Source organism: Syzygium oleosum, unplaced genomic scaffold, assembly GCF_021117445.2.
Source record: "Syzygium oleosum isolate NSW1041296 unplaced genomic scaffold, Sole_v2.1 Sole_v2.20, whole genome shotgun sequence".
Taxonomy (NCBI): domain Eukaryota; kingdom Viridiplantae; phylum Streptophyta; class Magnoliopsida; order Myrtales; family Myrtaceae; genus Syzygium; species Syzygium oleosum.
This window is the reverse complement of record NW_026607504.1, coordinates 3772523-3902700: the sequence shown is the minus strand read 5'-3', so window position 1 is coordinate 3902700 and position 130178 is coordinate 3772523. Positions and strand designations below refer to the sequence as shown.

At 41.8% G+C, this 130178-nt stretch overlaps 14 protein-coding genes and 1 long non-coding RNA gene across 21 annotated transcripts; 5 read left to right on the top strand and 10 right to left on the bottom strand.

Moving 5' to 3' along the window:
- The first annotated feature begins 18760 nt into the window (after window positions 1-18760).
- LOC130140682 (uncharacterized) lies at window positions 18761-21533 on the top strand. The gene is made up of 2 exons (XR_008818660.1): window positions 18761-19579; window positions 20495-21533. It is a non-coding gene; the product is annotated as an uncharacterized LOC130140682 (long non-coding RNA).
- Window positions 21534-27603: 6070 nt separating this feature from the next.
- Window positions 27604-32094, bottom strand: LOC115683604 (26S proteasome regulatory subunit 7). The gene is made up of 10 exons (XM_030608150.2): window positions 31922-32094; window positions 31483-31564; window positions 30033-30124; window positions 29873-29950; window positions 29617-29678; window positions 29167-29311; window positions 28823-29041; window positions 28538-28719; window positions 28187-28362; window positions 27604-27969 (listed from the first exon to the last, which is right to left on the bottom strand). Exons 1-10 carry the CDS (start codon window positions 32006-32008, stop codon window positions 27812-27814), a joined length of 1281 nt encoding a protein of 426 aa, XP_030464010.1. The 5' UTR covers window positions 32009-32094; the 3' UTR covers window positions 27604-27811.
- Window positions 32095-49448: 17354 nt separating this feature from the next.
- On the bottom strand, window positions 49449-53232 carry LOC115683746 (uncharacterized). The gene is made up of 8 exons (XM_030608350.2): window positions 52600-53232; window positions 52398-52462; window positions 52191-52289; window positions 51926-51973; window positions 50878-50947; window positions 50658-50729; window positions 49986-50120; window positions 49449-49708 (listed from the first exon to the last, which is right to left on the bottom strand). The coding sequence occupies exons 1-8, from the start codon at window positions 52786-52788 to the stop codon at window positions 49565-49567; spliced, it is 822 nt and encodes a 273-aa protein (XP_030464210.1). The 5' UTR covers window positions 52789-53232; the 3' UTR covers window positions 49449-49564.
- A 644-nt stretch (window positions 53233-53876) lies between these two features.
- LOC115683683 (O-fucosyltransferase 36-like) lies at window positions 53877-58172 on the bottom strand. Its single transcript, XM_030608253.2, has 3 exons — window positions 56569-58172; window positions 55312-55561; window positions 53877-54217 (listed from the first exon to the last, which is right to left on the bottom strand). Exons 1-3 carry the CDS (start codon window positions 57885-57887, stop codon window positions 54041-54043), a joined length of 1746 nt encoding a protein of 581 aa, XP_030464113.1. The 5' UTR covers window positions 57888-58172; the 3' UTR covers window positions 53877-54040.
- Window positions 58173-60988: 2816 nt separating this feature from the next.
- Window positions 60989-65280, bottom strand: LOC115683707 (uncharacterized). Of its 4 annotated transcripts, none has more exons than XM_056320487.1 (8): window positions 65139-65280; window positions 64647-64715; window positions 64302-64445; window positions 64163-64215; window positions 63884-63921; window positions 63424-63742; window positions 62098-62420; window positions 60989-61752 (listed from the first exon to the last, which is right to left on the bottom strand). In XM_056320487.1, exons 1-8 carry the CDS (start codon window positions 65149-65151, stop codon window positions 61170-61172), a joined length of 1542 nt encoding a protein of 513 aa, XP_056176462.1. In that variant the 5' UTR covers window positions 65152-65280; the 3' UTR covers window positions 60989-61169. The 4 variants fall into 4 exon arrangements, with proteins under 4 accessions (XP_056176462.1, XP_030464157.2, XP_030464156.2 ...); XM_030608297.2 differs by having other exon boundaries at window positions 64302-64455; window positions 65139-65209; XM_030608296.2 differs by having other exon boundaries at window positions 64302-64715.
- Window positions 65281-69344: 4064 nt separating this feature from the next.
- LOC115683641 (uncharacterized) lies at window positions 69345-70245 on the top strand. Its single transcript, XM_030608198.2, has one exon. The coding sequence runs from the start codon at window positions 69584-69586 to the stop codon at window positions 70049-70051; it is 468 nt and encodes a 155-aa protein (XP_030464058.2). The 5' UTR covers window positions 69345-69583; the 3' UTR covers window positions 70052-70245.
- Window positions 70246-74229: 3984 nt separating this feature from the next.
- Window positions 74230-76147, top strand: LOC115683736 (RING-H2 finger protein ATL3-like). Its single transcript, XM_030608337.2, has one exon. The coding sequence runs from the start codon at window positions 74746-74748 to the stop codon at window positions 75661-75663; it is 918 nt and encodes a 305-aa protein (XP_030464197.1). The 5' UTR covers window positions 74230-74745; the 3' UTR covers window positions 75664-76147.
- Window positions 76148-76518: 371 nt separating this feature from the next.
- LOC115683724 (uncharacterized) lies at window positions 76519-78849 on the bottom strand. Of its 3 annotated transcripts, XM_056320507.1 has the most exons (4): window positions 78325-78849; window positions 78174-78240; window positions 77808-77918; window positions 76519-77359 (listed from the first exon to the last, which is right to left on the bottom strand). In XM_056320507.1, the coding sequence occupies exons 3-4, from the start codon at window positions 77889-77891 to the stop codon at window positions 76955-76957; spliced, it is 489 nt and encodes a 162-aa protein (XP_056176482.1). In that variant the 5' UTR covers window positions 77892-77918; window positions 78174-78240; window positions 78325-78849; the 3' UTR covers window positions 76519-76954. The 3 variants fall into 3 exon arrangements, with proteins under 3 accessions (XP_056176482.1, XP_056176480.1, XP_056176481.1); XM_056320505.1 differs by lacking the exon at window positions 78174-78240 and having other exon boundaries at window positions 78325-78848; XM_056320506.1 differs by lacking the exon at window positions 78325-78849 and having other exon boundaries at window positions 78174-78291.
- A 1748-nt stretch (window positions 78850-80597) lies between these two features.
- LOC115683711 (ubiquitin-conjugating enzyme E2 34-like) lies at window positions 80598-84934 on the bottom strand. Its single transcript, XM_030608300.2, has 10 exons — window positions 84778-84934; window positions 83366-83495; window positions 82885-82939; window positions 82472-82510; window positions 82312-82375; window positions 82143-82204; window positions 82014-82053; window positions 81836-81863; window positions 81545-81636; window positions 80598-81108 (listed from the first exon to the last, which is right to left on the bottom strand). Exons 2-10 carry the CDS (start codon window positions 83420-83422, stop codon window positions 80829-80831), a joined length of 717 nt encoding a protein of 238 aa, XP_030464160.1. The 5' UTR covers window positions 83423-83495; window positions 84778-84934; the 3' UTR covers window positions 80598-80828.
- Window positions 84935-88811: 3877 nt separating this feature from the next.
- Window positions 88812-89856, bottom strand: LOC115669303 (uncharacterized). The gene is made up of 2 exons (XM_056320504.1): window positions 89828-89856; window positions 88812-89579 (listed from the first exon to the last, which is right to left on the bottom strand). Exons 1-2 carry the CDS (start codon window positions 89829-89831, stop codon window positions 89122-89124), a joined length of 462 nt encoding a protein of 153 aa, XP_056176479.1. The 5' UTR covers window positions 89832-89856; the 3' UTR covers window positions 88812-89121.
- A 4951-nt stretch (window positions 89857-94807) lies between these two features.
- On the bottom strand, window positions 94808-100675 carry LOC115683622 (pumilio homolog 23). The gene is made up of 11 exons (XM_056320467.1): window positions 100573-100675; window positions 99589-99865; window positions 99063-99426; window positions 98544-98847; window positions 98109-98272; window positions 97550-97693; window positions 96993-97112; window positions 96580-96765; window positions 96160-96308; window positions 95816-95998; window positions 94808-95566 (listed from the first exon to the last, which is right to left on the bottom strand). The coding sequence occupies exons 2-11, from the start codon at window positions 99840-99842 to the stop codon at window positions 95113-95115; spliced, it is 2322 nt and encodes a 773-aa protein (XP_056176442.1). The 5' UTR covers window positions 99843-99865; window positions 100573-100675; the 3' UTR covers window positions 94808-95112.
- A 3563-nt stretch (window positions 100676-104238) lies between these two features.
- On the top strand, window positions 104239-107655 carry LOC115683623 (pectinesterase 3-like). The gene is made up of 2 exons (XM_030608178.2): window positions 104239-105424; window positions 106826-107655. Exons 1-2 carry the CDS (start codon window positions 104338-104340, stop codon window positions 107503-107505), a joined length of 1767 nt encoding a protein of 588 aa, XP_030464038.2. The 5' UTR covers window positions 104239-104337; the 3' UTR covers window positions 107506-107655.
- Window positions 107656-108449: 794 nt separating this feature from the next.
- On the bottom strand, window positions 108450-112636 carry LOC115683624 (proteasome subunit alpha type-5). Its single transcript, XM_030608180.2, has 10 exons — window positions 112527-112636; window positions 112290-112329; window positions 112110-112191; window positions 111874-111954; window positions 111242-111355; window positions 111053-111154; window positions 110335-110393; window positions 109073-109175; window positions 108864-108929; window positions 108450-108763 (listed from the first exon to the last, which is right to left on the bottom strand). The coding sequence occupies exons 2-10, from the start codon at window positions 112301-112303 to the stop codon at window positions 108671-108673; spliced, it is 714 nt and encodes a 237-aa protein (XP_030464040.1). The 5' UTR covers window positions 112304-112329; window positions 112527-112636; the 3' UTR covers window positions 108450-108670.
- A 931-nt stretch (window positions 112637-113567) lies between these two features.
- Window positions 113568-114482, top strand: LOC115683631 (uncharacterized). The gene is made up of 3 exons (XM_030608188.2): window positions 113568-113846; window positions 114024-114154; window positions 114245-114482. Exons 1-3 carry the CDS (start codon window positions 113685-113687, stop codon window positions 114357-114359), a joined length of 408 nt encoding a protein of 135 aa, XP_030464048.2. The 5' UTR covers window positions 113568-113684; the 3' UTR covers window positions 114360-114482.
- Window positions 114483-114836: 354 nt separating this feature from the next.
- Window positions 114837-124454, bottom strand: LOC115683630 (1-phosphatidylinositol-3-phosphate 5-kinase FAB1B). 2 transcript variants are annotated; one of them, XM_030608187.2, is made up of 11 exons: window positions 123744-124454; window positions 122707-123453; window positions 121534-121687; window positions 120917-121261; window positions 119678-120565; window positions 119268-119599; window positions 118804-118927; window positions 118564-118725; window positions 116704-118230; window positions 115600-115866; window positions 114837-115498 (listed from the first exon to the last, which is right to left on the bottom strand). In XM_030608187.2, the coding sequence occupies exons 1-11, from the start codon at window positions 124376-124378 to the stop codon at window positions 115178-115180; spliced, it is 5502 nt and encodes a 1833-aa protein (XP_030464047.2). In that variant the 5' UTR covers window positions 124379-124454; the 3' UTR covers window positions 114837-115177. The 2 variants fall into 2 exon arrangements, with proteins under 2 accessions (XP_030464047.2, XP_056176635.1); XM_056320660.1 differs by lacking the exon at window positions 120917-121261.
- Between the last annotated feature and the right edge of the window lie 5724 nt (window positions 124455-130178).

Here is a 130178-nt window from a genome sequence, read left to right as displayed (position 1 = left end):
ACTTATTTATTTATTGGTCTGAAAGTAGACCTCATGTTAAAAGTACGTCGCGACCGAACTCCGAGCCCTTTTTAAACAACATGCAAAAAGGGGGCTCGCTGTACGTGCTAAGTCTAGGTTCGGGACTTAACTCGGGCTCTCCCAAGCCCATACCATATCGCGACTTAGGGTTTAAGTGTTTAACGTGCAAGTGGTTTATATCAAGGAGTCGCCACTAATCGATTTGGGGTGGGCCGATTAGAAACCCAAATAGGGTGATGGGAGAATCACCCTATTCCTACGAACCAGTGATTAACTAAATTCGGGGACTTGGTTACACTAGTTGGATAACTAATGCCCTTTCTACCATTTTACCCTATTCATTTCGAAAACATTTGTCGGCAATTTGGATTGATTTTAGGACCTTTCTCCTAATATGTGAGGTGATCAAGCGAGTGCATAATCGTGAACGATCGCGATGGGAACACAAAGAATTCATGCACTCTAAGGTTCTAACCCTAACTAAGTCGGATGACATTCAAAAACACAACATTCATGCAATTGTATTAAAAACATGCATAACAATACAACGGTAATAAAAACTAACATGCAAATACTACCGCGCAACCTCAGGCTTGTCTAATTTAAATAAGACAAAAACTTACAAAATAATATCACATTAGATTAAAACAACAACAATATATCACATAAAAAAAAAAATTTTTTTTTTTTAAAAAAAATAAAAATAAAAATAAAAATAAAAAATAAAAAAGAAATAAAAAAAGAAATAAAATACGAAATATTTTTTAAATAAAAAAAAACAAATAAAAAAGAAGAAAGAAAAAGAAAGAAAAGAAAAAAAAAAGAAAAAAAAAATTTTTTTGAAATTTTTTTTAAAATTTTTTTTAAAAAAAAAGCAGTAAAATAAAATAAAATAAAAATAAAAATAAAAAAAAAGGGATCCGGACCGGGTCGGAACCGACCCGGTCAACGGATCCGACCTCCCGTTGACCGGTCGGATCGGGCTGACCGGGTCATGACCGACCCGGTCAACTGATCCGACCGGTCGTTGACCGGCCGGATCGAGCGAATCAATGTTTGGACCGACCAGGTCCAACGGATCCGACCGATGTTGACCGGGTCGGATCGTGAACCAGGGTCGGGCGACCGACCAGAGTCAACAGATCAGGCGGGCGTTGACCGGTCGAATCAATCAACCGGTCGGGCGAACCGGTGGGAGCCGCCCCGTCGAAGCCAAAACGGCCTCTCACCGGCCGACCTGAGGCGGCGCCGCCCCAAATCGGCCTCCGGGAGTAAAACCAAGCCTCTCCACCCACCGGAGTCACCAGTCCGACACGCTAGTTACGCCGTGGCGTCCAAAACAAAACCGGTTTCATTGAGGACTTTTGTCGAACGGATGGTGTGCGCTTCCAAAAACAACAAATCCGACTGTTCCGTGAACCGGAGGATTCAGGCGAATCAACCTACCTTCGGTGAGGACACACGGACGGCGGGGGATGACGGTATGGGCCGGGATTCGCGCGAAACGGCCGCGCGAGTCCCGGCCATACCGAGCGAAAAACGAGCAAAACGGGCGGTTCGGGCGGATCGAGAGCTCACCGTCGAAGGCGCGTCGGGGCTTCCGGTTGATCGGGGCGACGGCGACGCGGCCGGGAACTCCGCAAAACCGACTTTCCCTTCTTTCTCTCTCAATTTTCTCTCTTTCTCTCTCAATTTTTCTCTCTCTGTTTCTCTCTCAATTTTGCCGACCGGGCTCTCTCTCTCCTTTGGCTATTTATAGCCGGACGACGGTGCCCTCTCGCTCCCGTTACGTCGTAATGACGACTGCCGCACCGCCTACTCGGCACGCGACTTTGCGGCCATTTAGGCCGGTGCGGGTGAGATCGATTCGGTGAGGCGCAGAGCGGACGAACGAGGAGGCGAGAGGGAGGAGGAGATAAGGGAAGCCGGGACAACGGGGAGGACGGGGCGCAATTAATGCCGGTCCGTCGGCGTGCTCTCTCGGCCTTCCTCGCCGGATAGCGACGGCGAGGAGCGGCGCCGCCGTGCGTCGGCGTGACGTCGCGAACGAGGGGAGAACAGGGCGAGAGAGCGACCGCGAGGGAAGAAGAAGAAAGGGTGGCCGGGCCAGCCCAACCGTGCGGGGAAGAAAAAGAAGAAAAAAAAGAATGGGCCGGGGGCCGGGAGGGGGAAGAAAAGGAAAAAGAAAGGGTCGGTCGGCCCATTTCCGACCGCCCGAAATTTTTTTTTTTTTTTTTTTTAAATTTTTGTTTAAAATTTAAGAAAATATGCTCTAATAGGCCCTATTAATGCACATATGCCTAATGTCTATATGCAATGCATTTAAATAGAAATATTTTTTGTTTTAGGAATTAAAGAAAATTAATTCCTAAATTTTGTGTAATTAATTTTGGGCAAATTAAAAATAGGTGTCAACAATGCCCTCTTTGAAGGTGAGCTCGCGAGAGATTGAGCTCGCAGAGGTTACGTTCAAAGATAAAATGACACCTAAATTTGGCCCATGTATGTTCAATGAATGTTATTTTTGGCGAGACCGGAGTCCCATTTTTATGATGCGATATAAGATGATGCATGCTAAAGCAAGTAAAAACATACCTGGGGCTACTTACCTTGCCGAAGGGTAGAGTAATTCCGGATAGTTGATATTGTGTGTCGAGGACCCGAACCCGTCTTCGGTCGCCTTGACGGAAAAAATGGTTTGTCTAGGACCCGAACCTTCTTCGGTCGCCTTGACGAGAATTGCTTTTGTCTAGGACCCGAACCTTTCTTCGGTCGCCTTGAGGGGAAATCGCTTGCCTAGGACCCGAACCTATCTTCGGTCGCCTTGATGGATTTCATTTGTCTCGGACCGAACCATTCTTCGGTCGCCTTGAGGGAAATCGCTTGCCTAGGACCCGAACCTATCTTCGGTCGCCTTGATGGATTTCATTTGTCTCGGACCCGAATCTACCTTCGGTTGCCTCGATCGGGGAAATCGCTTACCTAGGACCCGAACCTTTCTTCGGTCGCCTTGATCGGATTTCATTTTGTCCGTCCGGGACCCGAACCTTTCTTCTGTCGCCTTGATCGATGGATTTTGCTGTCTAGGACCGAACCTTTCTTGGTCGCCTTGAGTGACGATTTTGCTGTCTAGGACCCGAACCTTTCTTGGTCGCCTTGACTGACGGTTTTGCTTTACCAAAGTACTCGCATCATAAGGGGTACCGAAAAGACTTGATGTGAACAGAGGAGTTATTCCCTGTGCTCGGGAGGGTGAACAAAGGGGTCAATCCAATGTTCAGTTGGTGAACAACGGGTCACTCCGATGTTCAAAGGGTACCATAACAATCGTAGGTACATGGATTTTTGGAATCGAGCATGGGTAAAATGTACTTACCAGGCACGTTCACGCTCTTAAGGGCGTGTCTCTGTCGAGACAAATTTTTTTGCAAACACATACGTATTCATCGGAGAAATAGACGACGAGGCTATTCTTGAATATCGTATGAAATATCTTGACCAGTGGTCAAGATGCTTTTCTTTTTCAAAGAAACACCTGTTTACCTTCCTGGGTAGTTTGAAAAGAAATCGATGAAATACCTGGATTTCTTACCCGAGGTTTGATGTATCATCTCGCTGAATACCCGACCTTTTCGGGGCATCTCTTTTGTGGTGATAATCAGGGCTTCTCCAGTGCCCGAATTTGCGTGTTCTATCACTGAGGATTAGAACTTTGAGCTGTCAAAGAGGGTTAGCACAAACATGCATGCATTCATCAAGGATAGACAAGCTAGGCTATCCCAGAATGTGTATTTGAAAGTTCATACATGATGATTTCGCCATGTTTGCATCACCAAACATCCACTGAGGGTCAATCAAGACAATATTCACTCGGGAGGTGGACTTCTCAAGATCTTGAACGAGGGATTCTCGACGAAGGGACTTTCCACTCGCTCTCGTTGAAAAGGGTTATTTGTCCCGTCCATTAATGCGGGAACATCGAAAATACTCAATCGACCATTATCGATCCGCAAGGGTCTCGAGTTTTCTCGCAAGCTGCACGACGCTAATCCGAAGGTCTTCTTCGGGTCGTAATGCGAGGCTTGGTCAATGGCTTAATGAAGGTGACTGCTCAAGTCAATGCCATGAAAGAAAATATTCGCAATCATCTCCGGGTTTACAAGTCAAGAACCCCGCAAAACGAGATAGAAATAATCTTGCTCGCACTTCCTCGAGCGTTGTTTATAAACATTTGAAATTCCACGTTAATTCAAGCGTCCTAGTCAGAAGAGACTTCCTGAGGGACGTAACGTGGGCTCGGTTCACAGGTTGAGAAACGAAAGGATCGTTAGGCTCAAAGATGTGTGTAAGGGTGAGAGTTGGTGATCATCTTGGCATTGTCACCAGCCTTTTTCTCCACCGTCGGGACTCTTTTGGAAAACTCCCAGGTAATCCCTTGTTTTAGCTTCTTTGACAACTTTTTCTTGAGAAGCTTCGCGTCCAAGATTTTCCCGGATACCATTCTATCTCCGGGACGGATCTTTGTCAAGACAGAGTTCCTAAAGTAGGAATTTGTATCGAAGAAGAACTCAAGTTTAACCCTTTGGGGTCGTCTTTTCATCGTTTTTCTTCTTCTCCTTTTTCTTTTTCTTTGTTTTTTATTCATGGGCATTGGCCTTGCTTTTACCAGGCACACTGCTTTTTCATGCCCCTAGTTTTCAGCATTTTTTTGCTGCTCTTTTGGTATTGTCAGGACTAGCCTAAACAAGTTTGAGCGAACAATGTTATTAGGCTCTTGGAGTCTTCATCTTGATTCGGTACTTTAGACCACGATGCTCAAGCCGTGGTGACTTTTGCCTTGCCCGTGTAGGGGATGATCACCAACTCGGTTGGTACGAAATGAAATCGCCGGCTCAATTGGGCTAGCAAGGGATATAAGTGTATGGGATAGAAGAAGAAGCTGCTCTTCGTCATCCTAGGGCACTCAAATTATCGTGAGAGTTCACCTGTAATAATAACACTCAAAGATTAATGCAAATGAGAGCAAGAAAATTTCTATTCATCTTTTCACCTTGTGTGAGCTGATGCATGATGATCATAGAAAATTTTAGATATTACAAACTCCTCATCCTTCTTGTCTTGCTCATCACCATTATCAATAAGATGTTGGCATTTTGGACAAGCTTTAGTTTGTCGCTTCTCTCTTGACAAAGCCCTCTTAGCCTCGATTGGCACGTCGATGGTGTGCTTGTCTTGGAGGACTACGTTGAGGACCGCCGGATCCGTAGGACGACAAGGCGAAACCACGGGAGTAGTGATCGAAAGGGAGGGGCGCTCGTCTTGCTCCCTCCGAATTTGAATTCTCCCTGTGATCTTGATTTACCTCAGCGCCCCAATGTGGGGTGGTTCTTGACAGGGGTAATTTGAAAGGAACCTCCAAGTGTATGGGCTCAAATGGTCAAGCAAAGGATTAATGGTAGTGTATGGGGCGGAGAAATGAACGCCTCTCGTCATTTGGCTACCGTACCTTATGCGAAAACCCTTTACCTTGTAGAAGTGAAACATTTTCGCTCATCTTGCATGGGTTTGGTACTTGAGAATGTGTTTAGGCTAAGGATTGCCTCTCATCATCCTGAGACACCTCATTCAATACATCGGAGCAGTTCGACACCATTCGTCGAATTGTCCAGTTTTCACAGGGAATTGGTGAATTAAACAGTAAAATTACCATCGAAATTCTTTCCAAAAGACATGCAATGCACTTGGGGAAGGTTAAGCATTTATTTGCTTTAACATGTTTCCTCCTTCTTTTGATTCTTTCAACTCTTAAAGTTTTAAGGGAAAGAAATACTTACCTACGCTAGCGTGACGAGGTAAACCCGTAAAGCAATAAGAAAGACCGTGTCAATGAACGGCTCTTTGAGGGAATAGGAATTGGGAACGATACAACATTACCCTTCGTGATTCCCCTCATTTAAGATTAAATTGACAACTCCTTGAGTTTTCTCGGATGCGATAATTCCCTTCCGACAAAAACAGGAGTTTATGTTAGAAATGAGATGATTGAGGGTAAATTGAGAACGATACAAATTACCCTTCTTCCATTTTGCCTTCAAAGCTAGCGAGTCTTTTCTCCTCTTTACTTTGTTCATTCTCTGTTTACCGCTCCTCCATACTCTTGGTCACGAAGCTCGAATGAGATCCTCTATAATTAGAGTACTCCCGAATAGAGGTTCTATTGTCGCCATGCTTTGTGTCAATGCGGTTCCGACATGTTGAGGAGTTTCTTGTGGATGCTCGATTCTGGCGCAAGGCATGTGCAATTGCTTGCATGGAGAACTGCGGCAAAGCTAATCTCGCTTTAAAGGTCTTTGACGAACATGGGCATGACTACCATCGATACTTGTGGTTGTCGGGATCCGCCTTGACGCCACTTTGTCATGTGCGAAATCCTTTCCTGTTAGATTTGCCACCAAGACTGCCTTGTTAATAACTTTCGCCAATTCCCTTGTTATAAGTTGGGACACGAAGTTATTTCAAGGATAGTACTTCTTCACAAGCATCCGAGTTGACCGGGTTGGAGAATTGGCGTCCATCCATTTCGGTCGAATCAAAGCTCCTCCCGGGAGTGTCTTTTTCACGACATAGGGACCCTTATAGTTAGGAGCGAACTTACCTCCAAGCTCGGGGGTAGTGGTAGCACCTTTCTTAGGACAAGATCGCTCGCTTCAAAGTGTCGGAGCGTACCTTCCGGTTGAACGATCCGCTACCCTCTCGTTGTGATAGCATTGTCCATGACAAAGAGCCTTCAATCGCTTTTCATCAATCATATTCAGCGCTCCAATCTTTCTTTGCTTCCATTACGCATCGACAGGTTTCATTTGGGACAATACCCGCAGTGAGGGATTTCTACCTCAACGAGGCGGGTAGCTTCCATGCCATATACCAAGGAAAAAGGGGTTGCCCGGTGGAAGTCGAATTGATGTTCGGTAAGCCATTAATGCGAAAGGCAATCTTTCATGCCAATTTCGGTAGTTCTCGTGATTTTGGCTAAGATCTTTTTTATGTTTTTGTTGGCGGCCTCAACGGCTCCGTTCATTTGGGGACGATAAGGAGACGAATTCGGATGGCGGATTTTGAATTCACTCGAGTAAATCATCAACAATCTTGTTGTTCGATTTGTCCCATTATACGTAACTATGGCTCCAGGGGCGCCATAGCGGGCGATTATATCCCGCTTGATGAATTTCATCACATTAGAAGTGACATTGGCATATGACATAGCCTCGATCCACTTAGAAAATAATCAATTGCGACCAAGATAAAGCGATGTCCATTTGATGCTTTCGGATTAATTGGGCCGATCACATCGATGCCCCACATTGAAAATGGCCATGGCTCGAGATAACGATGTAATTCGGTTGGTGGGCATTTATCTTGTTTCCATGGATCGACAACGGTAACAATTTCGAACGTGTCGGATGCAATCGCTTTCTAAGGAAAGCCAGTAATAACCTAGTCTTGTTATTTTCCTAGCCAACATGTGTCCATTCATGTGTGGACCGCATACTCCTTCATGCAATTCTGCATAATTCGTGTTGCTTCGAGTTGTATCGACGCACCTTAGCAAAATAGAATCATAGGACCTCTTGTACAAGCTTTCACCACGACGAAGAACTTCGTCGCCATCTTCATTATGTACCTTCGTACGTCAGAGCTAATCCCTTCGTGAACTGCTGCTCCTTGATGTAATTCATGATATCGGAGTACCATGGTTTACCATCGGGTTCTTGACCAAGGTCATGCAATGGGCCGGTTTGGTTAGAACTTCAATTTTCGAGGTTCTATTTCCAAACCATTGGTAACTGCAACATGGATGATAGTGTAGCCGGTGCATCGGCGAATTGGTTATGGGATCTAGATAGGTAGTCAAACGAGATCTCGTTGAATTAAAACCAATTCCTCCAGATAGTCACGATAGGGTACTAGCTTAGTATCCCCGGTCTTCCATTCACCACGATGCGGAGTATAATTAAGGCGAGAATCGCCGAACACTTTTAGCTTGGATATTTTCATATCAATTGCTTGCTTGTAAACCGAGAATACATGCTTCATACTCGGCTATATTGTTGGTGCAAGGAAACACCAATTTCGCGGCCACGGGATAATGCGCCCATATGGGGATATCAAGACCGCCCGGTGCGAGCCGGACGGGTTTATCTTGCTCCATCGAAAAACATGGTCCATGTGTGTTCCTCCGTTGATAAAATGCGATCATCGGAAGACCATCCTCATGCGTTTCCCAGGGCATTCACCAAGCATATCAGCCGATCACCGGCCTTTCACCGACCTCTGCGATGACGTTTGGATGTCAAATTACGAAATTAGAATCGCCATTTAGCTAATTTTCCCACTAATGTCTGGTCGGTTGAGCAAATACGGATAGGGTCGTTTTCGATTACGAACGTACGGTGGTGCAAAGTATATTGTCGAGTCTATGCAACACCCACACCAATGCGACGCATGTTTTTTCCGATTCGGAATAATTACTTCGAAACGGTGAACTTCTTACTCGAGATAATATATTGCTCGTTCTTTTCCATCATCGGGATGGCTCACGGGCCAATAGGGCTCCTAATGATTCAACGTGAATCGTTAAATAGAGAGTTAGAGGATGCCACAGGCTGGTGGGATTAGTACGGGGACTTATCAAATCTTGCTTGACTTTTCAAATGCTTCCGACAATCTTCATCCCAGTTGATTTGAGCGCCTTTCTGAGGAGTTTGAAGAAAGGCCGCGCGTCTCGAATAGTTGGGAGATGAACCGAGCAATATAGTTCAACCTTCCCAAAGGCTTCGACTTCCTTAACTCGCGTGACGGGGTTGCAACTCACATATTGCTTTAACTTTCGAGGGGTCGACCTCAATCCCACTTGCTACTCACGATGAATCAGAGTAACTTACCGCAGGTCGCCCGAATATGCATTTTGCGGGGTTCGGGCGTAATTTGAATTCACGCAACCGGTGAATAGCTTCTTCAAAGCTTCAATGTGGTCCTCTCCGCACTTTGGTTTTGGCGATCATGTCGTCGACATAGACTTCAATTTCTTTGTGCATCGAGTCATGAAAGAGAGTGACCATAGCACGTTGGTATGTTGCCCCAAGCATTTTCAAACCAAAAGGCATAACCACGTAGTGAAAAGTCCCCCATGGAGTGATAAACGCCGTCTTCTCCTTGTCTTCATCGTTCATCCTTATCCGGTTGTATCCGGAGAATCCATCCATGAAAGAAAATAATTCGAACCCAGCAGTGCTATCTACAAGGACGTCTATGTGGGGGAGCGGAAAGTCGTCTTTTGGACTGGCCTTGTTCAAGTCACGGTAATCCATACAAACTCGAATTCGACCGTCTTTCTTCTTCACTGGTACGATGTTCGCTACCCAATCGAGGTATTGCGAAACTTCGATGAACCCTACTTTCAACGGCTTCATCACTTCTTCTTCGATCTTTTTCGACGGTTCGGGTTTGGTCCTTCGTAACCTTTGCTTTTGGGAGGCATGTCGGGATTAGTAGGCAAACCGTGCTCCACAATCCGAGGGTCCCTGGCATATCGAATAAGACCATGCGAAGACGTCTTGATACTCTTTGAGGAGAGCGGTTAAACGTGTGGCTTTCTCTTCGGGAAGGTTGGCCCCAATCTTCACTTCTTTTGGCTTCGAGTACCACCCAAATTGATGGTAACGGTATCTTCGATTGTAAGGGGTTTAATTTGTTCATATTGCTCCCAATTTCTTTGGATTTCAGCGGGATCATCGCTTGAATCGTCGAGAATCGCTAGTCAATATCTACATCATCGAAATTTGGACCGTACTAACTCCTCCAAGTCGCAAGATTATACACGAAACACGGGGTAACTTGATTAGAAAAACAAATGGAGATATGGATTTTTTCATTGTCCTCTTTCACTTAGGATATTTTTTTGAGGAAATTGTGAAACGTCTTTGATTTTCAAAGAGGCTCTTTTTTTTTTTTTTTTTTTTCTAAACGAGGAAGCATGAGATAGCCGGCCTCGAGAATACTTTCCTTTTCGTGGTGGATATCATCAACGGCCGGTTTGGTATACTACCTCATGCCCTCAAAACATTATTTATTTACAATACACGGATTTACAACCTCAAAAGAGGGTGAGTTCAAAAGACATTCCTTCCAAAGCAGAAATGACTACGAAAAACAAAACACAAGGATAGCCCATTTTCCGAGGATTCATGCGAGAAAGGAGAAGAGGAATTCTACTCAAGCGGGCTTGCGCCCATTCCCTCCACCGGTCCTTCGTCTATTGCGCCGACGAAGAAATCTTCGAAATCATCGTTCCAGGAGTCTAGCTCATCGGCTCTTCTCTTCACCGGTGTCGGCTTTTCCATGTCGCCCCATCCGATAGGGAATCTTTGTTACGTTGGTCTTCATAAAAACTTGATGGCATCCGGTAGTCAACGTAATAATCGAACTTACCACTGGGCTGGCCCAGGGTATCCATAATTTTCTTTCCCTTGCGTGCCTTATCAGAAAGCTCAGGGGCAGCGTCACGAAGGCTAGGTACCACCAAGAGGTCATCTTCACCATGACACAACCATGGGGCACGAAAAGTGAATGCCCTAGCATCCAAGTAGATCTTGAATTCTATTCTTCGGAGCGTCACAATCATCCAATGAGTGCCCGACCTCTCCTGAGTGAAAGTCACAAGATCTGGAGGGATCATAATTAATGAAGTATTCAGGAGTAGGGTGTTTTGGCTTCCTTGTGATCAGCCCCTTTCGCAAAAGGATAGAAAATATCACATCCATGGATTTGGGAACCGGCGAGTATCGTCGTACATTGCCCTGCCACTGTAGGAGTTGGACATCTCGCCAAGTCGTGTCGGGAAGGGCTCCCGATGGCGGGTTTTCTTCGGGACGATTTACTTGGGTCACCTCGCTCCCGATCGGAAACAGCGAGTAACACATCCGAGATTTGGCCGATAGTATCCATTAACGACGCAAGCAAATCTCGTAGCTCCCTAACCGACACTAAACGTGCAAACAAATCAAGCGGGTTTGTACTTGTGCGAGAGGCCGAGTCTTCTTGTATGGCTCCTATAAAGATGTCGTCAAATAGGGTGACCACATTATTCGGCGCTTCTTCTCGTCCACAATCTTCCTCAATCGGTAGCTCGTGGGTTAGATGTCGGTCAATAGCAATATTTAGGGAAGCATCGAGGAGTTCGGTTGACTTGAAGATTCGGCAGGATGCTTGAACCCCTCTCCTGATTGTCTTGAGAGGTTAAGATAAATTTTTTCATCCCGCGGTAATTTAGCGGTGACGGGAAAGTTTCCGGATATGGGGAAGTGGCAAACCGACTTGACCCGTATATGCCCCTTGTTGGCCGATGGGTTTCCTCCGCGATACCTGACCCAAATGCGGTGATTCTTGGCACTGAATAGGCTCTCGAATGCCCGGCCTCCTCTGCTAGGAGTCCTTGACACTGGGGTGAAGCCATTCCCAACCATAACTTTCCCTACCATGACCGAGGCTTTTGACATATCGGGGACAAGAGGAGCTAGGTTCCTCGATATCCATGTACATCGAAACAAGCTCGATGGACTGATAGCTAGATTCGACTTTACCGCTTGGTTCGACATACGGGATGGCGGTTTCTTGGTAGATTCGATGGTCTTCCTCTCCAAGGACCGTGATCGGCTTCCCTGGGCCACAAACTTTACGCTTTGGTGAAGGCTTGAAGGTATAGCTCCGGCAGAGTGAATCCGGGGACGCCCCGAGAAAGCTAAAGGCGGTGGGGATGTCCATTACTTGAAACAGGATGCTTGAATCTTGTTGGGCCAATCTGGACATCGAGATCGATCTCACCCACAGTGTCTTTCTTCATTCCGTCAAAGCTCGGACGGATGTTTTGGAGAGCACGGAGCTTAGATGTGTCCACATTAAGACGGCGCAAGGTTGCCAGCGGGCAAATATTCAGTGCGGACCCATTGTCTATCGAGAACTCGAGCTACGTGGGAGTTTCTACATTTGACGAAATGTAGAGACCTTTAGTATGTCCCCTTCCTTCGCCGGGAAATTCATCCTCCGAGAATGTTATCGATCCTTCAAAGGATAGACCCCACAAATGCTTCTAGCTTGGTGTGCTCGATTGTCTCGGTACGTTTACTTCGTGAGTACCTTCATCGAGCTTTACGATGCTTTACGGACGTTTGGAGGAGCTCTAATAAGGAAATCGAGCGGGCAACTTACGTAGGCGATCCACCACATTATATTCATCGGCTTTAACGATGGCCGGGGAATTCTTTGGCTTCTTCGTCGGTAACGAGGCTTCGGAGGCGAGCGTCGGCTTGGGCATACGTTCGTCCGACTGGTGATTAGGTCCACATCAATTCGTAGGACCATGGAACCGCTTTGTCATTCTCGTAACGGTAGGGCCGAGGTATTTCGATCACTATATGCTCAGGATAAGGGTACCTCAATCGTCGCTCCTCCTCCTCGTGCGGGCAGCGAGGACAAGGTTCGTTCACAAGCGTGGGGATGGTTTCACTTGTTTCGGCATTCGGTGCTGAAAATTCTTTGTCGATCGATGATAACCTCGGAGATGGTGGCTACTATATCGATATAGTCGGCGTACACAATCAAACCTGCTTTCGCCTTGCAGCAACCCTTTCTTTCATTAGGGACGAGCGATTTTTCACCAGTAGGATAATACCCCGCTTTCACTAGAGCATTATAAACATCAACAGTGCGTACTCTCTCACTCTTGAATCGACAGACGTTGAAAGTAGATATGGCATTGATTCTGTTTTCATGTTCGGGTAGCGGGTTGTTCAGTATGTTTGGCTTGGATGTCCGGAATGAAAAGGCTTTGGTGTCGAGCAAGTTTTGGATTCGGTGTTTGAGGGTATAGCGGTCATCGTCGAATGCCCTACCTCGCCCATGTGATAGTCACATTTTTTTGACGGATCATAATTCGAAAAGCTTTACGAGTTGGGTCGTTTTGGTTCGGTAGAAACGGGTTTTCTTCGGAGTATGGCCGGGACTTGAGAAGGGGATCCAGGCGGTGGAGTGAATTGTCTTTTCTTATATCGCCTACGAGGCGGCGACTTGAGGTAATTGCTTCATTTTTCACACAATTTGTCAGGAGGATGAACAGGTGCAGGTATACGCAATGTTTCCATCCGTCGGGGCTCCTTCTCTTTTCGTGTGTGGAGTCTCTTACTTGTGGAAGTGGGATCTGTGAACCATCGTCACGCGAGTCCCATTTCAATTCGTTCACCCCGGGGACGAGACGATTAAGGGATTCGGCGGTGGCGCCAACCGGGCGGTGTCGTATTCGTATGGAAGCGATTTTATGAACAATTTTACTTGTTCATGATCAATGGTAATGGGGTAACTGGGCGCCAAGTTCCTCCATCGGTGGCATACTCCTTGAATGACTCGCTTTTCTTCTTTTCCGTGCGTTCCAGATCGTCACGAGTAAAGGTGACGTCAAGGTTGAACTGATATTGCTTGAGGAATGCATCAGCGGCATCATCCCAAGACTTAAAAGCATCCACATCTTTCGACATATACCACGTCAAGTGGCCCGTCAAACTCGCTTGAAAGGTCCGAATCATGAGGGTTCATTGTCAACGTCTTGGGTCATCCGCACATGATACATGTGCAAATGATGTCACAGGGCATGAAGTGCCATCATACTTCTCGAATTCGGCATCTTGAATTTTTAGTACTTTGACCCGTTTGTATATGGACAGTCAAGTGGAACGGCATGTTGCGGGCCTTGTAGAGCATTTCATTTCTTCGACCTTTGCAAGGCGTTTGTCTGTTCAAGTCACCGTACCTGAGTTCGGGCTTCAAAGCAAGGGAAGCGGATCGTCCTCTAGCGGGGCATTTTATTGTCATGGCGTGAAGCTTTGTCTTTTTCCAGGAGACGGTGGTGATAACACCACCTCAACGCTAGCGCGGGCGTAGGTGTAAGCTTGCCATGAATGGATTCCACCTGCTTTGTGAGATTTTGGATCGCATTGATGACCATTTTCATCTCATCTTCCATATTATTGAGGCGGACATTTTCTTCGGCCATTTTTGTAACTACCAAAACGCGTATATGAATGAGTATAATGCCCAATAAAGAATCATTCTATGACTTAGTCATATTATTATTGCATAATGTACTTATTTGCAAAGAAAAAGAGAGAAAAAAAAAGGTTTTATTTATATATCATTACGGTGGCGTCCCGGGTTCGAACCCGTCGCCTGGACCCGAGGCTACATCCCGGATACCACTTGGGCCGAAGGCCGCGGTGGTGTCAGTACGGGGCAAAAAAAATTATTTAAAGTATAAAAAGCGGCCCGAGCTATATTAACATTTGTACAAACCATAAACATTTTTACAGGAGATATTCAAAACCCCTAAACATAAATACAGGGACATATAAAAGACAGGGCTTTTAACAAGAAGATGCCCTTTCCTAGATGCTCATTCTATAGACGATGGGGAAGCTACAGTCTCTCGGAGCCGTTTATTTTCACGGACAAGCTCCGCAATAAGCGTATCCTTCGTCCCCACGGTCTCGAGTGGTCGATTGTGTTTGGCGGCCGGCTTGTTAGGTACATCCGGGACTTTTAGGCCGTAGCTCTGCAGGGATTTTGTGATGTATGATGTAGAATAAAGAGGCATGGTGGACTTTTTCTTGCCCTTTCAACGGTTTAGGCACAAGAATGATCTCGGAGTTGACATTCAATCCATTTTCTCTGGATGACACCAATTTCGTCAGCGTAATTATAATTTGAGCGAGTGAATCGGGTTCGAAGCAAATGCGCCGTAAGAGGTGGCGGGATCTCACGGAGGGCCTCATGGCGAGCTACCGGTAGGGGTAGTATGAAGTGATGCCGGATAACCCGAGCAAAGGGACGGGGTTGTGAAACTGGTGAGCATACCGAACGACCCTCATGGAACCATTTAGCATGCCACAAGAAAGCCTCGGGATCGGGGTTTTTCAAAAAATCTATCCGGAGTAGAATAATCCTTATGAGGGGAATTATTTTCTAAAACCTCGAACCTTTGAATCGGGTGCATGAAGTCATCGACTTCAAAAAGCTGCATGAGATGCCCAAAACCTCTCAAATGAGATAAAACCAGATTTGTAAAATCTGCGGGCGCCCGCATAATTTTATCATCATTTTGTTTAAAACGGTTCAAAGACAAAAATGTTTCGCTAGAACCGAGTTAACATAACCAAGCCGTGCAAATTTGTTTGGCCACATACGCAATTGAAGGGTTTATTGAATTTCTACGATGGGGAAAATGACACACCCAACAAAAGCAAGGATAAAAATTTTAGCTTTTTGGCTCATGGGTTGACTTTCAAAACGTTCATTTAGGAAAAACCGAGGGCGAGGCATTGCAATAGGCTTTAACGACTCTTTTCACGGTATTGCTATCGGTTCGCAAAACCGGATAATTCGGATAGAGGGACACACCCAAAAGTGGTTTGATGAGTTCGAGATCCCAAAGGCTTTCCAATGACAACGCCGTTCTCCTCCGGGGTGGGTCATCTCAAACTTACCGAATATGAAAGTGGATGTTTGTGGACACGAGAAATGTGCTAATGCTTGCATCATGCCGAATGGATGTTGATTTTGAGCAAGGGAGTAGGCGACCAATTCTTGCTTTAACATACTGTTGGCCATTTTGATCGAGTCGGTCCCACCATGCCGAAGCTCTTTTTTAGGAGTGGGGACAAATTGGACATCGACTCTTCCCATCGTGTATAAAATGCAATCAACGGGTGGCCTAAAAAAACGAATCAAATGAATAAGTACGTTTGGATAATAAAATGAAAAGGGACGGAATATATACCTTTCCTTGAACCATGGCAATCACAATGACATACACATGAGGAGTGAGGTTCGATTTCTATCTAGGCGCTGAAAATGAAGTTAAAAGGGTGCACGACCGTCGCGATCTCGCGTTGGTGTCAAGTCCTTTTAACCTCGGCCGAATCGAAAGGAATATCTTATAGTCACGCGAATAGCGGCTAAAGATACTTCTTTACGATTTTTAGAAATAAATTCCGGGGAAAAGAAAGGCAACCTCTACATCGCGGACTCGCGTTCGAGGTCGTATCTTTCTTAACACCATCCTAGGATGCCCTATCGCGGCCCAGGTCCGGCAGCGTGGTTGTGTGTGCAACGGTGTAGTGCTAAATCATTAAAGCATGCACAACAAATTATAAACAATCAATTCGAACCTACAAGAACAAACAACACCTTAATGTCGGGTTCATACTGAGTCCTTCTTTGCCAAACAAAAATCATTTTGAACAGGATAAAATTTTTGGCCTAAGTCCACTTTTAAAAAAAACAAATCCCCTGGAGTCGCCAGTACTCGCGACCGAACTCCCGAGCCCTTTTTAAACAACATGCAAAAAGGGGGCTCGCTTTGTACGTGCTAAGTCTAGGTTCGGGACTTAACTCGGGCTTCTCCCAAGCCCATACCATATCGCGACTTAGGGTTTAAGTGTTTAACATGCAAGTGGTTTATATCGAGGAGTCGCCACTAATCGATTTGGGGTGGGCCGATTAGAAACCCAAATAGGGTGATGGGAGAATCACCCTATTCCTACGAACAGTGATTAACTAAATTCGGGGACTTGGTTACACTAGTTGGATAACTAATGCCCTTTCGGTACCATTTTACCCTATTCATTTACGAAAACATTTGTCGAGCAATTTGGATTGATTTTAGGACCTTTCTCCTAATATGTGAGGTGATCAAGCGAGTGCATAATCGGGAACGATCGGCGATCGGGAACACAGAATTCATGCGGCCTAAGGTTCTAACCCTAACTAAGTCGGATGACATTCAAAAACACAACATTCATGCAATTGTATTAAAAACATGAATAACAATACAACGGTAATAAAAACTAACATGCAAATACTACAGCGCAACCTCAGGCTTGTCTAATTTAAATAAGACAAAAACTTACAAAATAATATCACATTAGATTAAAACAACAACAATATATCACATAAAAAAAAAAAAATTTTTTTAAAAAAATAAAAATAAAAATAAAAATAAAAAATAAAAAAGAAATAAAAAAAAATAAAATACGAAATATTTTTTAAATAAAAAAAAACAAATAAAAAAGAAGAAAGAAAAAGAAAGAAAAGAAAAAAAAAAGAAAAAAAAAATTTTTTTGAAATTTTTTTAAAATTTTTAAAAAAAAAACGATAAAATAAAATAAAATAAAAATAAAAATAAAAAAAGGGATCCGGACCGGTCAGTGGACCGGACCGGTTCATTGATCCGACCCGTCGTTGACCGGTCGGATCCATTGAACCGGGTCATTTGACCGACCGTCAACTGAATCCGACGATCGTTGACACGGTCGGATCAGTGAACAGGTCATTGGACCGACCGAGTCAACGAATCAGGCCGGGGCGTTGGCTGGTCGTCAAGCTGAGCCGGGTCGGCCGAACCGGTGGGAGCCGCCCGTCGAAGCCAAAACGGCCTCTCACCGGCCAGACCCGGGCGCCGCCCCAATCGGCCTCTGGGAGTAAAACCAAGCCTCTCCACCCACCGGGTCACTGTCGGCTAGTTCGCCGCACGGCCGGCGGCCAAAACAAAAACCGGTTTCATTGAGGACTTTTGTCGAACAGATGGTGTGCGCTTCCAAAAACAACAAATCGACGTTCCGTGACCGGAGGATTCAGCGAATCAACCTACCTTCGGTGAGGACACACGGACGGCGGGGATGACGGTATGGGCGGATTCGCGCAAACGGCCGGCGCGAGTCCCGGCCATACCGAGCGAAAAACAGCAAAACGGGGCGGTTCGGGCGGATGAGAGCTCACCATCGAAGCGCGTCAGGGGCTTCCCGGTTGATCGGGCGACGGCGACGCGGCTGGGAACCTGCAAAACCGACTTTCCCTTCTTTCTCTCTCAATTTTCTCTCTTTCTCTCTCAATTTTTCTCTCTCTGTTTCTCTCTCAATTTTGCCGACCAGGGCTCTCTCTCTCCCTTTGGCTATTTATAGCCGGACGGCCAGTGCCCTGCCTCAGTTACGCCGTAATGACGACAGTGCACGCACCGCCTACTCGGCACGCGACTTTCGCGGCCATTTAGGCAGTGCGAGCTGAGATCGGATTGATGAGGCGCGGGCGAGAGACGAGGGAGGCGAGAGGAGGAGGAGAGATAAGGAAGCCGGGACAGGGGAGGACGGGACGGCAATTAATGCCGGTCCGTCAGGCGTGCTCTCTCGGCCTTCCTACGGCCGAGATAGCGACGGCGAGGAGCGCGCCGCCGTGCGTCGTGCTGGCGTGACGTCGCGAACGAGGGGAGAACAGGGCGAGAGAGCGACCGCGAGGAAGAAGAAGAAAGGGGTGGCGGGCCGGCCCAAAAGTGCGGGGGAAGAAAAGAAAGAAAAAAAGAATGGGCCGGGGGCCGGGAGGGGAAGAAAAGGAAAAAGAAAGGGCCGGGTCGGCCCACCCTACCCGAAATTTTTTTTTTTTTTTTTTTTAAATTTTGTTTAAAATTTAAGAAAATATGCTCTAATAGGCCCTATTAATGCACATATGCCTAATGTCTATATGCAATGCATTTAAATAGAAATATTTTTTTGTTTTAGGAATTAAAGAAAATTAATTCCTAAATTTTGTGTAATTAATTTTGGGCAAATTAAAAATAGGTGTCAACAGTACCTAAGGTGATCAACTTTAGTGTCGGTTAGCATGTGCTCTCATGTGTGTTACTTTCAACGGCATTTCTGTTCTCTTTCATATTCCCTTCTTTCTTCTTCCATCCGCAAATGCCGCTTGTCCGAGCGAGCTCCAAAAAGGCTCAAACTTTAGACGCGATTCGAACCGAACGGCAGCGGCGGCGAGAGCTCCGGCGGCGGCGGCGGCGGCAGCGCATGGCGGCGAGGTTTGGGCAACTTCGGCGATGGTTGGCAATGATTCGCGATCGCGATCAGTTCTGCCCATCGAGTACAAGAGTCCTCCTTCGACCGCTAGAGCTCCGGTCTGGCTCGCAGAAGACGCGCTGCACTGTTTTCGCAAAACCAGCAATCAACAACCCGTTCCGGTCTCTACAAATTCCAGCTACCGATCCTTCGGCACTTCCTTCTACCCAAGAGCCATCGACATTGAGCTTGATGGATTATTTACTCGCCGGCGGCACCCATCGAACTGGCCGAGAAGGTAAGTTTTCTTTTCCCTGTTTTTTTTTTCCCCCTTCGATTCGGGGTTCCTATTCTTGATAATAATTCGTGTTGATTGCGAGTGCAGTATCAACAATGCTGGGATCCGGCTTGCGAGCATGGAAAACAAAAGAATTCCGAGATTTCCGGATCTGCCACAGGGCACCGGCGACTAGCTCCCAAAAATATCCGACACCCATTTGTCCATTCGAGTAATGCTTCGCGAGCATATACTGATTTTCAGTCTCTGATCAGCCCAGATTTCGCTCGTCCATTTACACAGTAAAAACATATGTTCAATCGGGCTTGAGAGCAGAACGGGCACAAGGGAGCAGGTAGCATCTTTCTTTTATAGAAATTTTCACAAGTAGGGAGGGCGTTTTGGCATACGCTCCACAGAAAATTTCGTATCTCGGTAGGAGAGTGTAGCAGCCAGATTCGTGTCCTCAGTGATTTTGGTGGCTGAAATGATGATGAGGCTTGGTTTGTGGGAGTCTGTTGTGCTGTGATATATATGCCGTGGTAGCCATTTTTCACATTATAAACTCCTGATTTAGCACCCTTCCAAATGAGCTTGTCATCCCCCGGGGTTGTATTGAGTGAGATAGTGAGGATTTCCTTCACTATATCCTCATCAATTAGTTCATTCGGTTTCTGTTCATTCCATCGGTTTGACTCCGGTTCAATAAGCTCAGCCACAGTTTGGGGGTCTTCTCGGTTGGCAGGTCCTTTAATCAGCCCAGCTGAAACCCACTTTTCTTCGTGGACTTTCATCGAGTTTCCATCTCCCACTGACCACAACACTTCTGCGTATCTCGCTTCTCTTCCAATAATACACCTTGCCAGCCTCACGAAGGCCGGGAACCTTTCCCAGCATTCCAAAAATCCCCCCTGCGGAAATAGATGCCTTGCATAACTCGACTCTAAAGGGATATTGGGGATTGCAGTAGCACTAGTCTCCAAGCTTGTTTGTCTAACATGGCTTTGTTAAAGGAGATAAGGTCTCTAAAGCCAAGTCCGCACTCTTTTCGTAGTGCTCAAGAAGGCCTGAAAGTTGACATTAGGTGTTGAATAAAGCTTTCCATAGAGGGTGAGGTGGCACTCGCCCTGTTTCTCCAAGGGAGCATCTCCCTTCATCACGACCTCATCTTCTTCTGACCACTTCCGACCACAAATTACCTAGTCTTCTACATAGAGCAGCTAGATGCCTCTCCTCTTCGTACTGACCAGCCAAGTATATGATTTCACAGGTCAGGGAATCAAAGTACAAATGTAGGAAAATCAGTAATGCAGCAGCCACTCCCGAGAGGATGCAAAAAACAGGACACAAAGGCCAGGCAGGACCAACAACAAACGAGGAATACTACCCACCTTGATTGGACCAGAAAAACCAGAAGCAGCAACGGAATGCCCAACAAAACCAGAAAGCAGCCAGCTATCACCCGTCACAAGAGTAACACGATTTGCCCAAAGAAGCCAAGAGCGATGAATGGAAGAGCCCAAGAAAGAAGATAATCGCTAGTCTCAGTATGACCATTACAAGTCAAATGTCATTAAGAATGACAAGTGAAAGGGGTAAGATTGAAGGATGAAGGAGGCTCCAAGAACAGGAAATAGATGGAACAGTAGACGGACAATGATGCTATTTGGATGAATGTAATGATGAAATAGGTTGTGTATATGTGGGATGAGGAAATGTTCATGGGTTCACGGGCTGAGAAAAGGGGATTTAGGGTTTAAGGGCAATGATTGGAGGGGAAATCATGAGGGAATGAGGGGGAGAAGCGTAGGGATAGGGTTTGAATGGGGATGAAGGGTAATGGTTGGGGAAATCATGAGGGATCTAGGGTTTTAGTGGAACTATCACCAAGAGGGATAGAGAGAAGCTCTTCCATGAGCGGTTGGGTTCGAACAGTTTTTTTGCTTGCTAAAGGAAGTTGAAGTCAGATTGGGTCGTGTCTGGACACGGACAGAGTTTAAGGATCTGATGTATCTCTCTTCTATGATGCAGCATCCATTCTAAGAATTTACCTATCTTCTGAAACCGGAAATATATGGAGAGAGTATTTAGTTATCTCCAGAAAATATGCTGCGTCTAACTGCCCTGGGATCTATTGGTCAGGCTTAGAACTTGGAAATATGTGCTTAGAAGATGGTAGTACCACTCTACAGTATAATGAAGTTTGGTAAGGATCACATACCCTGTAGAAAATAAAAAAATAATCTCACTGTTCCTTTAATATCGAGAATATTTGTGTGCTGAGGATGTCTCTTTTATGTGGTTGATGTTTTCTGGTTCAACTTGCATGATCTTAGTTTCGCTTGTCTGGTTAGTGTTAGCACATAGATGTATGATTTCAATTTTCCTTGTTAAAAAAAAAAAAAGTACTTTTGCAAGCGCATCCTTTCTTTGTGTGCCAACTGTATGAGCATGTTGGTCCGAGTATGATCAAAACTCCTTTTTTTAACATGGTCATAATTAGTGAACTGTCACTTTGGATGTTCAATCTCTCTTTTCCTGCCCTTATAACTCTATAAACATGAATGTTCATGCAATGAAGTGAAAGCAACAACCTAACGCATAGCTTACGCCATTCTTGATAATCATGCTAAAGTCGTTCACCTTCCTTCATCTGTTGATCTTCATTCACATTTACCATGTAAAGATTGCCCCACTTGTGATAGAACTGTGGGTGTCATTTACCTACTATTTATGGTTAATCACGAATAGTCATTTTTATATAGAGATGAGGTTAACTGTCTCCTATATCTAGATGGACTTACCTCTGGTATAATACTCAACGATCATAAGTTTCTCTATGAGAGAACCAAGTTTTATGAGCTATAGGTCTTAAATTTGAAGGAATCTATACCCATGCCTCAAATTTTCCAGTCAACTAGAGTGCTAGAAAGGAAATGGTGGGGTATGCAAGATATGTCTACTTACATATTAACTGAAACCAGAGCATCATTTCTTTGTTTCCACGTGTTGCAAGGAGTCATGGACTGTCTAGAATGCAAATCCAAATTATAAGTTAGAATTTGTGCAAAACATATGAGTTGCGTTTCAAATCTGTTACACTTGAGCGAATCTTCAAAGGTAGTTATATGTAGTGCTTATATTCACAATCTTTTTTGTTTTTGTAAATTATGGAGCCTCCATGGAAAGCTTATAATGTCATGAGAAAAATGGACTATCTTTATGAGGCTAGTATATACTTATTGTCTTCTTTTCCTTTCGGATTCTTCACTCTCATTTAGTGATATCCGTTCTCATTACACAAGACTTTCAATGCAAACTTTTATAAATTTATGCACCCGCATTGTTTTTAAAAAAACGCATCTTTCTTGTGATAAGTAATGCTAAGCTTATTTAGTTGCTTCAAGTTGCAGTTGTTAGTCATATCTCGCTTGCTTTTAGTATAATTTGGTGAACAACGTGCATATTAGGATCAAATGTTTGGTATAGACCCTATCTCTTTAGTTTGACAAATTTTAGTTGCAATTCCTTTGTGAGGTGATCGTGTAGCGATCCGTGAATCGTGAGTTGAACTGCTAGATGTTTGCTAGTTTAGGTTGTAGAATCCCTTTGATGGATATACCTCTACACTTAGCCTGAAGGTTATAATTTCCAATAGACGAAAGATTAAGGAAAATCTAGCGGGACTTTGATTTTTGAAACTTGTTTGTCCTGGTCTTTTACATGGGTATGAAAAATTGCAATTCTTGAATGATATGTTCTGTTTTGAGTTCCCTTTTACAATCTCATCTCCTTCTCTGCTGCACATTGTCCACAACATGAAATACTCGAGCATCGCCACATTCTGGTTTATTACCTTCCCTCAAATTGTTGGCGGATTTGAATATGATGATGTAGTCAAACAGAATATATGGTGGCAATACAATTCTTATTCTGATTGATTTGCTTAAGTTATTCCTAGTTCTGAAATCTAATTACTTATTACCGTCTAATGATATCTAAAGACTGAATTAACACAGCCGTTAATGAACTGCTTGTTCTTTTGGTTTAAGAATCTATGAGATATGATCAGATTTAAGATGCGGTAGCTAATCGTTAATCTGGATGGAAGCATTTGCATAAGGCAAGATGAAATGATGACCACATTAAATATAACAAACTTTTCATCAGCTCGAAACTTAAGCAAATCTTAACTTCTGCACATGCTCTGCGCTAGGTTTATGATTAGCCACCATACCTTGAATCCAATCATATCTTATGGATTTTATACCAAAAAAACAAACAATTCGTCAACGGTTGTGCTAATTCATAGTCCTTAGATACCCTCGGATGGTAATAGGTAATTGGATTTCAGAACAGGAATAACTTAAGCAAATCAATCAAAATAAGAACCTTGTATTGCCACCACATTTTCTGTTTGACTTCATCATCATTTTCAAATCCACCAACGTAATAAACCAGAATGCAGCAATGCTCGGGTATTTCATGCTGTTGACTATGTATTGCAGAGAAGGAGGTGGAATTGTAAAAAGGAACTCACAACAGAACATGCCATTCTAGAATTACATTTTTTCATACTATGTAAAAGACCATGACAGACAAGTTTCAAGAATCAAAGTGCCGGCTAGTTCTTCTATAATCTTTTCTCTCTTGGAAAAAATGACCTTCAGGCTAAGTGTAGATGTGCATCCATGAAAGGGATTATATAACCTAAAGCAGCAAGCCCATTGCAGTTCAACTCACATTTACACAAAATAATCAACATTAATCCCGAGAGGTATAGTCAAGCTACAATTATAGAGGACTACCCAAAACTAGTCATTTGAGAGAAAGTTGAAAGGTGTTCCTACGTTAGTTTAGCACATTCATCCTGCATAAATCTATACTTCCCGTTATCATGAGAGGACAGGTGTTGTCTGTTAGCAAAGATAAATTTATCCACGTATGACCTTTTATCTTTGTTAGACGAAAGACAGCGCATCAAAACCGGTTGAATATCACTCCAAATAGTACCGTGACACAAATGCTAGAGAATCACTAAAATAGCACTTTGCAAAGGAACTATAACTAAAATTTGTCAAACTAAAGAGATACGATCTCTACCAAATATTTGATCCTCATATGCATGTATTTTTCCAAATTATACTAAAAACAAGCGAGATGTGAGTAACAACTGCAGCTTGAAGCAAATAAATAAGCTCAGCATTTTTCTATTTAAACCCAAGTCTTGCCACAAGAATGATGCATCTTCTTAGAAACAATGCGGGTGCATAAATTCATAACATTGTGCATAAAAGATCTTGTGTAATGAGAATAAATATCACTAAGTGAGAGTGAAGAATCTGAAAAGGAAAGAAGACAATACGTGTATACTAGCCTTAGAGGTAGTCCATTTTTCTCATGGTATTATAGGCTTTCCATGAAGGCTGCTAAATCTACAAAGAAAGATTGTGAATGTAAGCATTACAGAACAACTTCCTCTGAAGATTTGTGCGAGAGTAACAAATTTGAAACAAAACTCCCATCATCAGCAGAAATTTTGACTTGTAATTTGTGTTTGCATTCTGAACAGCCACAACTCCCCACAACATGTGAAAATAAAAAATATGATCGCCTTGAGTGGTTTTGGTTAATATGTTGGCAAGGTTGACATATCTTGCATGCTCCATTTCCTTGCTAGCACCCTATCTAAAGGGAAAATTTGAGGCATTGGTGCAGATTCAAGCCCTAGAGCTCACGCAACTTGGTTCTTTTATTAGGAATGATGTATTGCGGATCATAGAATATTATGACCAGAGGTAAGTCGATCTATATGTAAGAGACAATTAACATCATCTCTATATAAAAATAACTACTCGTGAAAAATTAAGAATTCTTTTAACCATAAGTAGTAGGTAAATGGCACCCACCATTCCATCACAAGTTGGGCAATCTTTAGATGCAAAAGGAGAATGAAGATCAGCCGATGAAGGGACGTGAACAAATTCGGCACGATAATCAACAATGGCATCAGCTATGCATTCAGCTGTCGTTTTCTCTCCACTTCATGATAGTTCATGTTTATAGTTATAAGGGGAAGGAAAAGAGAGATTGAACATCCGAAGTGCTAGATCAATAATTATGACCACCGGATGTTATGTTCAAAAAATGAGTTTTGACTATACTAGAACCAACATGCTCATGCAGTTGGTACACAGAGAAACGAAAAAGGATGCGCTTGCAATAGTACCCTTTCTGAGAAGGAAAATTGAAATCATGCAGACATGCACCTCTATGCTAGCGCTAACCAGACTTGAAGAGCTGGCCAAAAAGATGCCTGGATGCAGTGCCAGCAACCTTGGACGATTGCAAGCGTCCGTCGTCCTTCTTCGTGGTGCATCCAGATTTGGCCCGAGCAAACTTTCAGAGCAGGAATCATGGCTGCGAGTGACGATGACTTGTTTTTTGCGCTGGCGGCCATGAATAGCATGGATGAATGTACAGACTGAGGGTTACTCTGTTGCTTCTTCGGCTAATGTTAAACGTCGACTATATAGAGACAGATTTATTTATTTTTTTGTGGTAGGGAGACAGATTACTGGGGATGTTTTTGTGTGTGGTCCGTTTGATGATATCTTTGGCTTATGAATTGCACTTCTTGTAGAAACCTCAATCGGGGTCGGGTCTTAAAGCATTATTATATCGCTTCTTAACATTTTTAGTTGTAAAAGAAAGATGACTAGAGCCCTCAATTTTTTAATGCCAACTTTTAGGTGGATTAATTAATTGTTTCTTGAATCCTGATACTTCAACATCAGCTAGTCAGAGAGTTTTTCTAGGCTAAAAAAAGAAAAATTGAACAAAATAGTCGTCTGGCATTTCTGCTAGCTTGAACATCTATCAGCTTTGGACATCTGTTGACAGATGACATATTTTCTAATTAACGTGAAGATATATTTTACATATTTTACTATTGAAAAAATTGTCCCTCCTTAACTCAAAGAAAGGAAAAAAACAATAACAAAAAACACATCAACTTCATATCTCCTTGCCGACAGGTAGCATTGAATTTGGCAGCCCATCCGCCCCCGACCACGGATGTTACATGAAAGCAAAGGAGGATAAGGAAATTCAGCAGACTGTACAGTCATAATCGAGAGAGCCAACAAGATCTACAGGCATAGTAAGCGAAAACTACCTAGACAAAAACAAAAATAATGAAATCAAGCGGAACCCACAAAAAATTTCTCTACAATAAATTGGAATTCAAAAATTACTCGGCCATTAGAAATGACGTGAATATCAAGGCAAAAAAACACCCATTACAGATTCCCAAAAATCTTTATTTACTTATCGTTGTCGAAGTGACTCTTTTTTCTCCTACATGAGGAGTTGAGAGGTGCAACTGGCAAGTCGTAGTGAAGCATTCATGTGGATGTCTTATCTGATCTGATGTGTGAATATGTCCACATGCATGGCTTCTCATATGAATCGAAACCTTAGAGTGATCTCTATGGTTTTGGAGTAGTCATGTGGGAACTGCTCACTGGACGACAACCATTTGATAGGTGAGATTCACTTTAGAGACTTGAAAAGCTCTCTTATATGCACCCGAAGTTACACCCTTAATGTTTTGTCGTCAGCTCAAAGAATGCTTGGAGGAGAAAAAGGGTCTCTTGTCTCACAGTTAGAATGTTGAAATTTCTGTTGACAGCTCGAGGGGAAGATCTGAACAATCCTTAGTTCGATGGGCTACGCCCAAGCTCCACGACATCGATGCTTTGGATTAACTGGTTGATCCAGCCCTCAAGGGGCTTTACCCAGTGAAATCCCTCTCCAGAGTTGCAGATGTCATTGCTCTTTGCGTGCAGGTAATTTGTCTCTACTCGTGAAAGGAATCTGAAATTTCCTCTTAAAGGTTTAGGAGTCCTGTTTTTGTGCACTATCATGTTGATCATTGTGTGAATAAGTTGGTGCAGGCAGAGCCAGAGTTCCGACCACCGATGTCCGAGGTGGTGTGATTAGTTCGACGGGTGAACTTGAGCAAGAGAACCTTCGGGAATGAGCAGAGGGCATCCCAAAGTCCCGATGCTGCGGATGCCTACGATAACACATCCTAGAAAGGCAAGTTGGATCCATTCGACGCTGATTATGACTGTTTATGCTCCGAGTGTTCATGTTCAAACCCTTCTCGTCCAGAGGGATCTCTTTCACCTTGTTCATTTTTTTTCCGCGTTAATTACTACTAAGGACATATTATCCAAGCAGCCCAAGTAATGAATGGTAACTTTCAACTTCACAAGAAACCTGCAGGTTCAGAAATTACTCTAACAATAGGAAATGATTTACATGAAGTAACGAAAAAGGAAAATGAGTCTATCGCAATGACAGTCATAGATGTGAATATGAAAAGGTGGAAGTGCATTCAACCCGGATTTGGCCAACAGAAAATGTATATAGCCCGGTAGGGCATCCCTTAACATCCACTAATAGTCCCAGAAGTACCAAAAGGCCTGTTCATCCACCCAGCAACAACGCAACTTTTGGTTGCAGCACCACGGTCCTTCTCCATTTGACCTCATCTCTTCAGACAAGACTGAAGGAGCAATCAGTTATAAACCATATATTTGGGTGTCGCACTGAACTTCTGGTACCCTTTAATGACTTTATTCACTGCATCTAGGAAATCTTTCTCTGTCACAGTCTTCCTCCGAGCTCGAATAGCATACATTCCTGCTTCGGTGCAGACACTCCTTATGTCAGCTCCTGCAATTAGATAACTGTCTCAGAGAACCAAACACGGCAAATATCGAACAAGTTGACATTCGCTCTTACTGTCAACAAATTGCAGGCAAACAGTAGCAATGACCTATTTGGCTATAACCATTAGAGAAGCACAGGAAAAACCTCAACAAAATAGTTTTTGCATAGTGAAGACAAAAGACAGCAGCGTATCTACAAATCATTAAGGAAAGAATTTTACCAGTGGAATTTGGACAGAGCCTCGCTAAAAGTTCAAAGCGGATATCCCTCTCGCAGTTCATTGTTCTTGTATGAATCTTGAATATCTGTGTCCTGCTCTCCAAGTCAGGAAGACCAAATTCAACCTTGCGATCCAGTCGTCCTGGACGTAAAAGTGCTGGATCCAAAGTATCGGGCCTGAATGACAAGAAGACAAAAACATTAGCAGAATATCCCTCTTAGAAAGACAGTCAGTGTCTAAAAGCCACTAGCAATTTTTGAAAACCCAGCCGCAGACATTCATTGCTTACTCCTCCATAGGGCAAGAAGTAGGACAATCACACATTTCAATCACCAAGAGCCAAGACCATACCGGTTAGTAGCCATAAGGACTTTGATATTTCCACGAGCATCAAAACCATCAAGCTGGTTCACAATCTCAAGCATTGTACGCTGAACTTCATTGTCTCCACCCACTCCATCATCAAAACGAGCACCCCCAATTGCATCAACTTCGTCAAAGAACACAATACAGGCCTTTTTGGACCTAGCCATCTGAAACATGTATTTTATAGTTAGTTACAAATAAAGTACAAAGCACAGACAATAGTCACTAGTGCAAGACAAACTTTGAAGGAAACATAGTGTGTTGATCAACCTGAAACAATTCCCGAACCATCCGAGCTCCTTCACCGACATATTTTTGAACAAGTTCACTCCCAATTACTCGAATGAAACAGGCATCGGTTCTGTTAGCTACAGCTCTAGCCAAAAGCGTTTTACCAGTTCCAGGAGGACCATAGCAGAGAACACCCTTTGGAGGATCAATTCCAAGCTTGACAAATTTTTCAGGGTGAAGCATAGGCAACTCAACAACCTAAAGAATGAAAAAATTCAATCAGAGTAAGCATTGTGGTTAGTACTCATGCACCTTTAGGCTCCCTCCCTCCCTCTCTCTCACATGGGCGTGCGCCACTGAAAAGGAATAGATGAATAACTCACCTCGCGCATCTTCTCAATCTGCTCTTTACATCCACCAACATCATTGTATGTGACATCAGGCTTTTCTTCCACTGTCATCATTGTCACACTTGGATCGATCTTGGGAGGCAAGGGGATCTGAATTTGATATTTGTTCCGATCTACCCTGCAATACATAATTAAGAATGAAATTATAATAAAGGGAAAATATACAGCAAAGCCAAAAAATATGACAACTCAATCACAAAACAGGTTAGTGCACACAGTTTCACCATGTTGTGATGGATCAAGTAACCGCGCCACCGAATGTGACCAGACTAACATACAAACTCCTGACAGTTCTAATTCTCAAATAAATTAACCCTAACTAAATGACTGGCGAGCCAAGAAATGTGATATCAAAGAATCGTTGAAATAAAGATCACAAGAAGCTCAGGACCATGTTCTGGTTGAGAAGAAGACTTAACATACCCGACGCGCATGCCTTCTTCGATATCAGTTGGGGAAACTTTGTCACCAAGTCCAACAACGAACTGCAGCGCAGAAAGAGATCCCATTACCACCCAAAACTTGATGATGCACAACTACTTTTAGGTATAAGAAAGCTATTCTAACGCTTTTAAAATGATAAATTGAGGGAAGTTGAGAACCCTGCTCATCACTACGCCTGGAAGACAAAAATTCCCGACAGCGTACAAAAAACAGAGGTAATTAAAACAAAAATTACCTTCGCAATTTGTTTCACATTTATGACATACTTGGCATCTTCTGTGTTTGGGCTTATTATCTTTGTGCATCTTGCAACCTAATTGACATAGCTGGTCATCAGTTCGGGTAGAGGACATTATAGGAAAGCCCAAAAAATTTGGCAATTGTACAAATAATACCTGAAGTGGCTGCTCCTCCTGCATCATTTGTTTATCAGAAACCAGATCCCACTGACTAGGAGCAGCCAAGCCTGTGTCAGACTCTTTGATACCTACAATATAAGAAACCAAGGAACTGCCAATTAAAGGAACCTATAGTAACACAGTGACAGGAAGATATGCCAACAAGATCATAAGTTATCACTGAAATTGAAAAGGAGACTCTAAATCACTGCCAATACAATGATCTAACTCGAATAACCAACTTATACAAAAATAAGCAATTTGACAATCAAAGATCTCACTGAAAAGATGACTATTACCATCTGTAGACCATCTAAAAAATTCAAAAGGAAAATCCATCAGAACAGCTCAAGCATAAGACTTCTTTAGATAGCTATTTCACATGCACAAGCATCCCTAACATTCCATTTCCAATTAAACGGGTCCCTATGTTGCACCGATGAGACAATATGCTAGACCATCAACTCACAAAGCCTCAGCATGCTTTTGGAGAATTGACATGATAATCAGTCGACACCACCTATAGGAAATTAATGGGACCACCCTTGACATTTCTTTTCTTCTTTGGAGCGGGTGATATGAAATTTCAAGAAGTGCAGAAACATTAGATTTCATCATCACAGAAGGCAATCAATACAATAACAAAGCAAAATTAAGTTATCTTTATTGGCTTTCTTATTGTCTGCTACTCTCTCAACATGAGAAATACAGATTGAAGCAAACAAAGCTAATGCACCTGGTGAACGAAATTGTCTCGATATACCACACAACCTATCCAAATGTCCCCACTTAATTTGCTTTTGAACCTCAGAAACTCGACAAAACTGATTAAGACAATTATCTCAGGACATATAGACAGAGTTGGCAGAGTGACTGGTCAGACATGATTACAATTGCCACATTCAACGAGAGGAAGCCCGAAGGGCATGGCAATTAGAAGAAGTTTTCTGGTCTTGCCAAAGGATCACGTCATCGCATCTATCCACCCAACCAGTCCCATACGGCAAATTATTGTCTCAGTATAGGAGTTAGTGACCTATGTAAATCTATCACACTGGGACAGTAGTGTGCTTGGCTTTATAGGCTCTCTACCTAAGCCTCCCTGTTATCAATTCTTAGCAAAAAAGATGATAGAGCAGCTACTAATGTCTGGTTTCAACTTCTAAACAGCCAAACCATTGTTTCCAACCCATCACAAAGTTAGATCCACATTACCAAAAGAAACCTCAGCTTCTCGATTAAATTCTAGGAAGCATAAGTCCACTGGCGAGATTGATTCACTCCAATTTCATTCAGTCTTTAGCAGTTGGATAGGACTTGTATGCAAGGGGATCAAGCCACCGAACAATTAGATCGAAAAATTGCAAAATCTCGCATCCCTCCGAGCTCTCCTCAAATCACACAAATTAAAAAAAGAAAAAAAAACCCTCTTTTCAGAAGAACGTACCGCAGAGATCGTTAATCTTCTTGGCCATGTCCTTAATTTCCTTTTCCGCCTTCTTGATGCTCGTGGAATAAGGCCCCAAACCCTGTCGAAATCAATCACGACGCAATTACAGAGATGGCATAGCGATATAACTCGCACAACAAAAAACAAAACGCAGAAACCGAAACCGATAAACCATACGATAGCATTCTGCAGCAACTAAAAGACACTAATCGAGAGTCCAATTTTCAGCCAATTCGAGCCAAACCAGGGTTCAAAGCCGAAGGAATTGAACAAGTTAAATCTAACGGATCGGCCGGGAGCATCAAATTTCTACTTCACGAGCGCTATTTCAAGCGAAGCACAACCGGAAAACAGCTCGAGGCGGCGATGCAGAAGCAAAAAGAAGCTGGATCGGCAGTTTGCAGAGAGACAGAGAGAGAGAGAGAGGGAGTAGTACGTAGGTCTTGAGGAGAGCAATGTCGTCCTCGTCGAGAGGGCGAGGGTTCTTCTCGTCCTTGATGTCGTCTTCGTGCTCGATCGCCATTTTCTCCACCAACCTTCTCCTCCTTCTTCCTCCTCCTTCCTCCTGACGACTGGTGCGATTCTCGCTGCGAGCTGGGGAAGCTGCCTGTGTATATCGTCTTCCTCCTCGGGACTCTTACGATTTCTTGAGCAAGAAGACGGAGGAGTGTCTATCACGTGACGAGCGCGTGCAAGACGACGACCGTACCTGATCACGGCCGGTAGGCGGGCTCGGCCCGGCCCAAAAGTTTATGTAATAATCGGGCAGGCCTCTACCCCGTCCACAAAATTTAATCACAAATGTATCAATTTGAAGTTTTTTTTTTATAATAACCCTATTTTAATATGAAGAAGTTCTACGAGTAAACGACACACTGTCATTATTTATATAATTAAAGACAAGACCAAAAAGAAAAAGTTCAATAAAGCAGTACATTCAAGTGAAGTTTATCAAATCCCATATTAAACATATGCTTTGATAATTATTCGCATCTATCATCTACAAGATGAGCTCTGAATTAAAAAAAAAAAGAAAAACAAGGCACATCTCAAATATCTTTTTCTTAGTGGCACCACTTTTTAGACAAAAAAAAAATTTCCAAAGTAATATTGACGATAGGTTTAAGGAATCATGATCTCTACATGTTATTCTTAAGTAGAAGTGATTTACAGCATTATGGCGATGAAATTTCCTTCGATTAATCTTAAATTATGTTAAACAAAGTTACTTTTTAATTATAAGAATCAACCAGACTTTATAAAAAAAGGAACTACACAATCACTCTTTTTTTTTCTCAATTTTTTGAGCCCTACACTTTTTTTCTCAATTTTTTTCTTGACTACACTCTTTCCCGCCCAACCCCAGACATCAACTATGGATTCAATCTCCAAACTATTGATCAGCAAAATCTCGAAATTGCCCATGGCTCCCTACACAAACATCACACCGTGTTCTTTCTCCCCTTCCAAAACCACTCCAAGCTCTCTTATAGCTCTCGTCGACCACTTCAAAAATTGTGGTAAGAATCTTCCCCTTTTATTTGAGTTAATAACACGAATAAGGGTGAGCATGGTTCTAGGGTAGAACCGGAAACCTGAAAACCTAATCGGTGGGAACCTGTATGTTCCATGTTCCAAGATATGCATGATAGGTTCCAAGTTTCAAAAATTAAAAAACCTGTTTTGACAGATAGGTTCCAGTTCAAGGTGGAATCAGGAACCTAGAACTTGGAACCTAGAATCTAGAAAAGTTTTTTATGTTTTTTCTTGGTCTATGTTTTCGCGTGATCCTGCGGTGTTCTATGGCGTTAGATGATGAGTGTATAATCTAAAACCAATAGTATGAGCTTTATTCTTATGACTAGTTAATGGTTTATATTCTTCGTGTCTCTAAATATAAGTTGTAGTTAGTGGATCGTAACAATAAGTGGTGATCATTAAAGATGATGATTCACTGCAATTGTTCAATTAATAAAACAGGTGGAACTTAGGTAGACCCCGGAACCTGTGACAGGTAGGTTCCAGGTTTCAAGATATGAAAGGTGGGTTCTAGGTTCCAAAAAATGAGGAACCTATTCCTATGGGTAGGTTCCGGGTGAAATCTGTACGGAACCTGAAACCGCTCACCCCTAACCACGAAAGACCTCAAACTAGTACATCCGTAACAAATTTACCAAAAAATAATTTTTTGACCACCAAAAACTCTAAACCAGTACACCTGTGACAATTTTACCCTCCGCTAGTTTCCGTTAAATTTTATTGTTAAATTGCTGAGATTGATAACACGCGGCAGTTTATAGGTGTACCAGTTTGGGATTTTACCCTCCATTTATCATAGGTATACTAGTTTGTGGCTTTTTGTGGTATTAATCAAATTAAACTAAGATTAAATTTGTCACAAATGTACCAGTTTGGGATTTTTTTAGGTCAAAAAATTAGTTTTGGGTAAATTTATCACCGTTGTTTAGCTTGGAGTAAATTTATCATAGGCGTACCAGTTTGGAGTTTTTCGTGATATTAACCTTTTTTATTTCATGTTGTTTTGAGGATAACAGTGAAAATGAATTCTCGTGCAGAGATGGGAAATATGCTCAATATCATTTGATTGAACAATTGACCTAGCTCCTTGTTGTTTGAAGAAACCGCCACGGCCCCATTTGATTCAGCTTTCCCAATGGGCTTTCGGTCTCTAAAGTCTCTTGGGAAAATGCTGAGGCGTTTGGCAAGACTTCCCAATGGGAAAGCTAGTATTAGGAACGCTAAAACTAATTTTTTTCTTCCCAAACTACCATCACTAATTCTTTAATATTCTGATTTTACCCATTGTTGTTACTGTTCATCTTCTTTATGTGAAGGCGACCGACTAGAGCCAACAAGGCCAGATCATAACGACGAAGGGCTGGTAGTAAGCCGACGAGGGGCTGATGAGGACCCAAGCAGCAAAAAACCCTATTTTTTTTTCCTGTGGCACCGAAGTAGACAAGTAACTAAATACAAGTTACCTCTCCGCCCCCTCTCTCCCTATTGGGCGATTTAAAACCGTGTTTGAAGATTTCAACCAAGGGAGGCGTCCAAAAAGAAGACGAACTAACGACTAAGGGATGTTTTTTTTGAAGTGTGGGAAACATATTTCAGTATCCTGCGAATACTAAGACTGCATTTCTAGATATGGGGAATGCGCCTCATCATATTGGGAAGGCAATTACTTCTATGGGTGTGGTCCTCGGGGTGGCATTGGAGGGTCTAGTGGTGGCATTGCAAGGTCTGGTGGTGGCATTAAAGGGTCTATCCTGATCGAATTCCAAGTATTAGATAGCATCATAATCGCTGAAGGAAGTAATAGGAACTTGTTCTTCAGTGGCATCTATGATGGTTATTAAATGGTACCGTTTCACCTATGATGGGATATGTGTTCGAGAGACACCTTTTGAAGATGTATCATTGGTTGTCCGTTGAGGGAAGTTAATATACCTTCCTTATGAGAGAGAAAATAGACAAAAAAGACAATGTACAGAAAAGAACGTATGTTTCTTCTCAATTAGAAAACACACAAAAGGGTTCCATTGTTACTTTGAGAAGACGGTCGGCATTAACGTTGTGGAACAATAATATTTTTCTCGTGATCATATTCGGACTGGTGCGAAGTTGTAAATTCGTCCAACATTCGCTGGTGATTCAATTCACACGCTTGGGTAATTCTTTTGTCGTGCATTGAAAATGTTAGTCGGTTTATTCCACGATCCTTTTCATCTAGACAGTGGTACTTTCGTTTTCATCGAACCATAACTTCTTATGAGTTTGTGATGATCAAAGAAGATCACTGTGTATATATCAAATGGTCCGAGGATAAATTTGTGATTTTATCACTCTATGTGGATGATATTCTATTAGCTGGGAATGATAAGGATTTGGTTATCACCATAAAAGAATGGTTGTCCTCTAATTTTGAAATGAAGGACATGAGAGAAGCTGCTTATATATTGGGAGTTAAAATTGAAAGAGATCGAACAAGGAACTCCTTGCTCTGTCACAATAATCTTATATAATGAAGATTCTTGTATGTTTCAATATGCAGCATTGTAATCTCATTGATACCATTATCATGCAAGGCGAAGGCCTAAGCTTTAAGATGTGTCCTAAGACTCCAGAAGAAAAGAAAGAAATGGAAATTGTTCCCTACTCTAGTGCGATCGGACGTTTGATATATACTATGATGTGTACTCGACCCGACATATACTATGACATGGGGTTAGTGAGTCGATATCAATCAAATCCTGGTCAAGCACACTGAAAAGTAGTTAAGAGGATCTAGAGATACTTGAGAGGCATAATGGACTATCGACTTTGTTTTCAAGGGAAAGATTAACGCTTATAGGCTTACTGAAATGCTGACTAGGGAGAAGACTTAGATGAGCGTAAATCAACATCTGGATATGCGTTCTTGCTTAATGAATGTGCAATTTCTTGGAGTAGCAAGAAACATACATAAACAACTCTATCTACAATGGAGGCAGAATTCATTGTAAGCTCTGCTGCAGTGCAAGAAGCAATATAATGTCTCTTGGAAAATTTAGTCATTGTCACTAACATTCCAAGACAAGTGACAGTTTATTGTGATAGTCAAACAGCCATTACCTATGTGAAAGACCCTAAGTATCATGGTAGGACGAAGCACATTGACATAAAGAATAATTTTACAGAGATATAATAACGCAAATGGAAGTGGTCCTACAATATATTTCTACCAACATGATGGTTGCTGATCCATTCACGAAGGCTGTTTCTAGAGACGTGTTCTTGACCCACAGAATATCTCAAGGGTTACGTAGAATGTGATATGTAATATTGATGATGATCATTGGATTATGTGTGTGTATGTATTGTACTTATTTTTCTTTTAATGAATTGATATTTTATCAATTAGTACAATATGTTATTAGACTAGCACAAATACACATATATTGTTGAAAGGTATGTCACCAAGCAATGATTGGCTTATTCACACGAGCAATCACCTTAAACGCCATAATAAGCGGGTTGAGATGAGACGATATGTACTATAAATGCTGGAAGAGCAAATTTAGTGCATAATACAATTTTATGTCGCCTTGATTATGATCAAGATGACGCCTCTAATTATATGTGATAAGACCGAACATGATAGTCCCACAATCATGTGTACCTGATGGAAGCCGGATGCGAGTGTAGAAAGTGAGCTGATATAGTACTCAAGCTAAACATATATACGTGAGAAGCATGTGACTATGTTTAGGCTAAGATCCATATAGTGGATATATATATGACATACACTCTTATAGAAAGAGAAATCCACTATAACATGTAATTCATACTACATGTGTTTATATTCAACCAATAAGGGAGATGAGTGAAGTTATCCTTATTTACTCATCATGTGAGTTCTTAAGGTAATTTTTGAATTGATTACCTCGTTTTGTGTCCGGTGTTACTTCTAATTATGTTCTCAAAGTAACAAAGTAATGTTGCTATTTTAGTATGTTACCGGCAGTCATGAATAAATATGGCTTTATGGAACGTGTCTAAGAAAGCAGTTATTCTGAAATGGAGAGAGACATGAGTGCGAAGGAAGACTATTGTTGTTTTATATCTATCACATGTATTTACTGTTCGACCAATTATTTCGCCTTATGTGGCTTCAGAAATAATTGTAAATACATGGTATTATGACAATAGTCAAGTATAGCCTTTAAAGGATAGGTATACTTAGACTAATGTAACAAAATATGTTTGGGGCACCGTGAGACATCGGTTACTTATATTTACTTTTTAGGTTGTAGCCATTATGTTATCCTTAACAGGCGCACAATTTGAACTCCCAAATGCATGTGCACTCACTGGTCGCGCGGCTTTTTTGCTAATGAATCGTTTCTCAAGTGGATGAATGTTGAACACCTTATATTCTTGATAAAGTATTATTAAGCCTATCATGTTCGAGTGGGAGATGTTAAATGGCACCGTTTCGCCCATAATGAAATGTGTGTTTGAGAGACACCATTTGAGGAGGTGTCATGGGTTGTCTGTTGAGGGAAGTTAATATAACTTCCTTATGAGGGAGAAAATAGATAAAAAAAGATAATGTACAGAAAAGAACGTATGTTTCCTCTCAATTAGAAAACACACAAAAGGGTTTCATTGTTACTTTGAGAAAACGATCGGTATTAACGTGGAACAAAAATATTTTCCTCATGATTTGATTTGGACCGGTGTGAAGTTGTAGATTCGTCCAATATTCGCTGGTAATTCAATTGACATTCCTAGGTAATTCTTTTGTCATGCAATGAAAAGGTTAGTTGGTTTCTTCCGCAATTTTTTTCCCAACAATGGTCAAGATGTGGTGGTGAAAAGATTGGCGAGAAGTCATGCTAATATTGACCAAAATATTCCGAGTTCGATAAAAGTTCAGGGAGACCAAAATATAGTTAAATTTCATGGAGCGATGCTCAAGCACAACTACATATATCTTGCTGTAGAACGTTGCCATTACAACCTCTATGCTTCCCTCATGATCCAACATTAAGTGATGAATGTAAAGAAAAGTTTTAAAGTCTCGGGAAGGATTTCCTGTCCTTGTCCAATTTGTGGACTAATTTTTATGTTTTGTTAAAATAGTTTGAATAGAGAGACAACTACAGTATCTTGCTTATTGTGATACTCCAACAGTCAACTATCATAGATTTGTATTTGTAGTGAGCTTGCTTATACCATCATGCACTCTTTTTTGCTAGCTCATGTATAGTAGTAGTTCTCCTGTAAAAAATTCCACGGGATGCACGATACTGCAAATTAATAGGCCACTATCTTTATGCTGATTATAACCTAATGCAATCAACATGTGAGCAAGAATTTTGAACCTTCTAGCTTCTTTTCTAGAGTCATAGGTTAAGTTCAATGTCACCATCAAAGCCAAACTCGTAGTTGTCTTCCCATGGAAATCATTTAGATAATGACAAAAACATTGGTTTTCCCATTTTGGTAAAATCAGTATACCTTCTCTATTTTTTTAGTGTCTACTATGTGCAAAGATGTGCTGCCATGACTCAAGCAATTGCATATGAAGGATTTTACAAACGCAAACTTGAAATCACAAAATGTGATGATTAATCGTAAAGAGTTACAAGCTAAGCTATCGGACGTGAACATTAAGAAACACTTTCGTGGTGATAAATCTTCAAATCCTAGCACCGGTAAGTGCTCATGAAAACTTTATTTGCACCTTTGATCTTCTTTTCCTCAAAGTGCATATAAATATCTTTAGATTTCTGGCTAAAAACTTTTAATTGATATTTTTACTTGTTAGACCAATCACTTTCTTTAAAGAGTACGTTAAGTTGCAAATCAGGTTACTTTGTATTGCTTTTCATGTTATGGTAAAGTTCGTGAAAATTAACAATTTTTGCTACTCTCTCTCCATTGGCTGGTGAATCTATCATATCCATTTGTATATCGTCCCACTTTTTTGTTGATATCTACTGTTTGTCTCGTTGGTTGTGGAACCTCAGGATGGTAACCGTATGAATAGATTGGTCGTGTTCGGCCTCACGCAAAGAAGGTGGACTTATTCAGCTTAGGCTATTTATTATTTTATTACATCATCTGAGGGCATCATCCATTTGGTGGACTTCTAGAAAGAAATGTCAACATAAAAAAAGATAAAGTGTTGAATGCCTTATATTCTTGGTAAAGTATTGTCAAGCTCATCATGTTCGAGTGAGAGATATTAAATGGCACGGTTTCGCCCATGATGAAATGTGTGTTTGAGAGACACCTTTTGAAGAGGTGTCATTGATTGTTTGTTGAAATATTAACATCCTTATGAGGAAGAAAATAAATAAAAAAGACAACGTACAGAAAAGAACGCATGTTTGCTCTCAATTAGAAAACACACAAAAGGATTTCATTGTTATTTTGAGAAGACAATATGTATTAACTCTGCAGAACAAGAATATTTTCCTCGTGATTGTATTCGGACTGGTGTGAAGTTGTAGATTCACTCAACATTCGCTGGTGATTTAATTCAAATTCTCGGGTAATTCTTTTGTTGTGCATCGAAAAGGTTAGTCGGTTTCTTCTGCGATCTTTTTCCCAACAATGGTCAAGATGTGGTGGTGAAAAGATTGGCGAGAAGTTATGCTGATGTTGACCAAAATATTCCAAGTTCGATAAAAGCTCTCGGAGAATAAAATATAGTTAAATTTCATGGAGCGATTCTCAGGCACGACTACATATATCTTGCTGTAGAGCGTTGCCATTACAACCTCCATATTTTAATTCAAGCTTATTCGGATTCAAGTACATTCCCTCGTGATCCACTATTAAGTGATGAATACAAAGAAAAGTTAAAAAGTCTCGGGAAGGATTTCCTGTTCTTGTCCAATTTGTGGATTAATGATGGTTATCTCACGAGTCATTTGAAGAATTTGATGAGGTAATTTTTATGTTTTGTCAAAATAGTTTAAATAGAGACAACTACAGTATCTTACTTATTGCGATACTCCAATAGTCAACTATCATAGATTTGTATTTGTAGTGACTTGTACCTTCATGAACTCTTTTTTGTTGGCTCATGTTTAATAGTTCTCCTGTAAAAAATTTCAAGGGATGCACGATTCTGTAAATTAATAGGCCAATACTTTGATGCCGGTTATAGCCTATTGCAATCAACATGTGGACAAGAGTTTTGAACCTTCTAGCTTCTTTTCTAGAGTCATAGGCTAAGTTCAATGTCACTCAAACTCTTAGTTGTCTTCCCATGGAAATCATTTGGGTAGTGACAAAAACATTGGTTTTCCTATTTTGGTAAAATCAGTATACCTTCTCTCTTTTTTTAATGTCTACTATGTGCAGGGATGCGATGTCAGGACTCAATCAATTGAATATGAGGGGTTTTACACACGCAGACTTGAAATCATAAAATGTGATGATTAATCGTAAAAAGTTACAAGCTAAGCTGTCGGAAGTGGGCATTAAAAAATACTTTCGTGGTGATAGATCTTCAAATGCTGGCACCAGTAAGTGCTCATGAAAGGTTTATCTACGCCTTTGATCTTTCTTTTTACTTGCTAGACTAATCACTTTTTTTAAAGAGTACGTTAAGTTCTTTGTATTGTTTTTCATGTTGTGGTAAAGTTCATGGAAATTAACAATTTTTGCTACTCTCCCTCCATTGGCGGGTGAATCTATCATATCCATTTGTATATCGTCCTACTTTTTGGTTGATCTCTGATGTCTATCTCGTTGGTTGTGGAACCTTAGGATGGCAATCGTATGAACCAATTGGTTGTGTTGGGCCCAACGCAAAGAAGGTGGACTTATTCAGGTTAGGCTATTTATTATTTTATTACATCATCTGAGGGCATCATCCATTTGGTGGACTTCTAGAAAGAGATGTCAACATAAGAAAGGATAGAGTGTTGAATGCCTTATATTCTTGATAAAGTATTGTTAAGCTCATCATGTTCTTGTGGGAGATATTAAATGGCACCGTTTCGCCCATGATGGAATGTGTGTTTGAGTGACACCTTTTGAAGAGGTGTCATTGGTTGTTTGTTGAAATATTAACATCCTTATGAGGGAGAAAATAGATAAAAAAGACAATGTACAGAAAAGAACGCATGTTTCCTCTCAATTAGAAAACACACAAAAGGATTCTATTGTTATTTTGAGAAGACAATCAGCATTAATGCTGTAGAATAAAAATATTTTGCTGGTGATTCAATTCACATTCTTGGGTAATTCTTTTGTCGTGCATCGAAAAGGTTAGTCGGTTTCTTCTGCGATCTTTTTTCCAACAATGGTCAAGATGTGGTGGTGAAAAAATTGGCGAGAAGTCATGCTGATATTGACCAAAATATTCCGAGTTCGATAAAAGCTCTCAGAGATCAAAATATAGTTAAATTTCATGGAGCGATGCTCAAGCACGATAACATATATCTTGCGATAGAGCATTGTCATTACAACCTCTATGATTTAATTCAAGCTTATTCAGATTCAAGTGCTTTCCCTCATGATCTACCATTAAGCGGTGAATACAAAGAAAAGTTGAAAAGTCTCAAGAAGGATTTCATGTCCTTGCCCAATTTATGGATTGATGATGATTATCCCGCGAGTCATTTGAAGAATTTGATGACGTAATTTTTATGTTTTGTCAAAATGGTTTGAATAGAGAGACAACTGCAGTATCTTGCTTATTGTGGCACTCCAATAGTCAACTATCATAGATCTGTATTTGTAGTGAGCTTGCTTGTACATTCATGAACTCTTTTTTGCTGGCTCATGTTTAATAGTTCTCCTCTAAAAAATTCCAAGGGATGCAATCAACAAACAACTTCCTTGAAAGTGAGCAAGAATGATCTAAGATGGGTGATCACACTATCTGTCTTGCTCTTTCTACAATCAAGAATGAAGATACAATTTGTATCTTTTATCTTGCAAGATTTCCATTGTGGGGAAAAGAGGAAGAACATATATTATATGCATCATAGGAACCAAAACGAAGTGAGCAATTTCTCATAGCAAAAGATGTTCGGATAGCTATGGAAGCCTCATAATTGTCTAGCGTGAAAGAGGAAAACATAGATTATATCTATCAATTGAATTTTCCTTAGTGGTCATATCTTTATCCTGAAAGTATTCCATTGCAAGAAAAGGAGTAAAATGTTGAAACAGAAATTACTTTAATCGATTTAAAGATGTTTGAATCGACGCACTACTTACTTTTCAAAAGTTTGAGACATGAGCTTTCCATTGATAGTAAAATCGAGCCAATTGGACATCGGATGAAAAAGTTATATCCAATCAAAGTTTGATCAAATTTAGAAAAAGTTAACATGCTCATAAAAGCTATGTTGTGGTAAAGTTCGTGAAAGTTAACAATTTTTGCTACTCTCTCCATTGGATGGTGAATCTATCATATCCATTTGTACATTGTCCCACTTTTTTGTTGATATCTGATGTTTGTCTCGTTGGTTGTGGAACCTTAGGATGGCAACTGTATAAACAGATTGGTAATGTTGGGCCCCATGCAAAGAAGGTGGACTTTTTCACTTAGACTATTTATTATTTTATTGCATCATCCGAGGACATCATCCATTTGGTGAACTTCTAGAAAGAGATGTCAACATAAGAAAGGATAGAGTATTGAACACCTTATATTCTTGATAAAGTATTGTCAAGCCCATCATGTTCGAGTGGAAGATGTTAAATGGCACAGTTTCGCCAATGATGGAATGTGTGTTTGAGAGACACACCTTGAAATATTAACTTCCTTATGAGGGAGAAAATAGACAAAAAAAAATAATGTACAGAAAAGAATGCATGTTTCATCTCAATTAGAAAACACACAAAAGGGTTCCATTATTACTTTGAGAAGACGATAGACATTAACGTTGTGAAACAAGAATATTTTCCTTATGATTATATTCGAACTGGTGTGAAGTTATAGATTCGTCCAACATTCGCTGGTGATTCAATTTGCATTCTTGGGTAATTCTTTTGTCGTGCATCGAAAATGTTAGTTGGTTTCTTCCGCGATCTATTTCCCAACAATGGTCAAGATGTGGTGGTGAAAAGATTGGCGAGAAGTCATGTTAATATTGACCAAAATATTCCGAGTTCGATAAAAGCTCTCGGAGATCAAAATATAGTTAAATTTCATGGAGCGATGCTCAAGCACGATAACATATATCTTGCCATAGAGCATTGTCATTACAACCTCCATGATTTAATTCAAGCTTATTCAGATTCAAGTGCTTTCCCTCATGATTTACCATTAAGGGGTGAATACAAAGAAAAGTTGAAAAATCTCAGGAAGGATTTCATGTCCTTGCCCAATTTATGGATTGATGATTATCCCACGAGTCATTTGAAGAATTTGATGACGTAATTTTTATGTTTTGTCAAAATGGTTTGAATAGAGAGACAACTGCAATATCTTGCTTATTGCGGCACTCCAATAGTCAACTATCATAGATTTGTATTTGTAGTAAGCTTGCTTGTACATTCATGAACTCTTTTTTGCTGGCTCATGTTTAATAGTTCTCCTCTAAAAAATTTCAAGCGATGCAATCAACAAACAACTTCCTCGAAAGTGAGCAAGAATGATCTAAGATGGGTGACCACACTATCTGTCTCGCTCTTTCTACAATCAAGAATGAAGATACAATTTGTATCTTTTATCTTGCAAGATTTCCATTGTGGGGAAAAGAGGAAGAACATAGATTTTATGCATCATAGGAACCAAAACGAAGTGAGCAATTTCCCGTAGCAAAAAATGTTCGGATAGCTATGGAAGCCTCATAATTGTCTAGCGTGAAAAGAGGAAAACATAGATTATATCCATTAACCGAATTTTCCTTAGTGGTCATATCTTTATCCTGAAAGTATTCCATTGCAAGGAAATGAGTAAAATGTTGAAACAGAAATTACTTTAATCGATTTAAAGATGTTTGAATCGACGCACTACTTACTTTTCAAAAGTTTGGGACATGAGCTTTCCGTTGGTAGTAAAATCGAGCCAATTGGACATCGGATGAAAAAGTTATACCCAATCAAAGTTCGGTCAAATTTAGAAAAAGTTAACATGCTCATAAAAGCTTTATCTACACCTTTGATCTTCTTTTTTTACTTGCTAGACCAATCGCTTTTTTTAAAGAGTACATTAAGTTGCAAATCAGGTTGCTTTGTATTGCTTTTTCATGTTGTGGTAAAGTTTGTGAAAATTAACAATTTTTGCTACTCTCTCTCCATTGGATGGTGAATCTATCATATCCATTTGTTCATCGTCCCACTTTTTTGTTGATATATGATGTTTGTCTCGTTGGTTGTGGAACCTTAGGATGGCAACCGTATGAACAGATTGGTAATCTTGGGCCCATGCAAAGAAGGTGGACTTATTCACTTAGACTATTTATTATTTTATTGCATCATCCGAGAACATCATCCATTTGGTGGACTTCTAGAAAGAGATGTCAACATAAGAAAGGAAAGGATAGAGTGTTGAACGGCTTATATCCTTGATAAAGTATTATCAAGCCCATGATGTTCGAGTGGGAGATCTAGAAAGAGATGTCAACATAAGAAAGGATAGAGTGTTGAATGCCTTATATTATTGACAAAGTATTGTCAAGCCCATCATGTTCGAGTGGAAGATGTTAAATGGCACCATTTCGCCAATGATGGAATCCGTGTTTGAGAGACATACCTTGAAATATTAACTTCCTTATGAGGGAGAAAATAGACTAAAAAAAATAATGTACAGAAAAGAATGCATGTTTCATCTCAATTAAAAAACACACAAAAGGGTTCCATTATTGCTTCGAGAAAACGATAGGCATTAACGCTGTGGAACAAGAATATTTTCCTCGTGATTATATTCGGACCGGTGTGAAATTATAGATTCCTCCAACATTCGCTAGTGATTCAATTCACATTCTTGGATAATTCTTTTGTCGTGCATCGAAAAGGTTAGTCGGTTTCTTCCGCGATCTTTTTCCCAACAATGGTCAAGATGTGGTAGTGAAAAAATTGGCGAGAAATCATGTTGATATTGACCAAAATATTTCGAGTTCGATAAAAGCTCTCAGAGATCAAAATATAGTTAAATTTCATGGAGCGATGCTCAAGCACGACTAGCTATAGAGCATTGCCATTACAACCTATATGATTTAATTCAAGCTTATTCATATTCAAGTGTCTTCCCTCATGATCCATCATTAAGTGATGAATACAAAGAAAAGTTGAAAAGTCTCAAGAAGGATTTCCTGTCCTTGCCCAATTTGTAGACTAATGATGATTATCCCATGAGTCATTTAAAGACTTTGATAAAGTAATTTTTATGTTTTGTCAAAATGGTTTGAATGGAGAGACAATTGCAGTATCTTGCTTATTGCAACACTCCAATAGTCAACTATCATAGATTTGTATTTGAAGTGAACTTGCTTGTACCTTCATGAACTCTTTTTTGCTGGCTCATATTTAATAGTTCTCCTGTAAAAAATTCTAAGGTATGCACGATACTGCAAATTAATAGGCCACTACCTTGACGCTGGTTATAGCTTAATGCAATCAACATGTGGGCAAGAGTTTTGAACCTTGCAGCTTCTTTTCTAGAGTCATAGGTTAAGTTCAATGTCACCATCAAAGCCAAACTCTTAGTTGTATTCCCATGAAAATCATTTAGGTAGTGACAAAAACATTGATTTTCCCATTTTGGTAGAATCAGTATACCTTCTCTATTTTTTTAATGTCTACTATGTGCAAGGATGTGGTGTAAGGACTCAATCAATTGCATATGAGGGGTTTTACACACGCAGACTTGAAACCACAAAATATAATGATTAATCGTAAAGAGTTACAAGCTAAGTTGTTAGACGTTGGCATTAAAAAACACCTTCATGTGATAGATCTTCAAATCCTAACACCGGTAAGTGCTCATGACAGCTTTATCTACACCTTTGAACTTCTTTTCCTCAAAGTGCATATAAATATCTTCAGATTTCTAGCTAAAAACTTCCGACTGATATTTTTACTTTCTAAACCAATCACTTTCTTTAAAGAGTACGTTAAGTTGCAAATCAAGTTGTTTTGTATTGCTTTTCATGTTGTGGTAAGGTTCGTGGAAATTAACAATTTTTGCTACTCTCCTTCCATTGGCCGGTGAATCTATCATATCCATTTGTATTTAGTTCCACTTTTTTGTTGATCTCTGATTTGTCTCGTTGGTTGTGGAATCTTAGGATGGCAACCGTATGAATAGATTGGTCGTGTTGGGCCTCACACAAAGCAGGTGGACTTATTCAGATTAGGCTATTTATTATTTTATTGCATCACCCGAGAACATCATCCATTTGGTGGACTTTTAGAAAAAAGATGTCAACATAAGAAATGATAGAGTGTTAAACGCCTTATATTCTTGATAAAGTATTGTCAAACCCATCATGTTCGAGTGGGAGATGTTAAATGGCACCGTTTCGACGATGAAATGTGTGTTTGAGAGACACCCTTTGAAGAGGTGTCATTGGAGAAAATAGACAAACAAGACAATGTATAAAAAAGAACGCATGTTTTCTCTCAATTAGAAAACACGCAAAAGGGCTCCATTAATACTCATCTCTTCTTTAAAATTGTAAACTTATGTCTTGAAAGTGATAGAGATTAGATTTATTATAAGTTATGAAAGGCATGGCATGGAATGATATTATAAAAAGGGAAAAGAGAAGTTTGAGCATATTTGTTGTATAAAATTCAGATCGGCCATTTACTACCCTTTTGATTATTTGAAAAGGTTAATACCACGAAAAACCCTAAACTGGTACACTTGTGACACATTTACCCCAAACTATTTTTTGACCATAAAAATCCCAAGCACAGTACAATTGACAATTTTACCCGAACATATCACAAAAACCTCAAGCGGTACACATGTGACAATTTTACCCCAACTAATTTTTAATATTAAATTTTTTTATTTTTTTGAATTTTTTTCTTTTTCTTTTTTTTTTCTTCACTTCAACCTCGGCCGGTCGCCGGTCCGGACCGGCCAGGCGTGCCGGCGAGGGCGCCCCAGCTGGCCGCGAGGCCGCCGCCTTGCTCGACTCGCACGGGCGACCTCGCCGGATCTAGCGAGCGGCCTCTCCGGCGTTGGGCGGGCGCGTCCTCGCCGGCGCCAATGAGGGCCGCCCTCGCCGAGGCTCGAGCGAGGCCGTCCTCGCCAGCCTAGGCCGAGGTGCCGCTCGCCGGCCGGCGAGGCGGCCTGCCGACGCAGGGCGGGTCGCCGCTCGTGAGTCGGCGAGGGTCGCCCTCAGGCGGGCGAGGCGGCCTCGCGCCGGCGCGAGCGAGCGGCCCTGCGCCCGATACCAGCGAGGGTCGCCCTCGCCGGATCTAGCGAGGACGGCCCTCGCCGACCGGCCAGCAGCGGCCTCGCCGGATCTGCAAGGATGCCTCGCCCGACGCCGCCGAGGGCGGCCTCGCCGGCCGCCTCGGCCGATCGCGGGACCGGCGGCCGACGAGAGGTTGAAGATAAAGAAAAAAAGGAAAAAATAAATAAATAAATAAAAATTCGAAAAATAAAAAATAATATTAAAATTTTAATTCGGGTAAAATTGTCACATATGTACCAGTTTGAGGTTTTGTGATCAGTTCAGTGTAAAATTGTCACGGATGTACCGGTTTGGGGTTTTTATGGTCAAAAATAGTTCGAGGTAAAATTATCACGGTGTACCGGTTTGGGGTTTTTTATGATCAAAAAAAATAGTTTGGGGTAAATGTGTCACAAGTGTACCAGTTTAGGATTTTTCGTGGTATTAACCCTATTTGAAATGATATAGCAGAATATTTCTTAGAAATAGTTGGGAATTGATTATTTGTGAAATGCTTTGAAAAATGTTTTATGGAAGGAATTGCAAAAGGTTATATATTCTGATTGTGAACCCGGTTATACAATGTATTTTGTTGTGAAAGGTTTTATGTTTTGATTTATAAAATCAATTTACGATATGGATTTTGAATTTGTTTTGTGGATTTCGGGATAATGTTAATGCATTGATCCAAATGAAGTAGCTTTAAGCGGTGTGGCTAAGAAATGTAAACAACTTCATCAGTTTGAAAATGAGTAGGCAGGGATTAAACACCTCCAATTCCCTTCTTCATTAATAAATATAGACGTGCAGATCAAAGGGCTTCTCGCTTCAATAGTATGATGGAGAAAATAAGAATCCGAATAATCTGCAACTCATTGAGCATTCATTCAGGAGTTCGAAATCGCCGATAGGTTTTTTCATGGTTGCAAGTTTATCATCAAGACCTTCCAAAAAAATGTAAGATAAGATTGTCTTTTTATCTTTTCTTAGAGAACGGCTTCCCCCAACCCGGCTCATTATTAATGTGAACGAATTGAGGGGGTTGTAGGTGTGCATACTATTTTGGGATATTTTTCTAGTCTAAGTCACCAGCTGATATAAGTAGAGACATAGTTATGGGAGAACTTGGTTGCCTTTGCCAAGAGACGTTAAGCGTGACCACGATTGGATATTAAGCACTAAATTGATCAATGAAATGGACCATTGATGTTTGATTTGATATTGTTAATGAAATGTGTATTTCTGACACGTATAAAGCTCTATTGAAATGAAATAACTCATATTTAATTTGGTACGTATATTATATTCTAGTTTAAATTATTGAGTTTCTGATATTTTCTATAAATTTGCACAATCGATGCTCGATCTGTTTAAAAAAGAAATGGACTATTCACTACTCACTAGGCTGTAGTTGTTTATACCATTGATGGTAAACATTTGTCAAGTTCTTCAGCTATCGACAAAAAGAACGAGAACGATATCGACGAGGATTTTTAATAGTCGAATTTTGGGCATGAGTTTAGATAGTTGAGTATACATCTGATATGATATTTTGTTAATATTTAGTTTTTAGTTCGGAAAGTAAATATTCATATTACTTTTTCTTCATACATATAGAAGGATATACAGTTATCTTAATAATATGATAATGATGGTTATATAATCTGAATAGGAGGATGGCCATGTTATTTCCGCTATTACAGTCTGTGACAATTCTAATTCAAAAAAAAAAAACCTTCCAAGAACAAGAGTGAAGGCATAAATCTAGAAAGAGCAACGCAAAACCATGAAAGTGAGGACAACGAAGGCAAACCCAGTAATATTAGGAGCGACAATGAGGGGATCGTAATTTGGCACAGTCAATAAACAGTGGTGGATAGTGAGGTTTAAAGAAAGGGTTAACTGGAAACCGGACCGAAACACAAGATGCTAGCACTTGCTTGAACCTTGCAACTTTGAAATCTCGGCTACTGAGCCCCAATCATAACACGGAAAAGCTGTGCAAAAGGTAACACAAAGAAGCAGCCCCCGAGACGCGAACTTTAGCAATGAGCTACATGGGGAGAGGGATACAGTGCTAATCTAGCAGCCTAGCAGAACAACATTTGAACACTGAGAATGCTTTTTCTTTTTCCCCTTTTTCTCCATTCAGGGAGACCAGGTTCAAAAGTGAAAAAGGAATGGGTTTACATTGAGTCTCTGTACTTCAAAACATCGTTCGTGTTCAACTTATAAGTTTCGCAGATGCTTGTAATCACGGATTTGGTCAGGGCATCCTGCTCTTTGCCACAGCTCGTTAATTCTTCCAGTTGCTCCGATGGCAGCAACACCTATGACAACATGGAAAGAAACAAACGGCTTGTGATGATTCTGCATGTGTTATTGCTGTAACAAGTCTTCCACACGCTGCAAGTGACACCATCTTGAAGGAAAGAAAAAAAGCATCTTTTACATCGAGCTAAAACTTGTTCAGAGTGAAAATGATGGAAAAAGAAAAGGCACTCCCTTAGATAGGAAGAAGACACGAGTACCAACAATCAAACATAATGCCACCCATCAGGTGCTTATCTGAGGAATCATGTACGGTCAACGAGTATTTGAACTTACCCATAGAGATCCTACTGGATTGGGGGCTCCATCCTTGGACTCACAGCCCTCCTGGTCTTTACCACTGGCACTTGTGGAAGGCGAAGTCCAAGCAACCGAGGAATTTGACACTAGCTCTAGGAGTTTCTCACTGCCCTGTTGTTAATCAACAGATGAAGTGGAAGAATACATCAGTATAACAAGGAAACGGATGGATATTGACATCTACATACTATGACTAATAATTTACCATGGCTATATCGATCCCAAGAATGAAAGCGTGGTTGTCTAACAACCGCTAAGCAAATCATAAGCAAGATATGAGAGCGATCGACTTATTCCACCACAGAAAAATTACAACCATGCTTTATAAACAAAAATTAGTTGCATTGGCGACAATTAAATTCCAAAGGTAGCTTGATCCAGGATAGCATAAGGCAAGTGACAACCGATTGGGCAATTACTGCATAAGAAGCTGAAGAAGATTAAAGAATGGAAGAACAAAGGAATCATGACAGAATGTGATATACATTGTGAAAAACAAGGACTATCAATCCTGTAATGCTTCTAGATAAGATCTAAAAACCGTCAAATCCCAAAAGGAGAAAATCACATACTTATTGTTTAATTAATCCTACAGAAGTACACACTTCAGTGAACTAAATATGTAAAAGAATTGCAATAAGTCAATACCTGGAGAGCTCGCCAATGAGAGTAAGTGCGAAACAGAACCCAAAAGAAAGGGATGTTAGGTAGAGGTAAGACCTAAAAGTAGGAAGAAATGTAAGAATTCAGAAAAAATTGCCTTCTTAAGATTAAAGAAATAACAGAGTGAATATACTTGGTCAACACCACAATTTGTTGAGCCCGAATAAATGCCAAAGAAGATGATATGCCACAACTTAATACTTACAGAAAAAGCAGTTGTTATAGGCAACAAAGAAGCAGAGCCATAGAAGTACTTTCTGTGGATAATGGATCCCCTGTTCATGGAAAAGAAGAACTCAGATGATTTTCCCCAAACATGAGCAAGTAGAATATATGCAATATAATATATTGATGCATTCAGGTTCCTGAGAAAGAAAAGGATAAATTCCAGTAATGAAAGTTCTTGCCATCTTATCTCGGCAAGAGAGGACAAGTAGAGTGAACCATGTCCATTGTACACATGCAAGTTTAGAAGTAGACACAAACTGCAAGGAATCTTAGGACAAAGTAATGCAAATGATGTATCCTGTTGGATGCAACAAACTGATAACACATCCATTGTGATGCAAATATATCACATTCCACAAATGACGTTCTCACACCAAGATAACTTTTTCCTACATCTAATCTACACTAGAAGGTACACCAGTATGCTTTCAGGTGATTACCTTCTTACACCCATCTCTACAAAAGGATCTCTACGGGAAGGTATAACAATATGCCTTCAGATTTTAACAACATCAACATACCAACAAACACTGCTCCAACTAAATGCACACATCATGAGCTAATTGGAACATGAAATGCCTTCAAGAAAAACAGAAAAGTGTATTGATGACAACATGGGCTATCAAGTTTCACCAATCCTTCTGTCTGAAACATTGATTGACCTTGTTTTAAAATGAATGACAAACATCGCCATTGGCGAATGATACAGTCCATCAAGCTTAAAAGCCTCCAAGTAAAACTTAACATATATCTGGTGCTACTAACCAGAAGAAATGAATGGTGACTCAAATCTAGACTTTTGAGGGCAATTATAAAAGGAGCTTTTCATAGAAAATAAACATCCAAGCACACAAGAATGTATGAGCTTTAGCTAGAAACAGATATAAAATGTGCACAAATATGGTACCGTCAACCCAGGCCAAAAATCTGAAGTTATCAGCAAATAATTGATCAAATAGGCTTATAATGAAAATATTCCAATATCATAGTGCAAATGGGAAAAGTAGGAAGGATGAAACTATTACCGCTTGGCGATATGTCGCAACCTTCTGCGCACAAGACGCGTGTTTAAGCTGCAGCAAGACAAGGGCTATAAGTATTAAGTCCACTGATACAACACCTTTTCAATTGTTTCTTTCCAAAACTTATAAACAGCATCAGATGGAATTATTCAGTTACACGCCACAAACACATCGATCGACATTCCTCACTTAGATCACCATTTCCAACATGAAAATGAATGGTAAGGGATGTTGACCGATTTCAAGGGGAAGAGAAAGAAACGCCAACCTTGAAGGGTAGATCACCTCGACAGAAGAAACCTCCTTCGAAATGGATTTGAGGAACATTTCCGAGGGCTTTACCCGGGCCAACAGCTTCAATCCTAACCTACATTAGCATCCAGACGAATTCACCCAACAAAGTAGCGACTTCCAAAAATTTCACAATCTCGGAGTGACAAAAGAATGATAAACTCCGCTTCCATGGACTACTTACCCGTGCATTTTACTCTTGAAAGACCCCTCGGGCGCGTTCTCCAAACCCATCCAAGCTCTATTCATCTGCACAAACCAAGGGAAAAAAGCCAAGAGTGAATCGCAAAACGCGCCCCCTCACAATCAATCACCACCCCAGAAACTGCAACCGCACCCAAACGAGCAAAACGGGATTCAAATGTCAACGGCGACAGGACAACCACCTTGTCGGAGACGAAATCGACGCACAGCTCGAGCTTGGAGGCGTTCCCGCCGGCGGACATCTTGCCGTAGAGCTCCCTGAGGGTGGACGGCGTCGGCGAGGAGGCGGAGTCGAGACAAGAGCGATCGAGCGACCGGCCGAAGCACCAGCTCCTGCCTCTGACCGGGAACACGACCAACCTCGCCCTCATGGTTCGGGATTCCTCCAATCTCCCGCGACACCCAGTAGCACGACGAATGCGAGGACCCGAAGAGGATCTGTATGGTCAAACCGAAGCGGAACCCATTGGAGACTGGATGAAGGTGGGGGCGAGGGAGGATCAAAATGGGTGTTCTTGTTCGAGGAGCTGGGTCGTAGGTAGCGAGCGAGCGAGTGCGGCGCGAGATTTGAAGCTGCGCTTGCTTACGCTTTATATGCCCCGAAAAGGTGAAGGCTGCGCACGTCTCGTCTTATGTATAATGAGAGAGAGAGAGATTTTAAGGTAATGCAAGGTAACTTCGTGGTCGCTCCGTACAAAGGTTGTCTCCTTAAAAAAATATGAAGGCTGCTCTTGTCTCGTCTTATGTATGTATGTATGGCTAGAGATATACTTTTTTTGGGTAATGCATAGGGTAACTTCCAGGTGCCTACCTAAAAAGTTCGTGAAAGCCTTTTTCATTAAGTTCGAAATATTATTATTCCAATTCCAAACATTATTAAAGAAAAATTAATGTAAGCATGCGTATCAAAATTCATATGTGACGAAAGTTTCGAAAACTTAATACCAAAGAAAAGTCAAATGCTGCCCGTTCTAAAACTTAAATTAAAAAAAAAAGAGAAAAAGATAAAACAAAAAGATTTATCTAGCATGCTTTGCGAGTTTTAAGACTCCGTTTATTTCACGCAAAATTGAATGGTTTGAAAATTATTTTTCGAAAAACGATCGCTTGAAATAATTAGTTAATAAAAAACATTTTCATTATCAATAATAATTTATATCAAAATATTTTCATTTTTTTTTCTTTCCTGAATTAGCGGATGGGTCCAGCTCAGGGGGAACCTTGGGGATTCAAGAGAAAGTCAAATGGAGACGGACCAAAGACAAATGAGTGACAAGTGAAAATGCACTCTAATCCTCAACTCGAGCGAAGAACTATAGCAAAGTTCCATGCTGACAAAAATTATTGTGACCAGCTACTGAGAACTCAATCCGAAACACTACGAGCTACATGCGTTTTTGTTCTTAAGAACAGGTGGGAGGAACGACTACAGAGGAGGATCACTTTCGGCAAAAAAGAATGATCAGAGACGGCCAAGCGAGAAGAGAATTGTATAAATTGAAAACTATGCACATATACAAAGATGCTATAGTACATTAAGGTATCGACACGCGATGTATTCCGAGGGACAGCGACGAGAGCAGAAACCTCATCTCAATAACCAACTGGCACATGGTGTCCATTTCATTTTTTGCCCGCTATAAAGTTCGGCTCTTCACCTTGGCACAAGTACTCATCGCAAACAGAGGCTGATCCCCAGTCCTTCCGGAGCCGCAATATGTCCTCTGTAAATGTTGATCCGGACGCTCCAATGAACACGCTCGACATTGCACAAATCGTCTTGTCTAGCATAGCTTCCACCTTCAGTTAAAGACGTGATGTGTAAGTTTTTACCAAGAGCTGATACGGTTCAAACAAGCAAACGATGACAAATATCAGATGCTCTCATGTATTAACTGCTTGAACAACTCGACCTTGCCGGTTTCTTCTCATATTATAACCAACCGGGTAAATAGGCGAGGCGCTCATTCTATTAAGGCACAAAAAGCATCATCACAACATCTAGGCTTTAGAGGAAGTAATGGCTGCTTATGAACCAACAGGAACTACAAGACATCCACATAAATGGACAGCATAGGAAAGCCTTTGAGCTCCCAATAGAGATCTACTCCTGTCTTAAAATCTAACAGATGAAAAACATGAAAATACCAGTGTAAACTTCATCAGTTGAAAATCACGACGCTCTTTAGAGACCATCATGCAGTAAAACATAAAAGGCCATAAGGGTTCTTCTTCACCAAATGACTTACCATCATTCTTTAAAACTGTTAGCGAAAATAAAAAAGAATAAGATCGATAAATTAGAGACGTCCAGATTCCATCAAGGCTCAAACCATTAAATATGTTGCGCATTTATTGAACCAGAGAAAGCAAATGATTAGCTTTTTTCTAGATGCTAATAACTGCATCTCAGCACCGATATGAAGAGCATTTACACTCATTGTTACTCACATCATGCTCCAACTCATCAATCCAAGCGATCTTACGGGCCAGGAGACTGCAGGACCTCATACTATCCGATACCTCTCTCCAGAGAAATCAGCACATATTACAAGACATGCATTTACCTCAAGGCATGGAACCATTAAACTTGCAATTTGTGATGGAGAAATTCCGACAGTAGCTAATTGCTTACGTGATTGTTATGGCATGGGAAGCCCAAAATACAACTTGTATGGCGTAAAACACGCAACACCAAGATCATTCAAGATGAGAAATCACGCAACGCTGAGAGGTTGATAGCAAATTCCTCACTTTTTATGCAAATTCTAAAGGTCAATAATTGACAGGTTTCACGATTTACCAGCTCAGTTCCACAAATGCTTGATGTGGTAATCTCCTATGCAAGGGGGTATCAAAAAACAAGTGAAAAAGAGAAGGAACCACGAGCTAACCTGCACATCATCCTGGAGGCCATGCCTATAAAGCAGAGCATCCCATTTCTCCGCCGAATTACTAGCAGGGCGTTTAACAAGGGGAACAACTTTCCCATTCACCACAATTAGTGATTGCAGCAGGCCAGTTTCACTCTCTGCTGCATCCGTGGAAAGATAAATTGCAGGTGTATTGGCTCTTTCAACCACCCGACTGATGCAATCAGCAGCTTGAGGAATAGGGTAAAAGCAACTGGGCTTCTTCGCATTGCTACCAGAATAAGCAGATCAATTAGAGCTTCAGTGACAAGAATTAGTTAACTAATGGACTAGTAGAAACTTTTTGCCAGAAAAACAACTGGCAGTGGCACCAATGAAAGCCAGAACTAAAGTTGAGACACAATCATCCAGAACAACAATCTACAATCCAAAATGAACAATAAAGCTGAAAATTTGTCTGAAGTTCAACAAAATTAACGTCACATCATTCAAGCTAGAACTTACTCCATCAGGCTTCACATATTTATCTACAGTTTCCAATGGAAAAAGCTAAAGAAAAGGCCTCCTCCAGCAGCTAGAGCATACAGTTTAGATAAGAAGAAACACTTATCAAAACATCTTCTCAGATATTTTTATCTACAATTTGCTTTCTGAAGGTAACATTACCATTATTTCTTTAACAGAAGCTTCTTGTATGCAGAATTTATGAGTGACCATATCCACGTTTACTATTAGATTAACCTACTCAATGGAACTGAAAGGTGCACTTTAATACTTGAATCAGTTCAATATTCTCCCTCAAGAATTTGCTGGGATGGCACAAGTCCCAATAGTGAAAATATATTTCAGACGAAGAGGCCAATAATGAACTGGACATTTGGTCATCCTACTTGAAGGCCGTGTAGAACTTAGATAAAAAAAAAAAGCCATCGAAAAAGATAAAGATAGCAGATGAAGAAGTTTAACATTCGAATTGCTTCAATGTTACTGAATTTGAGAGAGATTTAAAGAACTCCTAATTAATCCAAGATCTACATGTTGCTAGCATTCTTAACGTAACAGTACATGCAAGTGACCAAAAGCCGTTGCACCTGGATTAAGACCATGCTTAACGTACACTAAAGAGAGTTGCAAGTAAACCAACAGCAAGCCTAGTTCTACGACTAACTCATTCGTGTTATAAAAATGATCGCAACTTCTTCCTGACCAAATCTATAACCGCATTCTATCTGCATCTAACAGCTAGGCAGGATATACTAGATGGAATAAGTAACTCACCAAAACTTCAAAAAACCATGTCGCCGAAAATGAAGAGCAATATAGTCCTTTCCCAAGAATGTCTGGATAAAACGTTCCGCTGTAAGCATAATCAGACGACTTGGTTCAATCAAAGTCTTGCATTTATGAGCAAGCGGACCACCAGGTTGCATCACCCATTCCTGCTCTACATCCGCAAAAAAAACATCTCCAATTGCAATAACGTCGTCATTAGATGCAAACTTTGCCTGGATGTCTTGGACTGTCCTCTTACTTGGCCTCTTCACATCTTCCACCCAGGGGGACTCAAGCTTGCCCATTGATAGCCCCAGATTCTTCAACTTCTTGACATGTTCATCATCAACAAAACAATGTTGCGGCAAAGAGAAATAACAAATGAACCTATCGATATGCAAGTGGTTCTTTCTAATCTCTGAGAACTCCTCAAATGAAATGACAACCTTCCGACCCAAGCATTGATTTATATGATCGATATCCAGCACCCTATGGTATGAATAATCGACTCTAGAGCTTGGAATAACCAAAACCCGGTTAAGTACAGCAGCGAAGAACATGTGCTTCTCTAAGCAAATCAAATGGTTCGACATTTGGCCCGATAAACAAATTGCAAGCAGAAATTTATTAGATTTCGGATTCCACTCAATAGTTCTCCTCTCCGAAAACCTCTGGTCCACTTTTTTACACCGGTCGAAACCATATCCACCAAAATTTGCAAACCCTACATCACCAGCACCTTCCGCGGACAAGTTACCAGACTGATGAGGCAATAACAATACATCCTGAATCTCTTTATTCAACGAAATTTGCTTTAGCACGGCGGACTTAAATTCAGCAAATGACGCAGATGACGACACCAAGGACTGATGCCCCTTATTAATCTCACTCGAATTCGAGCCACTCAGACTACTATTCTGGTCAGCTCCTAAATCCCGAAAAGTCTGATTCCACAAAGTCAGAAGCCCTAGCTGTTGCTGCCTTAGCAAATACAGAGCTTGCAGCTCGGACTCCCTCATGCGATCGCCGAACGAACCGGCCTTAATCGACGAAACATTGTACGAGAACAAGCCGCGGAGGTCCGCGGTGAAGTACAGGACGACGATGAAGATGGGGAGGAAGACGGCGAACAGGTACCTCTTGTTGAACGCGAGCTTCGCCAGCTTCGGCCGGCGGTCGCCGCCGATGCGAGACTCGAAGTCCTCGACGTCGAAAGCGGCCGCTCGATGCTCCCCGGGCGACACCGGCTTGGTGTCGTTCTGGTGGATAAGGTTCCGATGGTCGTCCTCCTCGTCGGAGGAGAAGGAGGCGGCGTCTCGCGCCATCCCGGCGCAAACCTCGCTGGCCTCCAAAAGGGTCGGCGATGGCGGGATTGCGGAGCGATGTTCCCGCCGCCGATTCCGATGAGCGGCCGAAAGCGGAGGTCGGTAGCGCGATGCAGGTGGCGCCGATTGATGCAATGCTGCGTCGAGCTTTGATATCAGATCTGACGAAGAGGACGAAGAAGAAGAAGAAGAAGATCTTCGGAGAGAGAGTGATGATCTTTGGTGAGGAAGAAGAAGGAGGTGTCGGTGGTTGAAAGGGACAAGGAAACGGCCCGTAACAATGAAGGAAGGAAGGGACCAAATCGAGAATGCGACTTATTATAGGGGCCTTAACTCCAAAATTCGAGAAAATTATACAAACGGTTACACTTTTAATTTATTCAATATTATTTATGAATTATTAATAAATATTCAATCTAGTCCATAAAGTATATAAAAAATATTCAATGTCGTCATTCTCTTAATTCATAGCAATGGGATCTGCCGATCGCGGCTTCCAATCCGTTAAGTTTGATCAGTAGACCAAATAAAAAGTTAAGCGCGATTATCTATGTAAGACATTCTTTTCAAATCTAAATATAACAAGTTAACGCTCATATTTTTTCCCTTTTTTAAATTAGATGGATAAAGGGATGGATATATTGATTTATTATTTTTAAATCTCCAACTTAAAATATAATAATTCACGTCATTAGATAATGTCTTATATGTCGTTTCAACAAATGGAAGGACTACATTGAATATTTATTAATAATTCGGGGATCACATTGAACAAATTAAAAGTTCAGGGACGACATTTCATATTAGATTAAAATTGAAAGACCATTTATATCATTTTCTCTCAAGAAAAACAAGAAAAAGAAACAAATGAAAAAATAGTTATTTCTTAAAAGTACAATTCAAAGGAGTACTTGGAAAGTCGTTATGTCCATTTGAGCAGTTGTGGATGAGGGATTGTCTTCTGTCTGAACTTCATCGTTTGAATAATCAAAGACATATCCATTTCTACAAGAAAGTGATAGCCAATAAGATGCAATTCAAAACTTTTTAATTCCATACTTAACAGCTAAAATTTTCTTGAAAGTGGAATAGTAGTACCTTTCGACATTTGTGAATATTCCACTCTTGAATCCATAGATTTGTCTTTTGCCATCAATTTTTTCAAAGAGGATTGCTGCTCAATACTTGTCGCTTGCATCATTCCGAAGGATCCTCTTGCCATCTGAAGGAATTTGGCACGGAAGCAAATTCTGGAGTTTTTCTTTGAGTATTCTGACTGCATTTGTTTAAGATGTTCCCCAAGGAGGGGTCCTTTCTTTAGCATTTTCTGCTGGGGTGCATGAACTTTGAGATCTTTGGCACAAAGTCTTTACAATACCTAGGAACTGTTGAAAGATTTTCATCATGAAACTTCAACCATTTTTTCGGCAATATGGTCACCAGGATAGTAAGAACCATTTTTGAGATGCACTCCTAAAAATTCAATTTCCTTATAAGCTATCGCCATTATCTTCCAGGAAGGCATGATTCCATATTGCTCGGTAATATAATATCGGCAAACTGTGTTAGTAGGATACAATAAGATTCTCCATCGGGACTGAATAAGAGGATATCGTCAATGTAAATTTGAGAGTTATCACTCATTGGCCCGAAAAAAAAAAAAGCACATTGCCAATCGGAATAAAGAGGATGCAGTTTTGAGATCAAAAGTAAGTACCGTCCATTAATAATGTTGATTTGGGATACAAAATCATGTTTTGTGGCAATCTTTTGGATGAAATCCAAGTAGCCAAAATTCTGCTTTAGGATCAAACTTTAAGTTCATCTTCGCATTTGATAGACACGAATACAGACCTTTCTATTTGGCAAAAGGAACTTGTCATCCCGAAAGAAATAATTGGGAGATAGGTAAATTGATTGCCAATCTCTTGTTTCCTCTGTTTTGCTAGTTCTCTTGTTGACATGTATACACTTTGAGAGTCAGATGGGCTCAATTAATTCCGCCTTGCATACAGTCATGCACACGGTGCAAGGCAGGTGATAGAAAACTCTCGAAGTTTGGAGCATTTTCGGGCACTTTAACACGTAGCTTCCATGCAAAGCCTCGCCGGGCGCTCCATCACCCATTTATTCAGATTCCTTTCCAATAAGCCTCCTTGCCTGCATAGTTCTATTTCTCTCTGGGCTCTGGCTTGAGGATTTACTTATCGGATAAAATCAACCCAGAAATCCATCGGGTAACTCAACATGGGTCTATTCACTTATTGGTCTTGAAGGCGAAGGCAAAGTAACTGAAAATTTTCGTGGCACCAAAAAGAATGAGAAATTTACGTCGAGAATGTCGGGGACCGGGAGCTTCACTCCGGGGACAGCGGCTCGGGTCGGCGGCTTGGTCACCATGAGCTGCTGCTGGCCGAGGCGGCCCGGCGTCGGGAGAGGCGGCTTGGGGGATGCCCATGTTGCACCGTCCTCTCTCTCTTTCTCTCTCTCTCTCTCTGTCATTCCTGTGTTATTGACTTTCATGCCTTAAAAAGCTGAGTTAGTGACTGAGGGTTCATTGATTTGCAGAAGGAGGAAGCTGAGAAGGAGATAGAGAAAGGGAAAAGGGAGAAGGAAGAGAAGAGGAAACAATTTGAGGAGGCCCTGGAGTCCAAAATCAACAGTCCCCAAGTGCCTCTCTCTCCTGTTAAATGACTCTTAACGTGTACTGTAACTCCACAAGAAAATAGGATGAGACATGAGAGACTCTTTACTCTCTCTCTCTCTGCAATATGACTGGAAAAATAGTTCAAACAACGTGTGAAATCAGACATTCCCGACTGGTCTGAAGAAAGCTGTCTTTCAATTTCTGGTTTATCTGGGTTCTTTTGAGTTTTGATGTGCCCACTGTTCATATCCAGATCCTGTGTGGCCCTCATATTTGAAGTTCTGGCACTTCCAAGGCTGATCAAGTCTCTGTTAACTGTAGCTCGTCAAAGACAACATACAAGATGGCAAATGAATAGATAGATGGTACAACTCAATCTAAGACATCCCCTATGGTCATCAGCTCAATCTAAGATTTGCTCCTACAGCAATAACATCTCGATTAAGAGAGGCCCTTCTACAATCGTATCTCGAATGGTACATCGATCTGTAGTTCCTCACCGCCACAGCGGATTGATTCATTTATAGTCCCGAATTCGAGAACCGGCCTCTAGCTCATAGTTATAATCAACTTCAAATGTACATGTAACTCCGTTCACTTTATCAGCAGGTTTTACTTCATTGAAGACCAAAGAATCAGTCGGCCGCATCCACGAGCCTACCACGTACCCATTTCTTCGTCGCTGCAATGGGCTTAGAGCATGTTTCGCTTCCCGTTGATTGAACATTAGTTTTGGTTCCGTTTGGTAAAGATCTGCTTTCACCTCCTACAAGGCCATTTGGTTCCGGTATGTCATGCCGCTCCCCCGAATGGTCCATTCGAGCTTCCAAATCAAGAGGGACGAAACCCAAGTCGATCGGATCAAGTTCGCCTTCTTCATCGAGCACATCCGGCAAGCTGAATCCTCCGAAATCGAAGTTCCCATCACTGTCCTCCCATGTCTTCACTTGGCTTCCATTGACTTTTCTCCGGTTCCGTCGATTCCCGGAGACTGTAGCTGTTTCCTCCTCAATATGATTGATCAGATCTGGTAGGGCGGCTGAAGGGTATGATCCATTGTAAGTGGAAGGCATAGATCCTATATCTATTGATTCAATCGATTGAATGGCCTCAGCTATAAGCTTTCTGGTTTCTGCAAGGGAAGCTCTAGCAATGGGACTCTTCACTGCAGCAGCCTCCAATGCTTTGGCTGCCCTTTCAGCTTCAGCAATCAATAGCCTGCGCCACATTTCGCCAAAGAAGAGACTCAAAACATCGAAACATACGGTCTGAAACTTTTGGAGAAGCTTTATAACAAGAACGGTGGAACCGAATGTGGATGTTTTGTTTGGAATATGATGCTTTAGAATAGTATTGCTGCGCAGTAGCCATACCTCGGCTATGAAATACTTAAACCAAGAAGGATAAATTTTCTAAAGTCCATTTCTAGAAGTCTGACATCAAATGACCTCTACACTGATTAAATTATCAAATAAAGCAAAGCATTATACTAGATTCTATCGCGTGTCTAGAGGGCTCCAAGGTTCTGCTTATAAGTAATTCATTATAAACAAGTGAACAAACCTTGCTCGTGCTATGGCTTCGGTCTTGTTTGTTTCTTGAGCTGCTCTGTGTGCCCTGATACTCTTTATCAACTCCAACTTAGAACTTGCCAAAGGATCCTTAAAGAGAGGAGTTTTCCTTCTCTTCAGTCTCAGTTTTTGGATTTGGCTCTGATGATCTAGTCTGGGAGTGCTGTCCATGTCACTAGATTTTTTCTGAGATGGGCTCCTTTTCCTTGGTCGTGTACCGCCGGCGTCAGCTGGCTTTCTCCTTGGCTTTCTTTCAACTCCAACTGGTGTTCCATGATACTTAGCCAGGCCAGAACAGACTCGTTCGCGGTATTCCTGTTCGGAAAAATTAAACAATTTTCAGGAAAATATAAGTGGGATCTCATAGTGAGCATGAATGCTAATGCTTTACCGAGAACAGACATTTGAAATATGGAAACTTGTATTACAGTGATGAGAAAGTTTAGTATAAGGAAAGGGTGAAAAGCAATCTATTCTATTCCATTCGACTCCGAGAAGCTGAGGTTTACACAATTTCCGAGCCACCTAAGTAAACAAACATAATCAGCTTTTAGCCAAACACATTGCATAAATAACATAAGAACACGTGGTTGCATGACAATTGACCCATGAGTGAATTGGTGGACTAACTGGGGGCCTACAATTGAACTCAGGTCAAGTCCATAAGAAAAAATCAGAACCCGATGATCTATCTGGGATCTTCCGTGGACCAAATCGTTTTTGTAATGCATTCACTCTTCAAGATTAGCATCAAGGAAGTACATGGGTAGAAACATAGTCGAGCTTCAGCTCAGATACAGAAGGTCAAATATGCATCATACCCCACACTGGGATTATGGCAGAATATAGTAAGATTACATATTCCATTAGATGGTCTGCAACACTGTATAAAAATATGTTCCATAATAACATGATACATCTGAAGCTCCTATTAATTCATTTCAATCTAGACTTGGAACGGCAGATTTAAGTCGATCAAAATATAGTCAGCAGACCTGTTTTTCAACCAGATAGGATGATAATAATTCTCCCTCATACTCAAGATTATTGGTCTTTCCTTCTATTCACCATTTCATAAACCTTGATTCTTTTTCTTAGAAAGTGATCTTATCTATGTATTTGGCAATAAATTACTATTAAGAAGGTGAACTTGTAAATAGAAGATATGTGGACATGTACATAGAAGTGAAGTTTGCTTATCCATTTATTAACAGAATCAATTGATTAACTGACATACTGGAAAACAAATTGTGAGAATCTAAATGGACAAATTATAATTTGCGATATTCATTTCATGACATTTTATTAAAGCCCTTACGGGATCTGCCCATTTTGCTGCAATTGCTTCTGCAATTTTTCTTCTTTGCTCTGGCGACTTTGGAGCTCTCTTGCTACCTTTTGGCCTAAGCATCGTTTTCCGCTGCTCAACGCTCTCTAACCACTCACGCTCAAGCTGTTCATTCAACATGTCATACGAATCCCACCGCAACTCCTCCTCACCTACATAACCTTTTCTAGATGCTTCTGCAATCAAGTTCTGCCATTCATTATAGCATGTCTCCTGCACCATCAACTTTTCCCGACGCCTTTGCCACCCCATCCGAACTCCAACACCAATTTTCAGTCTTGTCTTCTCACTGGAATTTCATTTAAAGAAAGACAGAAAAATTTTCTGAGCATTCGAAGGCAAAGACACTAATAAAAATTTTGCAAGTGTAAAATACCAAGATCTTGTCACCATTGGTATACAAAACCAGAAGAAAGTATGCATTACCAACCTCTGTGCATGTCCGAGGTTGATCAACTTCATCTTGACCTGCAAAGCCAATTTTTCATATGAGACCACATGAATTTTGTAAAATTGCAACCAAGAATTCCATCATTGGAGATAATATTTTCATGAGGAAGCCGGAGTTTGCTTCCTTCCAAATGTTATTATCTGAGACTTTGTTTCCTCTTTAACATCCCAAGCTAGAATGCATAACAATCTAGATTCATCCATAATCTATGGCTATACTTCAACAAAGAAACATATAATTATTCTTACATGACATCACCTTAGGATTCTGCATTGCTAGTCTAGTTCTCTCTCTGATTCGTTGCAGGGTTTCTGCACATGAATTATGGCACCTTCACTGAGGGTGATGATCAAGGGTAACACATACATTAGTCACCGGGATTCAGAGTTATAGTTACCAGCACTATGCTTCCTGCCTTTGTTCCATGGAGTGTTCCCCTTATTTGCCTTAGAAATTCTCATCCGCCTCAGCTTTTCTCTTTCGTCCAATTCCATTCCATCGTCCTCAGATGGCTCAAGTCGGGCACCTGATGAACTTGAACCTGTAGCCACCTGTGAGCTTTCGCGAGATAAGCGCACATCTTCGTTCAGAACAGAGCACATGCACTCTAGGGTGGCAACTGCCTTGACCACAAACTTAGGCGGATGCGGCTCCACGAGAATCCTTTTAGGTGCGTTAGACAGTTTCCATGAGGCAAGCCTTTTATCATTCCCAAAAGCAAACGAACTAGAGAACAATCTACCGTGAACAAAGGCTTGAGCCCCGAGTGCACCCAGATGATTTCGGAAGTTAGGCTGGGCAGTGGCAATTTCTGTACACAAGACATAACCAATTCGAAGACATTAATTGTATGTCGTCATTAGAAGAAAGAAGAGAATCCATATTGCGCAACCACAAATTCAAGAATGCATTCTGCTTACGGGACATTCACCGATTTTACTCCAGTGACAGTTACTCAAGCCCAGCTAATTACAATGTTCGGAATTTCAGGGAACAAAAAAGGAAGCAACTTCTTGAAGTCACGGCCATCATTTGCAGCCTAAGTTGGCGACGCGACATTTACGTGCTAATTACATCATTTGCTAGATTCTAATTTGAAAATCCCCGCTCAACAAACAAAAGAAAGAACACGGAATGCAGATAAGGCGTTCGAGGTAAGGCAATGAGCCAAGCAGAGCCTTGCACTAGAGAAGAAAACTAAAGACTACCCACGAAAGTAGAGCATGGAGGGTACCTAATAAAGGCATGGATGGGCGCTCATTCAGCCAAAAGCCACACAACTCTGAGCAGTTTCAAGACCTCCCAAACAGCACGGCAGGCCTGTCCTCTAACTCTTCAACCTTTTTAATTGCAGAACGCAGAGATCACTCGTTCACGAGGCCAAGAAACGAGGGCGCGAGGCACGGAGAAGGAGCGCCGGCCGAGGCAGAGATTGGAGGGAGGTGAAGAGGAGGAGGAGGAGGAGGGAGGGAGGGAGGGTGAAGAGATGGCGGCGAATGCCAATGGTCGGAGAGACTTTTTGACAGCCACACAGCGAAAGCTGAGATAACATTGGTCTTTGGAGACTTTTTTTGTTGTTTTCATTTTGGGATAAGTGCGCTAAAGCTTAGGGAAAATTTCAATTAAGTAGCCCAATTGGGGTCCTTTTCTCAAAATAGGACCTAAAATGAATATGGTGTCAAATAGGGCTTGAAGTGTCCAATCAGTCTCAAATAGGGACCCGAAGTGCTCAATTCGTTTCATGTAAGGGCCTGGGTTCGCCGGCCGGTCAAATCTCTCCGGCCGGCGAGCACAGGTACTATTCCGGTTCATCTCTATTTTTTTTTTCCTTCCCTCCGCCGGCCATAGCCGGGGCCGGCGGAGGTTGCCGGCCTCAGGCGAGGCCGCCCTCGCCGGCGTCGGGCGAGGGTCGCCCTCACCTGGGCTGGGCGAGGTTGGCCTCGCCAGTTGCCGGCGTCGGCCAAGGCCGGCCTTGCCGTTGCAGGCGAGACCGGCCTCGCCCGACGCCGGCGAGGTCGAGCCCTCGCCGGCAACTGGCGAGGCCGACCTCGCCCAGCCCAGGCGAGGGCGGCTCTCGCCCGACGCCGGCGAGGGCGGCCCTCGCCCGACGCCGGCGAGATTTGACCGGCTGGCGAACCTAGGCCCTTACCTGAGACGAATTGAGCACTTCGGGCCCCTATTTGAGACTGATTGGGCACTTCAGACCCTTATTTGACACCATGTTTACTTTGGGTCCTCTTTTGAGAAAAGGACCCCACTTGGGGTCCTTAATTGAAATTTTCCCTAAAACTTATCATGAAAATATAATTTGGTCCTAAAAATTTCAAAAAAAGTGATTAAGTCCTAAAACTTATCATGAAAGTGCAATCAAGTCTTAAAATTTATTACGAAAGTACAATCAAGTCCTAAAACTTTCAAAAAGTATAATTAATTGAAGGACTTGATTGAATTAATTTGACAAGTTTTGGGACTTATTTACATTTTTTGAAAGTTTTAAGACTCAATTGCACTGTTGTAACAAGTTTTAGGACTTAATTGTACATTATGAAAATTTTAGAACTCTATTGCATTTAGGACTTTCAATGTACTTATCCCTTTTATTTTTTAACTTTATTTTTTCTTTTCATGGGGGGAGAGAGAGACTCCGCCGAGAATTTGCATCCGATTGCGGGGCTTCGACCTGGATATAAATGAGGTTGTGCGGGCTCAAGTCGGCTCGGTAACGCGAAGCCTGAGCCCAATGGTCCTACCGGGTTCTGGCCCGAGTCAGCCCATGTGAGAGGAAATGAAGGGCAATTCTTATTAAAAGCTTAGATTGGAAAATGCATCTCCTTTTTCCTAATCTCTAATCAAACTATAGAGAGAGAGAGAAAAAAAAGTAATCAAAGACACCTCCATAAAAAATTCTACTCTTTCTCCGATCCGCGTCGCTTTTAGAGCACGTTTGTTTAGCGGAAAATGAGTTATTTTACTCTATGGAGTAATTAGACAAAGAAAATTATTTTTATAATCGACGTCAATTTGCGTGTAAATGTTTTCGTGGATAATAAAGATAATTTTTATTTATTCATTTTCTGAAGGAGATGAAGCGAAGCAGTCACTTTTCAAAGAAATATCTTTCAAATTATTTAATTTTTACTAAACAAACGTGGCCTAATTGCATGCTGCAGTTCACCAACCTCGTTTGCAAGAATCTGGTTAGAGCTTTGATCCTAGTTCAAGGTTGTTATCTGTCAATTCCTTGCCCTTGGTCATTTGACTTTTGCCACCTTTCTAGAGAGCACGCCTTTTCAATAGTCAACGGGTCAAACATCGGTAACCCAAACATTGGAAATAAGAGTTACTAGATTTCAGGCCCCAATTGAATAATGTATCCTTACGTATGGCCTTACATAATTGAAATAAAACCATCTTAATTTGTCATTACAACAAACCCAAATTTTGGCAAAGTTTACACCTCAAACGTGTTCTTGCAATGTAACGTGCAAATTTTCTTTGATTCGGCCTATGCCGAGACCAAGAAAAGCCTGTTTTGCCATCACTCGATTATCGATTTTTTTAGTTTATTATTGGATTTCAGCCGACCAAACCAAGAGAAGAAGTTTAGTATCGTTGCTTATTAAAGGACAAAGCCACATTTAGGAAGGGTGTAATATCAAACGGTTACGCATCGTAACCATTACTAGTTATATATTATGATACGGTTTGATTCAATCTGGAAGGTATTTCCCGTACAAACTTTGGAAAAATTTGAAAAATTTCAACCTATACCAAGATCAAACCGAGAAATATAACTCAAACCAAACAATTTTGATTTGTTATCGGTTTGTTTCGGTTTCGAACTGTTACCACCAAACCGATTTTTTTTGGGTCGAAACTACCAAACCGCTCTTTTTTTTGGTGAGAACCGGTTTGGTTCTTACTGGTAAACCACCAAACCGCTTTAAAAGTAAAGAAATTTAGCACATGGTTTTGACTATCTAAGTTGAACGTCCAATATGTGAAAACGACAAAAAGATATTATTTTCTACACAATTATCGAAAAAAAGGAATGTAATCACAATATCGCCAAAATCATTTATAGACAATATTGAGAAATATTATTTTGATTAAATGCAAGTACACCGAGGATGATACCAAACTCTTTCATAAGTATTATCTTCAATTAATAATCAATCAATAATGGTGAGAAGTAGGAATCTTTCATTTAATAGTATAGAGCAACATTAAACAGATACGAACAAACTTTGTTAGGTCACATCATGAATTTCATCAGTCAAATTAAAAATAAGTCGATTATATTCGATTTCATCGATTTCCAAAGTTAAAAAAAAACCAAAACCAATCAACCGACCCAGTCAAGACATCCTCGTAAACACACAAGCATCGTAAGATGCTGGAACAACTCATCCACAATGTCTTAGAAGCCGAGAATAGCTTGTCTTGTGCGACTTATCACAATCCTTAAGCGCACCTGTTAAGAAGACCCTTACAAAAAAATTTCCTAAAGAAATTCCAAATAAATGCTCCAAGTGCTCTCATTTTTTCAAATAAGGACATGAAGTGCCATCATTTTCTCAAATAAGAGTATGAAGTGAATTTTGTCTCTAATAAGGGTCTGAAGTGGTAATCTCAATCTCAATAAAGAGCCTAACCTCACTGGAGTTAGGGGCATTTTCTTCTTTTAATTTTTTTTCTTTTTTTTCTTTCTTTTGTGTTTTTTTCCATAAAAAAACAAACTAAAAAAAAGCTAAAGTTCAAAAAAAAAAACGAGGGGTTGGCTTGCCAACCCTTCCACCTGTGGCCGCCGCCCAACCGGCGATGGGGCGGCGGCCATGGCCGGCGGAGTCGTCGGTGCCTTAGCGAGGGCCGGCGACCCTCGCCCAGGTCCGCAAGAGGGCCGCCGACCCTCGCATAGGTCTGGCAACCCTCTCCTAGATTTGGGCAAAGGTCGCCAGCCATCACCGTCGAGGCGGCCACAGGCAAGGGAGGTTCAAGCCCTCCCCCCCTTTTTTTTTTTTTTTAATTTTAACCTAATCTAACTAAAAATTATATTAACATTATTTTTAGACGAAAATGCCCTTGATCGGCCGAAAAATTTGGCTAGTCAACTTACCGGCAGGGTGAGGCCTTTTATTTGAAACTGTTATAATCACTTTAAGCCCTTATTTGAGAAAATGAGGGCACTTCAAACCTTTATTTGGAATTTTTCCAATTTTCTATGATAAGTTCATTTTCATCACAATGCTAAAGTCTTATATGGAACTTACATGTATCACTAGACACACCAAAAAATATCACGAAATATCTAACTCCTCGTTTTTATATCGTTACTAAAGTTAATAAATACGGGTAATTTAATCAAAAGAAGTGCTTATAAAACACTTATTAATAAATAAATAAATAAAAAGCAAAAATTCATAGCTTTGGCATCACCAGTTTCATGCATAATAAATTATTAAGAAAATTGGAAGGCGACGCGTTACGTACGATTAAAAGAAAGACAGAGACGAACAACGTCGCCGGTCGGACTGATTCTCCACCAAAGATTCTCCACCGAGTCAGCGAGAGAAACTACTCCTCTCCATTTCTTCGATCCGGTCAAGACCAGCATGTGCAATTCCATCACACTTCGTGTATAAAACCCACTTTCACGGAGAGAAAATCCCAACCGAGAAGATGACCATGTTCGCCGGCTCCGTCCGCGAAGCTGCCCGCCGCGCGTCGCTCTCTGGCTCCGACGCCCTTCTGCTCGTCGTCTCCGTACTCGCGCCCTTTTGCTGCCTGTTTGAGATGTTGCTGCCATGGACGGTTCGCCGCTGCCGGGGCGACCAGAGCGCCCCCTGCGCCGGCGGCGAAATCTGCACGGTCTGCCTCGGGGAGGTCTCCTCGGACGGGAAGCTCCGTAGGCTCCCGGAGTGTGGACACTGCTTCCATGCGGAGTGCATCGAGACGTGGCTGGGGTATCGCCGGACGTGCCCTCTCTGCCGGACGACCGTGAGCGGCCGGGGCGGAGGGAAACTCCGCGACCGCGCGGGACGGCTGCTGTGGCTTCTGATGGGGGGCGTGTGTCAATGGATGGACAAGCACTTCGATTCTAACCTCGCATTGGTGTTCTGCCATGATTCTGAAACTCTTCTCTATTGAATCTGGTTTTGCTGCTAGTTGCGGAGGGTGAGAGATTACTTTTCATGTGTAACCAGAACATAGAGCGAGGATATTCATTTTGTATAGAAAGATAGGTATACAGTGTCTTACCTTCATGTTGAATTTGATTACAAACATTCTTTGTATCTAAAACAACATCGATTCAAATCATATTCCTTCGTTCCTTTTTACAAGAGCTTGAATCGCGTGACATGATCGGGTACAATTACCATTCTCTTGTAAATGTATCGATCGAGAACGTGCAAGGTGATGCTGCTTTTTTCGGGATGAGAAGGGGCAGAGAAAATGCCTCGAACCGACGTTCGACGTTCGAGTACGTGGCGCTACGGCCCTGAAATAACCCATGTCGTACTTCCGGAAAAAGCTCAAAGATCTAAGACAAAAGGGTAATTGTACCGGACATAGACACGAGTGGATAGGTAATTACGGGCGTGAGACGACTCTTTCTAAGGAACTCGGCAAAATGGCCCGTACCTTCAAGAGAAGAGGTGCCTCCTCACAGAACAACAAAACCGAGTCCGGTTTTAGTGGCGCATAATTCAATAGTAGGTAATTTGCCTGCTCAAAATAGTTGTACTCTAAGTCATTATAGTTGATCTCCAAAACAAAGGAAGAAGACAAGTTCATCAACTACTTCATTGGAGAAAGTCCTCCAGAGATTTAGGACCGTGAAAACGCGAATGATAACCATTTCATTTTTCTGTTTTTCTATATTTCTATTTTCGAAAATAGGTTTAAAATAGAAATCCATTGGAAAAAGTGTCAGAAAAGTCTTAAACCTATTGCATTTGTGCCAATTTAGTCCTAATATTTTGTCTTTATGTCAATTCAGTCATTCCGGCTAATTTTGGTCGGGTATTGCTGACGTGGACACCGACTAACCTACGTGACACCGCCGGCGATGACGTAAACAACTTTTAATAATATTTTAATATTTTTCAAATTTTCATTTAAAATTTTCTTTTCTTTTTCTTTTCTTTCCCTTTCTTCTTCCTCTAGCCGGTTGCCATACTAACGACTAGATGGAGGCCAGGGCCGACAAGCCCTGCTAGCCATAAGCAAGGTTCACCCTCACCGAATGGCCGCAAGGGCGGCCTCATGTTGGGCTGGTGAGGCTCGCCCTTGCTGAATTTGGCGAGGTCGAGCCTCGCCAGCCATGGGTGAGGCTCGACCTCACCAGATCCGGTGAGGTCATGCCTCGCCCAGCCGCGAGGGTGAGGCGAGTCTTCGTCGCTAGCGAGGGCAAGCATCTCTAGTGCCTCGCCGGCCCTGGCCTCGAGCCGATCATCGATGGCCCAAGAAGAAAGGGAAAGAAAAGAAAAAAAGAAAAAGAAAAGAAAATTTTAAAAAATTAATAAATAAATTAGATAAAAATATTATTAAAAGTTGTCAATGTCATCGCCGGAGGTGCAACGTAGGCAGGCCAGCGTCCACGTCAGCAATATCCGGCCAAAATTAGTCGGAAGGATTAAATTGGCACAAAGACAAAATGTTTATGATTGAATTGGTATCAAAAAAAGATTTGAGACTAAATTAGCATCAATGTAATAGGTTTATGACTTTTTTGATACTTTCCCGGAATCCATTTGGCAACACAACTTCATTTTTTTATTTCTAAGATAAATTTTTAGCCCAAAAATAGGTTTGGAACATAAATGAGAAGTATATTCATTTTACTTATCTACCTATGACAATAGAAATAGAAATAACAACTTTTCTTATCGCTCGCCCTCGCCATCCGCCTCCCGCCCTCGACCTCCAGGTACAGAAATTTAAAAATAACCTATCAAACGAATTTCTATTTCGGAAACACAAATTTTGCATCGTTATCAAATGCTACTTTTTGCGTAGAAATTCGTTCACGGGATAGAAATAGAATAATCTATTTCTAACCAGAAATTGGGTTGGAAAAGAGAATGGTTTTTATTCATGTCCTCACTAGCTGTTTTTATGGTCGATGAGGAGGTCGATGACAGGCCGAGCCTTCTTCATGTTTTCAGAGAATCGGATCGTGGGTCATCTCGGGCCAGCCCGGCCCAATTACTCTCGGGTCGCCCCATTGGAATTGGAACCGACCAGACAAATTGTTGTTCCCTCCTTAACCTTTTTAAGAGCATAGAGTCATCAGCCATGCCACATCATCACCCTTATGATTCGTGCTTTGACCACTAAACATATGATAATACTCTAAAAAAAATCATTTCTTGATCCATCATTTTGTCCGGGCGTTTCCTGTCCTAAGCTGCAAACGCGGTATATGCCCAGCAAAAGCCCAAAATCGAGGCTAACAATACGGGACGAGATTGATCTCCTCGTTCGGTATTTTGGACACGTCTTTATGCAAAAGTCTTTGGCTTGTATTCTTTATACTCGGTTCAGTTGAAATAGACTACTAATTCAAAGCTATGACAATAACCAACACTAATGTCGCCTTCGAACGATGAAGTCGAGTTAGGTTTTGTTCAACATTGCATAAAAAAAATAATACAAAAATGATTAACAAAATGAAGTGATCCCTCCAACTCTCACCTTCCCTAACCACAAAAGGCACTGTTTGACCCCATTTGGTTGGTCCCCCATGTCATGAAAATGGTGGGTCTTGGGTCTGGTCATCTTACTTCTTAAAATAACAGTTCACACATTTCTCTTTCCAATGATGTATTATAGCAGAGATTAAGTAGATGGATCAGAGTTCATCCTTGATTTGATAAATGGAGTTTTAATTGCACTAGGAGAGATTAGCTCAGACTTCCTGCCCTTAGAAATTTGAGCATGTCTCAGATAACACGGGTTCGATATCTCGGAGTCCATTATCACTTGAGATGGTCCTTGCCCTTAGTTTTATCACGCATTAAGATTACTCATAATTGAAAATCTTGCATGTAATCAACACCAGGAGATGATGCGAGGGATGAAAGGAAAGAGAAAACCCAGGTGTAGATGAAAGCAAGGAGCACCTAGGACAGATAAAGTCAACATTTTTCTTGACTCACCAGTGTCAAAAGCAGGTGGTAATTAGCGACTTTTTCGGATCTGTAAATCTCCCTCAAAACCTGTGTTGGCTTTCAAGATTGCGTGCATTGCTTCAAAGATTAGACCCCATGTGACAGTCTTGAATCACAGACCCCACCGCACACCTTGCGGCTCTTTTTCATTTAATGGTTTGAATTCATTTTCTATCTCGAAAATGGTATACTAGTCTCTGATCTAGGACAATTTTGCAATGCTTAGTCCCTCCTTTTGTGTGCAGCTTCTGTTTCCTGTCTTTTTCTTTTGGGGCAAATCTGATAATGTTGAGTAAACTTGTCAGTTAAGTGATCCTGCTAAATTGCTATCAAATTTATTGTCTCTGTGCGCAAAATGGGTACAGTAAGGAAGAAATCAAGGCATTAGCTATGCTGGGAAATGGAAAGAAAATAATTTACTTGGTGCAAAACAGGAAGGAATCAAAGACTTATAGGAGCCTTAGGCTCTTATGTGGGGGAGATATTTTAGGCAAATTTAGCCATGACAGTCAAGAAGCTAGCAATCTCATAGGAACGGGTGATAATGGTATGGTTCTTGCCCTGGAGATAAGAGGTGATCAATTGACCATCAACAGAGAAGCTACGGATCATTTTAGCTTGAAGAAATATAAAACAAAGGTGTGGACTGTGGAGTGACTAGAAAATCAAGATGTAATACAATTCACTTTTGAGGATCTTCAGATGAGAAGATTAGAGGTGGGAGAAAAAATATGTTTATGGAGCACAATGACAGTGTGCAAAGAATCATCCCATCATCACAACAGGTGGGAAGATTTGATTGCAGTATTGATATGTCACGCATGGATGGATACTGTTTAATCTTGCTTGCACTCAACAAAAATTTCAATAGGAAAAGAAAAAGCCTTGATTAGATTAACGTGTCAACTAGACGTATGAGCCAATTCAGAAGCATATTATTTACCACTTGGCAGTCAGCTCAAGGTTGAAGTAAGATTCTTGATTTCAAATGCTAATGGACATGACATAAGTCAAAACGCAGAGCAACATGAGTTGAACGGAGGTGTCGAACTGTTAGGAAGAGAGATGCATGTTTTAGCCAAAAAACAAAACCGGGAGGAATTATTTTATTTGGCAGTTCACTCAAAAGTTTAAAAATTTAGCAATAATAAATCACAATCTTGGTCCCAAGTATTGTCATCTTCTTCCTCCTCTCCGCTCTCCCCATCTGATAAAGAAAAAAACTCTTCACTCCCTCCAAAGTCCTCCTCTGTGGAGAAGACATGGAGTCTTGAGCTTCCTCTGTTAGTCCTCGCTCACGCACTAATCCTCCTTTAAAACCGTCCATTCTCATTGCAGACAGCAAGTTCAGCACTCTCTCTCTCCCCTTCTCCACTCAAAACATTTCTCTTGTCCTTCAGCACAAACCCCATCTTGAACCCTTCACTGAATCTGGATTCGTTTTGCCAAATCTGGTATCAGATTTCAAGATCCACCGGATCAACATAAACCCTTTTTGTAGGTTTTGCAGCTTTGCTCAACTTTCACTCAAATTCGCATCTTTATCTTTCGTCCATCTTGTGGGTTGGGTTGAGCTTGAACTGCGGAAAGGTTCTCTCTTTCCGTTGCCCATTAGGAGATTAAGCTCTTTTAGTTTGGATAGGTAAATCTCGATAATTGTTGCTCGGAATGGGAGACTCTGACATCACAAAACTGGATGACTCTGAAGCGGTTGCGTTAACTGGCAAGATCATGTTGATTGCGGTGATACTTCTCTTCATAGTAGTCCTCTTTGTTCTCCTCCTCCATTTATACGCCAAGTGGTTCTGGGGGCGCATCGAAGAAGCCTCCTCGGCCGCCGCCGCTCCGCCCCCGCGCCGCCGCCGCAGCCGGCGGTTCGTCTTTGCCCCCGGCCAGGATCCCACGGTCGCTGTCCGTACCGGACTCGATCGGAAGGTGCTGCTCTCTCTGCCGGCGGTGGTGTTCAATCCCCAGGAGTTCAAGGAGGGTCTTGAATGTGCCGTTTGCCTCTCCGAGCTGGTTCAGGGGGAGAAAGCTAGGATCTTGACCAAATGCAATCACGGGTTTCATGTGGATTGCATTGACATGTGGTTCCAATCACACTCCACTTGCCCTCTTTGTAGGAAATGGGTCGGTCTCGGTTCAGATTGTTCGAAGACCATCGACATCGATGATGATTTGGAAGAAGAAAATGGTGACAGTCAGCCCGTGGAAGAGAATTTATCTGGTGGGATGCACCCCACTGAATCACCAAACTTTCCTACAAATGTGTTGTTTTGGGGTAATGAGATGCAGGTTAGCTCTGGGAGTGCTTGTTTAGAAGAAGGTGGTTCTTCTTCTTCTTCAGCTACTTCTCAGTCATCATCATCTTCTGCTGCACTTGCTATTGCTAGGCCTGCGATGGTCGTTATTGACATGCCAAGGCAGATTAGCGAGAATCCCTCGGCTTCTTCGTCTTCAGCGAACCGGGTTACCGAGGATGATCTGAAGTCCCCAGTTCCCACAAGACTGAGGTCATTGAAGAGGCTCTTGAGTAGGGAGCGAAGAGTTGCTCCTTGTAATGCAAATTCTCTTGATGTTGAATAGGGGGAGAGGATTGTCTTCGCGATACACTCACCATGATGCGCACCAGCTGTTTCAATTATGGCTAAAAACTTAAGCTGTCTCAGAGATTTCTCTCGTTCTTCCATTGTCCAAACAACAGTTTGTTGATGGAGATGAAGATGGAGAAAGTGGTGATGAGTAGTATTCACTTAAGTGCTTGGCAGGGATTTGAGGACTGAATTGGATATCCAGAAACCAGATTTATGTTTCGTACACAATATTTGTTCTTGCAATGTTGTTCTGAGTCAAGTGTTCCAACTTTTTTCTTAGGATGAGAGAGAGAGAGAGAGAGAGAGAGAGAGAGGAGAGAGAGTACAGTAAGAAGAAAGAGTTTTGCTTCTCTGTCTCAGAGGGTGGAAAATCCTTCTAGTTACAGAAGATGTAGTTTGTAATTTTCACTTTTGTAAATGTATTGATTAAATTTGCATCTCCTGGTCGGTTAATCACAAAGGTCGGTTCTCTTCCAGTGGATGTAATTTGATATACCCAGAGTTCTCTTTAAGGCTATTCTCATATTCAGGATGCAGTAAGACATTGATGCAAAATGCAATCTGTGACAATCACGAATGTCATTTTGTTAGATCAGTAAATGATTTCCTAGTTACATTACATGATGGGAGGAGCTTGTCATTGGCTCATTGCTCTAAATTGGCAGTAGAAATCTATCCACAGAAGTTTCAGGAGAACTAAGGACTAAAGAGCACAGTCGGTAGTTTAAATCAAATCAGTTGCAGCATTTAGTATTATCTTATTTATTTTCAATGATCCAGTGCAGATAAACCATTTAAGCACCAGAAACTTAGAAGGAAACAGCATGGTGATAATGATCAATAGTAATATCAGAACTCGAGAGACTGCTGCATAAAGTGTATATTACTGTGAGATCAAATTTATAATTTCGGCTTCAAAGAGTTTGTTGAACTTCACATTACAGAATGGAGCTCCTGACATGCATCATTATTACAAAAAACCTGCCCTTGATGTAGCCTTGAATCTATTGACGTTAATCTGAAGCAAGAGTGACTCACAGGAAATTGTTGTTGACTTTAGGAAATTACAGAAAAAACAGTCAGGATTGCCACCAAACACAATCGATAGCTATTTTTGAGCTCTTCACATGAAATTAGCACTATGCAACCGATGGCTACTACATGAGTGCTAAACACTCGGGGACATTTGCCTCTGAACAATCTTCATACTCCAGCGAGTCAACATATTCTTTGTTGCAGAAACTGAGGACCTACTGTTCCAATGTCCCTAGGGTTTTCATGTGCTAAGTTACCAAGTAAACAGGTCCGTAGTTCTTAACGCCGTGAGGCTTGTCCAACTCTTCTAGAGACATGTATTGCATTTCGTTCTCCGCTCTTTTTGTGGAATTGAAAAGACCGGAGAACGACCCCGAATTCAGACGCCGGAGCCAAGCATCGGATTCCTTACTTGCCCCAAAGATTGGACCGGAAACAATTTTTCTCGGTTTATGGTTGTGATGATGACTTGCAGGTTCTGCTTGGGGCTTGCTCTTCTTCTCTGTTCTCAACCATGAAAGCAGGGAGCTCTTCCATGACTTCTTGCTCCTTTTATCTTCGCCCAGGTTTCTCTTTCCTGCCACTTCTACAGAATATTGTGAAGAAGCTCTTACATTTGGTTCGCATTTGTGCTGTCTGGCTTCATCCAAGAACTGAACAAGGCAAAGGAAGATTAAACTATTGAGTAGAACCGGTTGCAAAACCTTGAAGACTTGGAACAGAATACGCATTACTTATATATCCATAAGAAAAGTTGTCGCAACACAAAGTAAGCCAAAGAAGAAGAAACTTCCTTCCTTGAAACATGATTCACCTAACCAACTCAGTTTTTATATCAAATCAACCTGCGTCCTCATCAGATGTACATCATAGAGTTTGATCTCAGATTGTCTAGAGTTGACTAAGCACGTGAAAATTGATAAGACTTGTTTGAGTTCAAGAATGTTGTGATCAAGTGAATTACTGGAAATGCAACAGTGTCACAACTTAATGAATTTTCCAACTTATACATGAAGAGATGGCAGTATGACTAGCCAAAAAAGAAAAAGAAAAGGGAAAGGATAGAAATGAAAACGAACTTGATGATAGCATTAGAATTACCTGAAGAAAGTCCATTTGTGGATCAAATTCAGTAGCACCATAATCGCTTGCCTCACATTTAGGGTATACTGGAGATTTCCTCATCTTGGCGGGTTGCTGCTAAACCAAATTCTGCAAATTTCAGGACCATACAGTCACAAAACTATGAACAGATATGCAGGTGGCTTCCACACTACATGGCTAGATGAAATAGAACAATGTAAGGCCTTCGAACTTTAATGTGTTATGAAAAAAATCCTTTCTCGCTTTTGATTGTTGTTGCTAAAAGGGTCTCTTTTTTTTTCCTGTGTCAATAAGAAGATCAATTGCTAACTGCAACAGGAAAAGCCTAACTATCTTGTAGGCTGTGTGGACAAGGGAAGATACCAGAAAGAATAAGATGATGAACCAGAAGGTGTAATACCACAATCAAAAACTATATCATGAAGAAAATCTACATAAAAGATGCGAAAGAACAATTAGAGATTCTAATTTACAATAATATCGACGTTCAATTCTACTTCTAAACGGGACTCACCTGCACAACAAAGGAGAGAAAAAAATAGGAAAAAAGCCTACAACACAAAAGCCTTTCAAAGCCACTTTAATAGGCATTCAGATTGATGAATAGAAAGCAGTGGCTGTTGAAATGGCAGTGTCAACTCTGTAGCCTTTCGGTTACAACTTCAGCCACTTTGAGGGCCATTGACGTGCGTGTGAAGGCCAATCAATCGAGTGTTGTTCATCTTACATGTACCTAAAGGTGACGGCCAACCACTAATCACCGGCAAACAAAGAAGAATAGAGAAGAAAAAGCAAAAAGAATTCCAAGAAAAAGTAGAAACCCATCAATGGCACACACCAAATCAAAATGGGTAAATCATGATTATACTTGAGACGCGCTAAAAAAGCCAAAAGGCGGGGACTTTATCGAGCAAGTCAAGCATTAAGGACAAATTTTCACCCAACTTTGGAGCTTAACTTGCCCCTGTCTAGCGTGAGCTGCAAAAGCCAAGATAGGAGGGAAAAAAGGCGAGGCAAAAGCACTTCTCATGTAGAGTTAGCTTGAAATTTTGAAATCGAAAAACCAAGTAAAAGAGAGACCAAGATGTGAGATATAACGAAAGAACCTGCTGAGGGAAAATGAAAGATCGGCTTGTGTACGAAAGACTTCATTAGCATTTTAACGACAGAATATAATGATGTCTTGTCTGCTGAAAAGATTCACTCAAAAGATCCTTCTGACGTTTGGTTCTGGGCATAAATGGGGAGCGTGATTAGCGGCGGCAGATACGGAATCTCTGCGTCTCCTTTAACTTGAGCTCTGGATCAATCTACTAGCATAGAGTACACATATAAGCAAGGAAGAGAGATCAGCTATGTTCGTTATACTAATTCTTGCACTTGTGGTCGTAGCTTCTTACATGAATATGAAAGGGGTCGTAACCATTCATGAACAAAGCATTGCATGATCAAGAACGACTACAGATAATTTCATTCTTTTTTAAAAAGGGTATCTTTGATTTTGATTCTTTTTTTCCCCACTGTTCATGTGGGGAGTAAAGATTCGAGTGTGTATAGATTTTGGTGGTGCGGTGAGGGAGCCACCTTTTCTTTTTCTTTCTTTTCTTTTTTTGGGTCATGCTGGTGATATTAAGAGAGTTTTACAAATTGGCTTGGCAAGTTATAAAAGATAAATTGCGAACTTCAGAATTTTCGAAATTCATGAAGGTTTTGAAATGGATAATTGTTTCTGCATCCGTTTTCTCATTGGATTTTGCAGATGACCTTTTCATTTTCTGGTCCAACCAGGCAGTGACAGGCAGACAACATCATTAGGTAACGCAAAAGACTTCCCATGAGAACTCTTTATTGTGTCTCTCAGCCCACATGTAACGATCATTGCTAGAGTAAGTAATAAAGAACGATTCTGAAGAAGTGAACTTACTAAGGTCCTCTGGCACAATTTTGCTTCCAAGTGGGATATTCACTTCTAAACACGTTTAAACTATAAACAATCAATAGATCGATCATACTTCCGCTTGACGTGTCATACTTAAGACTTTTTCTGCCGCGATTGCGCATGCAATGCGGATGTCTTTAGCGATTTTTTCAATTACATACTTTCGAGTACACATGATTAGTGATAACACCACAGTATATTACGCCGTAAGATACAAACAATGGATCTCTGGAGGTGGGAGTCTTTTCTTTCTTCTTTCCAGACCACAAAAAGCAGAAGAATGGGGTTGTCCCCGCTATCAAAGCTTTTGTTGCTCACAGTCATCATTCAAGCATAAAGCTGACACCCACATGGAAAAAAGTCCATCCTCCTCTCCAGTGGTGCGAAGTATCTCAGTTCATATGAACGAAGTCAAAGCATTGACTCCTATCATCATCAGTCGATGGTGGTGATACTACTACATAGGGAGATGTAAGTAACCCTAGCTTGAAATCAATTTCATTAGCCATGAACACAATTTTGCCTCCTAGAGCAGAGTAAACCTCATTTTGGACTTCGTTGGCTTCAACTACTCCGCTATCAAAGACGACGGTGATCAATACGATCCTAATCCGAAAAGTTGCATCCTAGTTTGGCTTTTCTATGCCATGTTCATCTTCGATCCATGAACAATGACAACCCGCAACCTATGAAGCTCAGTAACATGAAAAAACCGACGGCTTTTATATGCCATGAAAAGTTGCATCCTAGTTCGGCTTTTCTATGCCATGTTGTCTTCGATCTGTGAACAATGACAACCCACCACCTATGAAGCTCAATAACATGAAAAAACCAAACGCATGACTCCATTTACAAGAGAAGCTCCAACTCATCTCAAATCACATATCACAAAATGTATTGTCTCATAAGATCGACTTATGTGAGAGAGATACAAGAGAAGGCAAAAGCATCATTTAAGCAACCAAACCCTTTCAGAATAGAGAACCCTATACAATACACAGGTTAGGCTTAGCTACACGACAAAACTAAAGCAGCAGCTGTCCCTTTCTAGGTCTGATTATACCAAAGAGATAGGGAGATCAGAGTTGAAGCAGGGGCAGCGCCATGACTAGACCAAAAATGGAAATCAGCAACAACATCATCCAGGTGGGGAATGATTGCTTCCTGTTTCTTCTCATGTCCTTTGGGGTATTCAAGTTCTTCGCTTGTGTTCCCGTTGTGTTGCCATCTTTATCCGCCCCAGCATTATCATCTTTAGGGCGCTCAGGTACGACCTGCTTTGAGAGATGTTGCTCAGAGAGCTGCTGCTGCTGGTTATATTTCTCAACATATTCAGGGAATATCTTCCTGAAGGTTTGGCTGTCAAAAAGAACATAAGCATAACATGTCACAGCACAGTTTGCTAAACAAAATTTTGAGTGTCTACCATATACCCCACCAAATAGATATATGCTGCAACTGACATTAGACTCTTATTCCAATGATGGACACGGTATAGGTGAGAAGCCTCTAGAAAATGCATCTATTACAGCAAAACTAATAGATTCAAAAAGGGAACTCGCATAGTCTCCTCAATGAAAATATTTTATGAAAATCTATCATATGAGGATATGATTACTGAACTGAGAAACATGAATGTACTGCTGGAAGAGACAACAAGAAAACAAATAGACATTTCTTCCATTTGTTTCCTTTTCTGTGCTAACATGTTTACTTCTGGACGCAGACATTCATAAACATTATTTTCTTCCTTCCTCCTTTTAAAGGGGGTCCGTTGGGCATCATAGGCACTTACTTCTTACAATTGAAAGCAAGAGATGATTTTGCCAGACGTTGCTTCTCTTCAGCTGTGGTGTTCACACTGCCAGTTGTAGGACTATTGTCCATCTGCAATGTAAAGTCAATGGGTATAAGCGAGGCATGTTAAGATGATATTTGCAAAAACCAGAATGCCCTTCAAAGACATAAGGACATGTTTTATTTTTCTCTTCCAAGTATCTGAACGTGATGAATGAACAAGTGACAAGTAAATATGCAGTAGCTTGCCCCAAAGTGATTTGGGTAGTCATGGAGCTAATGAACTCACCATAAATGAAAGAAGCCCAGTGAGTATGCTGGAAGGAATAATAGACAAAATTAGAAAACACACTCAAAAGTTTTTCTTTCTAGAAAAAAGAAACAATTACATAATTTCATCTACGGAGTCTGACAAGTAAAAGAACATGAAGATTAGAAAAGGATATATTGATTAGCATCTGCAGTACCTTGAAACAGACCACATCGGGTTCCAACTTTCTGGGTGAACTGCAAAGGGGGAAAACCAAACCTAAGCAAAAGTTGATCTTACAAAAATGACCGACAGACTTTTACTATTCAAGACATTAAATTCTTACAATCACTCATTGATAGACATATTTTCTTTTGAGTCATAAAACGCCCATTGGGAGTGATCATGCTGCAAGAAGGAAAACAAACTCGAATAAGAATATATATTAGTTCAAGATGGTGCAGCTATTAAACTACATTAAAAAGAAAAGAGGAAGCTATTTGAAAGAAAAATACGTGATCCCCGGAGGCTTATATGGGTACTCTGGAGGAAATTTGATCTTGCCATAATAGTATCCACCTGGTCACAATGATACCAACAATTTCAAACAGAATATTATTATATGACCTCCAAAGTCAAAATGAGCACTATGGGAAAAGAAAAAATCTACAGTACCTACAAAGGGGGTTCCCGAGCTCCCCTCCAACACGTAATCTAGAAAACCAAAAATGAAGAATGCCGAGTCAAAGTACGATAATAGTTAACACTTAAAAAAGCATAAGACAGCAAGTAAAAGCAGAAGGAAAGATGACAAACAATTTCCAACAGGTCAACGCTTCATACCGATTCACTTGTTCAAAAGCTTAAAGGAAGATAAAAGTATAGAGAATGTTCTCAAACTAGCCAACTCATGGAAGTTCTTAACAGGATTCATTAACCAAAACTCAGAGTGGACTATCAATAAGTTAAATCCATTATAATTTATAACCAGCCTTAATTTTGCTCGTGAGAAGGTACCATACCATGACTAATGCACCAAAAAATCGCGAAGCACTGCTAGACTACATTTCATCTGAATGAAGACTTACGCCATTCGAGAATATCATTTGGGGAAGGACGTGCTACAACATTGGAAACAGGTTCCTGCAAATTCAAAAACAGAAACGCTTTGTAAGTCTAAATATACAAAAAGAACCAACAGAAGACTCAATGCAGCAACAATCCCGTTATATTATAATCAATATGGTTCAATGAAGGTATCTCAACCAGAATTATCTTAATGACTTGCCAGAGAAAACTCCATAGAGTATCAAAATGTTCAATTTAAAGCCATTGGATCAGATCATTAAAACAAGGGAACAACTAACATACCTCCTCAACCTGCTTCTTAAGCACTGACAACACATTATACAAAGATAGTAGCTTGTTTGTTCCACTTATCCAAAGAATGTGTAGGGGAAGTTCATTAAACAACCACCATGGATATAGATATCAACATGAATAGAGGGCGAAAAAGAAGTCAAGACAGTGAAAATGAGAATGAGAATAGAGAACAAGATGATGACATACTTTGCAGAGCGCTCTATATTCCTTCTGAAGACGCTTGATACATGCCTTCTCTGCCATCTCAGAGCTTCAATGCCGATAAATACACAAATTGATGACTCCTTTCTCTCTTTGATGGGGGAAATTCTACGGGCTGTGTACCATGAGATGATATTTAATAAGATGACGAGACATACATGCAAGTACACCAAAATATAGTGAAAGGAATGGTTTGGTCGACGGAGAATTGGGGAAAGACACTACCCAAATCAACATAACCCAAAAGATACTAAGTCACAAACACGGTGGCCTGCAATATCAGAAAGCTGTTCAATTACATGCACCCTTCACGTGTAGTGCATAGTTCATACCAAAGAAAATCTAGAGAATCACGAACTGATACTACCATTCAAGACAACACTAGGAGCCACCCCAATCACGACCCATACAATGAAACTGAACTAACAACACAAATGGGCAAATGGAAGACATAAAGTTGTGGAGATTGTCAGGAACATATGGTAACCATTTTGTTTTTTGGGTCTTGTTAGTTGCCAGCACTACTCACTCTCACTTTTGCCGTCTACAGGGATCAAACACCTGCCCCCTCACTCACACGTCCCCACCCCCCACCAGATCCCTTGCCACCAGGCCATTTGCCTTGGTGGTAACATACGGGAACCATTGACAAGGCTAAGTACTATACAATCAGTTCTCTTTTTGCATGGGATTCAAAACAATCAGCCTATTATAATCATTCACAAACCGATATACATAACAACCAACCTATCTATACTGCAAACGTCCTGTTACATTCCTCCAGAAAGCTACATCCGCGTGAAATAATTAAAAAGAGGCCGAATTTAAGCTCAAGTAGCATTCAGAACCCACTGTCAAACCCCTGTCCTTATAGTAATCTCAATGCAAACCACGAATCTCACCAATTCCTCAAAAACCGCCGTGCCACCTCCTTAACATGGCAAATTTGCGATTCGCAGCACCCAACAATACCCTAACAGAACCACTAGCCGCTCGATAAACAAGACACGAAAGCAGCGAATTGGGCCTAGCGCCGCTCCGCCGAGCAGCTCCAACCACTCTCGAATCCCGCCGGAACCCAACCGCAGCAGAAAACCAATTGAAAAAATCGCTCGACCCCAATTCAATCATCCAAAAACACGCACAAAAAGATTAAAAAAAAACTCCCCCGGACGCCGCCGACCCTCGCTAATCGAAGTCAAAAGACTCCAAATTCAGATCATCCCACGACTCCAATCGAGACGCGAACCCCGAAAGACCCACAACACAGATCGATCTACAACACAGGCAGCAGCGACAAACCGAAGAACCCAGCGGAATCGCGACCCAGAGGAACCGACACCGGCGACGAGAGGCAGAACCCGCCGCCGTCGCCGTCGGAGGAGGGATTTTCCTACCTGGAACGGCGGCCGGAATCCGATTTTCAGGCGTGAAATTCCTGGGATTGTTCAGATTTTCCGGGAATTTATAGGGGCCATCTCCCTCTCCGAGCAGTTGTAGCAGGGAAATCGCGATCCTTCGAAGAAGTGAAATGAACTTTGTGGCGAAAGAGAGAAAGAGAACGTGCCTCGCTATTTCCGACGGGGCCTCGGTTCCCCGGGTGGGCCCCCAACCCCATCGCCAAAAAGGAGGAAACAAAATTAATAGAATTTCCATTTTTCATTTGTAGACTTTAATATTTAATATGGTTTTTTTTTTCGGCGCGTAAAACATTGGTTTCACAGTTTGAGCTTGGGTTATTTAGGGTTGCAAAATTAGTCGCATGTATCGTTTATGAAAATACGCGGACGGAAAAGAATTTACATCGTCGGCGAAAATATTTGGACATAAATTATTATCGGTAATGAAATATTTTTCATCGACTGATTATTTTAAGCGATACAAATGATTATTTTTAGAAAATGATTCGTTTTCTGTGAAATAAATCGAGTCTTAAAAAATATTTTCTCAAAAATGTTCGTCTGCATTGCTTCTAATAATTAATTAATGAAAAATATTTTACCGGTAACAATTTATATTCAAATATTGTGAACGATGAATTTTTTTTTGTTTATTTATTTTTGTAAGCAATATAAGGCAATATAAGTGATTAATTTAAGGAAAATATTTTTTAAAATCATTCATTTTTCACGCCCTAGAAAATGACCATTCTGCCCTCGTTTTGAAAGAGTCTAGATTGGGAGGATTTTGGGTGGTTCTGACTTTTCACTTGAGATAATGAGAGGATTAGGTTGACTTTCTCTATCGTTTTTTCTAATTTGACTAACGTTTGTGATGTAACATGGGCTAGGCAATCGCCTTCTCTAGGGAAACTAGATTGAGACTTGGAAATTCAATATGCGAATAAAAAATAATCATTTTGTGGCGTGAATGTCACGATTTCATATATACTCAATATGATAAATCAATCAAAAGTATCGATTTTTTTTTCACGACATATTCTTGTTTTCCGATTGTATTTCAAGGCCTCATCAGAAGTCGAACTAGGATTTTGTGGGTTGAGTTGGGTCTCCAAAATCCAATTTAAATCCGTAAGTATCTATGGGAAAAATGGCAAACCAAAATATACGCCGATATTTGATTGACCAACCAATCCAGTACAAGTCAACATTATGCTGGTGACGGATTGATTTAATATTGGCGAGTACCATGTCATGGTACGTGTTATCGCCGTTATGTTAATAAGGTCCTCTATTGATGTAATTTGTTTGACATTTCACATTAAAGAAAAGTTGACTAATGCGGGATTTTATAATTTAAAGCTACGAGAATCATATTGAAGGTGAATCTTGTTCGTTGGTAGCAGCATTATCTTTGGGTAATATGGGTATGACTCCTGCTTCCGTTCAACCGCATGGAAGCGCAAAGCAATTAAAGAGAGTGGTACCATATCATCCCAGACCTTATGTCTTTCCCAACAATGTCCAATTAAAATCCCAACTCCCACCAAACTTCATATAAAGGCAACAAATAATAATAATAATAATGAATTTCACTGGAGGGACATGTGTTCATCAGCAGGTTCCATGCTTCCTAGATTGAGCTCTTACTTGATATGATGTCCTTACTATTTGATTTAGATTGTTCATCTGATCCTGTGAGGATCATAATGAAAGACCATTCGAACATCCTCTGACTTTCCATTTACCTATTACCACGCGCCTTGACAGAAAAAACATTATATATGCACCCTTCAATTTATGAAATTTTCTATAATTATCTCCTCCCCTTTTTTTAAAATTTTTTTGCGACTCGAGTGTTGCATTTCCCAGAGACGTACAAATTAATTTTTAGCTGGTCTTTTATTTTGCAAGAGGAGGAAAAAGGAGGAACGTAAAATTAGCAAGTTGAGGCCACCATTTAATGTTTATTATTGGCATCTTAGGTCGCTCATTAATGTGCACTGTTGTCATCATAATAAGAGTAAGTTATTAAATTCTGGCACATTGATAGAGCCAAGAGCTGGGTTTCCGTTCAGTTTCTCGTGAGCTTCAATGATGGTTGAGGGAAGGGGGAAAGACCCGTTTATTAACTCATATATGATAGTTCGGGGTTATATATGAGTTAGCTAAATTTTGTTTAATTAGTTAACATGGAATTTGAGTGATAAAGTCCAATAAAATGTGAACTTTTAATGAGTTGAAAGCCAAACCCATTTCCAGTCCCTCTTCACTTGTCTTTAGGTTTAGGTTGGAGGTTTACGGGTGGGGCAAATTATTTTTGAATTTTATCTTCTACTTATGATCGTCTTTTTCTCAAAATTGAAAAATAGTAAAAAATTTATGATCTTTCAAGCTTTAGTAAATCGTGAAAAAATTATATGATTTTACGCGTCAATATCTATTGACTTACTGATTTTAAGAGATGTCGGATACTATCATTGTAAAACTTGAAAAATTTGCAACAAAAAAAGAGTCGCAAACAAGTCGAAAATTTTGTTTGGAACCTTACGAAACTACTAAAAGTTTTATCTTTTATACACTATATGCATAACATAAAAATTCTTGCCTTCAAACATCTATACACTAATGTGGGTGGGTCGAGTATGAATCAGTGGATTTGTATTGTATATAAATGGGTCAAAACGGATCAATTTGGATCTGGCCATTTCGGCCCGATCCTATGGCCAGATCCAAATTCTCCCTAACCCACCCATTTGACAGCCCTATTAAGAGATTTTTTTTTCTTTGGTTGGAACTACTAAGAGATTAACTAGTCGATAAAACCTTAAGCATTGGACTGCAAACCAATGAAAGGTACACTCGTCTGAGCAATAGGGTCACTGCTTGACCGGCCGGTTCTTCCGGAATGAACAAGCAAAACCTCATCGGCAACTTGGCATATACTAATCACAATGTAAATCCTGATTGGAAATCGTTTTATTGCATTGACCGAGACAGTGACCTTGTTGTGTCTCTCTTTGACCAGGTCTATGGCTAAGCACCCGTACACGTCATCAGAATCCGAGGTAAGCGAACCCAATTGCTACTGAAATCCCAGTTTGTAATTGTTAAATTCAGACAGAACCGATGAGAGCTCGAGCAGGAACTACTGACTTACAGTTTCTATCCCCCCCACATGAGCTTTGAAGGATCCGATGTGCACTGAGCACTGTGAAGCCCGAATCAACAAATGCAGCATCAGGACTAATAAAATAATCGCGTGACTCATCACGTGATTTCTGGTGAGGTTTAAATCGAACACCCCAGCGCCGAATCTTGAAGGTCAGAGCTTGATGCAACAGCAGTATGAAACAGTCAAACATAATCACATGATCCCACTGGCACCGGATCTTGTAAAAATCTCTACAATGACCTAATTTTGAAGAAATGGCAGATGATGGGGTATATAAATCCAAGAGACTAAACAGCACATGCTCATCTTCAGTGGTCAAAAAACATCCTCCCTTGAACAAGAAGCAGATGCATAGGTTCTTGTGTTACTGAGACCATTTCCTTGGAACCATGAGACTCAAATCCAGAGAAGTGGCTGCACTTACCTTGCTGCTGCTGCTGATCCTTTCTTCTTTCCCGCACGAGCTTCTTGTAGAGGGTCGAGTTTTGGCACAACGAAGCTCTTCGCAATCCAGCAAGGAGCCGGCTTCTCAGGAAATGCCGACAGCCGGGAAGAGTCCTTACGAGAAAGTCGGCTCGAGCTTTCGGCGCATGCCTCCGAGCACATCCAACCCTATACAGAACAAGTAATCAGTCTCGTCGCCATCCTCGGCATTTCCGCCCGTTTGAAGGACCTTCCATCTTCTATCCAGGATGACTTTCTCATAGAGAAGGTCCTGGTTCCTCCAGGACATGGCTAAAAGACACAGGAGCTGAAAGATCAAGGTCAATCACATAAATTTCCCTGCATTTCCTTTTTATTCAGTAGAAACCTATTCAGTTTTGTAGCCTCACAGTAGATTTCGACTCTAGACCACTTGTACCGAAATTGATAGTGAAAGAATACGATTTCTTTTGTCTGGGGGAACTCTCAGAATGCCATCTTTGACGAATGTAAATACATGGTTTTCTCCTATGAGATATGATTCTCTGTGCTCATAGTGCAGCTACACAGTGAAATGTGACCATCAACTCCTTGTAAGAACTTAAGCCTCAGACTCTCAGCTAAACAGACTCGATAACTTAAGGTTACAAAAAAGAAGCAAAAAGTGGAGACAATAAAAGAACTCAACAATATTCAGCTTAAAGGCACATATTACGACGTCTGGCAAAAGGAAAGCCAAGTAATCAACATTTCTTTGGTTTCTTTTTAGAAACCTTTGAAGGGTCATCCTTTCTGCGCCGTTTCTCATCTGACTTGTCAAAACAGTTGAAGGGTCTCTCATTCTCGGCTTCCTTCTCAGTAGCTTTACTGGCAACATGGGCACTGCTGAATTCACCAGGACCCTTTCTCTTCTTCAAATCATTTCCTTTGTAACTATGACGTTCAGCTCTTTTTTCGTGTTGCTCAAAATCGAACTTCAACAAGGACGGTACAGCGGAACTCAGGCGAGAATCAATATCTTTTCGCATTTGCTTTATGTCTGCAGTGCGTGATGTTCGTTTGGAAGTGTCAAGTGTCTGTAGGAAAGCTGTCATCTCCAGAAGATTTGGCTCCACTTGAGCCAAATATGGCCCGAAATTCATTATAAGCTGTCTGTTTTGATGCTTGTCTTGACCTCCATTGATCCGGGTGTGATGCGTATCTGTTGCAATAAAGCAAACACGATAAGGTTCATTTTTTCACATCTGTGAAAATGATCACCACAGGGTAGATCGAGATCGTAACTAGATACAAGATCAACAGATGTGGGCGAAATTTCTCAAGACACAACTAAATATCGTTACAAAGATACAAGACCAAATTCGATTAGCCACCTTGATATAAGCAACCTACAACTAAAGGACGAAGCATCGTTCAATCTCCTATCTTAAATAGGATATTTTGACTCACCCATGAATGTCAAGCTTTCTCAAGAGGTCTACTGGTGGTCAATGAATTAGTTTGGGTAAATTTATCGTGGGTATACCAGTTTGGTGTTTTTCGTAGTAAAAAAAATTAGTTCACGACAAATTTATCACAAGTGTACCGGTTCTCCGGCGCAGCGGACAAAGCGGATTGGGTACTATTTATCTCTTATATAGATTTTCTTTCAATGGTAGAGCATTTTGGCACACACTATACATTAAAAAACCGCACTTTGGGGAGGGTGGGGAGCTGCCAGATAATTGTCCAAATACATTTATTATGAAATATGCTCTGTCAAGTTTTTATCAAGGCTAATTTATGTATTCTGGTATTATTTTGAAAATTACGATGCATGAAAGATTTAAATTAAATGCAAAAGGTATCTTTACATATTAAATTTATTGTAAATAAAAGATCAATGCGAGTAGAAAAATGCCATTTTTATGTCAAAATGTAGAATTGTTGTCGAGCAGTGCACTAGAGAACGTAACTCTTTATGCCATGGCAAGGATTTCTTCTTCTTGTGAATATATGTTTTTAAATAGCCACCCAAAAATAAGAAAAAATGCGCAAAAGAGGGGGAAAAAAGAAGGTGCATGTAGAGCATGTGGAGAGTGGAGTGGCGCTGGGTCAACGAGTTAGTCAACCAAATCCATTTAGATTTATTTGTATGGTTCTGTTGCGACTTTGTGTTAGTCTATTTATTTGTGGTGGTTTGGATTGTCGCAATTGATTCTTATTCAGAAAAGCACTTTAGATTACTTGCAAAGTCTGATACCATAATTTTAGGAATGTCTAATGACATCATCGACCAATTGTTCGGAATGACCCATAGGCCTCGAGTTTTGTTAGGAGAAAGAGCTTTCGTAAGAGAAGGTGATGAGACTTAGCTTATGAGTCGCGGCCAATTGTTAAGGACCCGAAATTTGCGCGGGTCATTGGTGCGGGACCATCTAACTTAAGTCCATCAACAAAGTCAGTATCATCGGTGCTCATTCAATCTAAGGTAGAATTCGGTCATAACTTGCTTCGATGGATTATCGACAAGGAGGCCATCAATTAAAGGGGATCGATTCTTCTTTAATCTTATCGGTGAAACTCTTGTTTATCAATAAGACTCTTGTCGATAAACTGACAAAGCCAAAGATGAGGCTTTTTCTCTTATCAATCTTATCGGTAAGACTCTTGTCAATATGTCTATATTGCCATTCAGAAATCCAATATCTTCTCGACAGGCTTAGTAGCTGATTTCAATACGGATTGATAATATATCGATGAGAGGTTGTTCTAAGCAAGTTTCTATGACATATGCTGACTTAATGAGGTAGTTATCATCTCATCAAGGCTGAAGCACGAATTTTGGGAGATCAAGTGCAAGGCTCAAGATTTCAAGTCTCCATGTGCCATCAATGCATTTTTAAGTTCCTAGGTCTTGATTAATTTGTGAGTCTCAAGAGTCAAAGTTCTTAGTTTCTAGGTATTCAATGCTTTCTAGTTCCTAAGTCCTTAAATTGTTGGGCAAATCTCATGTCTTTTAATGTTCGATTATTTCTTAGTTCCCTCATAAATAGAGGAGAGTCCTCCAATGTAAGAAGACAAGACTTTGTTGAATGAAATACATGAGATTTTCCTCTACATGAGTGACCATCTTTAGAGAGTGGATAACTCCTAAATCGGTTTCTTTATCCTTGGAGAGTGGATTACTCCTCAATGGTGAGCCAATAAGCACTTTATTCTCGGCTGGTGGTTTCCCTTTAAGCCCTGGTGGTGAGTTTTTCCTATCTCGAAATCCTGTAACATTGGCGGGTGGCTTGTCCTTTAAGCCTCGGTGGTGAACTTCGTCAATCCCGGTTTTCATCGTCGGTTGGTGGCGCGTCCTTTATACCTTGGTGTCAATCGTAACCTATCCTTCGGTTTCCTTTTACCCTTCGATAACTATTCCGCAAACACACACCCGTCCATATAGTCATGGCCACGATTCAGGAACCGCCGGTTCCGGTTCGTGGCCACGTATGAACTGGAACCGGCGGTTCCGGGCCAGTTCCGGTTCCGGTTCCGGTTCGTAATTTAAAAATTAATTAAATAAATTATAAAAAAAAATTGCAGGCCTGGTCTCCGTCGGTCGTCGCTCGGGCTTCGCGGCCTTGGCCACGGTGGCGGAGGCGGGGTTCAAGGCGGCGAGGAGATGAAGCGGGAGACGGGGGCGGCGGCGAGGGGGAGAAGGAGGGGGCTGGGAGGGGGACGGGGACGGGGACGGGGAGGAGGAGTGGGGGGTCCTCCTCCTCCGGGGTCGGGAGGAGGGGAGGAGGAGGGGGCGTCGGTAGCTGCGGCCATGGGCGGCGGCGGGGGTCGGATCTGGAGAGACAGGGGGTGGGCGGACCCGGTGGAGGAGAAAAAGGGAGGAGGCGCAGGGTAGCGAGGGGGAAGGAGGAGGGGGCGTCGGCGTCGGCGTCGGCGGCTGCGGCCATGGGCGGGGGCGACGGCGGCGACGGTCAGATCTGGGAAGACAGGGGGTTGGCGGAGCCTCGGAGGAGAAGAAGAAGAAGGAGAAGGAGAAGGAGAAGGAGAAGATGCAGAGCACGTGAGAGAGAGAGAGAGAGAGAGATCAATGCAGGCTGCAGCAGCAGTTTTTTTTTTTTTTTTTGGAACCGGAACCAGGCCCGTAGGCCACGGGCCGGTTCCGATTCCGAACCGCGGGCCCGGTCAACGGGCCGGTCCCGGGTTTGACCCGGGCCGTTTCCGAGCCAAAACCGGCCCGTGGCCATGACTACGTCCATACACATAACTCAGAAAACCCCATTTCCAGAATCACTCGCCCACACACGCATCAAGTTGGTATCAGAGCTTAAGGTTGAACTCATTTGAGTGATTCCTTTTGTTCAATTCATTCTCAACATGGATGAACAGGTTCCTAGAGGTTTGACCTTGGAGCAGACGCACAACGAAAGGTGAGATCGTGCTATTCAGAATCTCCAACAACAAATGGAGATAGTCCTTAACCTTCTTGAAGATCCGGCAAGACAAGGACAACCAGCAAGGCATCCTAATGATCGACATCGACGTGACGATTCAGATTCTCGTCGAAGCTCTAGTGACGAATCCAACTCCACTAGTCTAGTGATTCGCAATACCGAGTCCAGAGAAGAAGAGGGAGGCATAAGGAGGATGATCGTGAGATAAAAGCGGAGGCACTCGAGTTTGAGTGTAGTCTCAATTTCGACGACTTTGTTGATTGGCTACATGCCATCGAACGAGTTTTTGACTTCAAGTCCTACTCAGAAGAGAAGAGATGCAAGGTTGCTATGTTGAAACTAACCAAATATGCTTCTCTATGGTGGGAGAATATAAAGCATCAGCGACTCAGGGAAGGAAAAGGCCGAATTAAGTCTTGGGATAAACTCAAGAAGTTGATGAAGAAGAGATTCTAGCCCAACAACTATAAGCAAGACTTGCTCCTCAAGCTGAATTCACTAAAACAACAAGGGATGAGCATTGAAGAATACATCCGAGAGTTTGGACAACTCAAGATGAGGTGCAAAGTTCTAGAAGTTCCGAAGCAAACCATCGCTCGATTCCTCGGTGGAATGAATCGAGAAATTGCTGATTTGGTTGAACTTCAACCTTATTGGTCGTTTGAAGATGTATGCAAATTGTCGATAAAGGTCGAAAAACAAATAAAGAGTAACAAGAGGTTTTCTACAAGAATCTCGACAAAAGGAACATCCTACTAGTCGATAAAACCTTAGTCATTGGATCGCAAGCCAATGAAAGGTACACTCGTCTGAGCAATAGGGTCACCGCTTGACCGGCCAGTTCTTCCTGAATGAACGAGCAAAACCTCATCGGTAACTTGGCATATACTAATCACAATGTAAATCCTGATTAGAAATCGTTCTATTGCATTGACCGAGACAGTGACCTTGCTGTGTGTCTCTTTGACCAGGTCTATGGCCAAGGGCCCGTACACGTCATCAGAATCCGAGGTAAGTGAACCCAAATCCTGCTCAAATCCCCCAGTTTGTAAATTGTTGAGTTCAGGCAGAAACCGATGAGTTATTATCGAGAGGGAACTACTGAGTTACAGTTTCTATCCCCCCCACATGAGCTTTGAAGGATCCGATGTGCACTGAGCACTGTGAAGCCCGAATTAACAAATGCAGCATCAGGACTAATAAAATAATCACGTGACTCATCACGTGATTTCTGGTGAGGTTTAAATCGAACCCCCCAGCCGAATCTGAAAGGTCAGAGTGATGCAACAGCAGTATGAAACAGTCAAACATAATCACATGATCCCACTGGCACCGGATCTCGTAAAAATCTCTACAGCGACCTAATTTTGAAGAAATGGCAGATGATGGGTATATAAATCCCAGAGATTAAACAGACACGCTCATCAACAGTGGTCTTTTTTTCCCATCATTACTTTGAAAAAGACATCCTCCCTTGAACAAGAGAAGCAGATACATAGGTTCTTGTGTTATTGAGAGCATTTCCTTGGAACCATGAGACTCAAATCCAGAGAAGTGGCTGCACTTACCTTGCTACTGCTGATTCTTCCTTCTTTCCCGTGCGAGCTTCGCGTCGAGGGTCGAGTTTTGACACAACGAAGCTCTTCGCAATCCGGCAAGGAGCCGGCTTCTCAGGAAATGCCGACAGACGGGAAGAGTCCTCACGAGAAAGTCGGCTCGAGCTTCCGGCGCATACCTCCGAGCACATCCAACCCTATACAGAACAAGTAATCACTCTTGTCGCCTGCCTCGGCATCTCCACCCATTTGAAAGACCTTCCATCTTCTATCCGGGATGACTTTCTCATAGAGAAGGTCCTGGTTCCTCCAGGACAAGGCTAAAAGACACAGGAGCTGAAAGATCAAGGTCAATCACATATATTTCCCTGCATTTCCTTTTTATTCAGTTTTGTAGACTCACAGTAGATTTCGACTCTAGGCCAGTTGTACCGAAATTGATAGTGAAAGAATACGATTTCTTTTGTCTGGGGGAACTCTCAACAGAATGCCATCTTTGACGAATGTAAATACATGGTTTTCTACTATGAAATATGATTCTCTGTGCTCATAGTGCAGCTACACAGTGAAATGTGACCATCAACTATTTGGAAGCACTAGAGTCTCAGACTCTCAGCTAAACAGACTTAATAACTTAAGGTTACAAAAAAGATGCAAAAAGTGGAGACAATAAAAGAACTTAACAATATTCAGCTTAAAGGCAGATATTACGACGTCTGGCAAAAGGAAAGCCAAGTGATCATCATTTCTTTGGTTTCTTTTTAGAAACCTTTGAAGGGTCATCTTTTCTGCGCCGTTTCTTATCTGACTTGTCAAAAGAGTTGAAGGGTCTCTCATTCTCGGCTTCCTTCTCAGTAGCTTTACTGGCAACATGGGCACTGCTGAATTCACCAGGACCCTTTCTCTTCTTCGAGTCATTTCCTTTGTAACTATGATGTTCAGCTCTTTTTTCATGTTGCTTAAAATCGAACTTCAACAAGGACGGTGCAGCGGAACTCAGGCGAGAGTCAATATATTTTCTCATTTGCTTTATGTCTGCAGTACGTGATGCTCGTTTGGAAGTGTTAGTGTCTGTAGGAAAGCTGTCATCTCCAGAAGATTTGGTTCCGCTTGAGCCAAATATGGCCCGAAATTCATTATAAGCTGTCTGTTTTGATGCTTGTCTTGACCTCCATTGATCCGGGTGTGATGCGTATCTGTTGCAATAAAGCAAACACGATAAGGTTCAGTTTTTCACATCTGTGAAAATGATCACCAAAGGGTAAATTGAGATCGTAACTAGATACAAGATCAACATATATGGGCGAAATTTCTCAAGACACAACTAAATATCGTTACAAAGATACAAGACCAAATTCGATTCGCCACCTTGATATAAGCAACATACAACTAAAGGACGAAGCATAGTTCAATCTCCATATCTTAAACAGGATATTTTAACTCACCCATGAATGTCAAGCTTTCTCAAGAGGTGAGGCCCGTGTTTGGTCCTGGAGAGCTCATTCCGCACAACTGACAACTCGGATACTATAGCCTCTCTGAGTGAGACATTACTGGCAGTGAAGCACTTTTCAAGAGTAAAATAACCACTTGAGTGCATTGAAAGCTCTCCATAATGTCCCTGTAACCTTCATAAACAACCCAGGCAAATTGTAATTCCTTATATGAAAGCCACATTAGAGTTTAATTGAGCAGAGATATAGGAAGCCAGAAGATTCAAATCCCAAGAAATACTGCAAATGCACGCATGTGAATTTGTTGTGACCATGGAAGTGGAGAGACCACATACTTCAGAATCAGTTTGCGCTTATGTTTTCCAGAAGCACTTGAATCAAGAAAAGCTTCAATAACATGTGCGCCAGCAGAATCTTTAGCTGCTTCCATCAGATGGTCTACTTCCATCGATGTAATGCTAGCGAGAAAAGGCTGTATGTATTCCTGCACACCAGGTATTCCAAAATAATGATTTGAATAAGGAGCAGGAGAATTTCAATTAATACTCATTGTCTTGGGAGCATAACATGAGTTTTGATGGATGAAAAACTAAGTGGATTTCTAGTGCGGACAGCTAAAAGATGCTAGATTATCAGCAACAATCAAACTTTACTAGAAGGCATACAAGTAACTGCAGTTATACATATAAAACCCAGCTGGATGGGGAGATTGATACCAGGAAAAAGCACCTTAAAATGCAAGAAATAGAACATACATTGCGACATCTGAAAACTGCCTGCAGAATCAGAGAACCCATCACATGCATTTTCACACCAGCTGGCCATTTCCAACTGGATTGATCTTGGCAGCGGAAGTAACTATCAAGAAACAATATCCGAGGAACAATACATGCCGGGGGGTCATCTGCTGAACAAACTGCAGTGGCAATAGCCTGACAACACTGTCAAACAAGAATGGGAAATCAAAAACCGAAATGCACAAAAAATAATAGTTCTCACTTGTGAGACTGGATATCAAGGTACTCAACAAGCAAGATCTATTAATTGAGCTAAACCCAAATAGGCATACAATAGAAAAGCATGTGCTTTGGCCATGGCTACTGGACAAGGCTCCCTTGGCTATCTTGTTAAGCAGGTATGTGCAAAAACTGCCTCGAATGTAACAAACCTTATAATCATGGGTGTGAAGCCGGTGACTTGCAGCCATAAGCGAAGCAACAACTCCTGACCTTCCCATCTCGAGAAGATCCATAAACTTTGTTCCAAGTTCCCCCCAGATCAACTCCATCTGATGGACAAGACAGAGAGAAAACTTATGAAACTAAAAAAAATTCACACTACTTGAAAGGATGTAAAAGGTGCAGTACAATATAGCTGAAGAAGAAGGAAAAGAAAAACCAGTCGGTCAAAAGGAACCATGCAATTAAATGAGTCTTCTAAGTAAAGATATGCGCAAAAATGATTTGCCAAGCTTGAAAATTTAAAAACATAAAATGGCCAGTGGCATCTATGGAGACAGAATTGGACGAGACAGAGTAAACATATATGTAACTAAAAAATATTCACACTAGAAAAGATGTAAAAGGAGCAGGATAATATATCTGAAGAAAAGGAAAAGAATTATGCAATAAAATAAGTCTTCTAGGTAAAGAAAAGCATAAAAAATATTAGCCAATGTGGAAAATGAAAAACATAAATTGGCCAGTAGCATCTAGGGAGGCGTACTTGCTCTTCATGCCTCGCCTTGGAAATCAGCGCTTGAACGACAAAGCTCCCACATTGATGAGAAGACATCTCAAACAATGAATTCCTAAATATCTTGTTGAACATATCATCGTACAAGTATTCAGGAGCCACTTCCAGAATGACCTGCAAGTTATGCAGGGAAAAAAGGAACGGTTCAGTACATAGAACTAAAAGAGTACTACCAAAGTCAAAGGTACATGTGAAAGCGTGTATGGGACGTTATAGTGAGCACGTGGTTGTCATTCCTATCATTAGGCCATTAGCCTTTTAAAAAGATGTGGACACTGATGATCGGTGAAATTACACTACTGACTGCAGTGGAACATAATAAGTGACTATATATTGTCCAGAGTGTAGAAAACTGCTGATGGTATAGATTTTCAGGCAGCACTGTACTTGCCTATATAAAAGTCAACAATGAGGGAATTACATAATAAAGACAAACTCCCTTGAACCATGAATTAATAGTCACCAAAGCAAAGACTCGGAAGAAGATATAAGACGACAATAATGAAGAAAACAATTTTAGGCATCTTACCTCCAATAAATGACTGTATGAAGTTTCTATCATATGATTTTTCACTTTATGCCCCACAGTCGTTTCAATGGTGTTCCCTTCCGCAATATTTTCTTTGTTGCAACCAAGAAGAATAGGTATCATCTGCCCCAACTCTTCATCATCCCCCGCTAATAGCTTCAAAACTGTCTGCCATGATAAAACGAGTCAATATTCAGGATGACCTTGTCAGTGATAATGACAAACAGATAAAAAGAAGTCAACTCAATCATCCATCCAAATGAACCCCCCCCCCCCCCCCCTTCCCTCTCTCTCACTCTCACTCTCTCTCTCTACCCCTCCACACACGCCTTCAATGGATTGGGAACTATTAGTACAGATCCCAAGGAGCCGTCATCAACACTACGCCAGCTTCAAATGAAAAACAGAGAAACATTAGGAGGGTATACCAGAGACATGCCTGGAGGACCAAACTGCCAAACTGATCAACTAGCACGCTCTTATCATCTGCAGTGTAATTAAGCATCCCAGTGATAAGATCTTTCAATAAACCTGGAAATCCATGGCCAAGTTTCTGCTGGGCATGCTCATTAGGGCAAGATGTCTTAAGATTCAAGCGCTCTGCTACATTTGTCGAGGACTTCGTTCCCTGAAACTCTGCAGAATCTAATGATACTCCTTTGCAAAGACAAAGAAGTCTTCGAAGAACATGTGAGCCGTAGCAGTTATACATCAAGTCAGCAGGGTTCTCGACAATCACCTGACAGGCATGAGAGGTTATTTTCCATGAAAGACTGAACAACCATATTAGTTCATCTAATCAATCATAGTCAGGAGAATGCACAATCTTGTGATATGATTTGCTGACAAACAAGCCACTTTAAACAAATAGGTCGAAAGAGTTTCCGCCGAACATATATAATTCTGGGTGCTAGCTCTTTCATCCAAACAGATAGTTAAAAAACTAAATTATACCTTGCATATCATTGTTAAGGTCTCCAAAATTGCAGAATAGGTCTCTTCGTCTTGAAGATGCGTAGCTATAGACCTTAGAGCTGTTTCAGCAACATGAGAACCAGATCTATCCATTGCAATGAGAGGAAAGACCCTCGAACAACTTCGAAGAAAGCCACAAAGATGGTCCACATCACAGCCCTCAAGGAGACTTTGCAAAATGTGGCTTATGATGTAATCAGTTGCCAGTTCATATTCTTTGCCTCTAGTTTCTTCAAGAGCATTACCACATATTACAGATCTTTCCTCTAATTCAACTTCATTACTTTCAAAAAGATTAGCAATATCTGAAAAGTATTTTGTCGTCATAGGGTCCACTTGTTTCCTGCAAGGAAGTCAGTCATGCAATTATCGTCCATAACCATAGAACCTAGGAGTTCGCGTTAACAAATCACCAAAACATGAATGGTTCGATAAGAAGCCTAACATTCACAAGTACACAAATGCACCATCATCAAGCATCAAATTAACTCCAAAGACCAATCACCTTATAATTGGGGATTTAGGAATCTTAGTATCCTGTCCTTTCAAGAACTTCGCGTGTTTGCCAGAGCCATGCGAAGATTTCCCAAAACCATCTCCACCGGATCCAAAATCGCCTTCTTTTGCTCTCCTGTTCATGCCTTGTTTCCTTCTCGCTGACTTATGTGACCTATTTTCCTCACCCATGGGTCTATCTTCCACCGAACTATGAACTTTGTGCCTTCTCGATTGTAAAACTTTTGAACCAACAGAAACCATGCGCCCCTTGATGGTAGCAGCCTCTACGGTAGACAGCATCGTAATTGCCAAGAGATAAGATAAATTAAGATTGCTGAAAGTAATTAGGAGAGAGAGAGAGAGAGCCAATTTACAGGACACGTTATGCACGAATACACTCGCATGAGTAATTAACATAAGCAACACGAGCATCAAATCTGTGTAAGATATATATGTAATCCGAATTCAGCGAGGCATAGACAGCCAAGCATGGAAAAACCTAATGTTCGAATACTCCAGAACCAAAATATTTGCTTCTCTGATCAATCAACACATTAAACTGAAAACCAAGCAATCAATAAGGATGCCTGTATGATTACATTAAACTACAAAGAATGCCACAACAAAGAACGAGCACGCTTAAATCGAACAGGAAACGACGAAAGCACGTCACTCTCGAACTACCAACACTTGGAAAACTGGAAACTCCTCGCGAACAAGCAGGCCCTACAGCACGGCCGTTACAACCCAACTCAGACCAACAGTAAGCAAGCGCGGACAACGTACAAGCTCCCGAAACCAACGAAACCGCGAGAATGGAGATCACAGAGCATCAAACTCAGCAGGCAACTGAAGCCATAACAGAAGACACGAAGCTACGTAGACGGAGAAGACATCGCGGCGGGAGAACGGAAGGAGAAGCGAAACGTCGGAAAACAGCACCGACGACAACAACAACAGCAGTTCGCAGGAACGAGGAACGAGGATTTACCTCCGAGAACTTGAAGCTGCGTCGGCGACCGGGAAGCCTGAACCGCAACTGCAAAGCAAGCGACCTCGAGATTGAACGGCGCGGTACTAAGGCAGGAACGAACCAGGAGGAGACGGAAGAAGAAGAAGCAGAAGATCGCTCGGACCGAGGGCTCTAGTGGGCCGGCTCTCGGCCCGGTCCGATCGTGGGCTCGACTTTATGCAACCGAACATAAGCCCATCCGTTACACGGGCCTCCCGGCCCGGATGAGGTCCGACCCGGACCGTCTAAATAATTTACATAGAACGAAATAACGTGTACGGATATACGCCCAGCTAATGCTACTTTAGATAATTCAATTTCGCCGTTGACCAATTCAAATATCTTTTTTGGTTCGCGTCCGGTGGATATCATATCACTTGAACTATATATTAAAAATATATGTGTGTACGTGCGCAAACTATATGAAATAATTGCGTGAATCGTCGCGAGTTTTCACATCCTCAAATGGTTCCGATTAATCTTCACGCACGTCGGTCCAACTCATAATGGAAATGCACTTTGACTTACATGATCTACGGGCTATGCGATATTATTTTCCTCTCTAAGTTCGTAAATCTTAATTAAGGGCGTGACTCGCTGAGAGCCCGCTTGATGACTCCAGACCAGTGTCGATAATTAATGCATCAATTAAGTGAAAAAAAAAACAATTAATTTGCTAAATCATTCGATTAAGTAGACAATTAAAAAATGAATTAAAATCTTGGCTATTTATCCGATCATTTGTCAAAGAAAAAGATGCCTAGCTTAAATTAATCAATAGAGACGAAAGCATGCATACGTATGAAGTTGACCTTGGCTGGCCGGCGATTTTTATATTGAGGGGATTTGACACGAACATGCACTATCGTGCACTTGACTGCCCGACTTTCTAATTTCTTTCTTCCTCTGTTTTTCTCATTATGATCGATTAATAAGAAGAACAGATTTCTACGTGGAATTTAAGTGGCTTTCTCAATAAGATGAGAGTAAATTATACACGATAGGTTTTAGGAGCGCTAAGTAAAATCACCTAATGCATCTTTAGTGGTTAGATTCGGTGATCTTCAAGTGGAATTCACGTGATCAAAGAATAAAGTGTGCATTTTACTGTGTACATCTAGTATTATTTTTTTTTTACCATAGATAGGATGACTTTGAATCTCCTTCATGACGAACTTAATCTCCGAGATAAAACACAAGTAAAAGCCCGGGGAGATAGCCAAAAGAACAGGCGATCGACTGAATTCAGTGCTATGCATCGCGGTTGCATGCCTAGTCCGCTCAATTTTGTCCATCTTCTGGCCACTAAAACCAACGCCACAAGGATAATCCGAGATAATAGCTTACTATTATTCAAACCATCGTTTCGAGATAACCAAAAGACGATACTTTTTCATGTCAAGCTCCTTCGCCAAATCTCCGACAATCGTTTCGTGGCGGTTCGAGCGGGTATCATTCGACCTTATTTAGTCTCCATTTGTTTTACGAAAAATGAATGATTCGAAAGATATTCTCCTAAAAGTGATGTATTGTATCCCTTATAAAAAAGAAAGAAACGAAAAATAATTCCATTGCTCACGAAGAAAATGTTCAGATATAAATAGTTGTCAATAACGAAAAAAAAAATTCCACCGATAAATTATCTCAAGCTATCATTTTAGAAAAATATTTTTCAAATCATTCATCTTTCTCAAAATAAATTCTAACGCGCGCTGGTCCGATGATTACGGACAAATTGGGAGGAACGGATCGCTGCTCGATGCTCAATTAGTGCCGATGATGTACCGGAACAGAACCAGACCAAGACAAAGTTCAGATCGCGAATTGGTCAAAAAAACAGTTGATGTTTCGATGAGGACATCTGGTGGTTTTTCCAGAGCCAGATCTCGTGTGGGGCTGTATAGGCCGCGCGAGCTTTTGCCTGCGTCGCCTTCGCACGTGGCTGGGAATCCAAGACATAGCGGCGGGACGCCAATTGGACCGCTCGCAGGAGCATCCGGGTCGTCCCATGGCATAATATCGCGTTCTCGTGATTGAATTATTTGAACAAATCTAAGATAAATCAAGGCGGGTTCTTTAAAAAGAAATAAATAAAGGATACGTAAAATGGTACCGCAAACTTTTTGTCTCGCGTTTAACTGCGTAGAGGTGAGCACAGATTTAGGCTATACCCTGGAATGGGATCAGATTGACCGTACTTGGTCGATTCTGATCGGGTTCCCGATTTAGTACCGGACTATAACCGGTTTGTTAGTTTTACCTTGCATCTTATATTCTTATTGTTGCCACGTCTTCCTAAAGTTTATCTTTTCAAGGAATAAAAAATGAAAGAAAAAAATTGTGCAATTCTTGGGTAGACCTTGGAATCAGACCGGGCTAACATGGTCAGTTCCAGAGTCTACAGGGCAGGATCCATGTTAAAAAAATCGGAAATTGATCCCGATAGGATATGTTCCAGATTTCAGGTCTAGAAACTGTCTATCCTAGAACCGTTCACCCCTGATTACGAGTAACTCGTCTAACAACAATTTTCTTGGGAATTGCCTTGCCAGGAAATCGGTTCCCGTGACTGGGACGCTACGGTCATTTACGAAGCCCGTGTTATTTTTGCTCGATACTCGATATTCGAATACCAATGTTACTCGAGGTTTACTATAAAAGGGTGAGGAAATGACTTCAGGGATTTCATTTATAGAGAAAAGAAGTTATGGCTCGTCATTTTTTTTGTTCAAAAAACAAACTTAGAACTTAATTGAAAAAAAATTAAGGACTGGATATAGTTAGAAACTTAGAACAAAATTAGAACTTTAAGTGCAAGTGACGACTGAATTTATCAGCCTCTAGAAGCGGCCTCAAGCCCAAATCTGTCATTACAGTTATGCTGACCCGGCCTCGGTTAATTTAGGAAACATGTCCATTCATGAAACACCAAGCCGGCCAAAACACTCCATGGAGATTAAGACATTCAGAAAAGGATGTCTTAACACGGTTTCCCAAGTGGGTCTATACCCTAATTATACCTTCATCCCAAACGTCGCTTTATTTTCGGGTGTATGTAGGACCCACACGAGATTTGAAGTCGTATCGAGCTCGATTAGACTCGACTCAATAACCACGAGGAAAGACAAACAATGGTACAGTAATGCCCCAACTCGCGCTCTCGGTACGAGGCACGCGACGAGAATGTTACGATCAGAAGCGTTTCCATACGTTCTTCTCCCCCCAACGCATGGCGTCACCGGCCATGCGACATGCGGATGTGCTCGCCATACGATCCAACGTTGGGTTCAGTTGTTCGAGCATCCCGAGCTCGAGCTCGAGGCTAGGGAGGAGATCATTGCTCATGATGATTGAGTAAGCGAGTCGCGAGGTGCTGCTAATAACGGAGGCGATCGATTAAAGTGTTGTTAAGCTGGTCGGGGCCACGTGTCCACTCCTCGATTGCCACGACGGCTAATGCGCACACGACAACTTTCCGCTCGAAAGTGAGAAAACCTTAACAACGAAGCATCCGCCCAAGAGCAAATTTCGCGAATCTCTTCTCCTGTCGTTAGAGAGAGAGAGAGAAAGAGATTCTCTCTCCTCTGCGCTTGTCTTTCTCTCTCTTATATAAAAATGGAGGCTCTCCCACCAGCTCCCTTCCAAAAACAAACCCAGCATCATCTCTCTCTCTCTCTTCTTTCTCTCTCTAGAAACACTCCGCACTTCACACTCTCTCACTGCGAAGGTTGGTGAAGAGGAGGTATGGATTCCATGAAGTCCTTCAAGGGCTACGGCAAGGTGGACGAGGCGGAGGAGCAGGCCTTCCGCAAGCGCACCCGCCGCCGCCTCCTCATCCTCGCCGCCTCCGCCGCCCTCCTCCTCGCCGTCGTCGCCGCCGCCGTAGCCGGCGCCCTCGTCCACCGCCGCAGCGGCTCCGGCCACGACGACGGAGGCTCGGCAGCTCCCGCCCCCGAGCTGACCCCGGCCGCCACCCTCAAGGCCGTGTGCAGCGTCACCCAGTACCCCGACTCCTGCTTCTCCAGCATCTCCGCCGCCGAGACCGCCAACGTCACCGACCCGGAGCAGCTCTTCAAGCTCTCCCTCGCCGTCGCGATGGGGGAGCTCCAGAAGCTCCCGGGCTACGCGGACCGGCTGGCGAGCAAGGTTGATGCCGGGGACGCCCGGGACAGGGCGGCGCTCGCCGTGTGCGCCGGCGTGTTCGGGGACGCGGTCGACCGGCTCAACGACTCGATCGCTTCGCTGGAGGTCGGCGCCGGAGACTCGATCCTGTCCTCGGCGAAGATCAACGACATGAAGACGTGGCTGAGCGCGGCGATCACGGACCAGGAGACTTGCCTGGACTCGCTGCAGGAGATCAACTCGACGCTAATCGACGACGTCAGGGCTGCCATGGAGAACTCGACCGAGTTCGTGAGCAACAGCCTGGCCATCGTGACCAGGATTATCAGCCTGTTGGCCGATTTCAAGATCCCCATCCACCGGAAGCTGCTCGGATCGTCGTCGCCGCCGTCGGAGTTCCCGAGCTGGCTCGGGGCGGCGGAGAGGAGGCTGCTGCAGGACGAGGCGTCGGCGGCGGCGCCGCACCTGACGGTGGCGCAGGACGGGAGCGGGGACTACAAGACGATCCAGGAGGCGGTGGACGCCGTCCCGAAGAAGAACGTGTCGAGGTTCGTGATCTACGTGAAGGCGGGGACCTACAACGAGACCGTGGTGCTGGAAAAGAGCAAGTGGAACGTGATGATGTACGGCGACGGGAAGACGAAGACCATCGTCACCGGCAGCAAGAACTTCGTCGACGGGACTCCGACTTTCAGCACGGCGACCTTCGGTAAGTCCCTGATAAACAAACTGTTTTCATTTTGCTCTGCCGTGTGAAGTGAAAACCGCCTGCCTTAGTCTCCACCCTCCTCAAATCGATTGGGCATTTCGCTTTCGTCTTCCTTCTATCCAATTCAAATCCGACCCACAAGAAAACTATCCCACAAGATTTAGGACTTGGGAGCTCTGGAAGTAAGTTCAGCTGATTAGCCCAACAACCTTAAGACTAATTCGTACCATAAAACAGTGTAGGAGAAGCGATTCACCTATGGAAAGTGACGTCTCTCCATTTCAATCAAAATATCTAAACAGAGGGAACCAAGAACAAAATTGCTAACGCCGACTCGAATGTTGTAGCCATTGTCGGGATGCGATTCGCTGACAAGGTGGCAACTTGTGATAGGATCCCCTGCTTTGTTCAGGCATCATCATCATCATCATCATCATCATCACCATCAACGTTCTTTCCATATTCTTAGCTAAAATCCATGGTGCGGTGTGAACCGGGACCCTTCCCCTCCCTTCCCTTCCCTGAGGGGAAAGGTGTTGCTCCGGTGGGGGCGCATCGCTTACCAAATCAGCGAACCTCGTGAATTCTTTGTCTGTCCCCACCATGAAGATGATCTTGATCTCGTGCGAGGCCCCCCCCCCCCCCCCACCCCACTCGCAAATGTCGTCCGTTGATGGTGATTAAAAATTGGGGAAAGGTTGTGCGTCGGTCTGGTGTGTCTCTGCCCTACCCTCTCATGTGCATTCATGCTTGCTTGGCATAAATGAACGTGAAATTCTGACAAATTGCCCGTGTCATGTCCCACGTGGTCCCATCCGCTACTCCTTGATTGGTGCCTGGTCAACGGACGTAATCGCTTTGCCCGAGTCAGGAAAGAATTGGTTTTCTTTTGTGGGGCTAGTATGATACTCGAAGATATTGACTTGTGGTAGCAATCAAAACCAGCGTATTTCCTTTCTAAATTGCTAGACTCTACTTAAAAAGACCTCGTTTTGTAAAACCAGATACGGGTCTTCAGTCAAATCGTGTGATTGCATCAAGTTAATTTGGTTGAATCATGTGAGGCTGAATTTGGTTTTCCCTGAATACTGTCTCGTTCTGTTTACTGCTGCCTGCTTTGATGTGAAAGAAAGTTGCCGAACCGGGCATGAAAACATGGCTTTTTCTCTTTTATGGGCTGCTGTGGTTTCTTTTGCCCGCAATTGCCGCATCCGATCATGGAGCCAATTCTGGTAAAAGTCACCAAATAAAAGAAATAAGCACCGAAACTCATAATTCTTGTTAAATTGTGTCAAAGAACCCACCACACGCTCCAGTGCTGTTTTCATTGTTTTATCTATGTTTCTTTTGTGGATATTACTGTCAAATTCTAACTCTTAAGTGATGTGATCTTTTCACCAGCTGTCGCGGGTAAAGGCTTCATAGCGAGGGACATGGGGTTCGTGAACACCGCCGGCGCGGCGAAGCACCAAGCGGTGGCGTTCAGGTCCGGGTCCGACCTATCGGTGATATACCGCTGCGCCTTCGATGCGTACCAGGACACACTCTACGCGCACTCGAACCGCCAGTTCTACCGCGACTGCGACGTCACGGGCACGATCGACTTCATATTCGGGAACTCCGCTGTCGTCTTCCAGAACTGCAATATCCAGCCCAGGCAGCCGCTGGACAACCAGTTCAACACCATCACGGCTCAGGGCAAGAAGGACCCTAATCAAAACACCGGCATCTCGATCCAGAAATGCAGTATCACTGCCAACGGCAACGTGACTGCTCCGACGTATCTCGGCAGGCCCTGGAAAGACTACTCGACCACCGTGATTATGCAGTCGACCATCGACTCCTTCTTGAACCCCAAGGGCTGGATCGAGTGGGTCAGCAACGTGGATCCCCCGAGGACGATCTTCTATGCGGAGTACCAAAACCGCGGCGCGGGGGCAAGCACGGCGCAGCGGGTCACGTGGGCCGGGTATAAGTCGGCTCTCACAGCGACCGAGGCCGGGAAGTTCACGGTGGGGTCGTTCATCCAAGGGAGCGAGTGGTTGCCTCAAACTAGCGTGACGTTTGACGCCGCTTTGTAATCCGGTAATGGTAAATGATGTAGGGCCGCAAAGTGCCGATAGTGAATATTTTCCCCCTTCTTTTTTTATTTATCGAAATTGAAATTTGTTTGTAGCGTTTCGATTTTCTGATGTGCTATACACTGATCAATACAAAAAATGGTTCCACTTCTTGAGTTTCTCCTTCCTTATCTCAGCTAATGTTCCATCGTTTGAAGAATGTGTGTGTGACTTGAGGTAAAGGGGCGGTTGTACAGTTCGCCGAGGACGTATCACAATTCATTACATTTTTTCGTAACTCATACGCAAAATGTCGTAACACATTAACTTCAGAAGTTTAAGATCAACCGTTGAGGGGTTTAAGGATCTATTCTCCAACAATCCCTAAAAACACCCGGTGTTGGGAAAGAAAATATGTGATCTGTTTCAAGTTGACATAGACACCCCCCTGTGGGCCTGTGCGCCCCACATGCATGAGCATCTGTTTTAAGTTCAGAGGTCCCGAAATGTTTAAGGGCCCACTTCTTGTACTTTTGCCCTAGTGTGTTGGGTTTTGCTAAGCACAAGAACCACATAGCTTAGAAGACAAAAGGATCTGCCCATGTGGTGCACTTCCATTTCTCGGTCAATTATCCTCTGTAACTGCGACTCTCTCCCAGTGCTGTAATGAGAAACTACCCATGATGCACCTGAAAACTTCGTCAAATTTAAGGACTAGAGAAGTTCACGCAATACCAACCCCGATGCATATGCACGTTGCATAACAATGAGGTGCACTCTAGCACAGGAGTAAGTATGTCGCAGAGCAGCACGAGCACCTTTCTATCAGCGCAACCTGAGGTTATCCAGTCGATAAAGTTTCCCTAAGCAACAATAAATCAAAAGAAAAGGTTTGAGTAAGATCCGTCACTCTTATAGCTCATCGGCCGTCCATGAACTGCCTCCGGTCAGAAAGATACAAAAGGTAGAATAATTGTCTCTACACTGTATTCAATTCAAATTAAGGGAAGAAATTGTATAATCCACAACATTAGTCCTGGAATGATAACCCGACCAAAATAGGATGGCAGTTCCAATCTCTGGCTTTGCAAAGTACAATTACAGGCAAGAATTCTTCAAAAGCACGCATGGGTGGGGCACATGCCAAGAACATTACTCTAAATGCGAAGTTCCATGGAGAATCTCCTCATAGTCGACTAATGACCGCCTCCACCTCAGCAGGTGTGTAGAGATGGTATGTAGGAGCCACCTTTGCAATGTCCACATTGTTGGGCGTCACCTGATAATTCATACCAAAATCCATTTACGAAGAGCACACGAGGAAGACGACAATTAACCAACAATGAAAAAGTACACAGGCAATTCGGTTGATGCATTACCCTTTCCTCCATGACCTGCTTGAGGATGGAAAGAGCAATTTTCTCAGCTTCCAGAAGAGTTAGGTCCTGCAACCAATCTTAATTGATTCACCAGCACTTCTCAAAAGTTGCAGCAAATGCAAAGACTGAAGTATTCAACCAGGTAAGATTGTGATCACCTAGTATGGAAACTTCAACTTTGCTAACATCCATCAGATGAGAGCACATACCTTATTATATTGCTCCTGCAATGAGCTATCTGCTCCTTCTGAACCTGACCCAATGGCTTTTGCATTGCACTGCCAAAATGTGCCAGAGGGATCTGTATAGTATCTGTCAAGCAAAAGGTTTTTTTCTGAGTAAATAACCCAAGGCCCTCATGGATGGCACGTTGATGATAAGCACAGGCCAACAAGCGAAAAGACGCTCTAGAGTCTTAAAATGCATCTCAGGGATATAACAAATAGTATCATAGTTTCGATCCAATAAGGAAAAATATGAAGCACTTCTAGTTTACAAAAGACTCGACACATGGAGCACAGTGGCGTAAAAAATTCATGTAACCGACCTCACCTAGTGATATAACGCTTCGTTTGTTGTAGTTGTTTAAAACTAAAAAGGAGTATTCTGTAGTATTCAGTAAACACTACCGGTAGAACATGCGGCTATTTCAAGTTAAGTAATAATTTGAGCTACTTCTCTAAAAGTTGATAGAGAAGAAATCTAGCCGGTTGTAATAATTACTGAACCATGAGTCAAAGTCCAACGCAGCTAAAAATCTTATTCGTGCAGTTCACAAGTAGAGAAGAAATGCTAAAACTTCGAGACGAGAAACTATAGCTTCAGTAGGCTCACGATTAAAAAAATTAACAAAGATCATTTCATCATAGAGCCCAGTTTTATACAAGTTAAGATTAAAAATAAATTGCTATTTAAACCTAGTACTTGTGCAACAACAAACCCCATACTCTTAGCTAGAAATGATAAGTGCAGATCTTTCAATCTTGCAGTCCAAAAGAGACTGCCAATAAAAAGAACAAACTTACTATGTTGCTATAAAAAAAGATGAGTCAAGACATTCTTAGGTTAAATGATAGCATTAGTATACAGAATCACTTTTTATGAGTAACTAGTAGAAAGGACTCTTAAAACTTTCATAGTAGATACGGCACTTAGTTGCATTGTAATGAGGCACTATTGGAAAGCAACCATACAAGTAGAAGCTTTGACACATCATCTCATTGTGGTAATGGAAAGCAACAAAGTACTTGTGGTTGTTTGCCTGATCATTGAATTTAGTCATATGACTACTGGAAAAACCTCCAAAGAAAATCACCAGCAAGAATTTCCAAACTCTATGCCAAACCAGATCCTATTAACTCCTCTACATCCAGCGAAAAACAGATACTCAAGGCATGAGAAGAAAAAGAGATCTTGTATCTTGCAAGCATTTGGACCGCATTTAAAAACTTAAAAGTTCAAGTCTACTTACAAGCTGGGTCCATTTTCATCATGTCCAGCAATGAGAAGAGAGACTCCAAAAGGACGAGACTGCACAACAGGATAATCACCCGTGAGAAAGCATTTAAAATACACAATGCACATACGCTCATGAAGACATGAGAAAAGCGGTGCTGAATTGAAGCATCTTTTGCCTTCCAATTCGAACCCATGTTTCGGCATCACATAGCAGAATTGCAAACTAGAAACGACAGATGTACATGTTTAGTGTATCCTTAGACACCGACCCTGCTAGGGAAAGATGGCCCTCAAGAGACTTCCATAATCTCCAAAAAGAAAGTTGCTATGCAACCTATGCCCTGACACCTAGCTTCTGCCCATATTACAGAAACTCCAAGCTGCAAATGGCAAAGTTCTTCACCCTAGGAAAAAGACACATCTCTTGCACTCTTTTCTTTTGACATAACAGGGGAAAGGAGAAACCCCAAGATCATTACCAGCAAGAGGAAAAAAGAAGCATACGAAGCAACAAGCATCAAGCAACCTACTAAAACTCTACAACAATGCTGAACATCCGCAAGTTATTTTCAAGAACAATAAGACAAAAAGGGAATTTAAAGGGCAAAGCAAGTACCAACCATATCGAAACTGATATTCACATGCAAAACTCAAAAGATGGGTTTTCTCACGAATGTTCTGCAGAAAATGAAGAAAAAAAAAATGCACGACCGTTGACAGAAATGTATTACCATTGATTCTTCGTCACCCTCACCAAATCGCAAAGCAAGATCACAAAGGGCTTGGGTTGTGGATTCAACAGTCATGGGCTCACCATATGAGAACCTATGATTCTGCAGACCATATCCAGCGTAATAATTAAAATGAGGAACAATCAGCTTAAAATAAAAAGGAGGACAAAGAATTAGGACAGCCCGTACTTGAGTTTCCACCCGAGCATGTTCAACTAGAGTGCGTGCATCAGCAATCAAGCCACTCATGGCACATCCAATATGGTCATCAATTTCCATGATTTTCTCAACACTGCTCGGCTCCTGCCAGTGAGTGAAGAGTTGTTCTAGTAAGAACTCAATGTAAATTGTCCACAACTACCATATAGTGAAAACAATATTTAGTAGTCAAAATAGAGAAATGTTGTTCATACATTTAGTGCACCGACTTGGGAAAAATTGATATAATCATACTCCAGTAAAAAACCATATAGCGTCAAGCAAGGTCTTTACAATGTCATTTTCATGTGCATACATCACGTCCAGTCCCACACGCCCTATTGGGAAAATCAGAATGAGGGACTTGAATGTCATTTTAAGTAGTCATCTATTCCCTCATATCATCAGACAGAGAAGTAAACACGCATTCCATTTCCCATCACATGAATTGGCTAAACAATCAAGTCGTATATATTTACATCACCCGGAAAAGTCGGTCAACAATTCAAAATAAGACAAGAACAACCAGCAATGCCACTCAACAATCCGGAAAAGGCCCGATATCTCCAACGCAGGATATACTCGAAAATAAAAAAAAAAGGAAGAAATACAAGAAAACAGACCAGCAAGGGCGAGGTAATACGCTTCTCGACAGCGAGCACCACGCCTTCCTTCGTCTTCAACCCGATCGCGGTCGAGCCCAACTGCAGTAATTCAAACACACCCACACACGCGTCCCACTCATCATCAACAAGCTAAAAAAAAACAAGTCCCACAACAGCACCCGTCACCAGTTCATTTCCACGACATTAACCGGAAAAGAAAAGCAGCGGCAAGGGCGAAGGAAGGCCCGTTTTACCTTGATGGCTTCAATGGCATATTCGACTTGAAACAATCTGCCTTCCGGAGAGAAGGTGTTCACTCCTCTGTCGTACTCGGTCCTGCACGAAACCAAAACAAACGCCAAAACCAACTCAGCTAAAACCTAGAACCCCAGCCCCGCCGGCGGCCAACTCCACCGGAATCGAATGCAGCTCACCTCGTGAGGAACATCTCGGCGACGAGCTCAGACGGACAACCTGCGACCGGCGAAAACGAAATCTCAGAATCGGAATCGGATCGCGACGGACTCGGCAATTCCCAAAACAAGCCATCCCCCGATCCGAGGGAGGATCGGACGACGAATCGCGACGCCGGAATGCCGAGCAAAAGGAGAAGAAGGAGAAGAAGAACACGGCGGCGATCGAATCGCCGATTGCGCCGATGGAGAGCTTACCTGGAGAGATTTGCGGGGGTCGTGGAGCGCGTCGAGAGGCTCCGTGCTGCTTCTTCGGTTCAGTGTGTTCTTCTCTCTTGGTGTGTTTGGGGGTCTCTTTTAGCGAAGAACCCTGCTTGCGAAGCAAGTCAGGTTGGCGGTGGTGGGGAAGCAAATGGGCCTGAGATGAGAGGAGGATCGCCAGGCCCAGTGAAGCCATTCCTGAAGGCCCATCTTTGATCGGGGCCAGTCCAGGCCCAAAAGTGGTCCGTAATTAGAGGTATATTTATATTTCATTTATTAATTTAATTTCGCCCTCGGGCATCCGGCCCGGCTAGTCACGGATCCTGAGGAGTCGAGGATGCTTGCTCGGATGCATCACACGACAGCGACTCGTGCAGAGCGAACCGACTGTTTGTGAAAATTGGGGCTGTCAAGTGATAAGGAACCTCGGCTTGAGAGAGAGAAAAATTTGAGCTTTCATTTTGGCGGAATATTGCCAAAGAGAGAGAGAGAGATCTGCGCTAGGGTTTCTCAGACTCATTTGTCTTGTGCAACGCACACGAGAATAGTCAGGAATGCTACTAACTATTAATAACTATGTGTCGAAGCAACTTGATGAATTGTGTTTACCTATGTCGAAGTAAGCCCAATTCGAATTGGAGTGTGCGGAAGCTCAATTTATGGCATTTGGAAGCTGATGAGGTTTCTTCTTGTTTGCCAACTACTTACATAGATGGTCGGAGGTCGTAACATTAATGCTAAAATTCGCGTCGATATATTTAACCAGTAGGTTGTTGGTTGCATGATTTTACCATCGTTATCTTGGAATTTACGATTTATTATTCAACAGAACATTATCCTGTCTGGCTAAATTAAATGTTAGAGACGTCCTCCGATGTAACAAGGTCGTGAGGTGGACAATTACAAGGTGGAGATTATTAAATGAAAGTCATCGATGAACATTTTACAAGATAAGCTCCATGGACCCACCCCCTCTAGTATAATACAAAATATGATGCACTATGACTAGACATGAACCACTTTAAATATCAATGCCTCAACCATACGCAAACCAGACAATAGCACACCGCCCAACAGTAAACGTTTCCTGTGCTCAAATCTTCTCCTTCTCACTCGTTTGAGGTCAGCAATTCATCTCCTTAATTGCACAGCTTCATGAGATCAATGGCTGTGACGTATCCCAAATCCCCTCAGATAGTTCTATGGGACTCGATTCGGATTATGAAGCCGGTCGGCTCGGTTACGATGCTCCCGCGCAACCAGCTTCCGGTCAACAGAGCTACTGCGGTCCGAACCCGATCATCCTTGAAGAACCAGGTAGACCCGCGATCTCTACGTCGACCTGTTTTGGTTTTGCGGAGTGAGACCTGCAAAGCCTTCATGCTTCTTGTGCAAACTCATCATAGAACGCGATCAATTCGCGGTAGAAAGCAACTTCCATTGATCCGACTTCATCTTCTTTTTCAATACTTAGATTCTGGGTTTTTATTGCAGGTTTTTGAGGATCAATGCAAAGGCATAGTATGTTACCGAGACGAGAGCGGGGAGATCACTTGCGAAGGATACGACGAGGGCCCGAGACTCCGCAGAAAGATTCCGAGAACTGCATACAGCTGTGAAGCCAGGTGAATGGCTTTTAAACACTGTTCTTATCCCTCCTAGAACAATCGACACAACAGATCAGCTTTGTCTAAACAATCTTGAATGGTCCTCAGGGATGCCGATATCATCGATCTTCTTCAACAAAATTGGCTTCAGATTGCACAAGATGGCGGTGCATTGTACAAAGCGGATGATGTGGGAGGTATTCTACAGGAGGACTTGAGCTAGAGAATAGCTTTTCAAACAGTGTCTGTTGAGCAGTGGCTGACTTGGTCGAAGTGTGAATTTTTCTTTGAATGGCTTTGTGAATGTGAAGTGTAATGTCAAAAGGACGAGAGTTTATGAGCACAAGCTATATAGTCTCCCATCAGTGCAACACTCTATGATGCCTAAAGAGCAAAGCGCTTCCTTTCCCGCTCCATTCCCGGAATCGTCTCTGATAGATTGCCGCTTTTTAGACGGATTTAAGAGAGAAGAAAACGCACTACTTTTAAAATCCGAATCATCGATTAAGCAGCCGTAGTGCTAACCTTGTATATGCAAAAAGACGATATTCAGTACTAGTAAACTCATGCTCACTTTGACCCAAAAAAAAAAAACTCATGCTCTCTGCCGGAGCTCACTCGATGGAGAAGCCCACTACAGAATGAAGAAAGAAAAAGCGAAGACAAAGAGTGAGGGATTGCGTGTGGATTGTGTTAACCATCGTAAAAAATTGATTGAAATTGACATTCAAATCAAGGCAAAACCTCACACGGATTCATATACACATTGCAATGCTTCATATATGCACGATTACTTCTGTACAAAACGTCCCTATCAAGGCCATCTAATAATTTACGCCTGACAGGTCGCTGTGGCTTCGACAGCCCCGATCTGCAAATTTCTACAAAACAATGAAGATATATGCTCTTTCGAAAGATACCATGAAGAACCCGGCAAGGGAAAAGAATGGGACACGGCGGAAAGGGAAGAAAAAATTGTGAGCAAAGAAATAGAGGGCGTATCCTAATCGTAGCTTCGAAGAAATCTACAGGGGCATCGGTTCACTGAAGGGCCATCTGTGCGTCCTCCTCCTGTAAATCGGACTGTGATCTACTTGGGATGATAGTTGCAGGTGACCACTGATCTGGGACCATGAGGAAATAGGTAGTCATCGCTTTCCTGAATCTTTTCTTGTACTGCTTGGGCGAAATTACGGTTGGAGGTTCATTCTTTGGCCCGCCAAGTATGCCCGAAGTCTTGACCCAAGTTTCGAGGTGCTTGTCCCAAGTATACTGACGCATGAAATCAATGATCCCAAGTACTAACTCATGCTTCTCTTCATCAACTCCAACCAGAAGCGAGTAATCCATCACATCCACCGACTGCAACAGAAGGCCATCACAGGGAATTATTAGCTTTACTAGTGCATACGGATGCGCGTGCGCGCGCATGCGCGTGAGAGAGAGAGAGAGAGACAGATTACCGCGAGAAAAGAAGTGTCGTTCCAGACAGCTCTCTCCAACAACCGTTTTGCCTTATTTCCCACAAAAATGGGTGAAGTTCGCATTGCTTCAATCAAGTTTTGATCCAGCAGAACTTTGTTGCTTCCACTGGAGTCGGGATTATAGCGTGATCGAGAAGATCCTTTTAAGTCATAAAGCCGCGTCACTTTCCTCCCATAGAGAAGATTCTCCATAATAAGGACATCCATCTTGGTTTCTTTACCTCCTTTGACATGCTTTGACGTTACCTACACACAAAAAGTAGATCAATGATTAAACTAAGACGCTACAAAGCTGTCTAACATATGAGTGAACTGTGATAAGGGTTATTAGCTGCAATCGGTGAGTATCAGAAATGATTTCTTCACTCAATCAACTTGGAGGAAAATAAGTTCTAACCAAATTCACACTATATTTGACAAGCTCAGTATGCTGTCATATTTAACGGTAATAAAAGTCCTAAGCATAGGGCCGAAGTTTAACCTATTGTTCTCAGATCATGGCACAATATGTGGCATGATATAGGCACGAAGATTGGATACAAAATTAACCAGTATTGCCCTTTGCAAGTATAGGCTTAGTGATTCCCTAATTTGGGTAGCCTTATGCTTTGAAAAATTTGTTCAAGGTCAAGAACTATGGATGTGGGAGAGATATAGCTTCTTCTAGTACTTCAAAATTACGGATAAAGAATTCACTGCGGTGTAATAAAACAAAGCAATAGCATTTACTCATAAGCTAGCTGTTTTCCAATGAATTCAAGAGCCTAATATTAGGTTAAAGATTGTACTCGTCCCATTAAATGTCTTGACTTTGTCAATTACGTAAGCGGTGGTCATTTGATCACCAAAGGTAGCAATCCAAGAAGTGAAAGTACCCAAAACAGGATGACCTACAGGAATTGCAGTTGGTTCCATGGCACATCAAATCAACGACCGTGGTGCAACCCTTGGGCTGGGCATTGCCTAGACCCTTCCGGCTAAGGAGTAAGGACATAATGTCCGCAATCACAAACTTGGAGATTGATAAATTATCAGGTTAACACACATATCAAATGAGCACTCGAGATGTCCTTGTTCGCATACCTGATAGATTCCAAGAATCTTTGCCAAGCATGTTGGACTCCCCGTGCCAATTGATTCAGAGAGGTACTTGAAATACGCAGGAGCGAACTTGATAAATGACTCTAGCTCTGTCTTGGTGACTTGCTTGATGATAAACCGATCATCCAATGTCTTCGCAAAGAAGACATTGCTCTTTCCACCCTGTGCCCCCCACTTCTTACAACGACTAAGGGACCTCACAAAATCCATCTCAGATGGGCAACACATCCTCCTTAAAGCTTCAAATCGTTTCGCATAGTAGCAAGTTACAGAATATTTCACACCTCCAGCATCTGCAAATGAGATCTTCGCATGCAAGGCTTTAGTATATGATAGTGGGTCTAAGCCCAGGGAGCTACGAGACCCAGACACTGATAGCATGCTCTCTTCTACAGAACTAAGACTTCTACTTTCAGATGTCATATCATCAAATGACTGAAACGAATGAAAACTAACGGAATCCAAAGATGATAACGCAGCCACGGGTTCAGCATCCTTTACTTTTTCAGACTCATCACATAATTGAGCATGATAGTCCGATGATACCAATGCATAAGATATCATACTAGTGGGCTCATCATCATAAACAGGAATAACAGTGTCATCGATTCCAACAGGCAGAAGCAGCCGAGCTCCACCATTAAGTTCTGACTCCCGAGAGGATGAAATATAGATAGGATGGTACTCTCCAAGCATATCAAGCTTTTGAGATCCTGCTAAGACATTCTTGTTAAAAGAGCGGTATAGGCTTATAGGCACTCCTAGCCAGCTAACTGAGTCACTCTCATCATCATAGTCCTTGGGGGACAATAAAGGAGGCAAAGAACTGGAAACCTTCAGTTTGCTTAAGTCCTCTGCATAGCCATTCACACCCAACCCATCAGCCACTGCTTCTCCCTTCAAAGAATCAATTATGGCTGAATCAGAAAGTGCAGAGGAGATCTCCTTTTTCACTGCCGTATTTGATTGATTTTTACCAGTCCATGCAGCATCCAGGGTCTCTGACAAATTGTGTGGTGTAGGAAACTGCCCCTCAGATAGGGACCTGCGAACATTTGTCCCACTTTCCAGAGGCTCAGATTGATCGGAGGCATTCATGTTTGCATATACTTTTGCTTGCTTTTGTTCTCTGGAACTTGCACTTTCACCCATATGATTATCTTGACCAACATCATCACCTTGCTCACTTTGGCATTCAAATCCCCCTTCCAGACTAGTATTTCTGTCATCCAAACGGAAAGATTCAGAATTGCTAACGACTGTTTCTTCCCTGGGGGCCACATTCACCTCGGAAGGTGTCTCGTCTTTATGAAAAGAAGTTTCCTTTTCTTCTGAGCTCAAGCTTCTCGGACCATCCTCAACATTACTCAAACTAGACAGGTGAACCAGGCGATGATCCCAAATAATAGATTGGATGAGTAATTGTCTCCGCAGACGATTAATCTCCAGAATGTCAATCACACATTGGCCCTTCGCCACTTCCCTTTTCAAAGTCTTTTGAAGCAATTCCTGAGACATAATGTAGAGATTGTTCTTCACCATTAGCTAGCAGATAGACTGAGATTTGTAGCTTATATTATCAAAGTTGAATTGTGCAGATTCCAAAGCTTCAATTAAATATGATTGCAAACAATGAGCAAGCCCAACAGGCAAAACATGTCTGATTTTCATCAGCAAATCAGGTCACAGTGGCCAGTACAACTTAAATCACTAATTATTTCCTGTGAATTTCAGAATAAAACAGAAGAAGAATAACTCAGTTTTATCACCACATAACACTAGCTTTAGGCAAATATATTCAATACTTGAAGCTCAATGAGTGGAAACAGGAGATATCTATACCTCAAATTCTGCCTTCTCCTGTTGTAACATACCCTCCAACTCTACAATTCGACGTCTTAATTCTGATGAACTCAGAACATGTCCCTCGACATATCGTTTCTCTTCAAGTTGACTAAGCATATTAAGTACTTCCAAAAACAGAAGCTCTGCCCGGTCAACCAGCTGCCGAAAGCAAACAAGACAATCAGGTGTATTCAAAAAAGGAAAAAACGATATTTGACAGATAGTTGAGAGTCATACTTCATCTGCTTCTTTTTGTATCCACTCTTGATTCTCACAGCTAAAATCCACTTTGGAAGGTGGAAGATAAACAGAGTGAACGTCAATAGATGCATACCGGAAGCAAGCGACCATATTACCAAATCTGCACATTCACATAATGTAAGATCTACAACATTACTACCACTGCATAGACAACACAGGCGAGCAGTTAAGCAGGGAAAAAATAAAGAATTTACTATGTGAATGCAGTCGGCAATGTTCAAAATAATATTTTTTTCCAATTTCTCAGTCCATCTACTTGCCGTGTAGCAAATGAAATAAGTCAAAGACCAACTGCATATATTTCCATTTGATATTGTCAAAGCGAAACTTCATTTTCTGCCCAGATCTGCTATTTTTTTCTGTCATGATTATGGCTGCACATTTTGCCCATAAACTCCTTTCTTTTTAAACATCCACTAAAAGGAAATACGAAAGATTACCCATAGAAACGAAGACAATCTCTATGAAGAGAGTGACCACAGCTTGCCACCCTACTAGCAGCTGCATGATTAGAAAAGCTGAGCTCCAAGAACTTTCCAAAAGATAAACCCCAAGCAGCATCTGACATCACCACTCTTCGAGTAGCTGGAGGGAAACCATTAGACCGTGGACATTGCAGGCAGCGGTGCCACATCCAGATCTTTCCATCCCTTTCACCAGGTAGAAGGATTTCCGGTAGCTTCTTAACAGATATAGTGAGGGTGCCCTGTCGATGAGTGTAGCATTGAATATGTGCTTCTGACGGCATCACACATTGATCGCATCGATAATTCTGAGCAAGGGAACAATATGTTAGCTTAAGTATAAATAAAAAAGAACACAGAGAACTTTCAATGATTATGAATAGTACCTGATCAAATAAATGATCTCGTAAAAATCGACCCAGAGGTTTATCAAAACTGCCATAGTATTTAATTCTGAAGAGATGTGATCTTTCACATGTGGTACCCTTCCATACACACCGTGATGACAAGGAGACCAAAATGCTCTGATGGTCAGAAGGTGATGGAGGAAACTCTTCCTTCGAAGTACCAGATTCAACCACAAGGTTTTTATTTTCCTGTTGCAGCAATGCACCTTCCATATGACATAGTACCGGCGCATCTGTTGCAAAATTGTCTGTATGGGCATCGTTTGACATAGTAACATTTACCAAAGGCCCAAAATTATTAGCAGTGAGGTGATCACCCTGGACAGGATGGTCAATATTGGAAGCATTGCTTTCCGTGGAGATTGTTTGCTCAGGTATCTCAGATACACCATAAAGAGTAAACAGGCTGTCATGACTGTCGGAATCAACTTTCCTCCGGGAAGGAGCAGACCTAAATGAAGTGAAGGAGTTGATGAGATTTGCAGAGAAATTGCCAGAACCATCAGTAAAACGAGCTGACAACGCCAACTCCAGATTTTGAACAGTGCTATCACTTGTCAATGTTGACACATTAGAGGAAGGGACACTGTTAGATTGGTGGGGTTCAGCACCAGCTTCAGAACCTTGAGGCTTCTCACTTGAAGGAACCATGAAACCAGGTATTGTTGATATTGACCTCTCTATGCTTAATGGTTTATCAGGAAGTGCCACGGTAATAGGGGATTTCAGTGGAAGTTCTGGAAGGGAAGCTCTCTCATCAGCAAGAAAGGATGTCTCCAATGCCAAATGATAAGCAGCAAAAACTCCATACTGGACCACATGCTTAACTTTCTTCAGCTCATCTCCATTAGCACCTCTCAGTAAAATCTAAATCCAATGCAGAAAAGGAAATTAATTGTAAGTTCACTAAATGGCCTTCCAAGTTTCAGCTAACTCCCCAGAGGGCAAAAACATCTTTAAGATTGCTACCTATCGGTGTTGCATAAGTAGTTTTACCAATTTCTACCTAATAATTCTTCAGAATCAAAACTACCGTACATTCAAGATGGTAAGCGTAAGGAACCAAAATCAAGGTGAAAAAAAGGAACTAGAAGCATCTGAAAGCAATCAAATGAATTAACTCGCATTTCTACCCTATTTCTAGAAACTTCATGTTTTTACTCCATCCTTTGCATTTTACTGCATCTTCATAGACATGCACTATGATTGAGAACTTACGGTGAAACCCAGTGGCCTTGGACAGCCTTCAAAGTACATGAGCGTCTTTGTCAGTTTTTTCCCTCCTTGTCCTGCAGCACCATGCTCTTCCAAGAACCTCTCCACATGAAATTTATCACAATAGCCCAACTTCTGTGCTGACAAACTATCAATAGAAGGAACTATCTGAGCACCTATGCAGCGGGCTATGCGTTCTAACAGTGGTCTCTTGATATTAAGAACGAGGGATATGTCTTTTGCAAGCAAGTACTCCAGCGCATACCGAGAAACTGAGTTCTCGACCAAAAGAACATCAGGGTGTTGTGCATCTATCTTTGCAACAGCCATTTTTAGATATTCCATTTCCTACAATGATGAAAAGGTGAAACTTATAAAAAAACCAACTCAGAACAAATTTTTCATATCCATGCACTAATAATTGAGCATAACTCTTCATGTACTCTAGAAATGGCATGTACTCGTTTTCTTTTCTTTTCTTTTTTCATTATGAAACTATTAGAGATCAAAAGAAATTCAAAGATCAAGCAAAATCAAGCAGGATTGAGTGTTATAACTCCCTGCTTTAACAAAATGACTATTTTCCAGACTAAAGCAAGAAAAGGACTAGTAAGTAGAACCTGTCGCAGCAGAGTATCAAAACTTGACAAGAGGTTGGAGACTCGTTGATACTCGAGAGCTCCTCCAAGAATCAAAATGCGTGGTTTTTCAATTTTTGAGGTCATCCTTCGATGGGAAACATTTTTCTTACATACAACTCCTTTCACCACCATACTGCACAAAGGAAATAGAACAATTCATCAGGAAGATAAAATGAACACTGCAGCTATATGTCGGTAATCAACATATATCTCTGAGTGAAACAAGAGATATTGCACACAGCTTGTGTCATTGAGAACCGTATCACATAAAGCTGATGATTAGACACTAAAACACAGATTTAGAAGACGACATAATGGGCAGAAGATTTAGTTCTAGAAGATATTGCTTCTATATCTGATACCATTGATATCTAAAGATAGAGGCACCACATCCCCTTTAATGGGTCGTGGCAACGAAGCAGAAGTACTTGGGATATCCTGAAAACATCTTGGGTAGGGTAGAAAACGGTTTGGACAAAGTGTTACATAATGGGAGCCACCTCCTCCACCTGCCGGGGCCACCTTAGACGTCCTACCTACCTGGTCGTTTCACACGTTACGGACCGCCACACATAAACAAGGAAGTCAGTGCTTTTAGTATGGAGCTTGTAACACCTCCACTACCATATCGAATAGGACAAAGCTTGCGAAATGATTCATAAGTACAAAACCACCCCCAAATGGTTCCCATACTGAATACTCCTTTCAGGGGCTTGGCTCACTTGCAAAAAGGATCGGATCCTTAGATAGAAGATTTTTAGAAGCACCCAGCTAATTTCCTTGCTATTTCTCACAATTCCATTTTTGTTGTTAAAACAAAAAATTAAGTCCATGATAACCCCCTCCGATAAGCCCAGCTTGACGTCTGTCCTCTCTTTGTTAACCTTACTTATGAAAAAAAAAATGCATGATCTATCTGGAGAAACCATTGCATAATAAAACCAGTTCAACAGATTCACATTTAACTCCTGCAGTTCCAGTTAGCACATGGTTTATGCATGTCAAGGGATCATCTAAAAATGGCACAATATTATAAATTCCCCAATACCAATTTACATCATAAGATGCTCTTTAGTTTCTCACTAGAATATGGTAGAATATTAGAGGGAAATACGAAATATAAAAGAGATAAACGAAAAACTGCAGTATTACCTCTCACGGCGATGTCCAGATGCTATGCATTTTACTTTCACATATCCCCCAGGGTCCATTCCTCCCGTTTTGCTCATATCAGGCTTTAACAGTGTTGCAGCCTCCCATGACAGAGATGAAATTATCTCCAACCAACCATCTTCACTGTTTTCCTCGTCTGTATGAAGGTTCTCTACTTGCAGTAGCTGAGCTATCAAAGCTCTAAAATGCCCATAAACCACGTCCTTCATGACTTTCTTGTGCTCCTCACCTGGTCGATCTTTAGCACGATACTCACCGCTTCCAAAACTGCCGGAGGTATGTAGATATCCCCACTCTCCCGCAGCATCCCCCTCATCATCATCATCATCGAACAGAAGACCTTCCTTCTCATCTTCTTCATCTTCTGGTTCAGGAGGAAGCCAAAGAAGGCCATTGTTCTCAAAATCCACAGGCTCAGAAGCGACATCTTCCGCAGGATATAAGGAGGACTCTACCTCACATTCATCACTAATTAAATGCTCATCATCCTTCTTATCGAGCTGTTGGACTTCATTTGATCCCTGTGAATCAAAACTTTCATGCAGAGGGGAGACACTTGAACCTTCCGTTTCAACTTGCTCTCGATGAAGATCCACCTCATATGAATCCACAGTATTGCCTAAACCGTGGAGATTAACTTGACTGTCAGGGTCATTCTCCAGCGGCAAGTGCCTTGCCTCATAGTCAGATTGGTATAAATCATGCTGATCTTCATCGTCATCACTCCTGATGCCAAAGCAAAAACAAACAATAAAGAATATTAGGTACGCACATTCAGTCCAAAGCCTAACAGAAACATGCAAAGAGCAGACAGGTATCTACATAGTACAAAATAATGATGCTTGTGTACAGAGATCGCAACTTGCAGGCATGGCCTTCGCTGCTATGGTATGGATAAACAAAAAAGTAATTTCATAAACTCTAATCTTCTCTAAGAATTCAACTCATCGGAATCATTTAGATGGACATTAACGTATCTTTTTTCAAGCATGGACACAAATAGGCCAAGTAAATACCTGTTCATTGAAAATCCGTAATGGTTTGCATATGGAGCCCCACGATTTGCAAAATCTACTACATCATAGTTGCATTTTCCAGATGTTACCACACCTTGCCTATCTGCACACTCTTCCACCATGGATAGCTGGTTTGAGCTCAGATCAGAACTCTGCCGAACAAAACGATACGGCTCAAGAGATTGTGACATTGAACCAAGAGTAATACTTCCACTATTGGTAGTGTTAATAGATTTGCTGCTGACAAAACTTGTTGCTGATGGTGAGGAACTAAAATCCTGGTTAGGTAATTCATCCCCATTATTAGTACTTTCTGGGTTTTGCTCCCATTGCTTGAAGCAATAGTTACACGCCCGAATCCTCTTCCCCTCTTCGCAGGATGCCTTGTAGTCAGTTGATGTGGCGGGAACTGAATTGGCTGTACACTTGCCACAGAAAACTCTGCCACAAAGTCGACAATGGTGTCGGCGATTGATTATGTTAAAATGGGAATCACAATCGTAGCAAACCCTACAGCTTTGATCGGGCATCCAAAAGTCTCTAGACACGTTAGCTGGATCAGATCGCCAAGGAATCCAGGACTTGACGATGGCAAAAAATTCAGAGAAGGTCTTGTTTGGGGCATCCATTGACATGTAATTCTCCCAACCCTCTCATCATGACACGCTCATTTGCTGATCTCCAGAACTAGGATACTAGATGGATGCAAGCAAAAGATAATTACAACCCCCTGTGAGACATATACGAACAAAAATATCAGGAGACCAATCTGAGTAGTCTCTTGCAACTTTGATGCTATGGTCTGTTATCCTGTAGGTACAGTTCTATAACATCAAGCGCTAGAGCAGTCAAAGCTATCAGTTCTTGAAGTCATGGTGCTGCTAAATAAACTCAATATTTGCTTCCATAACCTATTTAACATGTAAAGACACGAGCAATTCTGCACATATTCATAAGCTGAAGCACTGCATAGAAGTTGAATTACATGACGAATCAGACTAGATAACGCGTATCACCAAGAGAAATCTCAGAAGCCGCACCTTTCGGATGGAACCGGCAAAGGAACTACAAACACATCGCCAAATTAAATTTTGGGAAGCTAAAATGGCACAGGAATCATCTCAACCGCTACGAATGAGATCAAAACACGCTGCTCTTGACCGACACAACTCAAACCAAACTTCAACACTTAAACATCACATCAATCAACTAAGAAAGAGCACGCGAATTCCTCAAGCAACAGGACACGAGAGGAAAAAGAGTTTCGGTCGGATTGCGATCGGGCTCACCTGGCCGATCCGATCTTCCGCGAATAAAGACAAGCGCGATGGCGCGCGGATTCGCGCCGCGCAGGCGGGCGGCCGTGAGCTCTGACCCGGAGACAGAGAGAGGGAGAGGTAGGTGCAGCGCAGAAGATGGAAAATCGACCACCGCGACGCGGAAACCGACCGATTCCCCGCCGGCGGCCTCTACCTCACGGGCGAACCCGATCGCCGATTCCCGAAGCCAACCCCGACGAGGGAGGGACACGATTGGGAGGAGACGAGAAACGGTCCCGCGCGACAATCGCCGATCAGAGCGAGGAAGTCGCCGCCGCCGCCGCGAGCCGGCCGATCGCCGCCAATTGCGAATCGCCGGAGATGAAGGACGCCGCTCGTCGCTGCTCCTCCGAGCTTTTTGAATTCCGCTTGGGCCTGTCTGTTGGATCGTTTTCCTTCCTCCTCTTCTGCTCTGTTTGTTTCTTGTTCTTCAGGCCACCGGATGGAGACGCTCCCCTTTGTTCTCTCTGCGCCTGCAACAGGGGGAAAAAATGCAATGCATCGCCCTCTGATTGGTCGATTTTCTTCTTCATTTTTTTTTTAAATTTTCCCCGGATTTAACCCAAAAAAAATGAGATATATTTATTGTTTTTTCTTTTTCCCCCGAATTTCCTTATCGAGCCGTAGCAGAGCGGCGGCGGCGACGTCGATTTTTTCTCGGCCGGGGCAACGGTCCGTTCACATTGTCCCCGAAATGCCCTTCCTTGCGCGTGCGGTTGCGGCTCAAGATGTTGACCGGCAAAAAAAAAAAAGGGGGAAATATGCACATTAAAATAGTAATTTTAATATTTGAAATTGTTGTAAATTAATTAATTGTGGAGAGCATTGCTCATTCACGGACAAACATTTCCTTTCTGGTACTTTATTATCCGGTATTGAAGTACGAACATAGATGCTCTGGTTTATTCATTTGAGTGATCGAGCTATATCTTGGTCAGTTTTCGCGCGCCTCGATGGCTCCACATTTCCGAATGATCTCAAGGATGCACTCCCCAACATAACGTAGTGCTTTCCTTTGCCCGTATGAATGCATGTTTTTTTATTTTTTTGTTATTGTGTTAACATCTCGACGATTCACCTCTAGGGATTGTCCCCTCCTCCCGTCACAAACTCGCCACCTCATACTACTCACCCGTATAACTCATGTGCAATATTTACCCTCGCTAGCCACGGGACTTTTGCCTCGAGGAGTGTGACTTGATTCCATTTTCCTAACGAGGAGTATCGCGGCCAATAAAGTTTTTTCTCAAATCCATTTAAATCACTCAAGTTTTAAGCATGTCTCGTCGAGGACAAGTCACGGCCTCGATACAGCACTAGATCAGAAATAAACTTTTTCTTTTGGTCAACGATCAGCACTAAACTCCACAATAAACACAAATTAATAGACGGGTATACGTGCATGCTTATTGTTTTGCCTGCAAGTCCAAGGCCATAGGAGTCCCGTGGGGTGACTTTCGATGCGATCCCGATCGACGCGGGTTTGAACCAGGAAGCATGCTGGTCGGTTTCGTAAAAAAGGGCTTTGAAATATCCCACATCAAAATTTGTGATATCGACAGAAATTAAATTCTGTCATAATCAAAAATAAAAGGGGAGACGACAATTTTCTTCTTCCTTTTTTTTTGTTTTTATTTTAGTTTTTGGTTATTGATTATTGATTTTCTTTTTTGTGGTTTGGTGGGGGACAGACAATTTGTCTTACGTTTGACTTTCTTGCAAGCTGTCCGAGGGGAAAGGAGTAGATTAATCCCCTCCGTTCCTCTCGTTCTCCTGCGGTCGAAGCCTCCTCCGCCGTTGGATCGACCTTCGGATTTTTCCGAGAAAATTTTTTAAATCGAAACGGAAAAATCAATCATTTGCTGTCTGATTACTGGAGAACCGCGTCCCGCATGGACAGTGATACGCTGTCCGTTCATGTTTCAAGGAACGCGTCCGGAACTGAATTTGACCGTTTTCTCCCCCTTTTTATTTTTATTTTTATTTTTTGAATTGATCTTTTCCCCTTTCTTTTTGTGCAACGTCCGTAATTAGTTGGTTTTGATTTTTTTTTCTTTTCCTAATTCTACTGGGCCTTTTTTGGTAATCTCGTTTTGATCCAGCTGGGATTATTTTCTTATGAAGTATTTGCCTTCTCCATGCATTCTCGGCGGCAAAATAATAACAATTATTATTATAACTACGGATTCTCGAAAATAAAAAAGGATCTCGTACATTATAAATACTATTTACGCAATCGAACGATAGCTTGTGAAGAGATTATGGAGTCCGTTAGCATTATCGTGTTTGCAAACTTGCTATGTCATGTCAATAACTTAAACTCACATGAGTTTAATGTATTGATTGTTAAGGGTTATCGGTTCGAGGGTGGAGGTTCCAGACTTGTCTTATTAGAATCGATTCTCGATTTTTGAAATCTGGAACTTACTTATTTTTCCGGTCCAGTTCTGGGGTCTACACTAGAACCTATTTTTCTTTAGTTCTTTTTTTGGGTTTCATTTTTTTACAGTAAAATGATATAAGCTACAAAACGGTTCAAAGTAAAGGATAAACGAGGGTGAGTGAGCAAAAGCGGGTTAGGAACAAGCGAGGGCTGCGATGCTCGAACGAGCGAGGGCTGCGATGCTCGAACGAGCAAGAGCAAGCTGCAAGTGAGCGAGGAGGAGGCTAAGTCACGAGAGCGAGCCACAAGTGAGTGAGGAGTAGCGTGAGTCCAAGCAAGAGAGAGAGAGAGAGAGAGAGAGAGTAGTAAAGTATCTGAATTAGGTTAGATAAAACATAAAATAAAATAAAAAAACAGAGAGAGAGAAAGCACAAAAAGATGCCAAGAAAAAAATTATAATTTTTAAGGTTCCGTTCGTTTCGCGGAAAATGTTACGTTTTTGGAAAATATTTTTTCGGAAATTATTTTCTTAAAAATGACACAATGTTCCGGTATTCGACTGAAATATGAAAAAGTCTTGAAAAATATTTTTTGGTGTTTGGCGACCGGCGGCGATGGCAGGTGATCGGCGGCAGCAGCCGGCGAGGCCGGTGACCAGCTGAGAAAGAAGAAGAAGAAGGAAAAAAAAAGAAAAAGAAAATAGTGAAAATAGGAAGAAGAAGAAGAATAAGGTTTCCAGAAAATGACTTCCTCTTTTGAAAGAAGAAGTCATTTTCCCCAAAAGTGAAGAAGTTTTGTGGGTGGGAAGGAAAATGTTTTCCGTGGGAAGTTATTTTCCGAACCCCAAACATCGGAAAACCCGAAAAATATTTTCTTGAAAAATATTTTCTATCAAACGAACACAGCCTAAACTTTATAAAATCAGTCCCAGATTCGATCTGGTTAATCCAGTTTCCGGATGGTTCTTTACTTAGAACTGGGAAACAGATCGGTTTTTACGGCGGTCCAATCCAATTGCACATCCTTGTCGGTAGTTTACTCGTTCCTTTTCTGTACATAACTCTTGTTTCTTCGCGTTCTCCTCTTAAAAAAACGTTATTTTGAAAACGTCGCCCCAAGCTCATCTTAACACGCTCGAATTAGATATGTTATACATGATTCAAAACCCCAGTTTTGAAATAAGAATGGAAAGAAGAGGTTTTGAGTGGCTAAGCAAATAGGATAAGGAGCAACATGCTGACAACTCCACCAATTAAGATATGATTTTGGACCCCAGTAAGTAGCGACGTAATATAGGACCAAATCTACGCATTGAAACATGCAAGTTGGGGGAATTTAGTCCATTAAATTTTAATGGGTGATGAGAAATATTCTTAAAGAAAATTTAAATTGAATTCTATAATGGCAAATGTGAATTATGCAATGTACGGATATGAATAACAATCCAAAAAGTCGATGTGGCCAAAAGACAATCGAAAGATTTTTTTTATCTAATTATTATTTAAATTAGATTAAAAAAAGGGGAGGAAGATAAAGAGGCGAGGGCCCCACTCGCCGCCGCCGCCGCCCCGGCCCCACCCTCGCCATTTTGCCTACCTTCCTTCTTCTTCTTTTTTAATTTTGTCTATTTTGTAATCTAAATTTAATAATATTTAGATTAACAAATCATATTTGGACTAAAACAACGTCATTTTAGCCTTATCATTCATTTTTAGCTACGTCGGCGCCACGTGTGAGAAAAAATAATAAAAAAGCCACGTCAGCATTTTCTATTAGCCAATTTGATAAATTTAAAGGAAAGGACTTGGTTGCATAAATTCGATAAATTTTATGACTGAATTACACTTTTCGAAAGTTTTATGACTCAATTACACTTTTTTAACAAGTTTTAAAACTTTCAATGTACTTGTCATATTATTTTTTTTTTTAACTTGGGTTGAATTTAAACCCATCTTTCTTGGGCTTTGTTCTATAAAACCCAATATGACCTATATTTTAGGTTTAAACCGATTTATATATGACCCAATTATATAATTGTGGGTCCAAATATGGGTTTGTGGCCCATTTTAACAGCCCTAGGCAACAGTTATGAATAGCATAATTAGCTAGTAAGACCGATATTTAGAAATGATGTATTGGGCTATTATCGAGTTCTTGTTTGATGTTTGAATACAATTCGCCCATTCAAATACTCATTTAAAGTTTGTCACATTGTGTTCAATTTTGTACGCGGTTCTTAGAGGCCTTAGCATTTTTGGGTTGATTGGCTCCGGACTAGACTAGAGAAACGAATCAATGGTCTTTGATTTTGAAAAAGAACATGAAATCAAGAATCGAATCAACTGGTTTAAGAACGTGTTGATTCTCGAACTGATGCTTTCCGGCTTCTACCAAGAATCCATCAAATTTGTTTTTCGGGAACAAGTATACCAGAAATTCTAACATTTTAAAAAATGCAATCGAGTTTTAAAACTTATCAAATCGATGCAATCAAGTCCCTTCATTAGTTCCGTTGAATTCTAACTAACGGAAAATCCCGATTGACTGAGACATGATCGGATGTTCGAAATTGTTTCCTTTCCCGTGTTCATATTTGTGTAGTCAAATGTTAGTTTGGGAGTGGTTGCTGCAACGAAGTTGTTGAAGTTGTAGAGAGACTGACCTTGCTGCTGATAGGAGGATAGTTTTTCAAGTAGCTGAGGTTCTCCAAGCTCGCCGCCATGACTGCTATAC

Coding starts and splice junctions, on each gene's coding strand:
- LOC115683711 (XM_030608300.2), bottom strand. CDS start 83,422: ATGGCAGAGAAGGCATGTATCAAGCGTCTTCAGAAGGAATATAGAGCG. Junction 82,205..82,311: donor TATAAGCCTCCGGGGATCAC/GTATTTTTCTTT, acceptor TCCTTCTTGCAG/CATGATCACTCCCAATGGGC. Junction 81,864..82,013: donor CCGATGTGGTCTGTTTCAAG/GTACTGCAGATG, acceptor TATTCCTTCCAG/CATACTCACTGGGCTTCTTT.
- LOC115683641 (XM_030608198.2), top strand. CDS start 69,584: ATGACCATGTTCGCCGGCTCCGTCCGCGAAGCTGCCCGCCGCGCGTCG.
- LOC115683683 (XM_030608253.2), bottom strand. CDS start 57,887: ATGGCGCGAGACGCCGCCTCCTTCTCCTCCGACGAGGAGGACGACCAT. Junction 55,562..56,568: donor CATGGTTTTTTGAAGTTTTG/GTGAGTTACTTA, acceptor TTATTCTGGTAG/CAATGCGAAGAAGCCCAGTT. Junction 54,218..55,311: donor GCCTCCAGGATGATGTGCAG/GTTAGCTCGTGG, acceptor CTTTAACTGAAG/GTGGAAGCTATGCTAGACAA.
- LOC115683746 (XM_030608350.2), bottom strand. CDS start 52,788: ATGAGGGCGAGGTTGGTCGTGTTCCCGGTCAGAGGCAGGAGCTGGTGC. Junction 50,121..50,657: donor CTCATTGGCGAGCTCTCCAG/GTATTGACTTAT, acceptor GATTAACAACAG/GGCAGTGAGAAACTCCTAGA. Junction 49,709..49,985: donor ATCCAGTAGGATCTCTATGG/GTAAGTTCAAAT, acceptor ATGTTGTCATAG/GTGTTGCTGCCATCGGAGCA.
- LOC115683631 (XM_030608188.2), top strand. CDS start 113,685: ATGAGATCAATGGCTGTGACGTATCCCAAATCCCCTCAGATAGTTCTA. Junction 113,847..114,023: donor GATCATCCTTGAAGAACCAG/GTAGACCCGCGA, acceptor TTTTTATTGCAG/GTTTTTGAGGATCAATGCAA. Junction 114,155..114,244: donor GCATACAGCTGTGAAGCCAG/GTGAATGGCTTT, acceptor AATGGTCCTCAG/GGATGCCGATATCATCGATC.
- LOC115683623 (XM_030608178.2), top strand. CDS start 104,338: ATGGATTCCATGAAGTCCTTCAAGGGCTACGGCAAGGTGGACGAGGCG. Junction 105,425..106,825: donor TTTCAGCACGGCGACCTTCG/GTAAGTCCCTGA, acceptor TCTTTTCACCAG/CTGTCGCGGGTAAAGGCTTC.
- LOC115683724 (XM_056320507.1), bottom strand. CDS start 77,891: ATGAGGAAATCTCCAGTATACCCTAAATGTGAGGCAAGCGATTATGGT. Junction 77,360..77,807: donor CACAAATGGACTTTCTTCAG/GTAATTCTAATG, acceptor TGCCTTGTTCAG/TTCTTGGATGAAGCCAGACA.
- LOC115683622 (XM_056320467.1), bottom strand. CDS start 99,842: ATGGTTTCTGTTGGTTCAAAAGTTTTACAATCGAGAAGGCACAAAGTT. Junction 98,273..98,543: donor CAGTTTGGTCCTCCAGGCAT/GTCTCTGGTATA, acceptor CATGGCAGACAG/TTTTGAAGCTATTAGCGGGG. Junction 95,999..96,159: donor AAGCGCAAACTGATTCTGAA/GTATGTGGTCTC, acceptor TTGTTTATGAAG/GTTACAGGGACATTATGGAG.
- LOC115683707 (XM_030608296.2), bottom strand. Junction 64,216..64,301: donor AGGCAGGAAGCATAGTGCTG/GTAACTATAACT, acceptor ATTCATGTGCAG/AAACCCTGCAACGAATCAGA. Junction 63,743..63,883: donor AACCTCGGACATGCACAGAG/GTTGGTAATGCA, acceptor ATGAAATTCCAG/TGAGAAGACAAGACTGAAAA.
- LOC115683604 (XM_030608150.2), bottom strand. CDS start 32,008: ATGGCGATCGAGCACGAAGACGACATCAAGGACGAGAAGAACCCTCGC. Junction 29,312..29,616: donor GAAGAAGGCATGCGCGTCGG/GTATGTTAAGTC, acceptor TATGTATTGCAG/GGTAGATCGGAACAAATATC. Junction 27,970..28,186: donor GCTCTGTCCAAATTCCACTG/GTAAAATTCTTT, acceptor ATCTAATTGCAG/GAGCTGACATAAGGAGTGTC.
- LOC115683624 (XM_030608180.2), bottom strand. Junction 111,155..111,241: donor ATGCTCGGGTGGAAACTCAA/GTACGGGCTGTC, acceptor TATGGTCTGCAG/AATCATAGGTTCTCATATGG. Junction 108,930..109,072: donor TGCAGGAGCAATATAATAAG/GTATGTGCTCTC, acceptor GATTGGTTGCAG/GACCTAACTCTTCTGGAAGC.
- LOC115683630 (XM_030608187.2), bottom strand. CDS start 124,378: ATGTCAATGGATGCCCCAAACAAGACCTTCTCTGAATTTTTTGCCATC. Junction 121,262..121,533: donor TTGATACTCTGCTGCGACAG/GTTCTACTTACT, acceptor TCATCATTGTAG/GAAATGGAATATCTAAAAAT. Junction 120,566..120,916: donor CAAGGCCACTGGGTTTCACC/GTAAGTTCTCAA, acceptor CATTGGATTTAG/ATTTTACTGAGAGGTGCTAA.
- LOC115683736 (XM_030608337.2), top strand. CDS start 74,746: ATGGGAGACTCTGACATCACAAAACTGGATGACTCTGAAGCGGTTGCG.